The sequence below is a fragment of the Limanda limanda genome, chromosome 9 (assembly GCF_963576545.1).
Source record: "Limanda limanda chromosome 9, fLimLim1.1, whole genome shotgun sequence".
Lineage (NCBI taxonomy): Eukaryota > Metazoa > Chordata > Actinopteri > Pleuronectiformes > Pleuronectidae > Limanda > Limanda limanda.
The window spans coordinates 9,080,373-9,194,577 of NC_083644.1; the positions used below are offsets into that span (position 1 = coordinate 9,080,373).

Below are 114,205 nucleotides of genomic sequence, written 5' to 3' on the forward strand. Positions count from 1 at the left end.
ACTTGTATTTGTATTTGGTATCTTCTTTATTTTATTATTTTTATAATAATTAGGCCCCGAGCACTGATAGGCACTGACAGACAGTGAGGCCCTATTGAATTGTAAGGATTATCATTATTATTTAGGCAAATTAATTGGCTTTTTGAGGGCTTTAACATGCTGAAATTCTTACCAAAATTTGCAGAAAATTTTTACTTTAATTTTACTTACAGTTTGAATTTCATTTAACTACATTTTTTAATTTAATTTAACTACATTTTCTGAATCAATTTAACTCAAATATTTGATTTAATTTAACTCAATTTTCCAATTAATTTCATTATTAATATTCTCCAAAAATATTCCAGTATAAGACATTGAGAATAAAGTAAGTAATACATTTGATTAAATTGCTCAATAAAGTACAACTTCTGACTAATGTCTATATGTTTGTTGATATTACTTTCTGTAGGACAGGTATCAATCTGTTGGTTCCTTAACACAGTAGAAGTAGAAGTGTTCCTGTTATTATCAATCTGTTGTATAAATATATAGTTATGTGGGGAAGTAACAAAGTGTGCTTCTTCAAATATAAAATGTTTTGTCTACATGCAAATCTGTGTAAATATGCTAAGTGATTATTTTAAGTTAGATTTTGTTGTATTTAAACTAAATTTTAAGAATAATTTTTCACGAGGACGTTGTTAGACTACGTTGGTTTTTACAGTGTACATAAACCTGCCACTGAGTGTTCTGTTTGTTTCCATAAATCTATTTTCATTGTTCTGGCAAAACCTTCATTTAAAAAAAGATAAATCACCACCTATTGTTTCGTTGTTCGCTGCTCAGATTGTGTTTTTGTGTCTTGTACAGGGCTATTGCCTGATGTTTTTCATGACCTACACATCATTCAAATCCCAAAATATAAACCATGTGTACTTCACTGCAGCTTCTTTCAACTGTCAGCCCAGAGGCTGGTGAATAAGCACAATTTCTGCTCGCATATGAGGCGTTTCTGAGTCCCTGAGCCAGGGGGGGAGGGCTGCCAGCCTGTCAGTGGGACCGCACAGGGAACCGCAGCATCCAGGAGGGCCAGCAGCCAAGGAGATAGACTGTGTGCACGCTGAGGAGGCATGGCCTGAGGCCCGGGGAGCAATCTTTAACCTGGGATCTCAATAATTTATGGACTGTTCAGTGTGTGTGCACAACGCATGACAGCTGCCACCTCACAGCTGTTGAGCACCATCAATACACAAAGACGGTTAATCAGGCAATTGATCTGAATACAATGACAATTTCTCTTTGTTGGAGCAAATTACCCCCACACGCCTCTCTCTCTCTCTCTCTCACACACACACACACACACACACACACACACACACACACACACACACACACACACACACACACACACACACACACACACACACACACACACACACACACACACACTGTGGTCATTTTTTAATACGTATGCATATATCACCAGTGGAGCATCATCTGGCTTAGTTGTATTTATTTTGAAAAACATATGACAGCTATGATCAGTCATTACAACACAGTTTGACCTTTTAATTACAGGAATTCGCAAGCACAGTCAGTTGATGTAGATAAATGGTAAGTGAAATGTATTCATAAAACACTTTCTGAGTCTTATAAACCACTCAGTGCGCTTTACACTACAAGCCACATTCACCCATTCACACACACATTCATACAGTGCTGCTAAATGCTACACTTTCTCTATCACACACTGTGGGCACAGCCAGGAATTGAACCACCAACCCTCTGGTTTGTGGTGTGTATATAGGTATAGTACATCATAGTACATTATATGATAGTAAAGTATAGTAAAGTATAGCATCTTACAGCATACAGCATAGCATAGCATAGCATAGTGTAGTATAATAGGCCTATAATGATAAAATAATCAACTGAAGTCATATTTTATACAATAAAGATTTGTATTATACAGCTGTAGCTTTCTGAGTGAGCATTGTGTCTGGTGAACTGAGAGAAGACATTTATTGTCCCTGGATCTGTGTCACTGAAGATGTTATCGTCTGAAAATATTGTTTTGCATTAATAAATGAGTCATAGTCTATTTAACCTCTGAGCCCATGCAAGGTATAGTGCAGTCTCACTCACAGAGGAGCAACAGTCTACCTGCTGGACTGATGTGGCCCCTGATGTAGGGATCACTGCTTTTTAAATTACTAGCAAGAGCAAACTGTAAATCTATACAGGCGACATGCTGCTAACACATGGATGGGCATGTTTCCAATGAAGAAGGCTAAAGTTATCAGTGTGTAAGCCTTGTGTTTTACTTCATGCCGCATAGCAGATTCTATTTCTAGCATAATTTTACTGGCACATGTCAGTGCAGGGTGATAGATATGCATTTCTCCTGGAGGACATGCAGGACATGCACAGAAACATTAGGCTGCTTAGCCCGTTTCCTAAAACTCTGTCCGGGTAAAAAATCTTCAAATTAACAGAGCACCACAAACTGTCTGAACTGATTTAACTTTAGTCATATCTTTATATCTAATGTAGATATTCACCCAATAGCTAAACAAGTTTGCTGAGGATGCAATCCTGATCAAATATTAGACAACCATAGAGTGTGTGTACTTGAAAATGTGTTGTAGTTCTATCTGAACATTACAGACTTTAGCAAGCTGCAATAAAACTACAAACAATATCTTGTTTATTTATGTCTGTAGGAACTTGTTTTGTTGATGTGGCTGTTTGAGAGTTGGTTTAGGCTGGTTTTAGGCTCATAGGGTTAGATATTTTAGATTTAGATTCAACTTTATTGTCATTGCACAGTACAAGTACTTATACAACATGCAGTTTAGCATTTAACCAGAAATGCAAAAAAAAGGCAGTAAAAGTGCAGAGTATTGTGCATATTTAAAGTTGAATATGTAAATAAACAAGATATGTGCAGTAAGAAATATATATGGAATATGAACGGTATTAAGAGGTATTGTATGATATAAGAACGATGAATACACTATGAGCAAGATAAATATATTCAATATATATAAATATTAATACACTATAGGTGGTTAAAGGTAAAGTTTATGTTATGGATAGGTTAGGGTTATACTAGGCTTAGTCATGTATTTGGGAAGGTTAGGGTAATGAGAATATATTAAATATATATAAATATGAATACACTATAGGTGGTCATAGGTAAAGTTTATGTTATGGATAGGTTTGGGTTAGGGTTAGGTTTATACTAGGCTTAGTCATGTATTTGTGAAGGTTATGGTAATGAGAATATATTAAATATATATAAATATGAATACACTATAGGTGGTTAAAGGTAAAGTTTATGTTATGGATAGGTTAGGGTTAGGGTTATACTAGGCTTAGTCATGTATTTGTGAAGGTTAGGGTAATGAGAATATATTAAATCTATATAAATATGAATACACTATAGGTGGTTATAGGTAAAGTTGATGTTATGGATAGGTTAGGGTTATACTAGGCTTAGTCATGTATTTGTGAAGGTTAGGGTAATGAGAATATATTTAATATATATAAATATGAATACACTATAGCTGGTCATAGGTAAAGTTTATGTTATGGATAGGTTTGGGTTAGGGTTATACTAGGCTTAGTCATGTATTTGTGAAGGTTAGGGTAATGAGAATATATTAAATATATATAAATATGAATACACTATAGGTGGTCATAGGTAAAGTTTATGTTATGGATAGGTTTGGGTTAGGGTTATACTAGGCTTAGTCATGTATTTGTGAAGGTTAGGGTAATGAGAATATATTAAATATATATAAATATGAATACACTATAGGTGGTCATAGGTAAAGTTTATGTTATGGATAGGTTTGGGTTAGGGTTAGGTTTATACTAGGCTTAGTCATGTATTTGTGAAGGTTAGGGTAATTAGAATATATTTAATATATATAAATATGAATACACTATAGGTGGTCATAGGTAAAGTTTATGTTATGGATAGGTTTGGGTTAGGGTTAGGGTTATACTAGGCTTAGTCATGTATTTGTGAAGGTTAGGGTAATGAGAATATATTAAATATATATAAATATGAATACACTATAGGTGGTTATAGGTAAAGTTGATGTTAAGGATAGGTTAGGGTTATACTAGGCTTAGTCATGTATTTGTGAAGGTTAGGGTAATGAGAATATATTTAATATATATAAATATGAATACACTATAGCTGGTCATAGGTAAAGTTTATGTTATGGATAGGTTTGGGTTAGGGTTATACGAGGCTTAGTCATGTATTTGTGAAGGTTAGGGTAATGAGAATATATTAAATATATATAAATATGAATACACTATAGGTGGTTATAGGTAAAGTTTATGTTATGGATAGGTTTGGGTTAGGGTTAGGTTTATACTAGGCTTAGTCATGTATTTGTGAAGGTTATGGTAATGAGAATATATTAAATATATATAAATATGAATACACTATAGGTGGTTAAAGGTAAAGTTTATGTTATGGATAGGTTAGGGTTAGGGTTATACTAGGCTTAGTCATGTATTTGTGAAGGTTAGGGTAATGAGAATATATTAAATATATATAAATATGAATACACTATAGGTGGTTATAGGTAAAGTTTATGTTATGGATAGGTTAGGGTTAGGGTTATACTAGGCTTAGTCATGTATTTGTGAAGGTTAGGGTAATGAGAATATATTAAATATATATAAATATGAATACACTATAGGTGGTTATAGGTAAAGTTTATGTTATGGATAGGTTAGGGTTAGGGTTATACTAGGCTTAGTCATGTATTTGTGAAGGTTAGGGTAATTAGAATATATTTAATATATATAAATATGAATACACTATAGGTGGTCATAGGTAAAGTTTATGTTATGGATAGGTTTGGGTTAGGGTTAGGGTTATACTAGGCTTAGTCATGTATTTGTGAAGGTTAGGGTAATGAGAATATATTAAATATATATAAATATGAATACACTATAGGTGGTTATAGGTAAAGTTGATGTTATGGATAGGTTAGGGTTATACTAGGCTTAGTCATGTATTTGTGAAGGTTAGGGTAATGAGAATATATTTAATATATATAAATATGAATACACTATAGCTGGTCATAGGTAAAGTTTATGTTATGGATAGGTTTGGGTTAGGGTTATACTAGGCTTAGTCATGTATTTGTGAAGGTTAGGGTAATGAGAATATATTTAATATATATAAATATGAATACACTATAGCTGGTCATAGGTAAAGTTTATGTTATGGATAGGTTTGGGTTAGGGTTATACTAGGCTTAGTCATGTATTTGTGAAGGTTAGGGTATAGTGAGAATATATTATGCAAATCAGTGCCCTCACCAAAGTATTGTTCAAAGAAAAGTGTCTGTGTGTGTGTGTGTGTCTGCCAGCCCCCCCTCCCCCGCCCTTCCTCCCTCCCTCCCTCTCTTTGTCCCTCCTCTCTCTCTCCATCTCTCTCTGACTCCCCCCCCTGCCTCTCTCTCTCCCTCTAGCCGCTCATCCTGCTCCTCAGCCCGGTCAGGATGATGATCCGCCGCTGCACCGTCACCTCCTCCTCCTCCCTCCTCATTTAACCCCTCTCTCTCTCACTCGGAGCTCCGCAGCCGGACCCCCTCCATGCGCTGCTGCCCTCCTCCGGACATGCACGATTGGGACACGATTTCCCGCAGCACATCTCCGTCGTGCGTCGCCCCTGCTCGCTGAGAGAGAGAGAGAGACAGCATGCCCGACACGGGGACCGTCCCCGGCGACGGCCCCGGGAGCAGCCGGCACCGGCACCGAGCCCAGCCGGGGGACGCGGAGAGGCCGGAGCCGGGCGCCGCCGCCGCCGGAGCCGGAGCCGCAGCAGCCTCCTCCTCCGGGGTCCTGGGTGAGTGGGGTCGCCTCCTGTGTGCTGTGGACGATGCGGTGTTTGTGTGGAGGAGGAGGAGACGACAGGTGCACATGTTCTTTTGTCTGCGGCTCAGATCGACACACAGATCAAACCACAGGCCCGTAGATAACCAGTAGGACTTTGTATTGGGAGTTCGTTTTACTGCTCAATCAGGAGAACAGGTGATTTACTGCTCCATCAGGAACACAGGTCCTGGTTTGGGCTCATCGGGTTTGACCTTACTCTCGGTTACCAGCACATCACCCTCTGTCATCCCATTGGCAGTTGTGATCATCGCTGCCATAGTTTCCTACACAGCTTCCTTATACAGGCTGCTGTGATTGGCTGTGAGTTTCTTTTTTATTACCGGGGTCCCTGTGTGAGATCTGCCAGCCTCCCCCCTGGTAACCAGATGTGTAAGAACTTCATGATGTCATCCAGGGGTTTCTAAACTCCTGAGTGACACAGGCTGATGTCTGCTGCCGCCTCCTTGCCTCAACAGCGGTGGTCCTGCTACTGGAGCATGTGTGGTCATTTTTGATGGAGGTCAAAGCATAAAGGCCTCTGTTACCCTCATGGTTAGATCCAGTGTGCATTTGTGGTCACATTTAACTGTAGCGTAACTCAAATGATACCTTTAGTACGCGGAGCAAACATCTCTGTTTACAATCCCTGACACCGATAGTGGATTCAACACCGGCTATATCCTCGTTGGAAGAATTGCGTTAGGCTATTTTGGGAACAGACTACAATATTAGCCCGGGTACAGAGAGCCTCAGCTGCCTGTGGGTTGTTTTCCTGTGTGTGGGGGGGCACGCTGCACAGACGGCCCCTGTGTGCTCCCTGCGTGCTCTGCTGCAGAGTGATGCAGTGGGCTGTCAGCGGCCGAGCGCTCCTGTTCCACACTTGGCCGAGGTAACCTGAGCAGGCTGCTGACGGGGAAGAGCAGCCTGATGTCACCCAGTAGAGAGGGTGGCACCCAGCGCTGAGCAGTGACTGGTTTACAGGGAAGCAAAGGGAAGGTTAGGCCTCCCGGGACAAAGAGAGTGATTGGGAAGGAGACAACAAACATCTATAGCGGTAGCAGACTTAATGTGGGTTATAGTTGTCTAAAACATCAAAACATGTTGTTGACTGAACTGTATCTGTATGATACTACAAAAAACCTGGTCAGGTACATAATCTCGTTTCCTTATTGTTTGACCAGAAAGATCAGATTCATCCCGAGGTCAGAAGTTGAGTCAACGGTCTTGTTGGCCTGCACGTGTTTGAGACATCCTTCATTTGAGAGCTTGGTGTCCTTTGGTTTTTATAGAAATACAGGTCTACATTTCTCTAAGAAGGGATTCAGTATACTACTTCCTGTAATCAGGGCAATTCAGGTATTCTCTGTGGTCATACGTTCTTCTTCTGAGGATTCTGTCCCACATGTAAGAATTTTATAAATATGACCTCCACTGTGTAGGTTCTGTTTTCATTCCTGTCTGTTTGTTTGTTCGTCAGCAGGATGACACCAAAACTACTGAATGTATTTCCATGGACGTTGCTGTAATGATATAGCAGAATCCATTAAATGTTGGTGCAGATCTTCACAAAGAGGTGGAGCCAGGCTTTTTATCACTTCCTTTAACGTTGTGAGAAAAGCCCTTTAAACGTCGTCACCACTTTCCCAGTGAACAAATCATGGACCTTGAGGGAGAAAGAAATCAGACGCGTCAAGGGGACAGATATTTGTGAGTGTGTGTGAAATTTGGTGCAGCTTGATTGAGTTTGAGGTGACTCATGGTGGAGCTACAGACTAAGCACGTCTGTATTGTTTGTTGAAGAATATTGCGTCTGATGGTGACTATGTTTACATGGAAAACAATAATCGGACTGTGGACCTGATTCTGACATTACTCTGATTATGACGTTTACGTGAGTTGCTAATAGAAAATCCCATTCATATTCCTGTCCACATGTCTACGTCCAATGTTTTAAATCCCCAACCTGAAATAGTTAAATGCTTTATTTCAAATTTTCCAAAACCTTCAACTCATAATTTTTCCATCTTGCTTACATTCAAACTCAGGGCATGTGTCGTCACGCAGTTAGTATCCCACACATATCATCAGATGCTATGGGATTAAGAGGTGCCTGTTGTGCTTTCATGAAACTTCTTGCCCCCTCTTGTCTTTATATTTCGTTGCATGAGTTATGAGTGAGGAGATTTGGGATTGGGGCTGTCGGTGGGATTACCATGATATCACATAACCACCCTCACATGTGTCAGTGTCAGTCAGCTGCAGCACAGCAGCAAGTCAGGGTGGGTTTTCCACGGGGCTGAGGTTTTGGTTACAGCCTTTAAGGATTTTCCTCACGAGGGGCTCGGGTGCTCGATTGTCTCCGCGCCTCCACCATATTTTCCTAATCCCTCCACAGTAGACTGGAGTGACTCTGATCCTCTCAGCCTTCTTCCTCCTTCCTAGCTCCAGCTCCTCACAAAGCCGGCGTTTCAGAGATTAATTAAGCGCCCATCATTAGAGGAAGAAATGTAAAACTCTCACCAATTAGTTGGCGTTCCCTCCGAGGGCCAGTGTTGATACAATTCTGTGTTCGGGAAATCAGGTCATGTAATTTGTCTTGGCCCTATCACAGCACAGAGGTTTAGGATTGAGGACATTTGTTCTAGGATGTAAGGCGAGAGTAATTTTGACTTTGAGAAATATGACGATAATATGCTGGGACCCGACATTTTGTGTCTCTGTACATTCCTGTAAATCTAATCTGATTTCAACTTCCCCTGCTCTACTTCCTCATGTATGAGTATTCATCACAACAGCTATAACAACAGGCCTTGATCGGCAATCGCAAAACGTTTCAAGATCAAAATGTACTCAGGCTAATTGTTGGTTTTCCTCTGAGTAGCTGATACAGAATAGATTGCACAGTATCATATGGAACATAACAGTCAGCAGGCTTTGCATTTAAAGTCGGGCTGGTACTGTACCTCTGTCATAACAAAAGTATTGAGTATATAGGCATGTCTTTTAAAAACAGCTAAACCCACTTAAAAATGGTGATTGACTCCTTTCTTATTGCGATCATAAAGTTGTTTTCCCACCTGAGTCATGTTCCTCATCACAAACGTGAGTATTCTCACCTCGCTGTCTTAACAGTTTTGCATCTTGCACGATACAAACAGTTGTAGCACGCTGTTCCCGAGATCCAAAAGGACAACAAGGACGCCAAAGTTCAGCAGTTTGCGCTCCAATGCCCAGATGTTCAATACACGTCATAATGTTGCACTGCAAAAGGTGCAGCATCAGCTTCTGGACCTCCTGAATGAGGAAGAAGAAATTTGGCAGTTCACCTGGGTGCCATGTTTTAATCACTGCTGATCTGAGCCAGAGCCGATTAAAAACTTGTCGACTGCAGAGTCATTTGACCCCAGAGTAAATCGTATCAATTCCCATTGCAGACAAGAGCCAGATGTTAGTGGGTGTCAGTGGGTGTAAGTGGTATTTTTGACTAGGAAAAGGGCTCTTTAGTTTGAAAACCTTTTCTCACCTCTGAAAGTGCAAATCTGATCTGAGACAGAGGTGAGACCTGATGGGGCCGTTTTCTATCGACGTAAACGTATAGCTCCATTCTTGATGCCTGGCATTAATAAAAGCACTTTCCAGTCTGCAAAATATATGAGAAACATATAGTAAGCAGGGATCTGCACTCATCCACAGACTCCAGGCCGGGGCTCTGCTCACTCGCTCTCTCTCTCTCTCTCTCTCTCTCTCTCTCTCTCTCTCTCTCTCTCTCTCTCTCTCTCTCTCTCTCTCTCTCTCTCTCTCTCTCTCTCTCTCTTTCTCTCTGTCTCTGAGGCAAGTTGAATACCTCAGCTTTGCTTCAGAAAGATTTAGTCAGGTTCAGTGTCACACAGGTTGCTTTAAATACAGCAGTGTAAGGCAGGGTGGTGAAGGGGGGGGGGGGGGGGGGTTGGGGGGCAACAACACAATGAATCTCCTTGAAGAAGAGCTGCATGCAGTCTTCCTGAGCCATATGTTTGTGTCTCATACCCCACCGCTCCCTAAATGAAGGAGCTGATGAATACAATGCAGAATGATATGAAGGCAGCAGTGTGTTGTGCCTAATGACTCTCAACTTAATGCATCTCTCTGGATCTCTGCCTGTCTCGCTCTTATTCATTGCACCGACGTATTTCCTGTTCTCCTTCTCTCCTCCTCCTCTAGACTGAGTGCTGAGCTGCACATTAGCTGCATTAGCGATCGAGGAAATTCTCCATGTGGAGGTGACCTTGCTGTTAGTAGCACCGGAGCTTTATTAACCTTACCTGAGCGGTCAAACATTCAAATGGCAGATAATTTCGGTGAGCAGGCTTTTGATGGGGTGGTGACATTTTCATGCTGACGTAAAGCAGGTTATAAAAGGAAAATGACCCGCTCTTTACTGTTACAACACCTCACATTTACAGTGAGCAGCTTGCCTTCAATTTGAGATCATTACAGGGAAGCAGGTGCTGGATAGATGGTGGTAAACAATGCAGTTCGTGCTGCAGTGTTTGTGTGGCCGGTTCTCGTTTCATTTAATTTACTCTTTGACACAAACTGATGTTTTTGCTGCAAGAAACACATCTCTTGTTTCTGCCCGGCTTAAAGATGCGTTGAACCATTATACTGACGTCAGTCTGATCTTATGAAGTGCATCTGAGTATCAGTCATTATATGACAAGTAAAATCAATCTTCTACTTTGTCTCAGTCACGCAGGGCTGTTGACCGCAATCGCTGGTCTTGCTTGATATATTGATATTTGTGCTGCTGTGCTGTGACTCAGTTGATGCACCATGTCATTCACTTATCAGAAGGTCGGTTGTTCGATCCCCGTGGTCCTCCACTCCAGTCCTGTCCTTGGGAAAGAGAACATAATGCACGTAAATATTGGACCACAAGACAGTGGCTGGCTGCAGTATAAGTCATAAATCCAGCCTCCACCATGTTAATGGATGGGACATAGATCAAAATAATAAGGCAAAGTATAAGTCAAATGCAATTTTCTCAAAGAGGGGTTCTGTCATTTTTGGTAGTTACACACTAATGCACCGTGGCTCCTTCCCCAGATCACTACTGCGCAGAATCTGGCTCCAAATGCGCAAGACGGCAGCACTCGTATCCAGGATATTTAATCTTCATTTCTGGATAGTGGAAGCAAGTGGAGACACGTCGTCTATCTTTATATAGGGTCTATGGGTAGGAAACCGGAAATCGCCCCTGACGGCTGAACCTGCAATGTGTGAATGGTGTGTGAAAGCAAAAGTGCCGTCGGAATGGGATGAGACGAGGTCCCAAGTGCGTTGTGAGGTTTGCAGACATTAAATTTGAGAAACAGAAAGTCTAATATTAGTAGTTCTGAAAAACAAAGTATCTAAAAGATTGGATCAGAGATGCCATCATATCTTTAATCAGTAGAGTCAAGGACTTATTTCTTGGATCAAGTTAATCCAAAAACAAACAGAGAGCCGTACACTATGTTTTATTTATATCCGTTTAGTGACGGATGAGTGTGGTTGCTCCCTCTATCCAACAGCTGTGTCTTTTTATTACCTGATTCTTGTTGGCTTAATTTTTTTCCACATGCAGAGATGAACCCATACATGCACCACCTGTGCTATCAGACACCTTCAGGGGATAATACCCCCCCCCCCTCATAATTATGCAGCTTTTTAGATACATATCCACGTATCGTTAGATGTGGGATGTGTTCGGGGGATACGAACATTCCCTAAGTTGTGATAAACCATCTGTTTTCCATGTGGTGATTCACTCGCCCTAGATTCTCAAGTTTTTAAATGGTTTAATCTGATCAACGATAAGGCCTCTTTTGCCTCCAGTCAACCATCTTCTAAATCCCCATTTGTGCCCTCTGGAAGTTTACACGTTCCCATTTATAGCCAGGATGATTATCAAACTGTAAGCAGAAAACGATAATGCCCCCTCTGGAGCTTAATTCATTCCAAGCACAGAGAGCGCTGCTGGTGTTGGCCGTCTCCTGCCTTGTGTGGAAGCAGGCACATGTCACGGAGACCGTATCAATGAGTCTAGGATCCATTCGCTGCAATCGAAGTGGAGTCAATATCCACCCTCGTCCAATGTGGACCTGATATTCCTTTCCGTGAAGGAAAAAGTAGGATTGAAGTGCATTGGGTCACCCTGTCCTTCATGCTCTCCGACTGTACTGACGAGGCCTGGATTCCATTTCTTTGGTTGCTAAGCTAAGCCGGAAGGAATACAATGACCAAGTACGCTGTTTTTAGCCCCAGTCGTAGGGAATTGCTCCACATTAGCCACTGTGCAGCCTCTAGAGAAGGTTTAAGGCCTATGAAAGTGGAGCGTACAAGACATGGGGGGAGAAAAGCTCGTTCCCCTGCAGCTAATATCCAGACGTATTATCCATGTCTGTGTTAGAACGGAGCCAGTCAATGATAAGCAAGGGAGTTTTAAACCACCATCTCAATGATGCTTTCCGAGATGCAGTAAACTCCATACATTTTCCAGAAATTTTCCAGAGGGGCTGTTTGTGAGGATAGAAATGTCCGAGTCAGTAGCTTCGTTTCCTGGAACCTCTCCCTTCAGGCCCCTAATAAAATGTCCCCATTAAAAAAACCCTCAGGGAGCTCAGAGCTTTTTGCGATAAGGGCCAATGCTGGTGTCGATGTGCTGTAGACAATAGTGCAAAAAATGTCCACAGTGGTAATTCATCATGTTCGACCTCCTGCTTGCTCTACCGGGAACCACCCTTCACCTTAATGTTCCTGACAACTTAAGGTTTTGAAGAACTAATTTGACTTGGACAATCTCCTGCTGTGTTCTTAAACACTTTTCTGGACACTTTTGCAGAGTTCATGTCTGAAAAGGCTTCAGACGTGTTCGGCGGGTAGAGTTCAATCAGTCCTCGTCATCTTCACCTCATTACCCTCTGCAGCTGGCTGAAGGTCAAAGTTAAACCTTAGCAGTAAGCAGCCTAAGCGTTTGCTCAAAGTAATGCACATTCAAAAAACGTTGCAGTGAACTCAGCTCTTCTATTGCTTTTCTCTTGTAGTTGATTTCCAGCCTCTTTGTCCTGCTCTGTGTTATTTTGTTTGGTAAAAGCTTCGGTCAGGACCGGAGCATAACGAGGAACAGAATCAGTGTTCGTCAGCCTCTGCTCTGTATCGTTGAAGCGCTGTTTCTCTGGAGAGGAAGTTTGAAGATGTTTCTTCCCTGACATTTAAATTTAGTTCATCTATTGAATAGTATGTTTCCCCTTTTCAAGCCCTTTTTAAATTTGTGTTTATTTAAATAATGGATTTACAAGAATCATACAAAGGGAGTAGAACAATGGCCACAAGCAGCTTCTGTTAAGGCACTGCATCTGTATATGTTCTTAGGGCTTTCTGCAATGTCAGTGCCAATACCCTTCAAATAAATCTATGGTGCCAAGGACCAACCTACCATAGCACTAAAGTAGATAGTTTGGAAGAATCAGTTATGGGTAAACTCTCACTACTGTCGACACTATGTTGTTAATGAACTGTTATACTCATGCAAACCTATATGTGTATTATAACTGTATATACAGATATTGTTATTGAATTTGTTGCTTTTCTGAGAGCAACACCACTACTCACTGCTTTAATTTAGTTCGACATCGCTCCAACTTTTATATTTTAAAGCAAACATACTTTAAGAAATACGAAATGAAGACAAAATGTTCAAACTCAATCTGCCTGTTTTTATGGTTTCAGTGGAAACATTCTCATTTTTGTCAAACATAATTTTATAGACATTTCACCTAAAACCAGCTTGAAAAATGTTAAAAATGTTCACTAGAAATTTAAAAATAATTTCTGTGTTTAAACAAACTTAGCTACACAACATGACTCATCCACTGATGAGGCTGATTACTTTGTTTGTCAGAATTATAAAGTGAAAAATTGCTGAACTGCTTTGCACCAACTTTGCTGAAGGGACGGGGCATAAAAAGAATCATTAAGTTGTTTTATCTCCTCTACTGAGTGTCGTTAGTTTACAAAGATAGTTTACACTCTTTTTCTTTTTTGCACATTTTTGTTCCTTGTCTGAAAAGACTCGTCAGATTCTGGCTCCTGCCTTTAACAGTGATTTGAATGTGCTGAAAGCCTCGCTAGCTGAGGGGGAATATTCTGTTCCAGCTCATATATTTGCTCATCGCCAATGTTGACTGATGAAAACCTACAACCGTACAGCTCAGGCTTTTATTGTGGTGCCCCCTCACTGCCTTTAACCCCCTGCTACTTCTCCCCAGTCCAAACCGTCACATGCAAAACAACATATGCTAATAAATACATTATGTATCATCAGCATCATCATTTGTTTGTTGGTGACACGTCTTGAAATCTTGTCTGGTGTTCTGCAGCTTTTACGTTGAAATGCAGTGAGAGGGTTGGGATGTTTCTGATGATGCCTGATGAAATTGGCTTTGAAGGAAAGTCCACTGCTCCAACACCCATGTTTTCCTTTTGACAGAGAGATGTCACCACCAGTATTTCTCTTTCCTCCTGATCAGTGTTTATTGAAGCAAGAGTCCACAGCCTGCTCTTGTGTGACAGACTTTGAGTGTCTCCAATCAAACAGAGAAGAGTTATTCGTTTGTCTCTTTTTAAACTGACGAGGCTTATAAGTGTAAACACTGTTGCTCCAGTTGGGTTGAATTGGCTCAATTCTGCAACACTTTCAAATTAATCAGTCACTTTATAGTTTCCAATAAATCACAAAATGGTTAATTTACACAGCTCCCACTTCTCATGCGTGAAAATGCATTCGTTCTTGTTTTCGTTCTGTAGCCCTTTTACTGACTGTCCGCACATCCTGCAGAAGAATATCCAGAGCAAAGAAAGTCAGGATGAAATGCTGCGTTTATCGGCTTCTTTTTTGAAAGGCACCAAAAAATCAAAGTCATTAATTTACGTCTTCCTCTGCTCGTCATTGAGCGGGGAAGGAAATGGGAGGAACGGTGTAGTGATGTGGGATAATCACTGGTTCCTCCGAGCATTGATCTGACTCTGAGCCTCCCATCCTTCCTGTGGAGGGGTAGAATATCATTGTGCAGATCATTTAGTCCATAGCTATCAGACTCAATGACTCACTGCTACAGTATCCCTTCTTTAAAACTCTTCTATCATTTCTCTCTCAATGGCTGCTGTACCCAGTTTAATTTCAGATGTGAATAGAAATACCCAGTTGCATGACAGTTATTGGAACGCCCACTAGCATCTGTGAAGCCCACCATAGGAAGTTTTCTCATCTAATCCTTCGTATTTCATCCCTGTCTCTGTGTGTATTTATAAACAAAATAACTCAACAACAACCAAACTTCTAGGGAATATTACATGGGAGGGTTTCTCCAGGTGATTAACTTATGGAGCCGGCCGTTGTTTTATCTGGGAATGACTCACAGTACGTTCTTTTAGATTTCTGCCCATGAGCGGACACAGCAAAAGTGGTATCCACCAAGTTTTCACCAAGATTGCCTGTTAACTGAGGATGGTGAAAACTTAATGGATGTTTTAAGGGGCCGAAGGATTTTTGCCGGTACTGATATGTTGTTGAGTGAGATCAAAAGAGAAAGCGAGAGGTCTTGGAAATTGTGTAAAAAATGTTTGTATCAATATGAAACTGTGGCAGGGGAAATTAAGTATTTAATATATATATATATTTGTAAAGTATAGAAATCATGTGCAGTGGATGTATCGCCCCTCCATGATTTTCATTATCCAAAGTTTTTAGCCAAGTTCTAGCAAAGCTACTGAGCATGTTACCTTTTTAGGAATGGTTTGGCTCTGAAGTGATCTTAAGCATTCTCCATACAACACAGAAATGTGTAATTCATGTCCCATTGTGCTGCATGCTCATCAGAAACCCGTCCTTCCACTTGGGCAGTTGCCGGACACTCAACAAGAAGGTCTGTTTGCTCCACAATGCTGCCATTCACTCCACATCCTCACCAATGGCTTATTCATAATTCGTCAAAAAAGCCAACCCCCCTGCTCTCCCAGTCCCACAGAACAATGCTCAATTCAGCCAGTTGGATAACCAGTCTGTGGTAGCTGTCTGGAGGAGTAGTCTGCATCGACCGAGCTTGAAAGGATTCAACACTGGCTTCTGTTCTTGATTATTACCTGACTGAACAGAGCTCAGCATCACTTTCCTCATTTAACCCCGGCTTCCTAGCAGATATGACGGCTCAATCCCTGCTACTTGGCTTGTGCACTGACGTAGCTCACGCAAATAAACCCGCTTACCAAGAATGTAGCACCCATTACTCGACTTGGCAGAAACACATCTAGAGTGGGAGATGAGAGAGGCAGATTTTGTGAGCTAAGTGGGGAGCGCAGACAATGAGTGATGCAAAGAAGAGAAAGAAGACAGGAAAAGTGATACTTCAACTATTCTGCTGTGAGAGCACTGTGGTGGATTTCTTTCTACATGGTCTTGCCTCGACCTCTTGGCTCTCAGCCATGGGTGGCTCCGGTGTCATATGCAATCTTTGTTATTCTTCAAGCCAAGGACGAGTCCCTGTTATCCTCCCTGTGCCTGTTAATGAGGAAACCAGAGTTCTGACATTCACCAGCATTGACATCTTCATCCCATTTTGTCACAAAGGCAGAACAGGAGCCTCCTATCTCCCTCCTGCGGAAAAAACGTCCTAATCTCACGTGCAGGTTTTCTAATCACGAAGCCGGTGTCTCTGGGGATGTTTAAAGCCGGACTGTGCTACAGAATGGCTGTAGGGTTAGAAATGTCTGTCTGTCCATCACTTTCATCCAGACTCAATTATCTCCTAAACTTCTTAATGGATTTTATTACTGTTGTTTCCCCAGATGATGAAGCCTGCTGAATCAGGGATAGAGTGACTTTTCCTTTTGTCCTTTCTTGCCACCTTGAGTTGCTTTTCGTTTTTTGGTGAACTGTCTCTCAACAACTATTTGTATTGACGCTTGGTGAAGTAATGCATGTTCCCCTATGGAGGAACATAAATAGATTTTGTATTTTTTTTTAATCTTGTGCCAGCATTAGGTCAGATTTTTGGGATGGTAACACTAAAAGATGATGCACATGATTAACATTAACCTCACCGAAGCATTCTTAGTCTTGTTTCTCTTTCATTTACTGTTCTACATGAAAGAAACAGTTTAGTTTTAGTTACTTACTTACAGAAGCTTTCCTGTGTCTTGTTATAATTGAGGCAGATGTCATGCATTTATACATTTTTGTAAAAATAAAGAATTGTAGAAGCAGGACTGATCGCAGGTTGATTGTTATACAACTACAGGGAACTAGCTTTGATGACTTGCTTTTCTAAAGTGTATATCACAGGTAATTTGGGATTTTCTCACACTCATTAACTGACCATTAACCGTCGGAACCAGGAACTCACACATCATCACACACCTGCAGTGCTGCTGTGAACAGAGAAAAACAGAGCAAAAGGTTTACACAAAAACTTTTTGACTTCAGTAAATGTGAAAGTAAGGAAAAAATTGTCACCAGACTTTGGAATGAACAAAACAGATTAATAAAAGTCCTCAGGCTAATGCAATACATAATAACTTGTGTAAATGGATGGCAAATAATAAACAGACGTTCACCGGATATAGCATCTGGTGCGCAGTCTGTTAACTGTGAAATATATATGTGTATGTGTGTATATATGTGTGTATGTACTGTAAGTGTGTGTGTATAAACATTTGACTGATTATTATTCATTATGAAAACACCTACAGCAAATATTGAACCTTGCTGTCTGGAGCTTGTGTATGAAAGGAATTAGTATGATCTTTGTGTATCTTCAGTTCTCTCAGTGGCCGTATTTACAACTGAAGCACCAGCGCCGTGTTGACCTCGGTTTATTTGTATTACTCTTTAGCCCCCCCCCGTCTTCTTTCCCTAGTTTCAAGACGTCGCCTATAGAAGCTGCATGTGCACAAAGATGTCAAATACCTCTTGAGCCTCTTGAGACAGTCTGAGCGAGCGAGAGAGAGAGGAGAGGAGAGCATAAGAGAGAAATTAATAAATATAAAAAAGCAAGGAGAGAAGCAATGACAGAAAAGATTCTGACCGGGGGGGCTGAAAGAGAGGATTTGGGCGAGAGAAGGAGGCAGTAATGTAGTAAAAATATACAAAGAGAGGTGGTGTGGAAGAGAGGAGCAGGTGGAGGTGAAGGAAAAGCAAAGAGAGGCAGGAGCAGTGCTTTGCTGCAGTGGGAAGAGCAGCTTTCCTATCGTCTGCAACACATCTGTGTATGCAGCTGCCAGTGGGAAAGAAAGATGCAATGAGGAATTGGAAGTGTTTGTTGATTTGGAGCCTTGTGTGTACGGCACCTTGCCTCGGGGGGGCGAAGCGAGGTGGACGTTGGGATAAACGTGCAGCCCTAGTTGTGTATGCATCGAATTGTTGCCCATGTGGTTTCTGGTGTGTGTGTGTGTTCCAATGTGAGCCTGTATGTGAATCTCTGCTGTGTGTGTTTGTGAAGAAAGACATGGAGGTGGGAGCAGGTTTGTGTGACTGGGAGAGTGCAGTGATATTTAAAATCGACAATGGATGTAGATTATTCTAATTAAGGAAATATTACTGATGCAATCCTTCTAACAGGGTCAACTTGTTTCGTTCGCACACTCAGTAGACGTGACAATGGAAATCTTTTCTTAGGGTTTGTGATCAAAAACCTTGTCTCTGTTGGATCCGTCTCTCTCTCTTTGTGTTTCAGTAGGGCTGCGTGTTTGTGTCTGTCTACCTCTCTCTGCTCTGCTGGATAAATAAAAGTCAAACTTCAATATGACTCGGGGCTGTGAAGATAATAATCTAGTCTCCAGCCTCCGAGGAAATACATGCTGCTGCCAGGCAAAGGCGTCTTTTTGTAGAGGTGCGTTTTGAAAGTACAAATCCTCAGCTAATCTGCACTGCAGGCCTCACCAAGTCAAAAAGAGAAATATGATGTCCACCCAATCACAGAGCGTTTGTGCTAATTCAGCAAACATGTTATCTCATGATTGAATAATTGGTGAAACAAACGCAGGACCCGCATCAAGCCCAGTTTATATCCAAGGCTTCTCCCATTTGTAATATTTCACAAAGAACTATACACTTCAAATCTGATGTCTTACTGTTATTATGATATTAATGGGCCCTTTTGTAATTATCTAAGTGTATGGTCTAGAACATTGCAAGTGCCTCGAGGGTGTGTGAAATCCACTTTGCTGGTTAAACAGCATTAAAAAGGTTGCTGCATCAGGAGCATGGTCGTACCGAGTCTCTTAATTAATCATGGGTGTGCAATAAACACACATAAACATAAATCAGAATGTCATATCACACTCCCCTTAAAAGCCAAGTGTGCTGGCAGCGTCACTATTCGCTATTAGAGGTTGTTTCTCTGCTGAGGGAACAGATCTGCTCTAGTGTGACCGAGACCATCTGTGTGTGTGTGTGTGTAGGTGCATTGTAGTTATTATCTTGATAATCTTAAAATACCAGAGAAATACTGCACCACCATCTGTACTCCAGGTTGTTATTGGCTGGTAGAGCAATAACTTGCTGCTGCCTCAAGTGAACAAAGGACGACATGTGCCTGACTCCTCATTTTAGGACCATGGGCTCCTGCATAGATACAAGTGTATTTGTTATTTAAAGATATTTATTTGAATTGCATTATATCTGCTTTACCCATGGCTTTGTCAGACTCTAACAACAACAAAGAAAAACACACTTCTTGCCAGTTAGTTGATTATTTTCCTTCCACTGGTTGTATTGGTCACTTGTTATTGTTCAAGATTATCACAGTTTACTTCTCTCCCATAGGTCCGTTGTTATTGTTTGGAGTGACCACTAGTGGCTGAAGTTATATATTGTTGCGTTTAAACGGTGTGTGTGACGAACAGGAAATGAAGACACTTGCCTTAAGCTTGCCGCTGCTTTGCCTGCTGTGTTGTACAAGGTCTTACCTGGAAAATAAATCCCCTATTCTATAGGAAGTGATGAGTTCTATAGCTACTGAAGCAACAGCAGCAGCTTGTTTGGAAATAATCAGATGAAATGTTCAGCCCGAGTCCCTGAGCGGCTCCCGAGCAAAAACCTAAAGCAATTACTCCCCAGCATCAAAATGAATGCCTGGGAAAAAAAAGAATAATTAAATGATCAGTTCAACTGACACATTTTTTTATTCTCTTACACAAAATACTGCAGAGCTCCCTTGTGTTGCTGTGACGATTGTGCAGGAACATTCGGTAGAAAACTTTATACAACTTCTACCTGACTGAGTTAAATCATCAATTGACCCAAAGCGGCTGCAGCCAAGCATAAAGAGCAGCCTGTTATCAAACCCAGTCACACTGCAAGGAGAGGCATCATCGAGTCTGTGACCTTCTTCATTTCCGCATTTGCCTGAGTTTCATAATCACTTGCACCCAATTAATCTCATAGTGGCTATCTCAGGCTCACACTTGTGCTCACAGACAAATACCTGCATGGTAACGCACGGGGTAAATACCCCACAGAAACGCTGAAGAGGGAGCGACTCAGATCAGAGAAAGACGCCCCGATGGTTACGACTGCCTGGCTGCTGTGTGATAAGCTGCAGCCCTCCAACACATCGCTGTGAAGGCCGTGGGTCGTGCAGGCTGTGTCTGTATCACAGCGGCCAACCTCGTCTACATTGACCTGGTTTCTGTTATGCGGCCGAAAGGAGCTTTTCAAACTCGTTTTTTCTCACGTAAACAACATTTGGGATCATGTGTAGAACTTCCTCTGCAAAGTGCCTGATTTGGTGCTCTACAAATAAACTCATACATTATATAAAGAGATTTAATTGTCATTTAAAAGACACAGGCAACATGGAATTTTTTTTTTTTTTTTTTTATATTCTTTATTTTTTTTTGACAGTTGCTAACAAAAACTTACATCAGCCCAAGGGCAATTCTTTCTTCTGCTGTCAACCTTTTTCAAAATTGGGTAACGTTTTACATTTTGGGAGAGGTACAGTGTGTACATGTAGACAATAATCACAGATCAGTAGAGAAAAAAAAAAAATAAATGAATAAAAACAAGCCGAATAAAAACCAACAACATGTTAGAGGGTGTTTTGAGCGAGAATGGGATAGGGGTCGGTGAGGCTCGCTAAATCAAGGCAACATTACAGGGTGGCATCATGGAATTTTAAAACTCTTTATACTGTACATTTGATCTTTTGAAGACAGTAAAAGGAGTTTGCACGGTAAAATCCATCTTAAGCTGTGTGCAAATTTTTTGTGGCGCTCACTCTTTACAGAATGAACACTAATGAGGTGAAATTAGGTGAAAGCCGTCAATACAAATTGATTGCCCTTGCTTAATCAATGGGGGGTGGAAATAATGAGTCAAATGGGTTAAAAAAGGATTTTATGTAATGGACTGGAAATTAACAAGACGTGTTTTCACTGAACTGCACAAAAACCCCTATCGCTTTTTCTATAAAAACAATGGATCACATGACTGCTTGTGTGTGAAAACAGAATTATCCCCTGACAGTTTTACAGCTGAGAGGTGGTTTGTTCGTGGATTGCAAAGAAACACTCTGAAGTTGTTTTCGGACGTGAACTCCAGAGAATTGGGCAGTTTCCAGAGATTGCCTTTAACAAATGAGAAACACAGCAGGAGATTTTCCAGGTCAGACGTGTAAACAACAGGACAATGTCTGGCATCTGCAGATAACTCGCAGGAGGCAGGACGATGAAGTATAAATTCAGCAGTAAAAATCCTGCGTTTGTTTGCAGCACATCAGCAAATCTGCAAAAGGTTGCTGTCTTTCCAAGGTTGACATCTTTGTGGCATCTTCCCACTCTCTCTTTTTCATCCTGACATATTTGTACTATTTGTGTTGTTTTTTTTTCAGTTTTGCGTCCGTTGTGTGTTATAAACATCAACATGCCCGTTCTGCTGTCCTTTCACATGGACCCAACTTTCTGGCATTTTATTAGGGGGGGGGGGCTGGCAGGAAAAGATCCAAAAGAGATCCAGAGCAACTGACTATGATATTTGAGTTCAGTGTGTGTCTGAAAAAAAACTATACACAGTTACACACAGAGTCGCACAAATCTGATAGACAGGCCTGTGTCTGCGCCGTGAAACCTTGAAGGGTGATTCAGGAAATGCTGTTCTTGTTAAACAACAGAACAAAAAGTACAAATGTATTCAAACCATCAGAGTGCGCACTCAGAAATAAGTGTTAGAACCAGTCTGCTAACTGTTCCAGGAGAGAGAGAGAGACAAAGAGAGAGAGAGTGTGTGTGTGTGTGTGTGTGTGTGTCTGTGTGTGTGTGTGTGTGTGTGTGTGTGTGTGTGTGCCCTCAGCAAATAATACAGGACTCATTAGAATTGCTGTCATGTCGCAGCACTGCCTGCAGCATTTCTTTCTGAGCACAGCGAGGCGTTCAGTCTGGTTTCAGGATCCAGAAGAACCGCACGAAGTTAGAAAAAAATACAAAAACTACCGAGGTTGTGTTTCGTGTTGGACCTGCTGCGATGCTTGAAGATGTTCTTCGAAGGGGAAGAGCCGTGTGGAACCAGATAAAGTTGTCACAACCTGTTTGTAAGTACTGAAGAGAAATCCTCTAAATAGTAATGAGACCTCCGAGTCAAGTTCTGTTCGCTCCTCCGACACGTTTTGATCTTTCCTGACAGAAAATATCATCTTCAGGGAAATGAGTTGATGGTTGAATTTTATGAAAAAAGCGACAAGTCGGAGTAGATACAGAATACTGGGTTTTTATTTTATTTTGTTGCCAGATGATTGTACTTTTTACAAAATAGAGCGGAAGGAAATGTGAGGAAATAAATTAGGATGAAGGGGAACCTGCTATTCTCCTATCCAGTGTGAATGATGTGTGATAGAAAACCACAGTATATGTTAACACTATTTTAATGCTACTTTTTATTTGTGTTAAACCATCATTTGTTGGGATCGTGCATGTCCTGCAAACATGGAGTAACAATAACAGCAAACAGAATTGTATCTCTGGCCAGCTGATGGATGAATTCAATATTCTCTCTCCTTGTAGCTGTTTTGGTCTCGATTATCCATCCATTATTTAAACCACTTATCGTTTTAAGCTGACATCAGGCAAGAGGCAGTGTGAACCCTGGTCAGGTCACCAGGATATCACAGGATATGACACACACATTTACACCTACGGCCAATTAAAATCTACAATTAACCACAACCTGCATGTTTTGGGATTGTGGAAGGAAGTTGGAGAACCCAGAGAGAACCCATGCAAACATGGGGAGAAAAGGAAAAACTCCAATAAGACCCCAGGCCAATCTGGGATTTGAACCAAGAAGTCAGGCAACAGAGCTACCCACTACACCACCATGCCGCCCTGGTGTCAACAGCGCCTGAATAAAATATCAGGCTCATGCTTATTCAGCTAAATGCATCACTGGGTTCCGACACTGGCTTTGTCTGCAGGTTGGTCTGCGTCTATCACAACACTTTATCTAAAAAGCAGCTTCCTGCTGTGACTGCAGTGAGCTTAGGGAGCAGAAACCTCCGCATTGATCCTAATAGATAAATCTCTGTTCAGCTGAAGGGTGCCGCAGAGATTTACTGATAATGATCTGTGGGTTCATCACTAATGACCCTCAATTACACTTTGTAGATCTACATTAAGGCAGCTTTGTGTGCTCAAAATTGCAAAAGTGCAAAAAATTGGCTTTCATTTGGCGTCGTGACTTTATTTGTCTATCAGCTTTGTGTTGTGTGTATTTGCATCGTCTTCTGGGAATCTCCCACGTGTTCCTGTTTGCTCCATTACCAGGAAGTGTATGTGTGTGTGGGGGTGGGGGGCGCACACTGAGCTCCAAAATGATGTTTTTATGTGACATATGTTTATTGGTGCCGCAGAACACGCAGAGAAACAGTTTGATTTACGGCATCGACGGCAGTAGTGCAGGTGTCATGGTTAAATTTACTGCCTGCTGTTGCCATGACCTTCATGGGCGCGTGGGTGTGGATTCGCTTCGATACCTAATCAATCACAGTAAAATCCATATCCATCACCATCCTTTTTAAAATTTAGTTTTTGTCTTTCCCATAAACATTAAAATAAACGGTATATTGCGCGATCTCTTCTCCGCTTCCTGTCTCCTCTGACTCCCCACGCCTCGGTGATCACAGGGCTGTTATAGGAGAGGCATTCTCTCCAGGCCGCTGTCATTATGATTCAGGAAAGTAAAAGACGGGAACGGCTTCTACAGACTTTTCTCTGACAGCTAAACGTTGTGGTCACATAATCGCTTTATTCCTGTTTGAACTGTCTGTGTCTGCTGCCTCCCTGAGGTACTCAGTGCCGGGAATCTGAGACTCAAGAGGGTCGGTTGCACATGAATCAGGTGTTAAAAGTTAAGATAAGGTTAATTTGAGCCGGGAGACCAAAGCTCAAATATAACATATCCTTGACGTAACAGGATCCAGCCCAGAGGATATACACAAGGTGCGTTATTTACCTTCAGTCTGCTGCTTTGAGGGTGACTGTGTTATGATGTGAAACTACTGTTTGGCTACAGTGGAGCTCTTTGGGGAGTTTTATTAGTACAGGAATAGAGACATGGAAAGAAGAGTTGAACTGAGGAGTCAGGACCTGGCAGAAGATGAGGGGAAATATCTGCAGTGACGTGATGAGTTGATTGAGCTGTGTGTTTGTGCGTTTGTGTGTGTGTTGGTGTGTGTGTGAGTGTGTGTTACAATACAGAGAGTGTTGGCTTCTGGTGTCGGCAGCAGATTAGTTCTGTTAGTGTCATGTTGTGAGGTGAAGGGGCACGACATTTATATCTGTCCCACCAAGGAGGGCGACTCTGTGTGTGTTTGTGTGTGTTCTTGGGGCAGTGGCTCTAAGATTTGGGGGGTGTTGTTGAAAATGTCAGAAATGTCATCACTCCTCAAGCTGTTTTAAAAGGTGACATTCTCTTCTCTCTCCTCTCTCTCTCTCAGATAAGCTGTTCGGAAAGCGGCTGCTGCAGGCCGGGAGACACATCATGTCTCATAAGTCTTGGATGAAGACGGTGCCCACAGAGAACTGTGACGTCCTCATGACATTTGCAGGTCAAGCACTCCACACACAAACACTCTCGTCTGTATCTCTATTTATTTGAGGACATCCCTGGTCCTTAAGCCCAACCTTTACTTATCATACTTCCTGCCCGGACCATAAACTAAGCCAGGGATTAGAGGAACTTCTTTTTATTCTTCTTCATTTTGTAATGGTTGTTACAAGAATGAATAGTTAGATGATACTGTCGACAGCAAAAAGGATAATTGCAACTTTAATATTGAGGATATTTGATATCCTTGTTACTGTTGACACTGTGCCCACAGCATAAAGAACTCGACCCAGTCAGAAACCAGGGTTACATTATTATCCCTTCAACTCTCTGAGCCAAAGCTTTAACATTAGAGGATCCGGCTTGTGATCAGCTGGAATAAGTGAACCAGCTCAGACGGCAGAGAGGAAAAGTCAATGTCTAGTGTTTGTTAGTACGACACTTCGCCTCCAGCTGCCGCTCAGGAATAAGCAGTGGGAGGATGGAGCAGCTCCTGTGTACGATGATGCGTGGATATGTTTGAAAATGTGTTTCTCTTCTTCGTTTCCTACCACAGACGCCACAGATGACCACACGTTACTATGGCTACTGAACCACATCCGGCTGGGAATCCCAGAGCTCATCATACAGATTCGACATCACAAGCACACACGAGTCTACGCGTTCTTCGTCACCGCCACGTATGAAAAGTAAGAAATCTGCCCAAGACTCCCGTTCATCACAGTTTTCCAGATGTTTTGTGCAAACCCCCGAAATAATCAATTTTCAGTGAAATAAGAGAGAAGCAGTGTATCCTTATGTTAAGGGAGGTGGATAAAGCAAACTGATAAATAGTTTAAACCTAAATCTTATCCCTGCTGCTGTATTTGACCATGAGAAATATAAAGAAAGGAAATCAGTTTTCTCATTTGTGAATTAGTGCATTTCACAATATTTATATGTATTTCTCCACATGGGTAAAGTGGAATGTGACTCAGAGAGCACATACCTCCACCAAGGCCCAACAGTCTCCTGATGAAACCACATTTAAATCCACTAAATCCTGATTTGGATTTGGATCGGCAGTCAGCCCACTAAACATGCCTGATGCTTTTCATCAAGGTCCATGAAGTATTCTCTGAGAAAGCAAAGGAAATGTTGGAGAAGGCTCCTAATGTTAAAGAAAGTTCAAATCTGGATCCGCTCCAAAATGGAATGGGTTCTTACTTGGGTCCCGCCCCGACCCTCCACATAATTCCATGGAAATAAGGTTGAGACGTTTTTCTCCTGTTATCTAACAAATGAACGCAGACAAAAACAAAACTTCCTTTGTGAAGGTAAAAATATTCCCAGCGATATAAAAAGATTTGACGGCTCCGTATTTATATTTAACCCTGCTGAACACACCCATTTCTGCTTCTCTCTCGTGACCTGTTACAGGTAGCTGCTGTTGAGGCCCTATTTACTTTAGCTTTGTGAATTAATCACACTGTCACTCTGGACACGACACAGACCAGAAGTTACAGCTGTAACTTTCCTCCTGAGAGACAGGAAATGAACGCACTGGCTACTGAATAATACAATAGATCACTTCCTCCAGTAGTTTGAGCTACAGTTATTTTTAGATGCTTCTGACGGAGTTGGGATATTGCAGATTAAAAATATCCCTGTTGTTCTGTGCTAGAGTGAAATAGCACAGTCATTTGTCATGGTTTTCATACATATATATAAAAATATATAACTGCAGCTATAATAAGCCGAGCAGTTTAGCTCCTGCACGGTGGATCATTAGTGAAGCTGCAGTGACGACAGGTGTATCGGCTCCACTCCTCTGCTGCTGCATGGGCTGCAGGTTGTTTCCAGTGTTGCAGGAAGCCAGGCGCAGGTTAAACAGTGGTTGATTGTATGCATTGTGATCAAAACACACAGACACAGTGTCTTTCAAAAAGAAGATGCCTGTGGGAATTGTGCACGGGCGCAGGGTCGTTTGCATCTCAGCGTTGACTTTGGTGTATAAATACTGAGAAATCCAATCCAGCAGACGAGAACAGCACTCACTGCTCCCTATTACATTTCAGCACATGACAAATGTTGAGTCCTCTCTGCTGACTGTGCATTTAAAAAAGAGACCAAACCATTCCCTGTGAATGGAGCAGGAGTGGACAGATGGCCAGGAGGAAAAGACAGGAAGAAATAAACAGAACATGAAAGAGAAGGGCAGAAGCAGAGAGAATAAGTGAGAGGATGAGGGCAGAGAGGACAAGGAAGGAGTGAGAAAAGGTAACGTGGTGGGAGGAGAGAGAGAGAGAGAGAGAGAGAGAGAGAGTCGGCTTTCAGAGAAATGCTCAAGGAAAAAGGATTTCAATGTCACTATTTCTCCTTTCTCTCTCACTCTTGCTCTCTCTCTCCTTCTCTCACTCTAGCTATTTCTCCTTTCTCTCTCTCTCTCTCTCTCTCGCACACACAAAAAAACACACACACACCTGCTGTCAGATGAGTTGACCTACATTTCATGTGATAGAAACGTTAACATGAAGTATCTCGCCCTCTCACCTTGGATAACTGTTCCTGAAGCACTGAGACTTTCCCTCCCTCTTTAGTCCAGTTAGCGATGTTCAAAAGTTTAAGGAAAAATATCATTCAAAATCTTGGCAAAGATAATAGTAATGTGATATTTATCGTAATCATAATTTATATCAAACGTTTGAACATTTTTATCTTGAGATCTTACATCTCCACTATCTAAAATCTTTGAAGCAGCCGTGTTAATGTTTGAATAGTGGCCAAATGTAGTCTGGTAGACACTTTTAACTCGTCGACCATCTGTATCTGAGAAGACAAGCTGAGGGCTCCACGCAGGCTTGTGTTTCATTATGATATCATCAGGGTTGTTTTCACACTAAGTGCTTGTTTTGAAGGAGCTCAGTAACTAGTGAAGGAATCCTGCGTTGCTCTCATGCATCATCACAGCGAGAGACCTTTTTCACAATGGCTCTATTTATTAATTAGAAAGCACAGTTGCAATCCATTACTCATTCCTCAGCCATGACTGGGCAGTTTGCAGCCATTCAATTTTGCTGACAGTCTACAACCGGATATACATATATTGAATTGGCATAAACCTTACGTGCAGAACGTCCCCTCAGAATTCTGCTGTCTAAGCTCGGCTTTGTCCACATGCTGTGTTTTAATTGCGTCTCCAAATTAGGACGAGTGTAAAAGGACGATAAAGTTTGTGATCAAATAAGAGAGGGAGGATCTCATTAAGATTCCTGGCAGCAGAAGGAGCCACACACCTCTGAGAGGCCCTGCAGTTATTGGCTTAGATTACTAAACAGTTGGTTTAAACAGAGACAGCCATGTTTTTTTGCCTCCTCAGACAAGGACATTGTCTGTAACAGCTGCGCTCACTAAACACCAGTCAGGGGTGATGCAGAACCGTACACCTCACATTCCTGCTGCAATCCATCCAAGTGCTGAGTGTGTGTCTCTGTCCGGCTCCTCCAAGTGCCTGGAGCTGCATGATGGATGGATGCTACAGGCTAAACTATTCATACATGTACATGTGAGGAAGGGAGGGAGAGAGAGAGAGTGAGAGAGAGAGAGAGAGAGAGAGAGAGGTGAGCTGTCGGCCTGTGGGGAACAGAGGGCGTGGTGCTGCATTATTACAAAGCTGCTGGGAAGGGCATAAGGAGAGGAGAAAGGGATGATGGGATGACGAAGGGGAGGGGGGGGGGTCAATGAGAGAACTCATTGGCATGAAAGGATGGAGAGAGGGGGGGATAAGAGGGATGGAGGAGAGAGGAGACAGAGTGACAGGGAAGGAGGAGAATGAGGAGGAGGGAGGAAGAGAAGGAGACATGGAGGAGGGGTTGTTGGGACATCTATCTATCTATCTATCTATCTGTTTATGTATCTATCGATCTATCTATCTATCTATCTATCTATCTATCTATCTATCTATCTATCTATCTATATCTATCTATCTATCTATCTATCTATCTATCTATCTATCTATCTATCTATCTATCTATCTATCTATCTATCTATCTATCTATCTATCTATCTATCTATCTATCTATCTATCTATCTATCTATCTATCTATCTATCTATCTATCTATCTATCTATCTATCTATCTATCTATCTATCTATCTATCTATCTATCTACCATTGTTTTCTACGCAGATAAAATTAAGTGTGTTTAGAAATGTGTTCAGCTACACACAACATGACTTCAATTAACAAATATAATAATGTTTTCAACAAATTTATCTATAGTTTTTTCTACAAATGTCTGAAAATAGTCAAAGGAAATTATAATTATGTTATGAAACAAAGTATAGAAAAGAAATAGAAATATTTTACACAAAAACAATATTATTCTATATATCAGCAATAAATACCTTAAATCCAGATTTCTATGTACATATACTTTTATTTCAATGGTACGCAACAGATTGTTAACATACATGTGCAATATGTGCATATCAGTCACTCTCTGAAACAAACGTTGTTGTGACAAGTTGAACCGAACGTTTAAGGTTTGTGGTTTTTCTTTGTGCTGCAGTTTGTTGCGAGGTGCTGACGAGATGGGACTGAGGAAAGGAGTGAAGCCCGAGTTCGGAGGAGGAACACGCAGCTTCTCCTGCGAGGAGGACTACATCTACGAGAACATCGAGAGCGAGCTGTGCTTCTTCACGTCACAGGTCAGAGTCGCTAACACACGTATGAACATGTTCTGAAGTTACCATGCGTGTCTCACTCCTCTCGTTCTCTGCAGGAGAGGCAGAGCATCATTAAATACTGGCTGGAAAATCTACGTGCCAAACACGGGGAGGTGCTTCACAATATCAACTTCCTGGAGGGCCAGCCAATCAGTAAGCTGCTTCTATCATCAGTACAATGCTAGGAGAGATTTGGTGATGTTTGTCATTTTTGAGACAGAGGGGTTTTCCCTGCTCGGCTTTGCAGATAATCCCTCAGTTGGTTTGGGTTTGAGGTCATGAGGATCTCACAGTTTACTGCAGTTGATCATTTTATTTTCTACTCCTCTCTGATCTCTTTGCGTTTCTGTCTTCTGTGCAAATCCAATTTATTCTCCTCTTGCTTCGTTATCCTCTGCAGTCCCGGAGCTGAGTGCGCGAGGTGTGATCCAGCAGATGTTTCCTCTCCATGAGCAGAGGATCCTGGGTCAGCTGATGAAGTCCTGGGTCCAGGCTGTTTGTGAGAAACAGCCTTTAGGTCAGAATCACCAAACATGAGCACAGACTGAGACAATCTGAAGCTTATACTAATCAGTTATTCCCACTTGTTTCATATCATATGTGACAAATTACACCATGAAGAAGTTACAAAGAACCCAGAAAATGTTTTGTCTCTGCGTCCTATTGGATTACAAACATGACCTGAAGCTTGTATAGATCAAAAATAACTTATAATCACATGGTAGGAATGATTTCATCGTAACATCTCTACAAAGTCAGATAAGGATGTAAAGTGTAGTTTAATTATGCATGAACTTCTCCAACCAATAGCCATTAAAGACACTATGTACAGTTTATTAGGATTAATCAATAATTTGTCCTCATATGGTAAAAATAACATCCTAATGTCTTGATGATGAAAGAACTTTATTACAAAATAAAATATTTAGCATTGTCTGACTGTGGAATAAGCAGCACACACAGCGTTTTCCTCATTCTTACTTCTGTTCTTCCCTGTGTCTGTGCAGATGATATCTGTGACTATTTCGGGGTGAAGATCGCCATGTATTTTGCCTGGTTGGGTTTCTACACCACATCCATGTTGTATCCTGCTGTGATCGGCTTTGTGCTGTGGATGCTCACCGAGTCAGATCAGGTGAGTGGGAGAATCCTGTCGTGGCCTAAAACATCTCTAATCACCAGCCGAAAAAGTATAGTATAACCTGATCAGAGGTTTAAGCATCTGTTTGTGTTTTTGGCCTTTTAGACGAGCCGTGACATCTGCTGTGTGGTGTTCGCCCTGTTCAACGTGGTGTGGGCCACTCTGTTTCTGGAGCGGTGGAAGAGGCGGGGGGCCGAGCTGGCGTACAAGTGGGGAACTCTGGACACGCCGTCTGAATCCCTAGAGGAACCACGGCCTCAGTTCCGGGTGAGAGAAAGTAAAACCTTCCACCCTCCTTTCCTCCCCTCCTCTATATGAGGTTGTTCACACTCTTTCTCTCTCTCTCTGCCTCTCTCTGTCTGCAGGGAGTCAAGCGCTGTAGTCCCATAACAGGATGTGAGGAGTTCTACTATCCTCCGTGGAGGAGGCGTGTATTCAGGTGGCTGGTCAGCCTGCCCATCTGTATCCTCTGTCTCTGTTTTGTCTTCCTGGTCATGCTCATCTGCTTTGAGCTGCAGGTCAGTCAGCTGTCAGCATCTGTTGCACACGTCTCCTGCTCGTCTGAACGTAGCACTCATACTTAAAACCTTTTGAATTGTGTATTTTTGTGGCGTGGTCCCTGCTATTGAACTTGTCTTTCAAAGAGCTGAGAGCCAACACGTGCTTGATGTTTTTTTCTTGGAGATGATGAACAAAAATCTGTGTCCCTGCAGGAGTTTGTGATGGGGATCAAGGAAATGCCTCGGCTAGCTCGCTTCATCCCCAAAATAATGCTAGCCATCACTGTGACGGCATGTGACGAGGTGTACAGGAAGATCGCCTGCTGGCTCAACGACATGGGTGAGGATTAATAAAGATCTTTATTATTAAAGATAACGATGTTGTCATTTGTGATTCTTGTAAACTCTAATTAACTTTTATTTTGCAGTATATTAAATTGTTTAAGATTCTTCAAGCGGTGCAATAAGAGATTATTCACTGTATATTATGTTTCAACAGAAAACTATAGACTCCAGAGTGCCTATGAGAAAAATCTCATCATCAAAATGGTTCTTGTGAGTGGCTTTTCATTACATAATATCTAAACCATATAATCTGATTATTTCCTTTCAAATATGACACCTGGCCTCTCTTTCTCTTGCAGTTTCAGTTTGTAAATTCTTATCTCAGCCTTTTTTACATTGGATTCTACCTCAAAGACATGGAGCGTCTGAAAGAGGTAAGAAACGTCTCCGTGGGTAAATCTCCAGACTCCCAACTCGTGTTGTAGTAATCTCTCATTCTTAAAATCCTCTGCTCTCTTTGCTTCCATGCATTGATTCCCATAACCATCCATCCACACTTCCATCCATTTGTGTGTCTGTGGAAGATGCTGCTGGTGTTGTCTCTATTGAGGAGTCTGCAGCGGCAGGTCCGGCTTAACCTGCTGCCCTCCCTCCGTTTCAAGATCAAGATGTATATAGTCTCTGTCCCCTGGTTCTCCAGGGCTTTTCTCAGGTCCAAAGTACGAGCCACTGTTCATCCTCAGGGTGGGAGATCAAAGGTCCAATTATGGGGGTCCTTTTGCATGGCACTTTTCAACCATGAGTGTGTTGGATGAACCAGCAGCCCATTGTTTTAATTGTCTCTGTCTGGTGAAGGCTTGCTTTTACAAATTTAATTGTTTTCTATAGGCATTAAAGGATTCATTTTCACGTTTTAAAAACTAAAACCAAATTCAGATTTGACGATATCACCTTCTCAAATATGATATGTGTCATTTTGAAACTTCCCAGACAGCAGTGACATGTGGGCCCGGTTCATGCGTTGATATTCTAATCTCAAAATAACTAAGTGTTAAATGACTGGTGGACGACTGAGAACTCACACCACACCCCCAACCCACCTTCCCTTCATGAGACCACCTCACCTGCATACACGTTTTTCTTTGACATTGGGTAATGTGGAGTCAAAATGGATTTCTTTATTTGTCTTTTCCTCTCATGCAGTCTGAGTAAATCGTTGTTTACAACTCTCACACTTACTCACACTTACATTTCTCACCCAGTCTTGCCAGTTTCTGTTACTCTCTCAGCCGGAGTGACAATTCATTCATAAACTGATAAAATCACCTGACTTCATTGTTTTCCCATGTCGTAGTACCAACTTATATACTGTGCACACTTCATAATATATATTCTGAACACTATATTACCACACAAGAATAAAAATAAGCAGACACGACTTTTCTTGGATTTATCCATTTGCCGCAGTGAAATAAATAGAAGAAAAGTAAAAATAAGCTAGATAGACACGACTTTTCTTGTATTTTTGTAGTTACTCTCGCTGCTGTAGTGAAATAAATAGAAAACAAAAGTAAAAATAACCTGGCTAAAACACTAAAAACACAGAAAACCATCTGCTGTTGTCAGCTTGATTCAAACTCTGACATGGCTGAGCTGACTGTTCCAGTCGGAAGCAGCGGGAACACACGATCTCCTTTTCTCCGTTTTCCGAGGTCTCCCATCATTGACTGAAATAACATTCTGTCCGTGTCCTTGACTGGGATTCAGTGTGGTTTGGTGTTTGCATCTTGTGCATCAGCATTATTTGACTTGGAGACAGGATGAAACAACAGTAAAGCCTTCGTGACGCAGTTAATGACAATGTTCATCCTCTGGGTTTATGTTAAACGGCTGAAGATAAACTCACTGCTTGGTTTTGAGTGTTAAAGGATGATTCTGGTGTATAAGGACATTTTTCTATTTCCATTTCTATTAGCTCAATGTGTTTTATTACTTAACTCGCTGGAGAAATCGCTGAAAAAACACACATCAACATGCTAAAGCTTTATGGGATGTGTTTTATTCGGTGGTGAAAGTGAAAGTCAACCCAAAATAGTTTGAACCATCAGAGAAAGAAGAAAGTACAGTCGAATATATCTTCATATATATTAAGTCTTGTTTTTAAGTAAATTAAGCATGATGGTTCAAATATAGGATTTGCATTTGTTTGGTATGAGAGTTACTGAAAGGCTTCTAATGCTCATGATCATCAGTGAAATATGCTTTCAGAGGTGTTGGAGCATATTCCCACAGTGAATTAGACGCTCTGATGTTGGTTCTTTCAAATATATTACACTTCTGGACACATCCCAAGGAAGTCATGACATTTTTAATGCACTGGGAAGCATTCTGCAGCAGGCCTCTGTCTTACGTGATTTGCTTGTGGATAGAGTCTGCATACATAAGTGTGTTATGATTGATTTGTTGCATTAAGAGTGTGTTTCCCACTGATCCTCTCAGCCTGGGAGTCTATTCTCTCCTCTGTCCAGCCGGCCCTCTTTGTTCCTCTTGCATCCCGAGCAGTTTGCATTTTGTTTTCCAGGGAGGCGTTTCTTTAAAATGTTCTGATGAGTCATGACTGTTCCTCTGCGTCCTTCTCAAGATGCTGGCCACTCTGCTCATCATTCGCCAGTTCCTTCAAAATGTGAAGGAGGTGCTGCAGCCTTATCTGTATGAGCGCCACAAGCTGGGCGAGCTCTCACTGCGAGCCATGTGGGACCTGCTGCTCTCAGTGCTGCTGAAGTATGCCCGGCTGGCCGCTGGGAAAGCCCAGGTCTCTCCCACTGACCATCACATGCCGGGACCTGGACTGAGGGGCACGCGGCCTGGGCTGGGGCAGCCAGAGAGGAGGTCAGACTCATTACTTACATTACGTTTAACATTAAAATGGGTTAATTTTCTGAATTCAACATCTATATAATTAGCTGTATTTGTGTGAAATTATTCCTTTTGAAAAACAACCAATTTCACAGACATATCAACATTTATGTTTTCATTTACACATATACGATAAATAAAAGCTTTTAGTATCCTGCAGAGAAGATGCATTTATGTCTGTTATACTTGCAAATATATATATTTATTTTTTATTTATCAGACATTATATTGTTATTGAAATGTATTACTCCAAAAAATCCATATTGATGGGGCTTCAGATATAAACATCAACACCTAAAGTATAAGTCACTGCAGACAGACCTTGTGTTCAAACAGACAGTTATGATTCAAGTTGGGGTTAGACACTGAGCTGTTGACACAATCGTATTTGTTGTTTTTAACACGTTTTGTCTGACGTCTGTTGGTCTCTTCGACTCCTCTCAGGGAGAAGAAGTGTTTAAACGGGGGGTGCGGGGTGCCCGATGAAGAGGAGGGAGGTGAGCGGGACGAGGCCGACAGTGGGAGGTTCAGCGAAGGAGAGACGGAGGAGGAAAGTCTGATCGACTGCGGTTTGAAGCTGAGGAAGGTCAGCTTCATAGAGAAGGTAAAATACACTGTGGTAACAAAAATGTGACTTGTACTGTTTTTTTAATATATTTAATATAGCCTTTATTATTAATAGATTTTTTTGCTGATCTATGATGATGCTCAGGTGGACAGAAGGCCCGTCTGCACTGGACCCCCCATGGACAACAGTTTCGTGGACGAAGGGAGCCCCACCATGGTGGAAAAGGGAATGGACCCGGCCTCTATGTTTGAAATGTGTGACGACGACGACGATAATGACATCCATGATGTGAAGGAGACCGGTGGGGGAGGGACAGGTGCGGCGGAGGGAGCTAATGCTGCTGCTGCTGCTGCTCCACTTCCCTCCGGCTCTGACAGCAGCATGTCACTGCGAAACAGGAGAAGAGGCGGGAGCACGGAGAGACCCGAGCCTAAAACGAAAAGGGAGTCGTGGATTGACCCCCCCGAAGAGAGGGAGAGCACCACGCTCACTCAGGCTGAGATGGAGAGCTGCATGCAGTCTTATGCTGTAAGGAGGAAACATCTCTTCTGTGAACTGTGGACAGTGTGTCAACAGACAGACGTTGTATCAGTCACCCTGGGTGTTTCCCTCATATCAGGAAGACGAGTTGTAATAACACTTGTAATAGCACAGACCCAGGAAAGACTGATGTTAATTGACAAAGCCGAGCGTCACTTTATATTACGGTGGCTGGGAAAGAAAACTGCACTGTGTATTTTGTCATTTTGTTTTTGCAGTTCAAACAAACTCGTAAATCCGTACTAATCCTCATTGCTGCGACTTCTTTAGCAAACACACAAGGTAAATTGAGTACAAGCCCAAAACCCTGCATCACTATGAACACAGGGGACACACTCGGGATGTAGATCTACTTTTCTGTGACGATCCAGGCAGCAAATTCTGTATTTCATTATGATCAGATTATTTCTGAGATTATTTCTGTTTGAGTAGATTATTTGAAAAGCTGATTGACCCTTGCTTTCTAAATGTCTCATAACAGAAACCCCCAGACGGACAAATTCATCTGAGCGGTTTTCTATGAAAGTTAGATCGCAGAGAGTTTCTCTGTAGATCAGTCTCATTGTGACGCAATAACATGATCAGAACAGATAGAAAACAGCAACTAGATGTTGTCTAATAGTAGAAAACCACCTTCTTCTGCATGTTGTCAGCTGGGGAACTCGCTGTCATTCTCCTCATACTTAGTTCAGCACTGCAACATGAACAGAATCCATCAGCCTTCAGTGACACGACTGCCCAAGAGCCCAGAGTGTGATCTGAATAACAACTATTGTTTCAAAAAATGCTAAGCTATCACCTTTCTTATCTGTTCTTCTGCTCATTGATTTGCTCCAGTCAAACAAATTCTTCTTCTCTATTAGTGCAATGTTGGCATTCGGACCCGAGCTGTGGTGCAATGATCTCTTTTGTCCCTCCCAGGACACCTTCCAGGACTACCAGGAGATGTTTGTCCAGTTCGGATACGTGGTGCTCTTCTCCTCAGCCTTCCCCCTGGCGGCCATGTGCGCGCTCATCAACAATATCATCGAGATCCGCAGCGATGCCTTCAAGCTCTGCACCGGCCTGCAGAGGCCGTTCGGACTCCGGGTGGAGAGCATCGGCCAGTGGCAGGTGAGTGAAGAGTTGACATTAGCTCATGAGCTTTTTCTGCCAAGCCTGAACGTCAGCAGAATTTATTGTCACTCGAGGACAACTCGAAATATTGAACCTTGACTACTGTATGTAGCATTGGCATTGGATTTTATCAAGCACTAACATCGGGCTGAAAACAATCACAACTAGCACTTAACTGAGGGTAATTGGCCACTTTATGACCAAATTGCATATACAGAATATGTATTTAGATCAACATGTATACAGAACATTTTCTGCAAATTGCTCACAGGGAACACAACATATCCATTCTTATATGGTTGAAAGTTGAATATTTGTTACTGTACAGTACTGAATACAGATCACCTCATTTAAAATCCTTATTTTGATTCACAAAATCCACATCATTATCCCAAACTGCACCATATTTCACTTTATTCATAGATATTAACACTCTGCACATTTTCTTTTTATAGAGACCTCTACATTATCTCTTGATTAATTCCCCACAATTTCAAAAACGCCCGATCTCACAATGTTTTCAAATTCATGGATTCGCCACTTAATGGAATACACTCCAAAAATCAATGGCTTCTTGTTTGGCCCGCACTCCACCCTTCCACTGAGTTTCAGGAAAATCTATTCTGTAGTTTCGGCGTAATCCTGCCAACAGTCGGACAAACAGCCACGAACCTGAACATAAATATAAATATAAAAGCTCGCTCTTTTCTCAGCAAAATCACCAAATCGATTTTTTAAGAAACAACAAAGCTGCAACCTGTTCTCTTGTTCACAGACTGCAATGGAAGCCATGGGCCTAATCGCCATCGTCGTGAACTGTTACCTGATTGGTCAGTGTGGTCAGCTGCAGCGTCTGTTCCCGTGGCTCAGCCCGGAGATGGCCATCATCTCCATCGTCATCCTCGAGGTTTGTTCTCGCTCGACACTCAGAAAGACTCCGAACTTTTTCAGACTTTAACTCTGGAACACTTCCAACACCACCCCCCCTTTTCTAATGACCCAGCAAAAGATGTACCCTAATCAGAGTATGTGCCAGATATTCTGGTCGCACATCCATTTACAACTTTAGGTTTTGTTTTCTATCTGTAAAGACTTTGGACGATTCGTTAAATGCTACAGATAGTTTCAAAAGAATGTTAAGAAGAAGATGTGTTGGTTGGTCAAAAATATGCATGCATTATAAACATATATTCTGATCATAGAGTATGTTCACTGATTGTCCATAACTGAGTCTGAAGCTCCCTCCGTGTTTCTCCTGCTTCCTGGAACATGCTCTGGTTCACGTTGGCTCTGTCAGCCGTGCACTCTGTGGCTCTATTTTTGGAAAAGGGTAAACAGCCTGCAGCTCTGTCTTGGCCTGGTAAAGGAGCCGGGCCGATCAGGAGGAGAATCTCACAGCCCAATGTTTGTTGGGTGCTCTGTTTCTGACCCTGGCTGCACTGAATTAATGTCGTGTTTTTAAGTCTCTTCCTGTTTGTCTGCAGCACTTTGCCATTCTCCTGAAGTACATCATCCACATTGCCATACCTGACATTCCCACATGGGTCACAGAGGAGATGGCTAAACTGGATTATCAGCGCAGGGACGCCTTCAAGGTAAATGAGGAGACTTATTTATATTAATTAATCAATTAATTAATTAATTTTAATTAAAATTTCAATTCAAGAGAGATAAAGTTCAAGATCAAGAACTTTTCAGGCAGATTGAACATGGTCTCAAAATATTACCTCGTGATTTTACTTAAATGTAATAAAACTAGAATAACACTCAGTAGAGCAAAAGTCTTGACAGTCCCCTGATGAAACCACATTTAAATGTACTAGATCCAGATTTTTGTTTGCAGCAGATTGTTAACAATCATATATACGTAGCAGATTTTTACTATAAATTGTTCTCTGAGAAATCTACGAAAATGTTAAAACATTTCTGGATCCGCACAAAAATTGTATTGGTTCTTCCTTGGGTCATCCCTCACCCATCCACAAAATGTCATGCAAATCAGTAAATGAGTTTCTCATAATCCTGCTGACAATCAAATAAACTAATAAACAAATGTACAGACTCAAGATTTAGCAAAATCCATACACGGATGAAAACATGCATTAAAAGGAATCGTCCGATTACGGATGTCCTTGCCTCTTTGTCATAAAAGATAGTTTAAGAATGTGAAAAAATTCCCCGATCCTTCCTCCAGGTTCGGTGGAAAATCCGTAAAATATTTTTTGTGTAATCCTCCTGAGAAATAAACCAACAAACTGACGCCCATGAAAACATCAGCTCTTTGGCAGAAGCAGAAAACATTCTGTTCTGCGATGCTGCACTTTTCTTTCTAGAGTTTCATTCTGCTGATACTTTAACAACAACACATTTGAGAAATACAATTTCTACGACATGGCAAAGAGAATAAGGTGTAGCTGTGCCCTGCAGTGCTAATGCAGGCTTATTACTACAGTCAGGTATTTGTTTGATTGTTGGCACTGCAGTATAGAAAAGGTTTGCTGGGTTACTGCTGATTCCGATAAACATATCGTGGCGATGTTTCCCTTCCTCTGCAGAAGCACGAGCGACAGGCGCAGCAGCATTACCAGCAGCTGCAGAGGAGGAAGAGGGAGGAAGAGGAGAGGCAGAGGCAGGCGGAGCACGTGGCCCGGAGAGAGAGGGAGCGGGACGAGAGCAAGGGCGACTCCTCTGGGGATCATCACCATGACAAGAGTCACGGCAGCAAATCGCGGGCCGGGGGTGGAGGAGGGGGAGGAGGCGGGGGGTCCGACAAACCCAAGAGGCCCAGCTCTCTGCTGGCCAACAACAACGTGATGAAGCTGAAGCAGATCATCCCGCTGCAGAGCAAGTTCTCCTCGGCTGGCGCCCGCTCGCCGCAGTCGCCCACCAGCAACGAGCCAAAGCTCCCTGGGTTCCTGAGCTTCAAGTTCCTCAAGTCACCTGAGAACAAGAAGGAAGTCGTGGCGTCTGCCGCCTCAGCAGCCAACGCCACCGCAGCGGCATCGTCATCATCTTCATCATCAGGTAGCAGCTCTCAGGAGCGTTCTCAGTCACCCAGCAAAGCCTTCAACCCTGGGAAACTGTTTAACTTTGGGAAATCCGAGGGCGGGACGTGTGTGAACGGGGCGCCGCTGCCCAGACCCGGGGAGGGCGCTTCAGAAAGACACATTTCCAGGTCTGACTTGAACGGCGTTCCAGACGAGATCCCCTCGCCTGGAGGGGGAGACTCTGAGAACGGACCTTCAACAGTCATGGACGGCTCTAAAGTTTAGTCGCTCCAGAGAGAACGAAACTCGTCTCAGCCGAGGAAGCAACGTGTTAACGGCGAGGAGAAGCCTGACCCACCTGCTGATCGTCCTCGTGGCGTGCAGACGTACCTGAAGCAGGGAGAGGAAACCATGAGATGATGAGAGGTGACTCGTGTGTTGGGATATTTTGCTGAGGGACAGGGAAAAAAACAGGCTTTGTGAGAAAGACGTTGCTACAATGACCTGATAAACACACATTCACATGCATACACACAGACACAAACAATCCTTTACACACACAGACAAACATACAACCCCTTCCTTGTCTGCAATACATAAAGAAATGCATGAGCTGCGTTTCTTATATTTTCAAGCCTTTAAAGCAGAGAGCTGTGTTTCTTGATTTTTTCTTTTTCTAGTCAGAAATTGTAAGCATCTCTGCGGCCTCCCACTCGGACATATCAGCTTGCTGCGGAGGAAATACGATTTAAAAAAAAACTGGTGTGAAAGGATCTACGATTGTACATGCGATTAACTACTGAGAGTGTTCTTTAGCTGTCACAACAGGAATGCTAGGGCCCCTCATGAGTGGGTACAAAAAAGAAGCAATACCAATCAGTGTTTTAATTATTCCTATCAATCATCACCCAAACCCTCCCTTTATGAACATCCCCGATAAATCACCAGCTTTATTTTCAAAGCAGAGGTGATGTCCTCCCACATGTGGTCCCGACCTGTGGCAGAGTCAGATTTGTTCCAAGACAAAGAAGTTGAGCTGTCACATACCAGTGTTTCCCCCAAAAGACGGAGTGAAGGAGAGACCAGAAAAAGCAAATAAATAAATGAATAGAATAGAGCAGACGATGGTGATTTTGCAAAAAACTAAAAAAGGAAACTGGAGGACAGAGGCCTGAGCGCCGTTCTCCATCCAGGCCTGTAGAACATCTAGTAGGCAGACTGAGCTCCATTCCACACACTCCAACCAGACTTGGCAAAACGAGCGAGTTCAAGAAAAAACAACAACATTTGCACTAAACCTCGACGCCCTGCATAGAAGCAAACCTCTCTCCACCAGAGAGAGAGAGAGAGAGAGAGCGCTGACACCAGCTTGCCTCCTGACATTATGCAAAAGCTGGATTGTTTGTTTCCCTCCTCTCACCCGTCCCTGCGCTCAGCTACTATGGAACTTTCCTAAATATTCAGAACAGGCTTTTAGAAAATAACAGAAAACAAAAAAAACAATAGCTGCTCTTTTTTTATGTTGAGCTTTATCTTTTTTATACGCATCCTTTGCTGACGATGTCGATTTTCTTTTCTTTTTTTTTAACCAAAGTGTTTTTTCTTTCGGATTATACTGTTATCCCATCATGTATTTTCTGTATGAATTCTGTTCATCGTGCACTTCGGCACCGTTTGTAAAATAGATGCTCCTCAAAGTACGGAAGCCCATCGTCGTCTACCATTCATTAACCGGTATTTCACTTCTTCAGTCTCCCCAGAAGGGGGCGCCACCGTGACCTGCCTCAACTCAAATGGGGACAAATTGAAATAAGCGGTTAGTCATCAGACTTGTGTGGTTGCAGCAGGACTGAAAGGGAAATGAATCCCGGCGTCTAACACAGCAGCGAAGGTTTCAGTGGCCATCGCCCTCTGGGTTGAGACACAGTAACATTAACTATGCATTTCCACGCCTTCACCTCTGGCAATGATTTTGGCAATAACCGAGTTGTTGAAGACTATTACCCCCCCACCACCACCTGCAGCACCACTTCCTTCTGCATCACCCCGAGCCAGACTCTATGCATCTTTTGTTTTTTTACCGTCCAGTCAGAGCTCATATTTAATGTGCGGAAACAGTTGATCTCATCCGTCCACAGCTTTGTGTTTACAGAACCGACCCGTCCTGGGGGTGCTGACGACACAGAGCTTCAAACTGGTTTTTATGTTCCCTCGCTGCTTTCATAACTTTACAGTAAGCAAAGTCCACCTCTTAGTCATGCGCCTAAATAGAATTCCGAAACGTACTTCCACAGAAAGACAAAAATATCTTGCTGACAATGAATGCAATAAGGAAATAGGACTTCTGTGTGGTCGCAGTGTCGTGTGACAGTAAATCTACAGTATGTTCTTTTTATATCTGGAAGTTATTGTTCTCTGTACGTGTAAAATGAGAAGAGAAAATGCTGAAAGACATTTGATATCCCCGGTGTCTCTTTGTTTTGTTCTCACTGGAGAACAGCAGCTGAGCTTAATTACATCCAAACCTTTATTCTTGCAGCATCAGGGACGAATAACTCCATGATGCAACAGAGTCCATTCATCAGCGTTTGGATGTTTTTGTAGAGAGGACCAGCCGGTGTCCTGGTGGAGGCCACTGGAGTGAGAGGGCAAACATGAGGGCGTTTGCTGACTCCGGCAAATCGCTGGGGAGTTCAGATCAGGCCTGGATTTGTATCTAGTTCCTCCTTAATCAGGGAGAACTGGGCACAATTAACCAATTTTCATCCTTGAGTTCTTGTTAGCAGCAACAAATTTTGCATATTGTTTTAGCGGAGGTCTTTAAATTTGCATGAATTGAAGTAAAGTAACAACATGTTAGTGACTCGGGCCAAGCACAGGCGTCAGCTCAGACTCATCAGTCTTTAATTCACTATCAAAGCAGCAGCTCTTGAAGGAATTTACTGTATCCACACTTAAGTCAAATCAGTGGGAAAGGACGAGTGATTTATTAAATGTTCTGTCTGGACGATGATAAGTGTCTGAACAGGTGAGATTCTCACCACAGCTACATTAAAAAAAAACTGACCCTCAACCTCGAAGTCTAAGACATCTTTGTGGAAGCCTCACTTACTCAACATCACACGCTCTTCCAATGTACCACTGTACAAAACAAACCTTTTAAAGAAAAATACTGGGAAATGGGACTATTTATTTCTTTTAATTTATTTTGTCATATTTTTGTAAGACCTGAAGAATAGTTAATAAAACTATTTCAAATGCATTGTATGTGTTGTGACTCATTTCTTTTTACTCGACATGCAGAAGCAGAAGGATTCTAGAGTTCTGACACATTTTCAAAGTACCACATGACAAAGAGAACCCCAGTTTCAATCCAGTTTTATTTCGGCAAAGCTAAAAAGAGCACACGTCTTATCTAACACACATGAGATAGGGGCAAGGCCTGGGGTGGAGCAGCAGAACAGTCTATCAGAGCAGAAGCACAACACGGTTCTTCGCTTCAATAACAGATGGTGTATTTATACCGCAGGTAGGAAGATGACCGTCCACGCTGTCGACCCACGCTGCAGCATCAACCAATAAAAAGACAGGACGCTTTAATGTGAATCTGATGTGCGGTTGTAAGAAAAACTATTTTTAAAAGAAAAGAAAAAGCTTCATTCAGTCATGTACAGTAAGACTGATGCAAAACTGAATCTCTGGAACAAGGCAGGATGGCGACAGCACTTGGCTGTGCATGCTTATTATTGAGTATTCTATGGCTGAAATTATAACGACACCTTCCACAACAACCAACGCCTCCCCCCCGCGCCTTCACCCTCGTGTTCATCGAAGCCAGCTCTCAGATTCATCCCGTGTGGGGCTGTCACACAGCCGGGGCGAACAGAACAGCCATCCCCAGCAGAGAGAGGCTGAACAGCGCTGACAGGTTGTAAGGCCTCGAGGCAAAAACCTCCCTCAGTCACGTGAGACAACACCGCACCCCCTGCACCCCCCCACTCATTACTGCTCCATGGATATGAAACCCACCCATGACAACATCAACATGCGAGAAGGGGGGGTCACGTCCGCTCGGCTCTCAACACTCCCAAGGGGGATTTTCTATTGTATCCACAGGTGTGTAATATTTTACAAAAAAAATGAAGACACAAAAGATACTCCATATGTTTTTGGTAATTATTTACACACAATGTATTATTTTTCATACATTACTATACATGTTTTTCTTCACTATCTGTGCTGTTGCCGAGTGGTGCAGCTGGAAACCCAACAACACGATAAACACTTTCATTACTGGATGGGACTTTTTCCATCTTTCTCATCTTAAAACTGAAACCCAAGGCCTTTGTTACTCACTACCTTCCACTGGCCAGAAGGTGGTGCTAGATGTAAAAAATATTTCTCAAGAGCCACAAACACAACATTTTTCCTACAGAGCACAAGTCCCAGGATAGAACGACGATATGCATATTCACCATAAACACACATCTAAGGGAAACAGTTGCTTCTACTTTGTGCTGTTCTTCACAGTGCGTTCTTGGTTCTGTTGATTCTGACAGTGTGGAGAAATGTGGCAAAGCCCCCGTGTGGCCGCAGGGTGGGCAGTGAAACCGAGAGGGCGGGCACTGTGGCTGGCAGGAAGCTCATTGCCGTACGTAAAAAATAAAAAGGTATCATAAGAAAATTAAAACAGTAACAAAAAATGTTATCGTTGCACTAATCAGTACAGACTCTCCAGGAGGCCGGAGGCTACACGAGTCATGTATGAGACTGATTCTTGGGGTATAGTTTCATCTGTGAAGTCCATCGCTGATCCTAAATCTACTCCGACACGTTTTCGACTATTGACTCAGCTCTCACCCACACACACACACATAGTACAACGCACAATAAACCCACAATCACAGCTCTGCATGCATACAAGCATATACATTTATACTCACACACACAGGGAATAGCCAACGTTACTTAACACCCGTATAAGGATCCCTCACTGATGGTGGTTCTGTGGATCTCTTCATGCACTCAAACCTTTACACCAGGAAAGGCTGCTTTGTTGGTAGGAATTCCCCCAATTCTTTGTGTGTGATTCTGGCATCCTGCCATAGTATTCGGGTCGGATTATCCTTTGAATTTGTTGGTTTGTATTAGCTATACCCTGTGCACGCAAACACACACACACGTTCATTCACACATATATATATATACACACACACACACAAGCACATTTACGAGTCCTCATTCAGCTCTTGGCTATCTGTCCTGGCGATCTTCCTTGGGGGTGCCGGGCTGTCACCCTCACTTTGTTCCTGTTCCCTTTTCTTTGCTGCATTCTGTGTGACACAGAGAATCGTACAGCAATCGGTAAATTCACACAGTTTGTTTTTGTAATAATAATAAAATTACCAAACACCACAGATTATTCAAAGTTAGTAAAGACCCAATATAAAAAAGACTTAGGTTATAAAGTCTAAACAAGTTCACCAGCTCACCTTTTTGTCCCACTGCTGATGGAGGTAACGCAGGAGGATGTTGGTTTTCTCTGTTACAATAACTGTAGAGGAAACACAGCAAATAAATAATTTTAGTCTCCACATAACCATAGTATAAATATGATAAATGATATGATGACATTTATTAAAAACACAGCAGTGGTTCTAAATTCATTTTGGGATGAATAGAGTATGTATCCATCTCTAACCCACAGTGAAGCTAAAGTATCTTGATCACCACCCCTGGTGGCTGGCTGCATACAAGTAAAAAATCCTGCCTCCTCTATGTTAGTGGACAGGACATTAGCCAAACTAAAAAGTACACGTTAAATACATGTTTTCTCCAAGATGATATCTGTGATTTTCGGTAGCTCTTATCACACTGATGTGTGTTATAATTATATTCAACTAATTATATAAGTATAGACAAATAGAAGGACAGTGACCTTTAAACCCTGCAACAAAGCAGAAGGTGTAAGGTGCAGACTTTAAACTACCTCACAAGATTGGAAGTTTACTTTTTAACAGGCATCAACAGAATCACTTATTCTTCTCCTATTCTATGGAGCCGCCGCTGGTGCAGATATTGGTGGTAGTAGCAAATATTCAAACGAGAACTTTGAAGGCCAAAGTGGAGAAGGGTGCCATGAGAACAGCAGTTGAACTTATATTCAAAATTATATTATATTATATTTAAGTGATCTTTATTTCTGGTAAGTTTAATTCAATTCAACAGGGTGAAAAAAAAAAATCATGATTCTAATGTGGGTTATTTTGGCTTGATTTTCTGGTGGAAGGAGATGGGCACATTTCCTCTATTTTAATATACAGTCTAAGACATATCTGTCCATCTCTCCAGGCTATTTACTGTGAGCTTGGTGCTTACTCTGTTCAGAGGGGTATTCACGTGTTGGCAGGTACACAGAAGGCCTTCGATTCTGTAAAACAGGTCAGTAAGAGGTTACAAAAAGCAACTGTGAATTCTTCTCAAGCAACATTTTGTGTATGAAACTTAAATAACAAAGCCAGCATTGTTTATTTGATGTGTCGGGAAACATTTTTTGAAATATAAAGTTAAACGTATGATCCAAAGCAAATTTTCAGTGGGCTATGTGACAGTCTAGTGAAATACATATCATCAGAGGATACTCACTGATGCTTTACATACAGAGTCTGCGTGAAATCGGCTGAAGTTGCTCTTATTGTAGACAGGAAGTCCCTTCAAGAAATCCGCCTGTGGGGGAAAGAGAGGTTTGATAAGTGTCTTTTTCTTCTATCAGGCAGTTTATGACAATCTCAACAAGGTTGCAAGTCTCAGGCCATGTGTCTTTGTGTGTGTGTGTGTGTGTGCGTGTGCGTGTGCGTGTGCGTGTGTGTGTGTGTGTGTGTGTGTCATTGTGTCTGTCTGTGTGTGTGTGTCTGTGTCTGTCTCTGTGTGTGCACTTTATTTTTAATGCTGATATTTCCTGAAGCGTCCTCAATTGCTTGTATCACCACAACGCATTGTTTGTGAAAATTCAACAAAATATAGTTTTATTATTATTATTATTATTTATCACTATTATAATTTGCCAGAGTTGTCACAATTACACTGGGAACATTATTTACTCCTTCGACTGACACAGCGACAACAAAGCACGCAGCCGTCTGACAGAAGAGAAGAAATACACAATACGTTGTTCGAAAATGAAGACGCTAAGTTCGTTTTCCAGATTTGCCTCGTCACACATGTGTCATGTTGACAACACACTCGACACACTTAAGAATGATCATCTGTTGATTTCAAACAGATAAACAACACTTGCATTACAGAAACTATGAAAAACAAACACACCCGTTCTCTGATGATCGTTTGTGTTGTTGTCATTCTCCGATGAATGAACCTGAACCTGTGTATTCTTCAGAACTCCCTGGGTCTCCTATGAAGAGGAGCATCACTTAGTGAAGCCTGGTATTAAGTATAAATGCGTTTACTCTGTGTTGGGACTATCACCAGATGACATGGGCGTTACCAGCACATCTGGTGGCTCGCTGTTTCGAATCCCGTTCAAGGATGTTGTACTATTTTGTTTTTGTTTTTAACCATTTGATTTATATTGCTGTCTCAACGTGATGCTGACACGGACACATGAACTCAGGATTTTTATTTCAGCGAGACCTTCAGTAGATCACTTCAAACACAGGCGCTTTGTCAAAATGACGAATCTGCGACCGGCCATCAACACCTGGAAAAAGGTAAACATATCGCCAGTTGATAATATGTCCGCCAGTTAAACTGGAACACCGGCTCGGCCTCGGTACATGCATATCACACAGGAGGAGCAGGTGTGGCTAGCAGCTAGCTCGCACTTAGCACGTTCGCTGTTCCTACATGAACCTGGGAGACATGGTGTGTGTTTGTGTGTGTGTTAGTGTGTGTGTGTAATGCAAACCTTCTCCATGATGCCTCCAGGAACGTCGAACCACCGACTTGTGGTGCTGTGTGTGTGTGTTGTCGTGATGGCAGCGGCGGTGTGTTACGGTTAGCCACGCTAGCTTCGCGGCTAGCTCACCAATCACACTGTCCTGCCCGGCTCCTCCTGGCGCACAATGATGACGAGCTTCCGTCACACGTTGTCGATTCCCTCCCGGATCCACGTGTCTGTGAGAATAAGGGATCAGACAACGAGGAAGGTGAGGAAGAGGAGGTCAGCACATGAGTTTTTAGCAGAGCTGCTTCCACAGGACTCCTGCAGCTAGCATGGTGGTTGCTTCCGCAGCACCGCCCCCGAGAGCGCCCATTGGCCGAGACTTGTGTCCACGTGACGGCAGCTCGACCAGACAGCCAATCATCGAAGAGAAAGAACAAGCTAGGTGAATAGCTAGGTGATCTGCTCTGCACATGAGGAGCAGTTAACAAGTGCTCTGTTCTTTTCTGTTTTGATTTATTCTAATCTATTCTATTCTATTCTTTTCTATTCTATTACAATCTATTATATTCTATTTCATTATGTTCTATTCCCTTCTATTAAGATTAAGATAGATACATTTATACATTTATTTGTCCCAAACACATGCACAGACATGCACATGCACACTCATGCAAGGGGAAATTCAACCTCTGCTTTTAACCCATCTGGTGCAGGACACACAGAGCAGTGAGCAGCCATGTACGGCGCCCGGGATATTAGGGGATTAAGGTGCCTTGCTCAGGGGCACTAGACAGGGTAGGGAGAATCCTCTTGGATTTTTGGACAGATCAATCCAGGTTCGTCTTTTTGTTGTTTCTCCGTGGAGTCGAACCAGAGACCTTTTCTGCCCATAGTCCAAGTTTCTGCCACTAGTCCACCGCCTCTCCCCACAAGTCCACCCTTCTCTTCTATTCTAGTGGAGTCTAGTCTCTTCTCTTCTATTCTCTTCTCTTCTAGTCTAGTCTTAAATTTATTCCAACTGTACAAAAGTTAAACCCCAAAATGATTGAGGCCTTGTCTTGTGTTCTATTCTGCCATTTGTATTTGTGTGGTTTCCAGAAGTACACAATGACACATACTGTGATTTAACTTTGCTCGGTGGCCCATCAGGTTTTGTGTGTGAGTGGATAAACCAGGTCATCTTGTGAAAGAGAACAACAGTCCTTGAAATTCCCTGTATGTGAAAAGAATCAAGTTGTTTGCTTTAAACCTGGGAATTCACCAACATTCAAAAAATATATAAATATATAGTATTTTACACTATCGAGACGTCGATCCTTGCCTGCTAATTGCGCATTACGGTCCACGCCATCAAGTTAGACCCAATATTGAACATTCTATCTAGATCGAATTTAGTTTTTAAACGAGGCTTACCTCCTTTTGGCAGTAGGTGGGGCTCTCCCTATCACTGTATACAGACATATAGATCTGTTCAGGTCAAAAACACTCTCTTCAGATCGTATCAACCTTTCACCACTGACACTGTGACATTAAAGCAAACTGACAACAAATAATAATTTGCTTAATGAATCCTTTGAAGTGTCCTATTATATAACACCTTTATATTCAGATCTTAACAGATCTATTAGTCTGTATGTAGTGAGTCACAATCAAGTGTTATTCTTTCAGCTTAACCCTTTGATACACAACATGGGTCAAAAGGGATCATGTGGTGACCATGAATTTCCTGCAAACTTTGGTTCGACTTTGAGTATGACTAGGCCCTGAAAAAGCCCCAAAAGGGAAATAAAAATCCTTCGAAATACAATAGGGCCTCCCACTGTGCTCGGGCCCTAATAATAATTTGTTTTTTCAACAAAAATTTTATTATCCTTTTAAAATGTTTCCCGCACTCAAAAACTCGATCACTCAAAAAACTCTCCAGAATCCATATGAAGTAGCAACTGAACAGCTGAACACAGAGTGGAAGGACCAATACATGAACACATTTTAAATATTGGGTTCATCATCTTATTGGGGCGTGAGAAAGATTTTTTATTTCATGTGTGTGTCCAGAGGTTGTCTCCGTCATGCAGCAGCAGGGGGCAGGTGCAGCTTCACACACACACACACACGCACACGCACACGCACACGCACACGCACACGCACACGCACACGCACACGCACACACACACACACACACACACCGAGACAAGAGGTAATACTGGGACAACAACAGCTGATGGATTTAAAACAGCCTCACATCCTGCAGAGCTCCTTCTTGGAGGTGGAGAGCAGGGACCAGCAGCAGCAGCAGCTCTGTGGATCCACTGACAAACCACAGACACACACAGAGCTGCTGTCAGTGGACTGGCAGTCGCCGCCATGTGGAGGGTACAACAGAATCCAGATAAATTAGATTATTGGATTGGCTGCTGCAGATTATAGCTCTGCTGCTTCCTTGGTGCCTCTGAAGAAATCCACCTATTTTAAACTGAGTTTTCTGGAAAGCAGAGGTAGGTGTATTTCCTTACTTGTATTTTGTCTTGCATTGTGGTTGTTTGGTCAGGAGGGTCTGTTTTTGGAATTATAGGCACATAATGAAGCTGTTTTCCAACCAGAACAACCAGGGTTTGTGTGTCTATACTGTTAAATACTATGCTACATTACATGTCATTTAAAATAACTCTGAAATAAAGGAGAAAACCTTCTGGCACTTGCCTCATTTGCACCATCAGACGACAGTGAGTGGACTATTCAACTCTTTTATTGTCATAGTGAATAGATGGGGCCATGTGCTTTACTCAGTTTACCAGACACGGTTCATCCCACTAAAATCAGCAACAGGCAGGAAGTAGCTGATCATACCCCTTTATTATCCCCATTATATATGAATATGTTTGCTCATATTATTATTCTAAATAGCTTTTACATTTTTCTGAATAAATGTCCATTATGTATAATACATTCAGTTTTGCCCTCTCCATATTTAATCCTCCTCCTACAGGATGCAGCATAAAACTGTGGCTTAATGATTAAATACATGTTGTGTTGTTTTATTAGTTGGGTCCAGATCATTTGTTTTTGTATGTGCAACATTCAGACGTTGGTGATTGACTTAATTTGAGTCATGCAAATAAGTCCAGTTGACTCCCAATAGGATCTAAATGCCTATCAGCAGTGAACTTACAGCTCTGTAGTTGTTTTTTAATCTCCACCGACGTCTCTTCTCTTTTCTTGGCATCAGGCCTCACTGTGATTGTGTCAGACGTGCGTGAATCGTTATATAACAGCCTCCTGCAGCCACTGACAACTGAGGCCACATGTAGATAATGTAACACGAAGCAAACCCACAGATAGGGCTGATAATAATGTATCATGTGTCATGGAGGAGAAAGATACTACCCACACACATAACACATATATAACACATCTCTGGGATAAAATGAAGTCAGGGCTGGTGATCGGTTCGACCCTCAGAGCATCCTGATCAATCTGAGCAGGAGGTGAATGAGAAGCACTTGACTCTCTCTCACCACCTTCCAGTGAGCTGCTCAAAAACAATTCACCACTGCTCCAGTAGGGAAAAATACTGGTTGGGCCTTTAAGTTGTACTTTATAAGGTGTTAATAAAAAGTGGTCCCTGTTTGAGGAGACCCCAGCTTTGTACTGTATGTATTATGGATTTGTGATGGTGGGGTTTCAACCTTTTTACAGATATTTTAAATACTCTTTGACGTTTACCTAAGTAATCTTAGCTCTGTGATTTGCCAGCTTCAGCTTGCAAACATTTCTTGTACCTCAAAACAACTCTCCACACCAGCTCTACCCCTGATTATTAAATAATATATGTGGCCTAGATTTAAAAAAGAGACAGTGTCTAAAATTCACATCAAAACATCCTCATTGATTTTTATCAACCAAAAATAAGATGAGTGGATGAATGGCAGGTTTCAGCTTGTTTATATTGGTGTAGATCACCTTTTAACACACAATACATATTTATTTATGCCAGTGAATACATTTAAATTAATTCTATTAATGACTATATCACTAAAAGGTCAAGGCAGTCTGGTTCTAGAGGTTTCTTCCTGTTGATGAGGAAGTGGTTTTCTCTCCACAGTCTCCAAAGTGCTGCTCATTGTAGGAACCGTTGTGTTTCTCTTTAATCTCGACAATGTAAAGTGCCTGTGAGATAATGTATGCTATGATTTGATTGATTTAAATTAAACAGAACAGAAAAAAACATTACATATGGAACAGGTCACATCTTGTTACTGGATAATGGATGTACTCTGATGTGGGAGCAACATCAGAGGAGAACGTGTCGTCCCCGGTGGAATCAACATGTCCCGCTCTGCCTTCTCCAGTCAGCGCTCATGTACAGCTCTGCACATCACTGCCGTTTCAATGGAGGATGTGCACGTACAAGCACAACGAGAACAGCCAGCAAAGCAGGAATGCTGCAATACATTGTCAATGCCCGTGATCCCCGGATGAAAGCAGGAGCTGATGGGCTGCATGTGCAGAAGAAGATGCAACGGATCAACCTGAGGATAGAAGTGTGTTTTGACCGAGGGGAAGGACAGATTGTGTTGTGTAGACAGGCAGCATAATCCCGTCCAGCCGGGAGGTAGGTTAATGCCACCGGCACAGAGACCTTCAGACCCTGTTTGGCTGCTCTGCTGTTGCCATGGCTGGTAATCAACTGACAACCTGACATGCACTGTGGAGCAAACACACACCTGTTGTGTGTATGAGATGTGCAGTGTATTCACCGTCTCGTCCGTTCTCTGGATATTAACCTCTCCGGCTGTGAAGGTTTGATGCTTTTCTTTGGATTTCATGAAAAAGACTATTAGATAGTTATTAAATCCATATGTATTATTTGTCATTTGTACACATTTGTACACTTGAGCACTTAACACGACTTATACCATGTGAATGAGTGTATAAATGTGTTTTCTATATTAGCTGAACAAGTAACCATCTCTTTTCCAGCATGCCAAAATATTAATCTCCACAAAACGAGCCACTGGTCCTGACAGTATGTCGGTGTGTGAGCGCGGCTGCAGAGTGATCACATGGCGGGCAGCTTTAACTCCCAGAGCTATTACTGGCCCCGTCTATTAATACCCCCAAAGGCCGCACTGACGGTAGATGCTGCTCGCCGGCGTCGGACAGAAAGTCGTGAGGGTTTAAGTTGTAAGTAGACGGCAGATTGTAGAGACGCAAGAACTTGTTTATCTCTTTGACTGGAGCAGGGAAGGTTCTCAGACGCTCATTTGACGTAGAGATTTAACGTTCTGCTCTGTAAGGATAAAAGCAGCTTGATTGAATTGAAGGTGTGAACTCTACTGAGGGACGTTCCAGTCGTTTGCTGCTACTTAGCTTTTCCGTCCTTTCATTAATCTGAACTCTTAAAATTCAGTTAATTTCTTTGAAGAAATACCATTACTGATTATTTTTTGTGTAAAACAAAAAGGAAAATACAGGATTCCATTTGTTTCATTCTGATTCCATGGTGCACTTTAAAACTTGCAAGTATTAAATAAATACATTTTGATATTTTTAACGGATTGAGGGTTGTGGTGGGACTGGAGTAATCCCAGCTGACAGGGGAGGGGGTCAGGTTTCACCCTGGACAGGTCAACAGTCAGCAAACTAATGTCTAGAGTCTCCAACTAAATAACCTGCATGTCTTTGGACTGTGGGAGGAAGATGGAGGAGGAAACCTATACACAGGCTGGAGGAGAACATGTTCCACTCAACATTCGACATGTTTGAACCCAGAAGCTTCTTGCTCATGGAAACAATGCTAACCACTGGCCCATCTTGCCGCCCCAATAATAACATCTATATTAACCTGTTGGTGGGGCTCAAATAGAAAGAAAGCTCTCCATCTTATATGTTGAGGGTTTTTTATGTTTCCAGACTTAATTCAAACTTAATAATAAACAGAAATCAATGTGATTGATGTTGTTTATCTTTAGGCTCCATAGAGATATTTTATCATTGTTATAGTCTGTATAGTTTTACCTTAAAGGAATGTTCCTTTGGATTTCTGTGAACCTTGTTGTAGTCATGTTTGGTCTGGTTCTTCTGTCTTCTCTCCAGACTGGCAGCCATGCTGACCAGCTTTTTGGAAGGTCTCCTCTGCTGCCTGACCTCAAAGTCGGCCAACATCGTGGTTCCAGTAGAAACCTCAGAACCCGCCGATGGCTACGAGTTTGTGGAGGTGAAACCAGGCCGGGTCCTGCGGGTTCGACACATCATCCCTGAGCGGCCGGTGGTGGAGGAACCCACCGGGCAGGGTGGGAGTGTCAGCTGCAAACGAAAGATCACAGTGTATCGCAATGGACAACTTTTCATTGAGAACTTGGGCGACACAGCGAGTGATGAGGTGAAAAACGGCCAGAATGGAAAGACAGAACCTAACAGTCCAGTAGAGGTTGAACATGCTGACTGTGCTATCACCTCACCACCCGTCAGCATCCCTGAGGCCCGGTCAGACGGCATCACAGCTGGAGACAAGGGGGCATCTGAAGCAGGAGTAAGAGACTCGGCACCTGCTGCTGAACAGAACGACCAATTACAGCCAAGGATACGCAAGCGGAAACCCAAACGCACGGTGGTGATCGACTGCGAGAGGAAGATCTCGGCCTGTAAAGGGACACACCAGGACGTGGCCCTGTTCTTCATCCATGGAGTGGGAGGCTCGCTGGACATCTGGGGAAGCCAGCTGGACTTCTTCTCTCGGCTGGGCTACGAGGTCATCGCCCCAGACCTGGCGGGTCACGGAGCCAGCTCGGCCCCGCAGATCGCTGCAGCGTACACGTTCTACGCCCTGGCTGAGGATATGAGACTCATCTTCAAGAGATACGCACGGAAGAGGAACATTCTCATCGGACATTCTTACGGGTAAATTGAAGATCACAGCACTCACATGAAACCCGGTGGAAGTGATGGAGAGCATGTGGAGGGCGTCTGGAGGTGTTCTTAACAAAAGTAGTTGATGTCACTTTGACTTCTGAAAAAGACAAAAATCTCTCTGATAAAAATGAGTTACTACTTCAATTAGTCATGATTTCACATTTCAGTAATTTATCAAAAACTGCCAAGCATTTACTGGTTTGAATGCATCCATTATTTATTTAAAGTTTTATTTACTTGTTAATCCGGTTAATCCTCCTCTTCTTCTCTCCCAGTGTGTCGTTCTGCACGTTCCTGGCTCACGAGTATCCGGAGCAGATCCACAAGATGGTGATGATCAACGGCGGTGGTCCCACGGCTCTGGAGCCCAGCCTCTGCTCCATCTTCAACCTGCCCACCTGCGTGCTTCACTGTCTGTCGCCGCTGTTCGCCTGGAGCTTTCTCAAGTAAGACAGCCTGCAACAGGACGGCTACCAGACACACAAATTGGGAAAGATAAAAAGATGTGAAGACTGCGGGCTCTTTGTGTCATGCATGTTGTCCCTCAGTGTGTTTTATGTCCACCACAGTTTTGATGTTTTCGAGCCCTTTGTGATTGGAGTGAATCTCCTCTGCTCTGTCCGCTGCAGGGCCGGCTTTGCTCAGCAGGGTGCCAAGGAGAAGCAGCTGCTGAAAGAGAACAATGCCTTCAACGTGTCGTCCTTTGTGCTGCGCGCCATGATGAGCGGGCAGTACTGGCCCGAGGGGGACGAGGTCTACCACGCCGAGCTCACCGTGCCCATCCTGCTGGTGCACGGCATGCACGACAAGTTTGTTCCCGTGGAGGAGGATCAGCGCATGGCAGAGGTGAAGAGGTCAAAAATCCACCAAGTTCAGAACCAAACTGGAAAACTGATCCACTAAAACACTTGTCCGCGTTTCAGGAACTCCCTTTACTGTGGCTTTTCAACTTTGCAAAACTTTTTAGTTACATAAAAAACCTATACAACACACATGAGAAAGAGAAACTGTAAAAGCATCAAATGTCTCATTTAATACATAAAAAAAAGCCCTTTGAATTATTTATTTCATAAGAACGTGTATGGAAAATAAAGACTCTGAAAGGCAGGAACTCAATAAAACCAACGCTTTGGCCAACAATCAGTAATAAAGTATAAAAAGTGCCAGTTAATAAAAAGTCAAATGAAAGAATTCCCCTATGTGCTAACACTAAAGTGCAGTGTTGCAGATCTGGGTCCAACCAGGGACTTTAACTACATTTCATTCCTCATCTCAGCTCTCCCTCTGTTCCCTTTCTGTCTCCAGCTGAACACGATCAAAAATAAAAAATGGCCAAAACTGTGGTTAAAAGGATTAAACAGTGCAAAACTACTTGGACTCCAGGGGCTGCTGTGTAGAATCACTTGTTCAGAGACGACAAAAGAACTGAACTCAACAACTTAACACGTCTTGCACTAATATTATCTGTGTTCCACCCAAACTGACTTCACAAGCAGTATCAGTTTAATAGGTGATTTCCTCCAGCTGCATTAGAAACTCAGCAGCTTGGTAATTTAGCAGAAGTGTCTCTTTTCTCTCTTCGTCATGCAGCTTAAGTTCTGAGATGTGAGCAGCGATTCAGAAGTTGTAAGCAGCTTTGACACAAAATACAAAGTGTTAGGTTCTGCTAATGATTCTTAATCCAAACTTGTTTTTTTGTAACATTTTGTCAGATCCTCCTAATGGCCTTCCTGAAGCTGCTGGAGGATGGCAGTCACATGATAATGATGGAGTGTCCCGAGGTCGTCAACACACTCCTGCATGAGTTTTTCCTCTGGGAGCCCGCCACCCCTCCGCCGCCAAAGAAAGAGTCCAAAACACGTCCGGAGACTGCCAAAGCCAACTCTGACAACGCCAAGGCCTCGTCTGAGCCCGCCAAGGTCCGACCTGCGACTGCCAGGCAAACCTCATCAAACTGCGGCCCGGAGGAGAAGCCAGACAGCCGGGCCAAGAAATGACTGAAGACAAAAGCTGACTCAGATTAAAACTGAAACTTCCAGCGGTTGTTTCACTAAATCACGGCTGGCCATGCACTTTGCACGTCCTGGACCACGGAGCTGGCTGGAGCTGTTGAGCCTGATGACGAGCCAAACGAGCCAATTCCTCTGAAGGGCTTCACTTTGGAAACGACAGAGACCTCACATCTGATTCCAGTGTTGTCAGCTGACAAATGGAGGAAAGGGAGCTCCAGTGATGTAACAAGACAAAGACGGACCGTTCTCCCGTCCTCAGCAGGGATGAGATGGTTGTGCCTTGAAGTGATGATGAAGTGGTGATGTGAGAGTGGGTGGAGCAAGAGGCAGAAACATTAGCATGATGGCAAGAATGGAAATGAACAGTTATAAAGCAGCAAATTTGACCTCTGTGGACAAAACGCGTGACCTGCTGCACAGAAAAGTTAGAGAGAGATCCATTCTATCATCTTTACCACTTATCCTCAGAGGGTCACAGGGGGAGCTGGAGCCATTCCAGTCAGGAGTTCACCCTGGACCAGTCACCAACGTACCACAGGGCGGACATAGAGAGACAAACCAACGTTCACACCCAGCACAGGGGATTTAGAGTCTCCGATAACCAAACCAGTCTTTGGACTGTGGAGAAAGCCGGAGGAAACCCACACAGACACAGGGAGAACATGCAAACTCCACACAGGAAGATAACGGCCAAGCTGGGACTCAAACCAACAGCCTGGCTCGTTGATAAGCCTAATGTACTCGTTTCATCAAGTTTTAATATCAAACTGTGACTCACTTAGCCACCTGGGAAGTGATTACATGGATAAATTGGAAACCTCGCTAATTGCAGCGATGATTTAAAAACTAAATGAAAATATTGAGCTCTGCAAAATGCCACTAAAATGCAAAGATATTCAGTGTCTAAAATGCATGTGTCATTTATTTGTATTCTTTGACACAATTTTTGGACTGAGCAATATTGTCTGCACCGTGCATTAGAAGTTTACAAGATCAGGAGTTATAAATAAAGATATAAAGGGATAGTTCCTGAAAAGAGAAATTTCATAATATATTATTTCAGCCAGTCTGTGCTCTGAAATCTGCCCTAGATTTTTTATATTTATTGTGGATATAATGATCGTTCATTTTGCACTGAAACTTGAACTGCAATGGTCTTTTTCTACCTAGAGAAGATAAATAGTTTCTATAGTTAATTATTATAAAGATGTATTTTGACACAGTCAACAGGAAGCTATTGAATCCAAAGCTCCACAATGCAGTAGTGTCTGTCTTTACATTCACTAACGTGTTCTTAGCACTTCAATAATTTAAGTATTTATGACGTAGGTTCAGTGCTTTTTATATATGTTTTATACTTAAAATATACTTTTTATACGTTCTACTTTGATTTGTGATGGATTCTAAGAGATTCACCAGAAGCTGTGTTCAGGGAAGAAGCCGTTCTGATCAGAGAAATGCAGCAGGTGGGTTGTCCTGTTATTTTTTATATCTTGTGTCTTATATTTTACAAAAAACAGTTTGCCTTTTACAACAATGATGTAAATAAACTGCTCATTTGGAGAATTTTGATGAATTAAAATGAACTATTATATTATGTTGGGAATTTTGCTTTTTATTTGAACCTTTTGTGGTTTTCTGAACGTGACTTCAATTGAGAAACAGCTTTCTTCACACAGATTTGGCTGATGATTAAAAATCAATTATCATAATTACGATTATAATTTGTTTATAAATATATCTAGAATATAAATATAATGTAAGATAACATGTGTTAAGTATCGCCACAAAAAACTCGAGCTTTGAATCAGGCCTTCACGATTTCTTAGTCAATAATTAAAGTTGAACAGGTAGTTATTGTAAGTATCTTTTAATCAAATATTACAGTGTTACATTACAAATTTTAAACTTAATTATTTAGATATATCAAATATATATCTGTATAAATGAAGAAAACATAGCATCTGTTTATTTAGCAAGAAAACCAAAACATAAACTAACCCTCTCAGCTGATAATGCATGTTATATCGGGATATAAAACAATGTATTGTATAGTCAAAATTTGTATTCTTGTACCTTTAAATATACAGTAAATCCAAAGTCCGGAGTTTGATGACAGCGTTATTCATAACCTTTGCTCACATTTGCACCCTTACACATTAGCTACTAAAATATTTATAACTTACTCTAACATTATATTTTTCTCTTTGTAAATCAAAAGTAAAACATTTGATCAAATTCTTTAACACGTCAGAACCTGAACCACATTGAGTTTAACAGCTTCTGTACATTCATGGAGAAACTGAAAAGAAAGCATTGAGCTGCAGCACAAATCTCCTCAGGAAAAGGCTCAGCCCCGTGTGTCGCTGCTCCTCACACGTTCAGAGGGACGGTGCTGGTGTCTTCCATCAGCAAGGACTCTTTCCCAGGCTCCTCTTCCTTGTCTTCCTCAGCCACCAGGTGAGTGCTCTCTGCCGCCTCCTGCTGCTGGCTGCTGGCAGCGCTGTCTGGCTGCTCGGCTGCTGCGGTTTCACTGATAATTCTGGACAGGGAAGACCATCTGCACTGTGTCATACAGGACCTGGTACTGCTCCTGAGAGAGACACACAGGAGGAAACATTAACCCATGTCGTTGTATAAAGATTTCTGTGCGGACTTCCCCCCAAATTATCAGAACTAAAGCCGATGAAATGATGAGTGATGTGTCAAGACAGACACACTTATATCTGTGCTGATTCCTCTGCGACGTAATACATTCACGTGGTGTCGTAACATCGGAAAAATAATTTCCCGATAGAGAAAATCCGTGATTACGTCACTGGAAGTCGAACAACAACACGCAAAGCTGCAGAACTTTTAGGGGACAAGACGGTGAATATCTCTTGTACGTCTGAAGGTCTTCTGCACAGTTTAAATAACCAGCTACCAGTGGATGTTAGCAGGTGTTAGTGGCCACCAGCGGATGTGAGGGACATAACTTCAGTTGTGCACCAAACAACTGCCCAAACCAGACTTTTTATCCAATACAGATGTTTTTAAGATTAATTCGCAGACGTTTTAAATTATTTATATGCATGCCACATCTCTTTGGTCTTATGTTTAGTCAAATGCTCTAAACACAAGTTGTTCCCAATAAGGTGAAAATAAAGAAGACGGACGTAGTTTGCTTTGTCTTGCTGCTGTGAATTCAATAAGGGAAAACTATGCTGCTTCAAATAAGAGATTCAATTGTTACACAGAACAGTGCCCAGATGATTTAAAACCTAATTTGCTACATGGTTAGCTGCTTGTAAAATGAAAATAGTGATTCTAAATGACTTGTTTTTGAAGCTTCCATAGTAAATGATGGGCTTGGGTCTTAGAGCCAAAAACTGGGAAGTGAGGTAAAAGTGCTGGGATTTGGTTATTTCATGGGATTTGTTGGCAAATAGCAGAAATATAGACTAAGAGCACCCTTTGTGTTAAACCACAAGTCCTGACAGATCCTGAGTTGTCCTTTTTCTTACCAGGCTGGAGATCATGCTCTGTCTCTCCTTGCGTAAAGTCTTGACCACCTGGAAAACATCCACCACTTTCTCGGTCTTAGCGCAGTCCAGCAGATTCCACAGGGCGCAGAAAACCCCTGAGCGGGACGAGCCGTCACTGAAGAGAGGGAGCACACAGACATTTATTTACTGTTCTCATTTGGTTTTCTTTTCTTTTTATATCATTATCGTCACTATTCAGAAAAAGTGAAACATTAGGATTTTCTAAACTTTTAAACAATGGGATAAACCCGTGTCATTGGTTGTTCCTAAATCATAAGTTAGAACAGTAGAATGATAAATATAATTGTTGCTTATTGGTCACACTCAGCAAATACATTTTCTTTTTTCCTACAATACTTTTTAGAGGATTTTCAAGTATTTTTAGTAAAACTTTTAGAATATGTATCCAAGTAATATACAATTAAAATGCACATATTTGTATATACTTGTTATTTATATACTTTATTTCAATATAACATATTTTAGATCTGTACATATTTGTATTGTTGATCGGAGAAAAAATAACAAAACACAATCTTTCAGATTGTCTTTTTTTCTAGAGACCACGCTAACTAGCCTGACGTTGTCATACTCATTATTCTAGTCAGAATATGAGTCTGATACTGCTCCATTGGGCTGTGATTATGGGGCGTGTTTCAACCAAAACCAGGAAACAAAATGCCTCTTCGCTCAATTGGATAGACCTACAACCAATCAGAGCAACGTAGTATGTGACGTATGTCAAGCGACGCATAGTTGTTGTCAGTTGTCTGTTTTACGAGTTTATTCACTCTCTAAATAAATCAATTGAAATGCTGCAAATGCCGCTCGTATATCCACCGGAGGCAAAGCCCCCAGGAAGCAGCTGGAGACCAGGGCTGCTCGTGAGAGCCCCGGTCCCCGGCAGCGTTAAGAAGCCCGCTACGGATCTCTCTCAGAGCCTCACGACCGGCCCGGGACCGCGACCGGCCCGGTACCGCGACTGGCCCGGTACAGGTCCGGGACCGCGACCAGCCTGGGACCGCGACCGGCCGGTAGGGAGGCTCTGAGAGAGATCCGTCGCTACCAGAAATCTACAGAGCTGCTGATCCGCACGCTGCGCATCCAGAGCTCCGCTGTCATGGCTCTGCAGGAGAACAGCGAGGAGTAAAAACGGCAGCTAATCGTTTTTTTCAAGCATAAACTTCCTTGTTGCTCCAACATTAACTGCAACAGTGTCCCAACATGTGTCTTTTTTGTCTCATATGTGCTGAGGAGCGTAGCGCCCCCCCCCCCACTCTCTTTGTATTTATATGACTGCTTGTGTGCCTGCAGCATCGGGGCCAGCTGATAAATTAAACTTTTTCCGAATCCCGTAGGAGGACGGCAAAAACATCTTTTCGATCTACAAATGCCTTGATCGCGTTCCTCTGTTCCTCTTTCAAAATGAATGCGCTGTCGATGTCTGCTGGAACAGACTCAATGGCAGCATCGTCACATCTCAGCTCTCCAGCGGCAGGGAGCGCTCTTTGGTGACGTGGTTGATAACGTCCCTGTAGATCAGTGATGCCAGGGTTACGGCCCGCGGGCCGGACCCGGCCCGACTGTACATCACATCCGGCCCGAGGGTGATAAGGGGAGAATATAAATTTTAATTTAATTTTGATGGAATTTAAAAAAAAAAAAAAAATTAAAATTTTCGGTGGACTCCGTTAGTCGGTCTGTTGCTGCTGCCCGCCTCAGCAGCGCCGGTAGTGCTGATCGAGATGTTGTCAAAGAAGAGGAAGGTCGACACTGAAGCTCGCATCTTTCAGGATAGATGGAGAGAAAATTATTTCTTTTGGGAAGTAAGAGGCAAACCCGTGTGTCTTATCTGTCGTCAACAAGTGGCTGTACTAAAGGAGTACAACATCAAACGACACTACGAGACCCACGCCGAGAAATACGGCGAGTACACAGGGCAACTCCGGACTCAAAAGCTAAACGAGCTAGCATCATCGCTACAGAAACAGCAAGCCGTATTCTCCAAATGTCGAGATACACACGAAGGTTCGTTTTATTTTAATACATATTGTAACGAACTGATAGTTGAGTTCTGTTCTGTTTGACTGCTTGATATGTGGTTGTTATGAATGTTCCGCTAAGTACACCGTGTTGAATAAGTACTGAGATGTCCTGAGTGTCTGTGAATAGGTCGGGGTCGGACATGTGACAGTTCTTGACCAATGGCTGTGTGGGATGACAGGCTCTCATTGGCTGGTTCGTTGGCGTGTCAGGGGTGAATGAGGAAGTGGAGGGAGAAGACGAGTGTTGATAGATAGATAGATAGATAGATAGATAGATAGATAGATAGATAGATAGATAGATAGATAGATAGATAGATAGATAGATAGATAGATAGATAGATAGATAGATAGATAGATAGATAGATAGATAGATAGATAGATAGATAGATAGATAGATAGATAGATAGATAGATAGATAGATAGATAGATAGATTACTTTCCGAAGGGAAATTAAGTTGTCATAGCAGCCGGTACATTTGAATACAATAAAATACAAAAATACAATACAATAGAATAAAATAAAAAATATTGAGGTAGAAAGAATAAAAAACAGATGGTAATGTTATTGTTAGAGAGTATATAAGAATAGTACAGTATATATAGTATATAATATAACATAATATATATTTATATATGATAGTAATTATACCAATATAAAAGCAGTATATAGTAATAATGGCAGCAACAGTATATATACTAATAATAGTAATATTGATATAATAATAGAAATTATAACATGTACACATGTATAAATATGTGTATATAGACTTATGTATACAAAGAATATACAGAGAGTATGATATATTTTATAATTTCCAGTGTGATATGGGGGGGAGGGAATAAAAGGGGCTGGGGTTGACTGATAGCCAGGCTAGTGCCATAAAGGCACATGGGTGTGTGGAAATATGGGTTGGTGACTGGTGATGACTGGCAAAGTTAATGTGCCTCATCTGTTATTGAGCCAATTTAGTTTTTAGATAGCTCATATTTGCCTATTTTTTCAAGAACCGTTTTGTTTTACTAATTCCTACTGGATATTCAATCACATGGTCTAATGTTGGACTACTTTATTCTGGCGCTTTCTTTCTGTGACTCGTTTAGGCCTACTTGGCCTGGCCTTCTTTTAATTGGCGTTATTTTGCATTGACTTGTTTTCATGTGCAAGCCTTCAATAAATATAATAAAAGTAATTAACAGTTTACACTTGTGTTATTTATAGGAAATGTGTTTTGTTGGCACCTAGTCTATTTTGTTGCATTTCTAATTTATAAATGTAGGCTACTTGCATGGATAGGAAAATGTAACATTTTTAGAGGGTAACTGTCTCCTGCTTTAGGCTATGTAATTTTAGGCCTCATTGTGAGGCTATTTTGGTGCCGATGCAATTTCTTATTGATGTGTAGGCCTTCATGAATAATTTCAAATAACCTACCTATCCATGTGTTGAGTCAGTGTTTGGCCTTTTCAGTCCGAAAGTGTAATCCGGCCCCCTGAGGTCTTGCTTGAAAAAATCTGGCCCCCTGTCCAATTTCACCCTGGCATCCCTGCTGTAGATCATCTGTCCATCATCGTATAAAGCCCGCCCTGACAATTTGATTGGTCCGATCAGCTTCTGATCGGGCATAGTTTCTCCCCAACGGAGCAATGCCAGACCGAACTTCCCGAACTCAAATGTTGTGGGCCGGGCTAAGTTCGTCTGGCACCCAGGCTACACGCTAAATCCTTCCAGACAGGAATCAGATACATATCATCCTATTAATGAGGTGACACTACAATCTACCCTAAACAAATGTTATTAGGATTTTTATCATTAATTCATAATATAAGTAATTGGTGCACAACTGCTCAGCTCTAACAGGTCGCTCAAAAATGACGAATTTGAAGCAGCTAAAATAAAACATCTTTCTTCCAAAAGAGATCGTAGAGGCAAAATGGAGCTTTGAGAATTCCTTCTTTCCAGAAGTCTTGTTTCCAGAGGACATCTCCTGTGTTGTCTTACTTGCAGTGGACCACGGTCGTCTGTGATTTGCTGCCTCCATCGCCCTTCTTGATCTCCTTCATCATGTCTGCGAGGCACTGAGGCGTCTCCGGCAGCTCCCTGTTCACCCACTTCAGGAACTGGAACTGCTTCACCGAGCGACTCTCTGTCTTCTGTTGACAGAAGCAATGACCAATAAACTGACAGCTGTGGAGACAGAGCAGACTCAGTTACAGCTGCAGAGGAACTCTTGTGTTACCTTGACGTGGCGGATCATCAGATTGCGTCTGATGAAGGTCGGCGTGGCGTCTGTGCTCACCACCTCCACCTCCAAGTCCCCAAATGACTTCTTGTCCTTATCCCAGTACACAGCGTCAGACTCCTGTGAACATATATGCAAAGGCACTGTGTGATGTATTTTTTACGTATATGTATGGTTGATGTAGTGACATATGTGCGTGGTACTTTAGGCACCTTATTCTCCTCTGAGAGCATGACAAGAGTGGACACTTTCTTCTGGTAAACCATCAACCAGAAGTCAGCCATGGTGTCCGGCAGTGGAGTCTGAGCTGCGATGAGGGCACGTGGGCCCCAGTATCCCTGTGAGAGCAAGACAAACATCTACTGTCATCTACTGTCGTGCATCAGCCACACAAATAAGATGACCACTATCACCACCACCAAAGACTCGGAAAGGGAAGACTCATTCACGTGATCTGAGTACGTCATTTTCACCTGGTGTCCTGCTCAGTTTGACACAGAAACAGGTTATGAGATAAACAAATAGAAAGTGTCCTTAAAATAATCATACATTTATATGGGAGGCATTGATGTATCTACAGGATTCCTCATCCTCTTCATCTTCAGGGTCACTGACATGACTGCATCCTTCATTGAGATTCAGCAGCACTCGGTTGTAGTCATCTGAGGGTTGATATGTTACCTTAGTTGTTATTCTGTTGCGTAAAAATAATTCATCTCCGTGCTGAGATGATACTCACATGGGATGACAGACGAAGGGCTGTTCTTCCCCCTGTTCTCCTCAGTGATCCCCGTATTGAACGTCCTCCATTTATGAAATGTGGGGACTCTCTGAATTGCAAGAGAATTTTTCAAACTATCATTAACATATTAAGGATTAAAAACATTTAACTTTTGTGTTAATACAAGTTAATCTGTGGTTGTAGGTGCAAATCTCAGTTCAGTTACTATAGAAACCAGTGATTCACTTGTTTACATCAAACAAATTATCTGCTATTATGATCTCATTGTCTTTCTCTGGTTTATAGCTGTTTTATACAAAGTTTATTATTATTATTATTATTATTATTATAAATGTCCTTACAAATAATAAATAAATAAAGTGCCATACGTCAAACTCCTCCTCCATCAGGGTGGGTTCACTTTCAGAAGTTTTCTCTGTGAGTGTGCTCAGTGTGCTGTGGACCTCGGACAGTGGGATCTCAGTCTCTCCAAACTGGTTGTGCTCCACCAGAGCCTGATGAATCAGGATGTACTGGGCCTACGTGAGGACAATTGTACTTCATATACACATAATACACAATTCAAATCATAGTAAATCAAAAACTTGATCAATTAAAAAAGTTCTATATATATATTCATTCATTACATTTACTAAATACTTCTGTAAACTCTGACTTCTTTTGTGTCTGCCTATGATACGTGATTAATTCCTGCCTGTCCATATATACATTTTCACATATAATCTCTGTATATTTATTAGTTTACTGGAATTTCTAACAGCTCTCTGCAGTTTTAATGTATCATCATAAATTTAGTTCTAATCAGACACACATACTTTCACACAGACGTACACACACGGTACAAAATAGGATTTAAACTGTTATTTCACCTCCACTTGAACCATGAGGCATCTCTGTCTGCGGAGTCTGACCATGTTACCGTAGATGTCCACTCTGCCCTCCACCTCCATAGCCTCCATCATGACATCAATGCCGATATAAGTCCCTGTTCTACCCACTCCAGCACTGGGCATGAGAGAACGCCACTGTGTTAATCAATTTCATTAATTCCATTAGTTTTAATAGAGAAATACAGATGAAATGGTCTGATAAATCCTTTTCAGTATAATTCTGGAAGGAGCATGTTCAGAGAGGGAAACAATAAATTAAATAAAAAAATTTAAATTAAAATTACAAACAAAAAAATCTCATAATGTGGATATAAAATGTAACTATTAACTGGGTAAATGTAAGATAGTAAAAAAAGAGGAAGGAGAGTGAAGTAAAATTGAATATGTTTAATGACTTTCTACCACTGAATGTCGCTCATGATGATAATTGTAATTCTAAAAACAGTGAGCGGTAGAGCAGCAGCTGGCCACAGAATGGGAGCCTGCATCACGTACCTGCAGTGGACGATGATCGGGCCGCTGAAGAAGTTCTTGAAAGCGTTGACGCGCCGCCTCAGTTTCAGGAGGAGGTGTGGCTCCGTTGGGACGCCGTGGGCGGGCCAGCTCATGAACTGGATGTGAGTCACCTCCCTGTCTGAGCTCTTCTCCCTCTTCTGCTGACACACACACACACACACACACACACACACACACACACACACACACGCACCAAAGCATGAACACAATTATATTTGTTGCATTAAAGATCACACATATGACGAGAACTAAGAAAAGAGAGCACATTTCTCCAGTATTAGCATCGCTACACTGGCTTCCTGTTAAATCTAGAATAGAATTTAAAATTCTCCTCCTCACCTTCAAGGCCCTTAATGATATGGCACCTCTTTACCTTAAAGAGATGTTAGTTCCATATCAACCTACTAGAGCACTCCGATCCCAGAACTCAGGTTTACTTGTTGTCCCTAAAGTCTCTAAAAGTAGAGTAGGAGCCAGAGCTTTTAGCCATCAAGCCCCACTGCTGTGGAATAATCTCTCACTTTCAGTTAGGGAGGCAGACACGCTCTGTTCGTTTAAAAGTAGACTCAAAACCTTCCTTTTTTATAAAGCTTATAGTTAGAGCTAATTTGTGCGATGTTCCAAATTTGATTAAATGGCAAAAACCCCTGATGATGCTAAGACGCACAGGGAATTTATGACACAAGACACACGGAGCTTCTCTTTCCTGCTTCTCCTTCCTTTTCTCCATATTTATCACATCAAGATAATTCTTATCTGATCAGTACATGTTACTAACTTGACCCCTTTTCCCGGAGTTTCTGTGCCTTAGCGCCCGCGGATGCAGGGCCACAGCTGTGGCCGCACCATGGATTATGATTGTGGATCGCGTGTCGGAGGTCGCAATGGTGGATCCAGTTCGGTGGATTCTGTATCGTGCCAGCTGATCGTCGTTGTAATGGAGGATCCTTTGTCGCGTTGGCATCGGATGATGAGGGACCACGACCGAGGCGGCAGCTGATAATGGATTCTAACTGGCGGCGGTGGACAATGACTGTGGATTATAGTGGATCCCATCCTGATGCTGGATCGTGGTCTTGCTGCTGGCCAGAGACTGTGATTGCAGCGGGACTGCCTGACACATAGTATTGAAAAATGTTTAGCCTAATGGATGCTGCTAAAAATCCTGATGTTTTCTTACACCTGACATCTATTGCACTTCTGTCCGTCCTGAGAGAGGGATCCCTCACATGTGGCTCTCTCTGAGGTTTCTACATATTTTTACCTGTGAAAAGGGTTTTTAGTAGTTTTTCCTTACTCTTGTTGAGGGTTAAGGACAGAGGATGTCACACAATGTTAAAGCCCCATGAGACGAATTGTTATTTGTGAATGTGGGCTATACAAATAAAACTTGATTGATTGATTGATTGACATATCCAGACACTTACAAAACATTAATACAATTTTAAATATTCAATTATTTTAATGGAGACTCACGTTAGTTAGGCTGAGGTGACGGATGGTGTAATCCGGACAGATCTCCTCTGAGTTCAGCTTCACTACAAACTCCTCAAAGATCTCGGCCTCCCGATCTGGAGCCGGCCAGTACTGTGAACACTTAACCTGTGACACGTGACAGGAGAGAGAGCACATTAAATCCTGCTGGTTGAGTATTTTAACCCAAAATTAAAATATGCAGTCAGTCAAAACTGTATATATATATATATATATATATATATATATATATATGTATATATATATATATATATATATATATATATATATATATATATATATATATATATATATATATATATATATATATATGTTAAAGCTGTCGTTCTTACCCGGTTTCCCTCTTCACAGCGGGTTACCATGACGATAATAGATGACTGCTGCTCCCAGACCATCCTCCAGAAGTCCCCCAAAGTCTCATCCTTGGGCCCTAACACACACACGGAATGTAAATGCACACAGGGAGCTATGAGGGGCCGTGAGGGACATTATTCAGAATACCCTCTCACACACACAACTGAAAAGCTCTCACACACACATATGAAATGCTCTCACACACACTACTGAAAAACTATACGCTCACACACACAACTGAAAAGCTCTCACACACACAACTGCAATGCTCTCACAAACACTACTGAAAAACTATACGCTCACTCACACAACTGAAAAGCTCTCACACGCACATATGAAAAGCTCTCATACAAACATATGAAAATTTCAGTTAAAACGGAAGGTGTTTCAGGTGAAACGGAAGGTGTTTCAGTTGAAAAGGAAGGTGTTTCAGTTGAAACGGAAGGTGTTTCAGTTGAAAAGGAAGGTGTTTCAGTTGAAACGGAAGGTGTTTCAGTTGAAACGGAAGGTGTTTCAGTTGAAAAGGAAGGTGATCAAGGATGGAATCTCAACCATGTGCTCAACAGCCCTCAAGCAATTTAGCAGAAGCAACGGCGTTACTAAACAACATATTGGCCTCAGCGGAGACAATCAGAACACTGTCTGAGGCCTCAACTGTTCGGCAGCAGCCGGTCGTTGCAGCAGCTCCAGGTGCGGATACACTGGACAGCCACCTAGCAGCTCTCTTTCCGTCCCGGCAGCGCAGCGGCGTGCCACTGTCTGCTGCAGGTCCAGTCAGGAGAAACTGTGCACCTGCACCCCGCTATCAAGCGCAGCAGCACTTCGGCACATGGACATCAAAAGGCATGAGGAGAAAAAGGTAATTATACGTAGTCGGAGTTTGAAATTATCTTTCATATTACCAGTTCACTAAAGTTGGCAAGATATTCACAGATTCAGACTTCCCGGGTCAATAAGTCATAAGCGAAACGTTGTTAAAGCCAGTGTTGGGAGTAACGCGTTACTGTAATTCCACTACTTTTAGCAGTAACGAGCATGCAACAAACTATTTTTTTATAATCAAGGACGACGGCAGAGTGGTTTTCTCAAACATATTTTTAAGGCCGCCGTCACTTGTGATCTCCAGCAGCTGATCTTCTTCTTAAACAGACATGCTGGATTCACCTGGTTTGTTGACAAATGGGTCCGACAAATAACGTGTTGGTTTGTGTTCAGCGAAAAAGTGACGTGACCGAGACAAGCGTCTTGACATGCATAAAGCATGAGTCATAACGGAGAGGATCCTTAAAGCACAAACGCTGCATAATTCCCACCGTAGTAATGTGGACAACGAGCTACAGGCGAGTTTTCATCAATATGAGTCGTCCTCTGTGATGGACACATAACATTGGTGTCTATGTACAGCTTGCTGAGAAACAAGTGCGCAGGGACCGTCTACAAAGTGCAACACCGAAAAGAGATATTACAAAAATATTCAATAACCTCACCGTAATACTGTATATTCTCACCAAAATCATGTCACAGATCCAGGGAGTCCTGCTGACTATGCTACAGTACAAAGTTTAAAAAAATGTAATTTATCATAATTTTGGGAAATACTTTTTAGGGAAATGATTCAATAATTTCACTGTACTACTGTATATTCTCACCAAAATGCTACAGTACTAAGTTTGGGGAAAAGTGATTTAGCGTAATTTTCGGAAATATTAGATATGAATATTATTCAATAACTTCGGTCTATTACTGTATATTGTCACAAAAATCATGTCACAGATCCAGGGTCTCCTGCTGGCTATGATACAGTACTAAGTTTGGGGAAAAGTGATTTCGCATAATTTTGGGAAATATTTATTATGGAAAATATTCAATAATTTCGGTCTAATACTGTAAATTCTCACCAAAATCATGTCACAGGTCCAGCGAGTCCTGCTGACTATGCAACAGTACAAATTAAAAAAAAAGTCCTGTTTGCTGTGCTACAGTACTACGTTTGGGAAAAAGTGATTTTGTTTAATTTTGGAGAATATTTCTTATGAAAACTTTTCATTAACTTCACTGTAATACTTTACATTTTCCCCAAATCACTTTTCCCCAAACTGTGTACTGTAGCACAGCCAGCAGGACTCGCTGGACCTGTGACATGATTTTGGTGAGAATATACAGTATTAAAATGAGGTTATTGAATATTTTTGTAATATCGCTTTTCGGTGTTGCACTTTGTAGACGGTCCCTGCGCACGTTTCTCAGCAGGCTGTCCATAGACACCAATGTTATGTGTTCATCACGGAGGACGACTCATATTGATGAAAACTCGCCTGTAGCCCGTTGTCCACATTACTACGGTGGGAATTATGCAGCGTTTGTGCTTTAACAACGTTTCGCTTAAGACTTATTGATCCAGGAAGTCCGAATCTGTGAATGTTTTGCCAACTTTACTGAACTCATATTACCATCGTGTGCAGTTTGCTAGCTGGCTAGTTCACCCCTACGACACTAGCCTAGCCTACTGTATGAATAAATGAACAATATTAAACTCGAAGGAGTAAATGTGGGATATCTATTATTTGTACAAGTTTGTATGTTGTTCTACGACTGTGGTCTCTGTATTTTATGTATCTATGGTAGCATGACTTAACGTGTAGTGGCTGTTTTCATGTAGTCTTAAGAGTTACATTCTTTTTTCAGAGCTCGGTCACAGCAGCATGACCATTTCAACAAGGACGTAATATTACTTCCCAATCCATCATGGGGAACAGTGTGCAAACAAGGTCCAAAATTACGGTTACACAAACATGGGCACATCCTCAGTGCCTTTGAATTCCAGAAGGCCTGGGACCACCAGACTGTTATGGAACGCATCAGAGATGGTTTTGTTGAACACATTCCAGAGGATGTCAGGTAAATACTTTTTTTTTTCTTACTTTGTAATTAATATTATAATAATCTTTATCTATAGAACACTTTAAAGAACAAACATAGGTTTACAAAGTGCAATCATGATTATTACAAACATAATACAATAGCATTTGTTATAAAATGTACATGACTCGGTCACATACCTCGTAGGAGCAAGAAACCAAGGAGACAAACACACTCACATACACTAATCCATTGTACAACAAACTACATAGCCTAAAAGCATTTTTTGTTGTTGTAATATCCCCATCTTCTTTGTAGCCTCCAGTTTCTAATGGGTTGTGGCAATAAGCTGGTGTCCCCTAAACTCCAGGAGGGCCAGGAGCTGAATGGAATGCTAATCCATAAGATTTTTAGAACTAAAGGCCTGTATGTGAGACCATCAAGGACCCTTTTAGTAAGTTTGCTTTCTTTCTTTTATTTGTTTTTAATACATTTCACTAAATAGAATTGTATCTTTGGAAAATGAAACGTAAACTGTTTATTACTAGTAGCAGTATACAATATATATTCAATTAACGCAAAGGTTTGAGAGCAATCAAACCAGAGAAAAGCGCAAACAAAGGTTTCTTGTTTGAATTGGTCAAACAATAACTTGTTTCCAATATGGTTATTAAATTTCAAAGTTGTAATTTTTGCTTTTGATATATATTTTTGGTCTTCTTTCTTCTCTTTTTAAGACTGACTCAGATGAAGAAAATGAATGTTCCCACATCACTACCAGATCAACATTAAGCAGTTGTGCAACTGCTAAGGACAAGGATGATGACTGTTTGGAAGTTGATGGTCCACAAATCCACTCTGACAGACCTAGCACCATCAGGGTTGCTACAAGTGTTAGACCAATGAGTAAGGATGACCCCTGTACTAGCAGTCAGGATGGAGAAGACAACCCTGGCACTAGCAGTGGTGATGAACATGGCTATGGCATCATACACGCCACCAGGAGTGTTGAAAGGCGTACAGCAATGCAAGAAAGTGGCACTAGTGGTCACGATGGAGGCTGCCTTGCAAGAAGTGATGGCAACCCTGGCACAAGCGGTCATGATGAAGACTACTCTTCATATTTAACACTTATGGCTGCTCATCCTGATGACTCTTCAGATGATGAGGAATTAAACCAGGCTATAATTGCCAGTATGGATAGTCAAATGTGAGTAGCACAAACACAGAATGTGTCCACTTTTGAGGATGATGTGATCAGGTAGTCGATGTGAACTATTTCATTTTAAGATTATTTTGTCATATCTGATCATTTGTTTTTGATTTTGTCTTTATAGTGTGGAAAAGGTCCCGGTTCAAGAGATACTGCTGGAACTCTCAAGCAAAATTAGCACAAAACAACAGTGCAAATTTAATATAAATCGCTCTGCTGTCTGGGAGGGAGCCGTGCGAGGATTCCAAAGGGTGTCCTATAACCCCAATATGATGATCTGTGTAAAATTCTCAGATGACATGGGGAGAAATGAGGAAGGGGTTGATTTAGGAGGGCCAAGGAGAGAATTCTTGAGGCTGCTGATGGAGACCATGGCAAGGTCACCCATGTTTGAGGGAAAAGAAAACAGCAAGAACTTGGCTCTTAACAGTGCTGGTAATGACCATTTTAAGTTATGGGGATTTTTTTACATACAACTTTTAGCTTTTGAACTGATTTACAATTTATTTAATGGCACAATGAAATCCATTATTTTATGTGGTAGTGGGTCTTTATGTATTTATCAATATTACATTTCCTTTTATCCTGTTGTTTTGAAGCTCTAAGAGAGGACCGGTACTACACAGCTGGCAGAGCCATTGCTGTAAGCTTGGTACATGGCGGTCCGCCTCCAAACTTCCTCTCACCAACAGTATTTTCTCTTCTGGTTGATGGTTCAGCAAAACCAGTGGTAGAAGACATAGCTGACATGGAACTTTTGGAAAAAGTCAAAAAGGTCAGTTGGTAGTGTAAATGTTATCTTGCATTAGAATTAGGTTACATTACAATATTCTCTTGCCGTTTTCCATTTTGAGAGGGAGTACCAATCCAGCCCAGTCTGCTCATTGCTGAATGCTCACTTCCTACAGGTTGTCGGCAAAGCGTTTTTTCCTTATTGTTTATCACATTGTAGCTATGTGGAAGAAAACAAGTTAGGGCACCCTTGGACACCCATGGTAATTATGCAGACATCCAGTGTCTGGGTTCTTACTAATAAGTAGCTTCCATAACAAACCATCCTGATGCTCCTTGTGATGCTAGGTATCTGAAAGTACAACCCTTGAGGACCTTGAGGTGACAAAGGAACCTCTACTTGACTACTTGGCCAATGCAGGATGTCTGAGGCCTATGCGATCTATAGGAGACAGGGATTTGCTGGTACATGACATTGTCATGTTCCAGGTCATCTACAGGGTTCAAGGTCCATTTCAAAGGTATTCAGAGGTGTTGGTTGTTTGTAGTCAGATTAATCAGAATAGCAATCAGAATTTTACCCATAGACCAACAAAATATATTATTTATATATAAAACTAAGTAAATTGACAATGCACAAGTGAATTAGGAACCCTAATTAAATTCTGCAAAATTCCATGTTATTTGTACAGATTCTGTGAAGGACTGAAAACTCTTGGGGTTCTGGAAAAAATCCGAAGGCATCCAGACAGTTTTCGCCCCCTGTTCTGCTATGAGCCAAGCACTCTGACTGCTGACCAGGTGGATGATGTTTTCAGAATTTGGCTGTCTCCAGAAGGGAGCAACAAGAGAGCTGCTGAGGAGATAGTTGTTACCTTCTGGAGAGACTATCTCCAGGATGCAGAGGGTAATTGACAGTTTAGTGTACAAGTAAACCTATGTGTCTATTTACATTTTAGTGTTATTGTTTTTTATTTGTGTGTTTTTTTTTACAAAGCATACTTGTATAACAGAAACATTATAGCTTAAACGTACTTACTTTCTTGGTTGTAATGTCATCAAGAAGCAACTTGAGATTGTTAAAAGATGAAAGGTGTTTTATAAATATATTGCTATAAGAGTTATTCAGTTTTTTCAAGTACAATACTCTTATTTGACAATTTATTTAATATCAACTGATATGAGTTGCTGTTTCATATATACGTTAATTGGACCAACTACCACACTGTTTTTCTGTTTTCATAGAGGAAGAAGGGCCATCCAAACTACAAAAAATATTGTCCTTTGCAACTGGAGCATCTGCGCTACCACCGATTGGCTTTTCTCCAACTCCCTCTGTCCAGTTCATTCAGCAGGAAGATGACGACTTCTCATGTACACCGTTTTCCCTCTGGCCAACACATGTGTCAACTGCATCAAGTTGCCACTACATGTGTCATATCAACAGTTTAAGGAGAAGTTTGACTTCGCATTAGGGAACTCATATGGGTTTGGCAGGGCATAAACGTATGCTCTGTCTATGAAAAAGGAAAAAAAATACAACTGTTCTTCCCCTCACACTGATAGTCATCTCCCCCTCTGTCTCTTATCCGTCCGTCTCTTATGTGTCTGTCTGTTTCTCCCTCTGTCTGTCTCAGTCTCCGCTTGTCTCTCAGTCTGTTTTTTTGGAAAAAATGCGTTGAACAAATGTTTATGTTCATTTGTTTTAATAAAACAATGTTAAAACTTTAACATAACTGTCTTGTAATTCACTGAGAAAACTGCACAAGTGAAGTAAACCAAACAATGTTTTAACAAAACCTTACATAACTCCGATGTTTTTCATAGAAGAAAATGCAGAAGAGAAGAAAACACATCTATTCCATGGTTCCCATCATTTTCAAGTGGATTCACTTGTTGAATACTGTTCATTGTGGTCTCATTAATGTTTACATCAATGTCTGGAATTCTAACATTATTATTGGTTTGAAGTTCAGGTAATGGCCCTTCTTCATCAATGCCATAGTAGTTATCGTCATCAAAAATGTCATTTATAATGGGATGGATTCCTACATTGTTTATGACCCCTGTATTCCACAGCTGAAGAGGAGTCGCCCCCCCTTGTGTGGACAGGCCGTGGTTGTTCCACTGGTTGATAAATTCTGTTACTGCCCTTTCAATTCTTGGTAAATAAACATAATGCAGACAAAATAGATGTAGTTCATTCAATGAATCCAGTATACCCTGTTCCTCCATGAAGTTAAAAATATTAATAAAGTGTCTAGATACAACTCTATTCAATTCTGCCCATAGTCTCTCAATCCTTTGGTTGTGTACCGAAACACCTGTAATAACACTACGACTGTTCAGTCCTCTTCTTTCCAACATAAAATGAGCAACACGTACATTTTCCATACCATGATCACATCTGACCCGTAAGGGCAAACCAAAGTTCTCTACTCCTCCCAAAAATAATGACAAGACACTTAAGGCTCTGTTGTTAGATAAGCACCGTAAGTATATAATGGTCCGACTGAAGCCATCAACACAGCCATGAAAGACCATCCGCCATCTAATCAGCTTGTGGTTGCCGTCAAAATGCCTGTTGGGAGATATAAAGTACATTAAATAAAAAAATATATAGGTAAAGCTTGCAAAGTATATCAAAGTGTTGATTACCTTTATTGATAATACAAAACAGTTACAAGTCAACTTACCATAATTGGTTTGGGGCCTGAACACTATAGATCCTTCGGCGTATGGCATGATGGCGTCTAAATGACCGCCCGATGGGATCCACTTGATCGAGGCTCTGTCTGACCCGCCAACGCTGAACCCTTAAGCCACGTGATCTCAGGCTTCCAAGAACGTATGCTTCACCTGCATTTGGAGTGTTCTGTAGTATATTAATCACAACGCTGTCCAGGTTTTGATTTGACAATATTGCATATCTTAATGGCTCAACTCCCAGAGTTTGTCTGTGTCTGTATAGGGTTCTTCGACTGATTCCAAAGCACGATGCAATTTTCTGCCATGTCATACCAATGGATACACAGTGAGCAATCTGTTCGGCGGCTATGCTGTATCGGGGCCGACCTGGATGGCCAGTCATGATTGTTGGGGGTGTCAAATTGTTGGTCACATCACTGGATCCCTGTCTGGCCTCATGTTCATAAAGCAAGTTGCGAAAGCATCTATACAATGATCCTAGTAGATTACTCACATCACTATCATCATGATTATATCTGGACACAGCAAGAAATGCAGATAGAGTTCGTGTATGATCATCAAGCTCTCTATAAAGCCTCTCCTGACCGAAATTGTTGGACTCCTCCCTTTGCAATGAGTCAATGCATTGCAGAGCACTAGTAAAAAAACTTACAATATCCTCTTCATTGCCTCTCACCTCAAAAAATAAAGTTTGGACGTGAAAAACAAAGAGGATCAGGTGAACATGCATTGTGGTTGAAGTACTACTTCAAATCCAGTAAAAGCACATGCACTTCCTGGTGTGAGCTTCCTGTTTCCTTCAGTTGAAAGAAAGGCCTTCCTTTTTAATTGTAATGCTTGTATTCACCACTGAACCGTTATATTCCACAATACTATGCAAGAGCATTTCAGTTGTGGATATGAGCACATCTCACTAGTATGTGTGAGAGATTTTCAGTAGTGTGTGTGAGAGCGGATAGTTTTTCAGTTGTTTGTGTGAGAGCATTTCAGTAGTGTGTGTGAGAGCGTATAGTTTTTCAGTAGTGTGTGTGAGAGCATTTCAGTAGTGTGTGTGAGAGCGGATAGTTTTTCAGTAGTGTGTGTGAGAGCATTTCAGTTGTGTGTGTGAGCGTATAGTTTTTCAGTAGTGTGTGTGAGAGCATTTCATATGCGTGTGTGAGAGCTTTTCAGTTGTGTGTGTGAGAGGGTATTCTGAATAATGTCCCTCACGGCCCCTCATAGTCCCAGGCCTTCTGGAATTCAAAGGCACTGAGGATGTGCCCATGTTTGTGTAACCGTAATTTTGGACCTTGTTTGCACACTGTTCCCCATGATGGATTGGGAAGTAATATTACGTCCTTGTTGAAATGGTCATGCTGCTGTGACCGAGCTCTGAAAAAAGAATGTAACTCTTAAGACTACATGAAAACAGCCACTACACGTTAAGTCATGCTACCATAGATACATAAAATACAGAGACCACAGTCGTAGAACAACATACAAACTTGTACAAATAATAGATATCCCACATTTACTCCTTCGAGTTTAATATTGTTCATTTATTCATACAGTAGGCTAGGCTAGTGTCGTAGGGGTGAACTAGCCAGCTAGCAAACTGCACACGATGGTAATATGAGTTCAGTAAAGTTGGCAAAACATTCACAGATTCGGACTTCCTGGATCAATAAGTCTTAAGCGAAACGTTGTTAAAGCACAAACGCTGCATAATTCCCACCGTAGTAATGTGGACAACGGGCTACAGGCGAGTTTTCATCAATATGAGTCGTCCTCCGTGATGAACACATAACATTGGTGTCTATGGACAGCCTGCTGAGAAACGTGCGCAGGGACCGTCTACAAAGTGCAACACCGAAAAGCGATATTACAAAAATATTCAATAACCTCATTTTAATACTGTATATTCTCACCAAAATCATGTCACAGGTCCAGCGAGTCCTGCTGGCTGTGCTACAGTACACAGTTTGGGGAAAAGTGATTTGGGGAAAATTTAAAGTATTACAGTGAAGTTAATGAAAAGTTTTCATAAGAAATATTCTCCAAAATTAAACAAAATCACTTTTTCCCAAACGTAGTACTGTAGCACAGCAAACAGGACTTTTTTTTAAATTTGTACTGTTGCATAGTCAGCAGGACTCGCTGGACCTGTGACATGATTTTGGTGAGAATTTACAGTATTAGACCGAAATTATTGAATATTTTCCATAATAAATATTTCCCAAAATTATGCGAAATCACTTTTCCCCAAACTTAGTACTGTATCATAGCCAGCAGGAGACCCTGGATCTGTGACATGATTTTTGTGACAATATACAGTAATAGACCGAAGTTATTGAATAATATTCATATCTAATATTTCCGAAAATTACGCTAAATCACTTTTCCCCAAACTTAGTACTGTAGCATTTTGGTGAGAATATACAGTAGTACAGTGAAATTATTGAATCATTTCCCTAAAAAGTATTTCCCAAAATTATGATAAATTACATTTTTTTAAACTTTGTACTGTAGCATAGTCAGCAGGACTCCCTGGATCTGTGACATGATTTTGGTGAGAATATACAGTATTACGGTGAGGTTATTGAATATTTTTGTAATATCTCTTTTCGGTGTTGCACTTTGTAGACGGTCCCTGCGCACTTGTTTCTCAGCAAGCTGTACATAGACACCAATGTTATGTGTCCATCACAGAGGACGACTCATATTGATGAAAACTCGCCTGTAGCTCGTTGTCCACATTACTACGGTGGGAATTATGCAGCGTTTGTGCTTTAAGGATCCTCTCCGTTATGACTCATGCTTTATGCATGTCAAGACGCTTGTCTCGGTCACGTCACTTTTTCGCTGAACACAAACCAACACGTTATTTGTCGGACCCATTTGTCAACAAACCAGGTGAATCCAGCATGTCTGTTTAAGAAGAAGATCAGCTGCTGGAGATCACAAGTGACGGCGGCCTTAAAAATATGTTTGAGAAAACCACTCTGCCGTCGTCCTTGATTATAAAAAAATAGTTTGTTGCATGCTCGTTACTGCTAAAAGTAGTGGAATTACAGTAACGCGTTACTCCCAACACTGGCTTTAACAACGTTTCGCTTATGACTTATTGACCCGGGAAGTCTGAATCTGTGAATATCTTGCCAACTTTAGTGAACTGGTAATATGAAAGATAATTTCAAACTCCGACTACGTATAATTACCTTTTTCTCCTCATGCCTTTTGATGTCCATGTGCCGAAGTGCTGCTGCGCTTGATAGCGGGGTGCAGGTGCACAGTTTCTCCTGACTGGACCTGCAGCAGACAGTGGCACGCCGCTGCGCTGCCGGGACGGAAAGAGAGCTGCTAGGTGGCTGTCCAGTGTATCCGCACCTGGAGCTGCTGCAACGACCGGCTGCTGCCGAACAGTTGAGGCCTCAGACAGTGTTCTGATTGTCTCCGCTGAGGCCAATATGTTGTTTAGTAACGCCGTTGCTTCTGCTAAATTGCTTGAGGGCTGTTGAGCACATGGTTGAGATTCCATCCTTGATCACCTTCTGTTTCAACTGAAACACCTTCCTTTTCAACTGAAACACCCTCCGTTTCAACTGAAACACCTTCCTTTTCAACTGAAACACCTTCCGTTTCAACTGAAACACCTTCCGTTTTAACTGAAATTTTCATATGTTTGTATGAGAGCTTTTCATATGTGCGTGTGAGAGCTTTTCAGTTGTGTGAGTGAGCGTATAGTTTTTCAGTAGTGTTTGTGAGAGCATTGCAGTTGTGTGTGTGAGAGCTTTTCAGTTGTGTGTGTGAGCGTATAGTTTTTCAGTAGTGTTTGTGAGAGCATTGCAGTTGTGTGTGTGAGAGCTTTTCAGTTGTGTGTGTGAGCGTATAGTTTTTCAGTAGTGTTTGTGAGAGCATTTCATATGTGTGTGTGAGAGCTTTTCAGTTGTGTGTGTGAGAGGGTATTCTGAATAATGTCCCTCACGGCCCCTCATAAAGAGTCTCGTCTCATCAGCCAGTTTCCTCTTGTAGGCTTCCAGCAGCAGCTCTGCTGCAATGGGCTCGACGGGCATCAGGTTCTCCTCATAATCTGCAGCAGAAAATAATAAACACGTTAAACACGCTAAACACAAAATCTGCTGTTACTCTTAAATATTGGGAAATAATTCTATGACGGCAACATTAAAGAATGCAACATGCAAAATAGCGACTATCATGTTAACATGTTTTAAAAACTGCTCAACACTTATTTTTATGATCTTGCTGTTATTAAGATTTATTTTTGCTGTTATTGTTATTATGTAATTGTAAGATTGTGTTACTGTTTTTTAAATATTGTATTATTTTAACATTCATCATCTTAATATGTTCTGTTTTAAGCTTCTGTTGTTTTATTTAATATTGTTAATATTAATAACTTACCTAACAAGGATTTGTGTTCTGATGTGATAGAAATCATGAAGTGAAAACAACAGTAAACTGCTAAAAATCACACAAAACACAAATCAGGAGAGTAAAATGAGAGTTGACTTAAATCGACTCACTTGCTGTTCAAATAAGAATCATGTTCTCACTCAGGTCACTGCAATGAAAAGAGTGAAGGTTGGAAAGATTAGATGATGTGAAATATCTGTAAAATGAGGTTGACAAAGAACAACATAAACATAATGTATAGAATTAGATGTGTAAAAAAAAAAAAAAGAAATTTGTCTGCTTTGACGAAGCAACGTGAGATAAATGGAGGCATTGATTGAAATGGTACATACATTCAGTAGAAATTGGCTTTGTGACGGGGTTGCTCTCATACAGACTGTTGGCAGCAGTCACCTGGAAAAATGGAGAATCTTTCCGTCACATATTGAAGCAAGTGACTGAAATGCATGTGTCATTTATTTGTATTCTTTGACACATCTTTGTACTGAGCAGTATTATCACTTCTGCACCGTGCATTAGTAGTTTACAAGATCAGGAGTTATAAATAAAGATATAAAGGAATAGTTCACTGAAAAATGAAAACTCAGTCATTATCTCCTCTCCACTCTACGGATGGAGGGGTGTGGGGTGTGGGGGGGGGGGTCCCCAAAACACTTATTGAGTTTAAGGGGTAAACTTTGTTGCAGGAGAATCAAAAACACTTAGAGACAATGGCGATTTCCTCTTCAGACGTTGTAAAACAACAGAAAAACCATTACATAGCTTGTTTTAATTGTTTTTATGGTTCACGCAGAGCACATAATGTATGCAGCTTTTAATTCTATATTTATTATTATTCAAAATATAATATTTCAGCCAGTCTGTGCTCTGAAATCGACCCTAGATTTTTAAAATTTATTGTGGAAATAATGATCGTTAATTTTGCATTGAAACTTGAACTGTAATGGTCTTTTTCTACCTAGAGAAGATAAATAGTTACTATAGTAAATTATTATAAAGATGTATTTTGACAGTGAGCAGGAAGCTATTAAATCCAAAGCTCCACAATACCCACAATGCAGTAGTGTTTGTCTTTACATTCACTCACATGTTCTTAGCACTTCAATAATTTAAGTATTAATGACGTAGGTTCATTGCTTTTTATATATGTTTTATACTTAAAATGTACTTTTTATACGTTCTACTTAGATTTGTGGTGGATTCTAAGAGATTCACCAGAAGCTGTGTTCATATATCAGGGAAGAAGCCGTTCTGATCAGAGAAATGCAGCAGGTGGGTTGTCCTGTTATTTTTTATATCTTGTGTCTTATATTTTATAACAGTTCGCCTTTGACAACGATGATGTAAATAAACTGCTCATTTTGAGAATTTGAATGAATTAAAGTTAACTATTATATTATGTTGGGAATTTTGCTATTTTATTTTATTTTAACCTTGTGTGGTTTTCTGAATGTGACTCTTCCAATTGAGAAACAGCTTTCTTCACACAGATTTGGCTGATGATTTAAAATCAATTATCATAATAATGATTATAATTTGTTTATAAATATATAGCTTGAATATAAATATAATGTAAGATAACATGTGGTAAGTATCGCCACAAAAAACTTGAGCTTTGATTCGGGCCTTCACGATTACTAGTCAATAATTAAAGTTGAAAAAAAAACAAGTCGTTATTGTATGTATCTTTTAATCAAATATTACAGTGTTACATTACAAATTTTAAACTTAATTATTTAGATATATCAAATATATATCTGTATAAATGAAGAAAACATAGCATCTGTTTATTTAGCAAGAAAACCAAAACATAAACTAACCCTCTCAGCTGATAATGCATGTTATATTGCGATATAAAACAATGTATTGTATAGTCAAAATTTGTATTCTTGTACCTTTAAATATACAGTAAATCCAAAGTCCGGAGTTTGATGACAGCGTTATTCATAATCTTTGCTCACATTTGCACCCTTACACATTAGCTACTAAAATATTTATAACTTACTCTAACATTATATTTTTCTCTCTTTGTAATTCAAAAGTAAAACATTTGATCAAATTCTTTAACACGTCAGAACCTGAACCACATTGAGTTTAACAGTTTCTGTACATTCATGGAGAAACTGAAAAGAAAGGATTGAGCTGCAGCACAAATCTCCTCAGGAAAAGGCTCAGCCCCGTGTGTCGCTGCTCCTCAGACGTCCAGAGGGACGGTGCTGGTGTCTTCCATCAGCAAGGACTCTTTCCCAGGCTCCTCTTCCTTGTCTTCCTCAGCCACCAGGTGAGTGCTCTCTGCCGCCTCCTGCTGCTGACTGCTGGCAGCGCTGTCTGGCTGCTCGACTGCTGCGGTTTCACTGATAATCTGGATGGAGTCAGCCGCTGAGGCCTGCACCGCTTTCACTTCCCCATTCTGGACAGGGAAGACCATCTGCACTGTGTCATACAGGAACTGGTACTGCTCCTGAGAGAGACACACAGGAGGAAACATTAACCCACGTCGTTGTGTAAAGATTTCTGTGCAGACTTCCCCCCAAATTATCAGAACTAAAGCCGATTGAAATGATGAGTGATGTGTCAAGACACACTTATATCTGTGCTGATTCCTCTGTGACATAATACATTCACAGGGTGTCGTAACATCGGAAAAATAACTTCCCGACAACAACACTCAAAGTTGCAGAACATTTTGGTGTGAGTTTCTGACGTCATCGCTTGTCAATCAATTAACATCATTTTGCAACCAACTCCAAATATGAGCTTTTAATTTGAACAGTTGCATTGAACTTTTTTAGGACAAGATGGTGAATATCTCTTGTACCTCTGAAGGTCTTCTGCAAGTGTTAGTGGCCACCAGCGGATGTTAGGGACATAACTTCAGTCGTGCACCAAACAACTGCCCAAACCAGACTTTTTATCCAATACAGATGTTTTTTAAGATTAACTCGCTAACGTTTTAAAATGTTTGCATGCATGCCACACCTCTTTGGTCTTATGTGCAGTCAAATGCTCTTAACACAAGTTGTTGCCCAATAAGGTGAAAATAAAGAAGACGGACACAGTTTACTTTGAGCGAATCACATTTACAATGTCATGCTGCTGTGAATTCAATAAGGGATACCTATGCTGCTTCAAATAAGAGAAGCAATTGTTAAACAGAACAGTGCCCAGATGATTAAAAACTTGTTTTACTACATGTTTAGCTGCTTTTAAAATTTAATTTTTTTTTTTTTAAATTACTTGTTTTTGAAGGTTTAGATCTTCCATAGTAAATGATGGGCTTGGGTCTTAGAGCCAAAGACTGGGAAGCGAGGTAAGAGTGCTGGGATTTGGGTCTTTCATGGGATTTGTTGGCAAGTAGCAGAAATAAAGAATATCATCACCCTTTGTGTTAAACCATAAGTCCTGACAGATCCTGAGTTTTCCTTTTTCTTACCAGGCTGGAGATCATGCTCTGTCTCTCTTTGCGTAAAGTCTTGACCACCTGGAAAACATCCACCACTTTCTCGGTCTGAGCGCAGTCCAGCAGATTCCACAGGGCGCAGAAAACCCCTGAGCGGGACGAGCCGTCACTGAAGAGAGGGAGCACACAGACACGTTTAATTCCCCTCCTATTCCTCCAGCTGCTCCACATACAGGTCCTCATGGACATTTATTTACTGTTCTCAATTGGTTTTCTCTTATTTTTATATCATTATCGTCACTATTAAGAAAAAGAGAAATATTAGGATTTTCTGAAGTATTTAAATAGATAAACCCATGTCATGGTTCCTGCTGTTATACTTTGGTGTTAATTGTGAGTAAGAACAGTAGAATGATAAATATACTTTTTGCTTATTGGTCACACTCACAAAATACATTTTATTTTTACCCACGAAGACATTTTTAGAAGTATTTTTAGTAAAACTTTGAAAATATGTAATATACAATTAAAATGCACATATTTATATATACTTGTTATTTATATACTTTATTTCAATGTAATATATTTTAGATCTGTATATATATATTCTTGCTCGGAGAAAAAATAACAAAACACAATTTTTCCTTGGGATCCATACATTTCTTCCTATTCTGATACAGATTGTCATTTTTTCTAGAGACCACGCTAACTCCTTCCAGACAGGAATCAGATACAAATCTTCTTTTAATGAGGGGACACTCAAATTTACCCCTAAACTAATTTTATTAGGATATTTATCCTTAGTTCATAATGTAAGTGATTGGTGCATAATTGATGTTTTCCTCAGCTCTAACAGTGTCGCCCCAAAATGAAAAATTTGAAGCAGCTAAAATAATACATCTTTCTTCTAAAGGAGATCATAGAGGTAAAATGGAGCTTTGAGAGTCCTTCTTTCCAGAAGTCTTGTTTCCAGAGGACATCTCCTGTGTTGTCTTACTTGCAGTGGACCACGGTCGTCTGTGATTTGCTGCCTCCATCGCCCTTCTTGATCTCCTTCATCATGTCTGCGAGGCACTGAGGCGTCTCCGGCAGCTCCCTGTTCACCCACTTCAGGAACTGGAACTGCTTCACCGAGCGACTCTCTGTCTTCTGTTGACAGAAGCAATGACCAGTAAACTGACAGCTGTGGAGACAGAGCAGACTCAGTTACAGCTGCAGAGGAACTCTTGTGTTACCTTGACGTGGCGGATCATCAGATTGCGTCTGATGAAGGTCGGCATGGCGTCTGTGCTCACCACCTCCACCTCCAAGTCCCCAAATGACTTCTTGTCCTTATCCCAGTACACAGCGTCAGACTCCTGTGAACATATATGCAAAGGCACTGTGTGATGTATTTTTTACGTATATGTATGGTTGATGTAGTGACATGTGTGCGTGGTACTTTAGGCACCTTATTCTCCTCTGAGAGCATGACAAGAGTGGACACTTTCTTCTGGTAAACCATCAACCAGAAGTCAGCCATGGTGTCCGGCAGTGGAGTCTGAGCTGCGATGAGGGCACGTGGGCCCCAGTATCCCTGTGAGAGCAAGACAAACATCTACTGTCATCTACTGCCGTGCATCAGCCACACAAATAAGATGACCACTATCACCACCACCAAAGACTCGGAAAGGGAAGAACTCATTATTGTTCGTCATTTTCACTTGTTGTCCTGCTCAGTTTGACACAGAAACAGGTTATGAGACAAACAAATAGAAAGTGTCCTTAAAAGAATCATACATTAATATGGGAGGCATTGATGTATCTACAGGATTCCTCATCCTCTTCATCTGATGACTCCTCCTCTTCATCTTCAGGGTCACTGTCATGACTGCGTCCTTCATTGAGCTTCAGCAGCACTCGGTTGTAGTCATCTGAGGGTTGATATGTTACCTTAGTTGTTATTCTGTTGTGTAAAAATAATTAATCTCCGTGGTGAGATGATACTCACATGGGATGACAGACGAAGGGCTGTTCTTCCCCCTGTTCTCCTCAGTGATCCCCGTATTGAACGTCCTCCATTTATGAAATGTGGGGACTCTCTGAATTGCAAGAGAATTTTTCAAATTATCATCAACATATTAAGGATTAAACACATTTAACTTTTGTGTTAATACAAGTTAATATGTGGTTGTAGCTGCAAATCTCAGTTCAGTTACTATAGAAACCAGTGATTCACTTGTTTACATCAAACATATTATCTGCTATTATGATCTCATTGTCTTTCTCTGGTTTATAGCTGTTTTATACAAAGTTTATTATTATTATTATAATTGTAAATGTCCCTACAAATAATAAACAAAGTGCCATACTTCAAACTCTTCCTCCATCAGGGTGGGTTCACTTTCAGAAGTTTTCTCTGTGAGTGTGCTCAGTGTGCTGTGGACCTCGGACAGTGGGATCTCAGTCTCTCCAAACTGGTTGTGCTCCACCAGAGCCTGATGAATCAGGATGTACTGGGCCTACGTGAGGACAAAGGTACTTCATATACACATAATACACAATTCAAATCATAGTAAATCAAAAACTTGATCAATTAAAAAAGTTCTATATATATTCATTCATTACATTTACTAAATACTTCTGTAAACTCTGACTTACTTTTGTGTCTGCCTATGATACGTGATTAATTTGTGCCTGTCCATTTATACATTTTCACATATAATCTCTGTATATTTATTAGTTTACTGGACTTTCTGACAGCTCTCTGCAGTTTTAATGTATCATCATAAATTTAGTTCTAATCAGACACACATACTTTCACACAGAAGTACACACACGGTACAAAATAAGATTTAAACTGTTATTTCACCTCCACTTGAACCATGAGGCATCTCTGTCTGCGGAGTCTGACCATGTAACCGTAGATGTCCACTCTGCCCTCCACCTCCATAGCCTCCATCATGGCATCAATGCCAATATAAGTCCCTGTTCTACCCACTCCAGCACTGGGCAGGAGAGAACGACACTGTGTTAATCAATTTCATTAATTCCATTAGTTATAATAGAGAAATACAGATGAAATGGTCTGATAAATCCTTTTCAGTATAATTCTGGAAGGAGCATGTTCAGAGAGGGAAACAATAAATTAAATAAAAAAATTAAAATTAAAATTAAAATTACAAACAAAAAAATCTCATAATGTGGATATAAAATTTAACTATTAACTGGGTAAATGTAAGATAGTAAAAAAAGAGGAAGGAGAGTGAAGTAAAAATTGTTCTTTGAATATGTTTAATGACTTTCTACCACTGAATGTCGCTCATGATGATAATTGTAATTCTAAAAACAGTGAGCGGTAGAGCAGCAGCTGGCCACAGAATGGGAGCCTGCATCACGTACCTGCAGTGGACGACGATCGGGCCACTGAAGAAGTTCTTGAAAGCGTTGACGCGCCGCCTCAGTTTCAGGAGGAGGTGTGGCTCCGACGGGACGCCGTGGTCGGGCCAGCTCATGAACTGGATGTGAGTCACCTCCCTGTCTGAGCTCTTCTCCCTCTTCTGCTGACACACATACACACACACACACCAAAGCATGCACACAATTATATTTGTTGCTTTAATTATCCAGACACATACAAAACATTAATACAATTTTAAGTATTCAATTATTTTAATGGAGACTCACGTTAGTTAGGCTGAGGTGACGGATGGTGTAATCCGGACAGATCTCCTCTGAGTTCAGCTTCACTACAAACTCCTCAAAGATCTCGGCCTCCCGATCTGGAGCCGGCCAGTACTGTGAACACTTGACCTGTGACACGTGACAGGAGAGAGAGCACATTAAATCCTGCTGGTTGAGTATTTTAACCCAAAATTAAAATATGCAGTCAGTGAAAACTGTATATATATATGTTAAAGCTGTCGTTCATACCCGGTTTCCCTCTTCACAGCGGGTTACCATGACGATAATAGATGACTGCTGCTCCCAGACCATCCTCCAGAAGTCCCCCAAAGTCTCATCCTTGGGCCCTACAACACACACACGGAATGTAAATGCACACAGGGAGCAATGCACTTTGTATCAACCAGAAACATACAGCATCACAAGTGTATTGACTGAGTGAGTGAAAGAACATGAGAACCTGGGTTTACCTTGAGCTGCAATGTACTTTTTGGCTTCCTTGTACCCCTGCAGTCAGAAAGTAAGGAAAATGTTCAGTGACGGAAAGAGAACACAAACTTTGTGTCCACTAAACCCTCAACATCAAAGTTGTAGCTATTATTGTGTTATCTCATATTTCTATCATAGTCTGCAGCTCAATCTTCTCCTCAGTCTTAGTCACAGCAAAAGTGGCATTAACAGAAAAAGCAGTTGTGTTACGATCCGCCTCCGTACATCAATGAAGCTGGCGTTGATGTAGTCACATCCTGCGTCGCCATTTCCTGTGGTCAGCTGGACACGGTTATAATCGTCTGGTTCAAGGGAGAAAAATAATTCACATCACAGGGGAAACTTCTATTATGGTCAAATACGCAATGTGTGTGTTTGTGTGTAAGAAACATATGGAGATGACCCAACACATGTGGGTGATCTGGATAAAAAAAATGCTATATATGTATCATTATATTGTTATATGATAGGATAACATTTATTCAAGACGATGTTCATGGCTCTGATTATAATTAATACCTAAATATCAGGATGTAGCTCTGCACTGATTGATCCTGTGAATCCAATGTTGCCATTAAGCAGGATTTTACCACGTTGGCTCAACATATCCAGAGATATAAAAAAGTATATATATATACCACAATGTAAACTATAGTAAGATTAATCCATGACAGCATATTCACAAGTGTTATTAATCTTTATGGTAAAAACGAGTGGATAAAGTCTCACTCATCTGCTCAGTGTTTTTATCTCTTTTGTTTAAAAAGGCTTCATGTGTTGTTGATCCCGCTCCCACTCACAGGGCAAGATGTCCACGTAGCGGTTCTTGGGGACATTGGAGGACTTTTTGGCCTCTTTCACCGAGTGCCTGGAGAAAATTCTGGGGATGCTCTGTAAGCACAAACAAATGTCATCTAACAGTAAAGGAAAAAAAACAAAACACCTAAACCCACAAGCCAGTCAAAGTACCTGAAACTCAGCCAGGAAGAGTCTCGCCTCATCAGCCAGTTTCCTCTTGTAGGCTTCCAGCAGCAGCTCTGCTGCAATGGGCTCGACGGGCATCAGGTTCTCCTCATCATCTGCAGCAGCAAATATTAAACAAGTTAAAGACACTCAGGAAAATCTGCTGTTACTCTAAATATTTGGAAATAATTGAATGAAGGCAATATTAAAGATTACAACATGCAAAAATAGGGATTATCATGTTGACATGTTTTTAAAAACTGCTCAACACTTATTTTTATGATCTTCCCCTGATGTATGTTATTATTTTAACATACATCATCTTAATATGTTCTGTTTTAAGCTTCTGTTGTTTTGCTTTATGTAAAACATATTGAGCTGCATGTTATGTGATGAAAATTATATAAATAAAGTAAATTAATTAAGTTTTGAAATGATAATAATAATAATATTATATTCATATTAATAACTTACCTAATAAGGATTTGTGTTCTGATTGTGATACAAATCATGAAGTGAAAACAACACTAAACTGCTAAAAGTACACAAAACAAAAATCAGGAGAGTGGAATGAGAGTTGACCTAAATCGACTCACTTGCTGTTGAAATAAGAATCATGTTCTCACTCAGGTCACTGCAATGAAAAGAGTGAAGGTTGGAAAGATCAGATGATGTGAAATACAGAGCAGAGCAACAGTGAGGATGTTCCTGTGTGAAGTGCCATCAATTCAAATGCATTGATTAAACTATTCCTATAACGTAAATTAGAAGATATTTTCTTATCAGTGGAACAAAATCTGCAGGTTTATACATCTTAAGTAAATAAATAAATAAAAACAAAACCCTGAGGCAATCTGACAGAAACACAGATGTTATATTTATGCAGAATCATTCTCACTGGGACTTCCTGCGCCTCATGGCCCAGATCTTGTAGACGACCAGCAGCAGAGCCACAGATGTGAGGATGATGAGGAAGATGAGAAAACCAATGACAGCTTTGTCATTATCTGTAAAATGAGGTTGACGAAGAACAACATAAACACAATGTATAGAATTAGATGTGTAAAAAAATACGAAATCTCTCTGCTTTAACGAAGTAAACGTGAGATAAATGGAGGCATTGATTGAAATGGTACATACATTCAGTATAAATATGGCTTGTGACGGGTTTGCTCTCAAACAGACTGTTGACAGCAATCACCTGGAAAAATGGAGAATAAATCACTCTGTCATTTATTAAGCATTAGAAGAAATATCAGGAATAAAACAGTGACGGTAAAAAGAAGTAGACTCAAACCTTCACTGTGTAGTTCGTAGAGTACTTCAGGTCCTTGAATTCAAATTTACATTTTTCATGTTTTATTTCCACAAAGCTACCACCATAATGAAGTTGTGCTTTGAATTTTCCATAAGGTCCATAGAAGAGTTTTGAATGATGGCATTCCACAGTGATCGTATTATGGTCTTTAACCATCGGTGTCAGGCTTGTTACCGCCACTGGTACTGTAAGAAAGTCAAGAAAAACGGTAACAACACTGTATGCGTCCTCCAAAAAAGTGATATTTCAACACTTCAACAGTATAATGAAGTGAAATAGGGGACTTGTATTTATTTTGGTGCAGATCCAAATAAGAATCCAGATCTAGTGAATTTAAATGTGGTTTCCTAAGAAGTCTGTTGGTCAGGTATTAACTCCACTGAGTGCCGCTTTAGTTGTACTACAAAAAGTATGACTGGTTTCATTCTGTTTGTGACTGACCTCCAATCGTAGTTTTCAGTTGAACAGAAACGGGTTTCCCGACTGGAGCGTAGTAGTAGTAGTAGTAGGGTTGGACCTCGCTGGTCCGACGGGACCTGGCCTCCCTGGGGTGCAAGAGTCGGTCCACCCTGGGGTAGTAGGGTCGGTCCTCCCTGGGGTTGTAGGGTTGGTCCCCCATGGGGTAGTAGGGTTGGACCTCGCAGGTGTAGTCCGTGTATGGCGTCAGATCAGGAATTTTGCAGGTTCCTCCTACAGGCTGATTTAAAACTGTGACAAAGTTTCACAAGCTGTTAGTTTATGTTCTAGATAACAGATACAAAATTATTGCAAAATAAAACAGCACTTTGTTTTCTGCTTTTTGAGGGGGGTCAAGTTTCCAATTAAGTAAGAACCTTTTTCACTAATCATTTCATATCATCTATGCAGCCCTGCAAGACAAAACTATTTCAGTCAGACAACTCACGTTTGAAATGTTTTTCGCAGTGGCAGAATATAGTTTGTGTTTTTGCTTGTGTACATGAAACTGTACATAAAGATGGAAGCCACGACTCCACCTCCACGTGTTGTGCAAAACCAAAGCCAAAATATCTTGTACATGGGGGCTGCCATCTTATGCTTTTGACATTATTTGAGAGTCTGTGCAAGCCATGGTTGCAGCGTGTAGCCAACAACTAAATTAATTTTATATATTAACTTTTTAATTTTCTCACTCACCTTGTACAGTGCCCTTATCATCTGGAATCACAGAAGAGAAAAAGTGTGTCAACTGTTGCGTTGCAGTTCTTTTATTTGTTATAATAGTGTAGCTGAATGTAGTAGAGAATATGTCAGATCAGTTTATTTTTTAAAGAAATCTTCATTTGAACTTTTTATTAAAGCATTTCTTCCCATCGGCCAATAAAACTCTGGTGGGAATGATCAGGCCAAAAGAGCAAAGCCACCATTTTCCCACTAAGTCATCTGTGGGAGCTGTTACGTCGTTCATCTTTCAGTCTATGATGTAAATGCATGAATGTTAGCCTGGAGCAATGATAGAAATGTCCACATTACATTTCTATACTCCAACGAATGAGTGAAACGATCTTCAGAAGAGAAGAAAAGAAACAATGAAAAATAAAAGCATGAGGGAAATAATCTATTTCACTTACTCCATCCAAGATTGCGTGAATGTCCACGATATCCACAGCTACAGCCGTACGCAAGCTTCGGAAGATTCTGCCTCATGTCTTTACATCTGGTACTGGTCGTGGTCCAAGTCAGCTGAGAGGATGTGTTGGTGGTGTTTGTACATGTGAATTCCACTTTGAGATCTGCTGGGACAAGTTAGACATGTGGAACACAGACCTGAGTACTGACATCCCAGTCATTCCCTCCCCCCCAGTGTCTGAGGATAAAAGTTGTCGTCCAGGGAACGTCTACATACCACAGTCGATCCGGACTTTAACTTCAGTTGTGTTGTATACGGTGCCATTTTTGTCCTTGATTTGACCGCTACACCTGTAGTCCGTGAAAGGCTCGAGCTCAGACAGATTCTTAGCCACATTGAATTTGTCAATCCATCTGCGGTGTGTTCCAAGATCAGCCTTATTGAACCTGCCATGCTCTGGGCGATGTTGTTGATGATCATGACCCTCAGGGAATATGTCATCATCAAGGGGGAAGCCTAGGCGATCATAGAACACTTTAAGACACATTGATTATGTTATTAATCTTATTATTATACTATCATATAATAATTATAATGGGATAAATTCCATATTCATTAATGTAAATTCACTAGAAGGAAACCACTGTCTGTTGCATTAAGCAAGGAGTTCAGACGTATACGTTATATTTATTTCCCCACTCATTTTTTAGCATTGATGTTTTCGTGAGTAATTTAAAATCATAGAAAAATGTAGGTCACTTCAGTTTAAAGTGAAACTGGACAGTAGTAAATTCATATCATTATCTCTTTCAATGTAAATCTATTTATAATGTTGCAGACACACAAAGACTTCCCACTTACCACGACAGGTGTAATCAATGGAGAGGTTGCAGTTTGAAGGTAATTTTGTTTCAAATTCAGCAGGAAGTTTTGTTGGAGCAGTTTGGTTTATGCTTTTGACATCAAAAAAATCTGTGGCAAAAGAAGAGCAAACATAAAACATGAGGAGATAAGTTCAAAAGGACATGCATTTCAAAATGACAGTACACACTGTTACGCATACCGCGGGTGATGCTTCTGTTGAACGGAAAGGAAGTGTTGGTGCAGGATGTGAAGGTTAAAGTCATAGTAGAGCAAATGTCATCAGAACCAGGTTTGAAACAGACGGTGTTGTTGCCACATTGCAGATCTGGGATCATATCCGGAGTCGTTTGTAAAGAGCTGATGTCCCATTCAGATTGGTAACACACGGATTTGCTGCTGGTAGAGTTGCAATCTGCATCTTTAATGTCCTCTTCATCTGAAATACACAAGGGATTAACAAATATCTGCTTGCTTTACACACAGTACTATCTTCTAATTTGAAACATTAATTTAACCAACATAAATTCAGTTGACTCACTTATTGGATATGTCATGGAATCATTTGCAGCCATGGGTTGGCAGGGCGTTGGTTGGTCTTTATCGCCAAGTCTCACGTTAAGCTGATATTTAGTGCACGGCTTCAGCTGCTTGATTTCATGGGATGAACTTTGCTTGGAATGAGAAGCTGAGGGTATTGCTTCAGTCTGTGGTTTCCCTTCTTCATTAATCATTATGGAGGTAGGAACAGGGTTAACTGCCGAGCTTGTGATGTTAATTTGGAGGCCAAACTTGATGGGTTTTACTGTGTAATTACCTGCAGACAAAATCAAGAGAATTAAAATAAAACAGGTCCTAGAAAAACACAGACACCTGATAATAACAATATGATTAACTCTGCCAAGGAGGTTACGTTTTATTTTTTATCATTAGTATTTTTGATAAATTATGAATCACTGTTTTCTGGAAATTCACCTCAAAGTGCTTAACATTCAATATTGATAAAAAAAATAATAATCAAACGTAAGTCAAATAAGAAGAGAACAGATTTGATTTAAAATCCAAATCTGGTGAATTTAAATGTGGTTCCATAAGCGGGATGAGGTATGTATTCTGCTCAATGCCATTGTAGCTATAATATAAAATGTTCTGGAGAATATATGATTTTATGAAGTGAAACTCACACGTTAGCTTGGGAGCTGAAGTACTCACTTCAAGGAGAAAAGAGGAAAACAAAAAATCAATACATGATCAAGCAACATCTGTGAAATAATCAGTTGTAACTATGACAAAATATCTTCAATCTCTGAGTCACTTGGAACAGATACTACTCACAGTAACAAGTGCTGCTCTCACTGTCGGCTGTCTGTACTCACATTAATACACAATCTCGTCACACTCTCACATGTTAAAAGAGAAAATTCAAACCTGGGGTGGTGCTGCCCGATGTGGTGTTGTGCTTGGTGACTCGAGATGAGGTCAGGGGTGAAGGGCCTTTCCTGTCGCTAGTTGTATTCGAGGCGGTCGGAGCTTTGGCTGCAGGAAGGAGAGCACGATGGAGGTCACCTTCACTTGACTGCCAACAGTCATACCTGATACGATGCTTAACTACGGTGGCTGAGATGTCTCACACAAGCGTTTGAACGAGTTACACAAACCTGCTGAAAGTGTTGCGGCTTGAATATGAGAGCTTTGTCTATTTGAGGTGTGATGGTACAGGTGTGTTCTTCCTGTTTGGATGCTCCAAGCACCTGATGTCTAACACCTCAAATAGCCAAGAATCTCATTTTTAGCAGAACATTTTTTTTGTCTCTTTTTTTGCTCATTTTACCAACAGGGACTTGACCACTTCCAGTCACTGCTCATTTCATTGTCAACAATTGTTATAGCTTCTACTTTCTTGTTGTGGCTTCCACATCCATGGTATGGCTTCTTTATTTGTGTCGTGGCTTCTAAATCTCTGTTGTGGCTTTTATATTTGTGTAGTGACTTCTACTTACGTGTTGTGGAATCTACATTCCTGTTGTGGCTTTTATATTTGTGTTGTGGCTTCTACATTTGTGTTGTGGCTTCAGCATTTGTGTTGTGGCTTACTTGGTGTTTGCAATTAAATTCTGTTCACAGAAGACATAAATAAAATATTTCTTGATTTCTTGACTAATTACAATAACAACTAAATTTATATTATACATTAACTTGGGTTTTCTCACTCACTTGGTTCACTGGACACTTGACCTGGAATCACAGAAGAGAAAAAAGTGTGTCAACTGTTGCGTTGCAGTTTTTTAATTTGTCATAATAGTGTTGCTGAATGTAGTAGAGAATATGTCAGCGCAGTGTTTTTTGTACTCATTTTTAGCAGCCAATTTTTTTGTCTTTTTTACAAACGACTGCTCCCTTTACCCATACAACAGTTACTTGACCACTTTCAGTCACTGCTCATTTCATTGTCAACAATTGTGTAGTTTCTACATTTGTGTTGTGGCTTCTACATAATTGTTGTGGCTTGTACATTCATGTTGTGGCTTCTATATTCATGTTGTTGCTTCGACATTCGTGTTGTGGCTTCAGCATTTGTGTTGTGGCTTACTTGGTGTTTGCATTTAAATTCTGTTCATAGAATACATAAATAAATAATTTCCTAATTTCTAGACTAATTACATCAACAACTAAATTAATTATATAAATTAACTTGGGTTTTCTCACTCACCTGATACCGGGGGCGTTTGACCTGGAATCACAGATGAGAAAAATTGTGTCAACGTTTGTGTTGCAGTTTTTTTATTTGTCATAATAGTGTAGCTGAATGTAGTAGAGAATTTGTCAGATCAGCTCACTTTACCCATACAACAGTGACTTGACCACTTTCAGTCACTGCTAGCTTAGCTCCTACATTTGTGTTGTGGCTTCTACTTTCTTGTTGTGGCTTCCACATCCATGGTACGGCTTCTTTATTTGTGTTGTGGCTTGTATTTTCGTGATGTGGCTTCTACATAAATGTTGTAGCTGCTATATTTGTGTTGTGGCCGCTATATTTGTTTTGTGGCTTCTACATACGTGTTGTGGCTTCTTCAATTGTGTTCTGGCTTCTATACTCATGTTTTGGCTTCAGCATTTGTGCTGTGACTTACTTGCTGCTTGCAATTAAATTCTGTTCACAGAAGACATAAATAAAATGTTTCTTGATTTCTCGACTCATTACAATAACAACTAAATTAATATTATACATTAACTTGGGTTTTCTCACTCACTTGGTTCATCAGACATTTGACCTGGAATCACAGAAGAGAAAAGTGTGTCAACTGTTGCATTGCAGTTTTTTAATTTGTCATAATAGTGTAGCTGAATGTAGTAGAGAATATGCCAGCTCAGTGTTTTTTGTACTCATTTTTAGCAGCCAATTTTTTTGTCTTTTTTACAAACGACTGCTCCCTTTACCCATACAACAGTGACTTGACCACTTTCAGTCACTGCTCATTTCATTGTCAACAATTGTGTTGCTTCTACATTTGTGTTGTGGCCTCTACATAATTGTTATGGCTTGTACATTCATGTTTTGGCTTCTATATACGTGTTGTTGCTTCGACATTCGTGTTGTGGCTTTAGCATTTGTGCTGGGGCTTACTTGCTGTTTGCAATTAAATTCTGTTCACAGAATACATAAATAAAATGTTTCTTGATATCTAGACTAATTACAGCAATAACTAAATTCATTCTATACATTAACTTGGGTTTTCTCACTCACCTGATACCGAGGGCTTTTGACCTGGAATCACAGATGAGAAAAATTGTTTCAACGTTTGCGTTGCTGTTTTTTTATTTGTCATAATAGTGTAGCTGAATGTAGTAGAGAATATGTCAGATCAGTCGGCTTTACCCATACAACAGCGACTTGACCACTTTCAGTCACTGCTAGCTTAGCTTCTACATTTGTGTTGTGTCTTCTACTTTCTTGTTGTGGCTTCCACATACATGGTATGGCTTCTTTATTTGTGTTGTGGCTTGTATATTCGTGATTTGGCTTCTACATAAATGTTGTGGCTTCTACATTTGTGTTGTGGCTTTCATATTTGTTGTGGCTTCTACATTCATGTTGTGGCTTCTATACTCATGTTTTGGCTTCAGCATTTGTGCTGTGACTTACCTGCCGTTTGCAATTAATTTCTGTTGTGTCTTCAATCCCTGAGTCACTTGGAACAGATACTGCTCACAGTAACAAGTGCTGCTGTCACTGTCGGCTGTCTGTACTCACATTAATACACAATCTCAACACACTCTCACATGTTAAAAGAGAAAATTCCAACCTGGGGGGGTGCTGCCCGATGTGGTGACTTCAGGTGAGATCAGGGGTGAAGCGTCTCTCCTGTCTCTGGTTGAAGGTGAGGCGGTGGTAGCTTTGGCTGCAGGAAGGAGAGCACGATGGAGGTCACCTTCACTTGACAGCCAACAGTCATACCTGATACGATGCTTAACTACGGTGGCTGAGATGTCTCACACAAGCGTTTGAACGAATAATAAAAACCTGCTGAAAGTGTTGCTGCTTGAATATTAGAGTCTTGTCTATTTGAGGTGTGATGGTACAGGTGTGTTCTTCCTGTTTGGATGCTCCAAGCACCTGATGTCTAACACCTCAAATAGCCAAGAATCTCATTTTTAGCAGAACATTTTTTTGTCTCTTTTTTTGCTCATTTTACCAACAGGGACTTGACCACTTCCAGTCACTGCTCATTTCATTGTCAACAATTGTTGTAGCTTCAACATTCTTGTTGTGGCTTCCACATCCATGGTATGGCTTCTTTATTTGTGTTGTGGCTTCTACATCTCTGTTGTGGCTTTTATATTTGTGTAGTGGCTTCTACATTTGTATTCTAACTTCTACCTACGTGTTGTGGCTTCTAAATTAATGTTGTGGCTTCTATATTCATGTTGTGGCTTATTTATTTGTGTTGTGGCTTCTACATACGTGTTGTGGCTTCTACATCAATGCTGTGGCTTCTACATTTGTATTGTGGCTTTAATGTTTGTGTTGCCGCTTTTATATTTGTGTTGTGGATTTAGCATTTGTGTTGTGGCTTTGCAATTAAATGCTATTCGCAGAATACATAAAGTCACTGTTCTTGATATCTAGACTAATTAAACCAACAACTAAATTAATATTATACATTAACTTGAGTTTTCTCACTCACCTGGTACAGGGGGTTCTTGATCTGGAATCACAGAAGAGAAAAAGTGTGTCAACGGTTGCGTTGCAGTTTTTTTATTTTTCATAATAGTGAAGCTGAATATAGTAGAGAATATGTCACTTCAGTGTTTTTTTCAACTATCTTTTAGCAGCCAATTTTTTTTGTCTTTTTTTTTACAAACGACTACTCGCTTTACCCATACAACAGTGACTTGACCACTTTCAGTCACTGCTAGCTTAGCTTCTACATTTGTGTTGTGGCTTCTACTTTCTTGTTGTGGCTTCCACATCCATGGTATGGCTTCTTTATTTGTGTTGTGGCTTGTACATTCGTGTTGTGGCTTCTACATAAATGTTGTGGCTTCTATATTTGTGTTGTGGCTTCTGCATTCATGTTGTGGCCTCTATATTTGTGTTGTGGCTTCTACATACGTGTTGTGGCTTCTACATCCATTCTGTGGCTTCTACATTTGTGTTGTGGCTTCTACATTTGTGTTGTGGCTTTTATATTTGTGTTGTGGCTTCTACATTTGTGTTGTGGCTTCTTCATATTTGTTGTGGCTTCTATACTCATGTTGTGGCTTCAGCATTTGTGCTGTGACTTACTTGCTGTTTGCAATTAAATTCTGTTGTGTCTTCAATCTTTGAGTCACTTGGATCAGATACTGCTCACAGTAACAAGTGCTGCTGTCACTGTCGGCTGTCTGTACTCACATTAATACACAATCTCATCACACTCTCACATGTTAAAAGAGAAAATTCCAACCTGGGGGGGTGCTGCCCGATGTGGTGACTTCAGGTGAGGTCAGCGGCGAAGCCTCTCTCTTGTCTCTGGTTTTAGGAGAGGCGGTGGTAGCTTTGGCTGCAGGAAGGAGAGCACGATGGAGGTCACCTTCACTTGACTGCCAACAGTCTTACCTGATACGATGCTTAACTACGGTAGCTTAGATGTCTCACACAAGCGTTTGAACGAATAACACGAACCTGATGAAAGTGTTGCGGCTTGAATATGAGAGCTTTGTCTATTTGAGGTGTGATGGTACAGGTGTGTTCTTCCTGTTTGGATGCTCCAAGCACCTGATGTCTAACACCTCAAATAGCCAAGCATCTCATTTTTAGCAAAACATTTTTTTTTTCTTTTTTTTTTTTTACAAACGACTACTCACTTTACCCATACAACAGTGACTTGACCACTTTCAGTCACTGCTAACTTAGCTTCTTCATTTGTGTTGTGGCTTCTACTTTCTTGTTTTGGCTTCCACATCCATGGTATGGCTTCTTTATTTGTGTTGTGGCTTGTACATTCGTGATGTGGCTTCTACATAAATGTTGTGGCTTCTATATTTGTGTTGTGGCTTCTGCATTCATGTTGTGGCCTCTATATTTGTGTTGTGGATTCTACATACGTGTTGTGGCTTCTTCATTTGTGTTTTGGCTTCTAAATACGTGTTGTGGCTTCTACATCCATGCTGTGGCTTCTACATTTGTGTTGTGGCTTCTACATTTGTGTTGTGGCTTCTACATTTGTGTTGTGGCTTCTACATTTGTGTTGTGGCTTTCATATTTGTTGTGGCTTCTACTTTCTTGTTGTGGCTTCCACATCCATGGTATGGCTTCTTTATTTGTGTTGTGGCTTGTATATTCGTGATGTGGCTTCTACATAAATGTTGTGGCTTCTATATTTGTGTTGTGGCTTCTAAATACGTGTTGTGGCTTTTATATTTGTGTTGTGGCTTCTACATTTGTGTTGTGGCTTCTTCATATTTGTTTTGGCTTCTACATTCATGTTGTGGCTTCTATACTCATGTTTTGGCTTCAGCATTTGTGCTGTGACTTACTTGCTGTTTGCAATTAAATTCTGTTGTGTCTTCAATCTTTGAGTCACTTGGAACAGATACTGCTCACAGTAACAAGTGCTGCTCTCACTGTCGGCTGTCTGTACTCACATTAATACACAATCTCATCACACTCTCACATGTTAAAAGAGAAAGTTCCAACCTGGGGGGGTGCTGCCCGATGTGGGGTCTTCAGGTGAGGTCAGGGGTGAAGCGTCTTTCCCGTCGCTGGTTGAAGGTGAGGCGATAGTAGCTTTGGCTGCAGGAAGGAGAGCACGATGGAGGTCACCTTCACTTGACTGCCAACAGTCTTACCTGATACGATGCTTAACTACGGTGGCTGAGATGTCTCACACAAGCGTTTGAACGAATAACACAAACCTGCTGAAAATGTTGCGACTTGAATATGAGAGCTTTGTCTATTTGAGGTGTGATGGTACAGGTGTGTTCTTCCTGTTTGGATGCTCCAAGCACCTGATGTCTAACACCTCAAATAGCCAAGCATCTCATTTTTAGCAGAACATTTTTTTTGTCTTTTTTTTTTTACAAACGACTACTCGCTTTACCCATACAACAGTGACTTGACCACTTTCAGTCACTGCTAGCTTAGCTTCTTCATTTGTGTTGTGGCTTCTACTTTCTTGTTGTGGCTTCCACATCCATGGTATGGCTTCTTTATTTGTGTTGTGGCTTGTATATTCGTGATGTGGCTTCTACATAAATGTTGTGGCTTCTATATTTGTGTTGTGGCTTCTGCATTCATGTTGTGGCCTCTATATTTGTGTTGTGGCTTCTACATACGTGTTGTGGCTTCTTCATTTGTGTTCTGGCTTCTAAATACGTGTTGTGGCTTCTACATCCATTCTGAGGCTTCTACATTTGTGTTGTGGCTTCTTTATTTGTGTTGTGGCTTGCATATTCGTGATGTGGCTTCTACATAAATGTTGTGGCTTCTATATTTGTGCTGTGGCTTCTGCATTCATGTTGTGGCCTCTATATTTGTGTTGTGGCTTCTACATATGTGTTGTGGCTTCTACATTTGTGTTGTGGCTTCTTCATATTTGTAGTGGCTTCTACATTCATGTTGTGGCTTCTATACTCATGTTTTGGCTTCAGCATTTGTGCTGTGACTTACTTGCTTTTTGCAATTAAATTCTGTTGTGTCTTCAATCTTTGAGTCACTTGGAACAGATACTGCTCACAGTAACAAGTGCTGCTGTCACTGTCGGCTGTCTGTACTCACATTAATACACAATCTCATCACACTCTCACATGTTAAAAGAGAACATTCCTACCTGGGGGGGTGCTGCCCGATGTGGTGACTTCAGGTGAGGTCAGGGGTGAAGCGTCTCTCCCGTCGCTGGTTGTAGGTGAGGCGATGGTAGCTTTGGCTGCAGGAAGGAGAGCACGATGGAGGTCACCTTCACTTGACTGCCAACAGTCATACCTGATACAATCCTTAACTACGGTGGCTGAGATGTCTCACACAAGCGTTTGAACGAATAACACAAACCTGCTGAAAGTGTTGCGGCTTGAATATGAGAGCTTTGTCTATTTGAGGTGTGATGGTACAGGTGTGTTCTTCCTGTTTGGATGCTCCAAGCACCTGATGTCTAACACCTCAAATAGCCAAGCATCTCATTTTTAGCAGCCAATTTTTTTTGTCTTTTTTTTACAAATGACTGCTCACTTTACCAACACAACAGTGACTTGACCACTTTCAGTCACTGCTCATTTCATTGTCAACAATTGTTGTAGCTTCTACATTCTTGTTGTGGCTTCCACATCCATGGTATGGCTTCTTTATTTGTGTTGTGGCTTGTACATTCGTGTTGTGGCTTCTACATCTCTGTTGTGGCTTTTATATTTGTGTAGTGGCTTCTACATTTGTATTCTAACTTCTACATACGTGTTGTGGCCTCTAAATTAATGTTGTGGCTTATTTATTTGTGTTGTGGCTTCTACATCCATGCTGTGGCTTCTACATTTGTGTTGTGGCTTTTATGTTTGTGTTGCCGCTTTTATATTTGTGTTGTGGCTTTAGCATTTGTGTTGTGGCTTACTTGCTGTTTGCAATTAAATGCTGTTCTCACTCACCTGGTACAGGGGATTCTTGACCTGGAATCACAGAAGAGAAAAAGTGTGTCAACTGTTGCGTTGCAGTTTTTTTATTTTTCATAATAGTGAAGCTGAATATAGTACAGAATATGTCACTTCAGTGTTTTTTTCAACTATCTTTTAGCAGCCAATTATTTTGTCTTTTTTTACAAACAACTGCTCCCTTTACCAACACAACAGTGACTTGACCACTTTCAGTCACTGCTCATTTCATTGTCAACAATTATCGTAGCTTCTACATTCGTGATGTGGCTTCTACATAAATGTTGTGGCTTTTATATTTGTGTTGTGGCTTTCATATTTGTGTCGTGGCTTCTATATTCATGTTGTCGCTTCTACATTTGTGTTGTGGCTTCTACATACGTGTTGTGGCTTCTACATACGTGTTGTGGCTTCTACATACGTGTTGTGGCTTTTATATCTGTGTTGTGGCTTCTACATACTTGTCGTGGCTATTACATTCATGTTGTGGCTTACTTGGTGTTTGTAATTAAATTCTGCTCACAGAATACATAAATAAAACGTTTCTTGATTTCTGAGTTTTTCTCACTCACCTGGTCCATTGGCTTCTTGACCTGGAATCACAGAAGAGAAAAATTGTGTCAATGTTTATGTTGCAGATTTTTTTATTTGTCATAATAGTGTAGCTGAATGTAGTATAGAAATATGTCAGATTAGTGTTTTTTGAAGAAATCTTAATTTGAACTTTTTATTAAAGCATTTTCTTCCAATCGGTCAATAAAACTGTGGTGGGAATGTTAAGGCCAAAAGAGCAAAGCCACCATTTTCTTACTAAGACGTCAGTGGAAGGGGCTGTGCAACCTGGTTGCCATGACGATGTGGCAAATAGCCTCACTTGCTATTTCAGAAGACAAACCACTTCCTGCCTGACACTAAAACTTAGAGTCCCCCCACACTTAAACCGTTTGGACACATCACTTGCTTTTATAGAATAACAAATTGACCTTTTCTGTTACATCCTCGTTTTTAACGAATGAAAAACCAGGCATCACAAAGTCTTGTTTAAAATAATATTTGTGCTCTATGGATTGAATGTAAAATGAAAGAAATGAAAAAGCCTTTACAGCGGACTATTTTTCACACATGTATATATTTAAAATCTGTAAATCTTTTCTTTTCAATGTTAGGTACAAGATTTAACTTTTTGTTTTAGATAAGATTTTGGCAACAATTCACAATTCCTGAATTATCAACCTAGACAGGCTCAGCATCTTCGTCTAACTTCATATAAGTTAAATGTGGTTAAGTGATCAAGCTTTGGATTCATGTCATTGTCCTGGTATGAAAAGAAATGCTCTGCTGTTTAAACATTTGATTTGTTACAAAACTTAGCTTTTAGTTTTACTAAAAGTTTAGTTTCGGTTTTTCAAGCTGTGTTTGTAGAAAATATTCTTCCCTATTTCTTCTGTTAAACTAATATATGTTAAGTTATCTGTATTGATACGTTTGTTCATGCATTTTTTAGGTTTATTTGGATTATGGTTTTCATATAAGCCATGACTAGTTTCTACCACGCCACACATGTATTTTTACATTTAATTTATTTATTTAGCATTTATGTTATATGTATGTATTTTCCCTGTGTGAAATAAACTGAAACAAGAATGTGTAGTTTTTTGGTTCTCTAAGTCGGGAGCAGTGAGTGAGCAGGGCACGGTCGAACAATGAGTGTCAGGATGTGGTTTGGCTCGTTCTTGTTTTACTGCAGCGTTGCGTGCTCTCTCTCTCTCTCTCTCTGTGCAGGGACATCTCACCGCCCTGTGCAGCCTCTTCATGCCTCGTGGTGGCAAAAACGACACCGGAAACAGTTCAATGCTCAGAGAAGCTGTCTCACCACTGATGATGAGCAGCCGACTTCAGTAACGTCCCAAAGCGTTGACCTACAGACGGGTTCATCACTTTTTCCCGGTGTCATTTTGTCCCTACTTGCAGCGCGTTTCTGTATTAGCTTGTGTTGTGTCCTTCAAATTGATGAAGTTGTGTTTTTTAATTTGAAGTGCGTTGGGCTCTCTGGGCTTCCGTAGACATGGATAGGAAAGAAAGGCCACTGTAACTTCCTCTTTATGAGGTTTTTTACATTTCATTTTCAACGTCTTAACCAAAAGTGAAGCCTTCTCTGTCTTTTGGGTTCTTTCTTTCACCGGGTCTTCAGGCCAGAGTGTGAAACTTGTAAGTTGAAAGTTGTGACATTCACACTGTTTAATCAGAGCTCAAACGCCCCATGATCCCTGTCCCTGAATCCATCTACATGTCTGAGGTCCCTCGTGCTTTCTTCGTCAGGGATTTTTCTGTATTTGACGTGTTTTGCATACTTCACAGATCACAGACCCCCCCCCCCCCCCCTCTGTGATAAACTCTCCCTCCTCCAACAATCTGCTTTAATCGTGCAGCGCGTTTAACATCTCTGACCTCACTTCTTCATTTTGAACGCCGCACTTCCCCTTTTTATATATTTTTTTTCCTCTCCAAGCATTCTGAAGTCATTTACTTCGTCTCAGTCTGTTTGGCCCGCGCCGTTCTGCTCTGCTCTGCCAGGAAGTGAAGGCAAGTCAGAGTGGAACACGGAAGTGGTCAAATGTTTGATCACACAACTCCGTCCTGCTTCATCTAAAATAGACTGGGGGAGAGTTTAGGCAAATGCAACTGGTGCTCGCACGCGTTTTGGCTTTTTGGCGCTGATCTGACGAGTATAAGACTTGATACTGACAAATAAGTGTAATGGTCTAATAATTGTTGGGGTCTGCTATATAATTATATGGTAAAATCCTATCATATGTACTTATTTTCTCTCTTGATAAAGCAACTTTTTATCTTAGACTTTTATCTGGTTAAGTGATTACAACAATTCAATTATGGAAAATATCAATTTTAAAGGCTGCGTTCATAATTATATGACTTCTGTTCTGTTCTTAATAAAATAACTATATAAATTAAAGCTGTAATATTTTCTTTATTTCAGAAAACAGCCACAAAACCACTCTGTGAAAAGCAAAAGTGAAAAACTGTACTTAGGTAAAAGTATCAGCAGGAACATTTCCCCTAAAATGTTTTTCTATACTGTCATACACAACACCACTGTAAAATATTTACAGGTACATGAAATGTTAGCAAAACTGATATCAAGATAAATAGAATTGTGTGTATACACTGCATCACATTTGGAATGCTGATTGTACATTTTTTTATTTTATTTTTATTATATTATTTAATTATATTATAATTAAGTAAAGGAAATGTAAAATATTTTGCTCCGAAATGTTGTCGGAGGAGAATCATTATGCTGGACATAACTAAAATACTAAAGTACATTAAAATAGTATGTACCTACAGAGCTGGAGTAAATGTACCACCACATGCTATTAAAGTTATATGCTTCAGTTCGGTGCGAGTTTGATTTATGAAAAATAATAGTTCATTAATGAAAATGTTAAGATGCTTAAATCACACTTGGCCAATGAAGCTGATTGTAATTCTGCTCCTGATTCAGATTCAGATTCATCGCCTGTGAAATGCAAATGTTGGATTGTGTTGTCTTAAACTAAACTCATTAACACTTAAGGATTACTCCACGCTAAAATATGAAACCTTCCTTCCTCTCTGTGGACCACGAGACCACCACCCCCATCTCGGTCCAAAATGCCTGCAACCGATGATGCGTCTGGACATTTCCACCAACTGGTCCCTGCCTAAGAAAGTCTACATCCACAACAATACTCATCCTGCTTTAATGACTAGGTCAATGTCATTACTAGAGCTCTAATCCTTGAGTCATAGAAACTATTACCCATTAGCAGTATCATCATACAACCCTGACGTATCATATCATCTAACATTAAAACCCAAATGACTACATTTCCTATCGGATCACCATTCAGTCCCTGCGAGGACAAGCTAATACAGTTTCTTTTATCTTTACCTGGATGTTGATTGTGTGTTATTCTTAAATAGAGAGTGGAGATTGAATGGGAATTCACGGCCTTCTTCCGTAACATTGATCAATTTAATTACAACGTCTACGTTTGCTTCGACGGGAGCCGGGGCCCTTTTCTTTAATGACCTGTCATGAAGCCACGAACAACACAGGGAAGAGTTTATTTCAGCTCATGTGAACAGTGCTCAAGCTGAAAATAGCAGAACATGCTCCAACAGCAGCAGAACTCCGAGTGAGGCTGGAGGCTGTGAGCTGGGTCACACACAACCACACACATGCACACGCACACACAGACACACGCACACACACACACACACACACACACACACAGACATGCACACACACAGCCACTGGGGTTGAAGTGAAGAGCTTGCAGAGGCACCCCCCAAAAAAACTCATGTCATATCTGTCACACAACCCCCCCAACCAAACATACATACAAACCACCACACACACACACACACACACACACACACACACACACACACACACACACACACACACACACACACACACACACAGTCGAAGCAGAACAGAAACACGACTGCAAAAGATTCCCACAGCTCTTAACCAAATGAAAGTGTTGTTTTAAGGAGACTTGTCTTATTAACATCAGTCTTTGATTGAAGCACAGCTGCTGCTTCTCTTCGCCAGAGGGGCTCAGGAACCTGTCACTTTCCGGCGCCTCACATCACAAACACACGCACTTGTTCTGTTTCGTGTTCTTAGGTTTGGAAAGTTTAAGAAACGTGAAGTTGCACAAACTCAAAAGACGTGAGGTACAGTATGTCTGTCATGCCTGCCCTCAGTTGTCTTACAGTGAGAGTGCTGACGTTTGAAAGAGAGAAGAAGCCGCTCGACTGACAGGTTCATGTCTGCAGCTCAGGCACGGAGGGTTTTTCAACATTTCTCCTGAAGACGAGCACACTCTCAACAACCGAACTTCAAAAACAGTCCATTTAGGAGTTTAAGACACAAGACCTCATCGTGTTCAGTTCATTAACTTGTTCTACGTCATTTACAGACTTTTTCCCCCTTGATTTTAATACTTTTATGACACGTGCAAGGACTCAACGTTACTGTTACATTACAGACGATTACTTACATTTGGCCAAACCAATGATTCCAGCCCAGAGCAGCAGGATCTTGACGCCGCGGAGACCTGCCATATCCAGGAGTTAGGGCGTGTTCCTGCCACGACCACACAGCACAGTCCTAGAGGGGACCGACCGGCAGATCTCAAGACGCCCGATCGAAGCTTAATTCCAATTCTCGACACAACTCTAAGAGAGAAGTAAGTTCTCAACGTTGTCTTGTTTTAAGCTTCATATGTTTTCTGTCTTATCAGTTGCCGCAGCTTCCTGGACTTGTTCCCCAAACCCTGAACCTCGCTTCTGGTTTCAAGTCTTGCGAGTGCGAGTGATGTCACAGTGAAAAGAGGCTGCCTTCACCTTCACGCTCAGCGACAGGAAGCTTCATTTTAGGCTACGCCACCAAGAACAGGAAGTCTCACGTCGGATCTTCACTTGCTTTTGCTCAAGTGTGAAACTCTTCAGAAAAATACGAAGAAAAGAGAGAAGTTTAGCTTGAATTCAAGGGTTATTTCAGCTGTATTACACTTTAGGGAACATGTTTAATAGCCTGCATAACCTTTTTTTTTTTTTACTTTTTTTAATTCACAGACACAAATAATAGAAACAATTTGTGATTTTTTCACAGGGTAATGTTTTCTGTCCGATTAATCTCTGTTCATTTACAAAACTAGGCTCTTAAAACAAGAAATGTGACATTTGAGAAAGGACACGTTCATCGGGGGGGAACTTTTTCTAACCCACAGTCGCCCGAACACGTAGTCAAAGCTCGCGAGTAGCCGGCCCTGCAGCGTGCAAGGAAAGAGATGCTGCCTTTTCCTTTTCTTGTGGCCATTTCTTCACTTCTGCCGTTCACTCAGTGAGAAACACATTCATAAAGGATGTTAGATCTCTTCAAAGTCATTGATCGTGTGCGTGGTTGTTTGATCATTGTGCTCTGCCTCGGAGCCCAAAACTGCTTCACTCCTGTTTACTTACACAAGAAAATAGGGGGATAAAAGAGGAAGGAGAGGAGCAGAGAAATTCTCCGGGGAGTGAGCCTCTCACACTGGGTGGTGAGCTGATGTGAATCTGGATGAAACACACGCTCAGCTATTTAACACAGTGATGGCAAAATAATACATGCAACTAAAGGAGAGTTTTTTGTTTGGTGCCAAGTGAAGTTTAACCGCAGAGTCGACCGTCGAGTCTACGAAACAAAGAAGAGAACCCAGAGATCAACTCACATCAAATATTTTCTGTGGAAATAAGTTTGAACCCATTATAGGAACAGACAATGTTTCCAACAATGACCTCACATTTTTAGGACAATGATCTAAATACGGATTTCCTCCTAAGACACTGAAACATATGGTATTTGGTTATTTCCACTTCTGAGAGTTTACTGTAGATTCTTGTAATCAGGAAGTGGCTCTTAGGCAAGCAGCTTCATGTTCATGCAATTCACACAAGGCTCTTATTACTCTTTCACCTCCATGTTGCTTAATGCGTGTGTCCAGGTCAAACAACCCTGTACAGTTATGATTTTTAAAGCTGTCAGGCTCCCAAATCTGACCTTAGTGTAAATACTGGTAAAGTATAAAGTATTTAGAGATCAGACAACTTCATGGTTTTGTTCACAGGTGTCCTGTTTCCAAAGAGTTCATCCTAAACCATCTTTAATGTGATTTAAAACGTCAAATTTCAGTTATTTTCCACAGGTCCATGTGTCGACAAAATCAAAAATATAATCATCTGCCACAACGGTGGAAACTGTGACGCTGTAGTGTTAGTATCATGGTCTGTAATCAGTTGAATTTCCACGTATCTAGTGTTAACAGATTGTTAAACTCATACCGCATCCCTCCCTTAAGTTTAGTGATTATCTGCCCCGTAGTTTTTGTGTAATTTTTTAAACAAACCAACACACAAATGGACAGGGGCATAGCTTCCTCAGTGGAGGTAAAAAGCAAAGTATATGTAAACTTCAGTGTCCACGGAAAATGAATGTTGATTGTTCTGGGTTCAGTCTGAGCAGGAAAGTGACGTGAACAAAAATGTGTCACTAGCAAACAGAGAAGTCTGTTATCCTCCTGGACGTGTGGACTGCAGGAGGGAAGATCATGTGTTGCTCTGGATCACTGGCCCTTTTTTTTAAAGTGTCTCAGTACTATCATCGGTATTATTTATGCATTTTTTACCAATGGAGAATTGGGGTCATATGAAGAAAAACAAAACACTCTGGTCTTAATCACATTCTGACATGACAGTGCTGCAAAGTGTCTCAATGTCCATGTGTGTTTCTCGCTGCTGTGTGACAAACTAACCACAAACAGAAAAAGAGAGCACACTGACACGTGGCCGGACCGATGACGCCGCCGCTGGCAACTATAACCACGATATCCCCCTGCAACACTGGTTCCTTTTTTTACTACAGAAGAAAAAAGGTGAATATAGATATTAACTGGAACTGCAGCTCTGTCGTTTAGCAATGTTACAAAAGAAACACAATAAGCATCTTTACTTCGTGACCCTCCTGTGAACAAACGCCTCTACTTTCTTACACCTTTTTATTCTATAAAAAACAGCGACTGGTCAGCTGAGCTCAACGTGACGCTGGTATCTACATGACCAGGAACCTTTTGGTCTCTTTGCATCATTTGAACTTTTTTATTAGCACGTTTAAAGACATTCTTCAGGTATTTCTGACATGTTTCCCACTTCTCACTTGACTAAGCTGTACTTATCCGTCGACAGCCTTCTCCAGGTGATGAGCAGTGTGTTTTAGTTCTGTGCGAGGGCGCGATCACACATACACGACTGTGGCAGTGGCCGACCTTTGCTTCCTGTTCAACGGGGAAGCAAGTCAAACTTTTATCTCGTGAGGAACTCAACTCTGATGAACTTTGACATTCGCCTGCATTCGAGTCATTTGGTGAAATTTACGCCGCTTCCTCCTGGAGGTGTGAAGGATGGACTGTTGCTGAGATGATGTCGAACTGGACAGTCAGCTCCAGGAAAAGTCTTTGTATTTCCAATCTTCTTCCATTCCACAATAATTTCGGTCTCTGTGCTGCTGGCAAAGACTCACAGCTCTAGAAATGGTTTTATTACCTCTAGTCTCACTGCATGAAAAGAAGCGTTTGTGTCAATCTGTGTCGCAGAGAAGTGTTGGCACATCCTTCGGTTAACGACTTTCACACGTATCTGCAGGCAGCAAAGGAAACGCTCAGGGTTCCTGCAGTTGTCAAGCCTGTGAGCTGTTGAGATTTGACCCCCCCTGCTCCAACTCCTAGAGGACGCTTTCACATGCAAATGACAATGCTCTGAGCTTCACAAATGCAAATCAGTTTCCCTGAGAGCAGATAACACCAATGTGTAAGAGGCACCAACAAACTATCTGGCTGAGTAAACCAGGCTTAAAATAAATATTAAACCTGAAATTTTAAATTGTTCTTAAGTAAGTAAGTGTGCTATAATGAATTATATTGTATACCAGGAACAAAGGTCAATGCAGTCAAAAGAAATGAAACAATGCACTTTATTTCAAATTTTTATTGTCATCCAAAACAATCCTAAATCTCAACAACTGTATAGAGTGGCATGATTACAGTCACTTTTTCAATTGTGCTGGTTAAATGCACAGAGGAAGTGTAAACCACACCTCTACCAGCAAATAAATGATGCTGGGTATGATCATCTGTGTCCTGTAAGCTCCAAACTTCTACTGGCTTTCCATAAAAATATCTGTCCTCCCAAAATACTGGCATCAAATTCACATGTCAATGGCAAACTAAGCTGTTCCATGAATTATAAATGGTACCTTTTCACCACTACTTTCAAAATTGCTATGAAACATTCATTGATTTAATGATTTATTTTTTCAGTGTAATATTTAATCCCCCATGGACTGCACAGTGACAAAACACAGCAGCCGGCTGTTTGGATACAACATACATCTCCACTCAGTTTGATTATTATTTTAAATATAAAGGAGACACAATATAGAGCTTAAATTCCTTCATAATTTGAACTTCAATTGTCTAATTGTTGTTATTAAACTTTCTCAGTATTCCATTAAAACAGTCAACACTTTTATCCAAAGCGACTTACAATAAGTGCATTCAACTATAAGGTTACGAACACAGAACAGCATGAGTGAATCATGTGTGTAAATTTACTTAACACCACAAAAAATAAACCTGGCCTCAGTCAAATACTTATCCCATGAAGTAACCGCTGCTCACGTCACCCGCTCGCGTCATCAGCTGATGGACTCGTCCAATCAGAGCCTCGTAAACGCCGTGCAGCAGCGTCGAGTGTCCCGCAGACAGGAAGCGGGTCGTGTTTAGCTTGTCCCGTACGAGTGACTCTGTTCTCGGGGTAAATAACTTGCTGAAGTCGACACGACGCTGTTCCCTGGAGGAGAAGATGAGTGCGTGGGAAGCAGAGCCGCGGGCCCGGTGTGGACGAGTCGAGGCGGAGAAGACGGATGCACAGTCCCTGAGTTACGGTGAGCTAGAGACGCCATGCTAACCACTAAGCTAACTGGTACATCTGAAAGCATGTCCGCCACTCTTTGGGATAGCGAGAAAGTTGCTAAAATACGAATACAGCATCGAGTGCTGGAGCAGATCTAGTGCATGTGTAAATATGTATGAATTACTTAGATGTAACAGTTTGTTCTCGTTAAGTTTTTTCATCAACGTGACTTTTTTCTGTATGTTTTCACAGCCTCAGCCCCCCCCCCCCACACACACACAAACAAAGAGGCGTTAGGCTGAGACGCTGAAAGTCCGGATTTAAAGTGCAGAAAATTAAGCCATTGAATGTAAGTAACTGTTTATGAATTGTTTTGGTGTTTTTTTGCTGTGGATCTTCCAACGGTGATGCAGCGCGGCTATTTCCGTTTATTAATAATAAAGTCATGTTACATGTGGTGTTTTCCAGCTGCCTGTCCATGACGTACAAAGACACACTATGAGCCAGTATGATCCGACCAGACCTTACATCAGCATTGAGGAGTTGTCGGAGAAGAAAGAGGGTAAGGTTATATTCATTAAATAATTTTCCAGTTACATGTAAAGGTGTATGTTGTCATTGAACTGTGCTAATTTTACTGAATGTGTTTACAGCTGATTGAAGCGGGACAGATGACATGGATCCATCCTTCCACAGCCAGGAGCACACCGACCTGTGTCCCACACTTCATATAAGACTGGAAGCTACACTGGATCTCACAGCTACACACCACAGACGTCTACACACTGGAGAAGATTCAGACAGAGTCCCACAAAGAAGTCATGACCCAGAGGCTGCAGAGAAACATTTCAAGCCTCACCTGAGATTTTGTACAATATTTTTGCTGTATGTAAATAAAGCTTTCACTCCACATATACCTTGTTCACATTTGTTCCCTGTACAATATGTTCACCTATAGCATCAAGCATCACATGAATGTTTAGTTTTAATTAACTGCAGTGCTTTTGGTAAAGGCTTACTTATAAATAATAATAAATATTAATATATACATTTTTATTATAAATATTGTGTGGGAGGGGCTTACCCCACGTGCGGAATGCTGTGACCCCACGTGTGCACTGCAATGACCCATAAGGTGACCAATAGCAACACTTCTACCAGCCAATCACGAGTGACATTAGTTTCAAGGGTCTGTGGTTTCCTCCAATGGTGAGTAGAGAGAGGTTCTAGCCAGCGGCTGGACTCCGATTCATATGCTAATTAGATCACACGTCGCGATCGGTCCGCGCGGCGGCGCGAGCCCCCCCGCGGCTCTCTCCTTTGTTCTCCAAATCCCCCTTAAGGTCCGCAAACGCCGATAGACCCACCTTGTCTTCACTGGCGAACGCCGAGGTAACATCATGGAAACAGTTGGTTACAGCAGGGGATTAGGCCTGTCCGTAGAGGTTCACTGTGACAATAATACTGCTTTTCGTCTAGTGTCTGTGCTTCACCACAGTTGGGGTCTGGAGCACGGACCGAATCTAAAGATGGACGACTTGACAGCTCCTTGAGGGTGATGCCAAACTCTCTAGATCGCCACCTAGTGCCTGGTGGCGGTTCAGGTCTCAAATGCTGCCTCCTCCATGTTATTTGATGGGAAATTGAACGCAACTTTTTTCACTTTATAACAAGATTTTATCTTTTTTTCTGTTTGTTTTTTCACATTTTCAGAGATTTTTCAGGGAATAATCAGTGGCTATAGATGAGAAAAATAAAGCATATTTAGGGCACCGATATCTATGAGCGAGTGCAATTCGGTGCAATAGGGCGTTAAACCTGGAGGAAGCTCAGGGACTGTTGGGCCTTGACAGAGGTTGGATTTCTACTGAGCACTGTTCTACTTTAACAGTGATGAATTCACATCCACCTCAGAGAAACCTTGTTAAGATGACGGCTTATTTCAGAGGAAGTTTCTCCTCCCACATTACAGATCTTCCTTTATTTAGTAAGGTTTCAGGGGGAATTACGGGCCTTCAGGATATTCCCCATGTTACCACAAGTGATGTGAGAGAGACGACATAAAGGCAGCTGAGGACGGGCAGTTTTAGCTGATTTCCAACCGTGAGAATGAATAAACTGTTATAATCTGTGTGAAAACTTAAAGTATATCTGGCCTTTATTTTAAGCTCTGGAGGTTTATGTAGGCGTTGAGGCATGAGGTGTGGTTTGGATGAGAAGCTGTGTCATAGCTTCCCTTTTTCTGAAATCTTGGGTAGTGGCTTTAAAAGTTTCTTCCTCCTCTCCTCTCCTCTCCTCTCCTCTCCTCTCCTCTCCTCTCCTCTCCTCTCCTCTCCTCTCCTCTCCTCTCCTCTCCTCTCCTCTCCTCTCCTCTCCTCTCCTCTTCTCTCCTCTCTGCAGTGGCAGCTGCGACCACGTGGGGGTTGAGTTAAAAGCAGATCCCCGGTGAGGCATGTTTTTTTGCACTGCACCATGTTGCATGCAATCCTTGCTCTGCTCTTTGCACCGTGCACCTATGTGGGTTACGAGTTTCATAAAGCGTCATTCAACAGTTCAACATCTGCCTATTGTGTAAACACCTCCACTACTTTGGAGATGCTATTATAGATTTTTACGCTTGTGTATCCATCGGCTTTAAACCACAAATTGTATACAGAGGTTTCTCAGAAGAAATTAAGTTTTGGCTAAACTTGAAAAGAGAATTTCAATCGTTATCAACAGTTTCTGTGGCCGATTCAGACATAAAAGACTGAGTACCTTTTCTTTTCTTTTGACCTCTGACATAACTGAATAACTATTATTCTGTTTGAAAGTGTTTGTGTGAAATAAAGTTACTGACGGGAAAGTATACGATATAAAAGCTGGGTTTGATATGATGAAAATTACAAGCTTAGGAGAGAAATCGACAGTTTTAAGGTGCGGTGTGGCTTTTGCACATTTAGGCACAGCTCTGGGTTGC

The 114,205-nt window shown here is 41.2% G+C and overlaps 5 protein-coding genes, 1 long non-coding RNA gene and 1 pseudogene across 8 annotated transcripts; 4 read left to right on the forward strand and 3 right to left on the reverse strand.

Moving 5' to 3' along the window:
* Positions 1 to 22,429: 22,429 nt before the first annotated feature.
* ano8b (anoctamin 8b) lies at positions 22,430 to 40,049 on the forward strand. Its single transcript, XM_061078588.1, has 20 exons — positions 22,430 to 22,496; positions 24,897 to 25,007; positions 25,563 to 25,695; positions 29,555 to 29,693; positions 29,768 to 29,864; positions 30,112 to 30,228; positions 30,719 to 30,846; positions 30,958 to 31,119; positions 31,218 to 31,370; positions 31,566 to 31,692; positions 31,852 to 31,907; positions 31,997 to 32,071; positions 32,222 to 32,356; positions 34,279 to 34,526; positions 34,998 to 35,157; positions 35,266 to 35,649; positions 36,583 to 36,774; positions 37,553 to 37,684; positions 38,262 to 38,372; positions 39,333 to 40,049. Exons 1-20 carry the CDS (start codon positions 22,430 to 22,432, stop codon positions 40,047 to 40,049), a joined length of 3,444 nt encoding a protein of 1,147 aa, XP_060934571.1.
* A 3,076-nt stretch (positions 40,050 to 43,125) lies between these two features.
* Positions 43,126 to 47,996, reverse strand: dda1 (DET1 and DDB1 associated 1). Of its 2 annotated transcripts, none has more exons than XM_061077832.1 (5): positions 47,689 to 47,996; positions 46,425 to 46,490; positions 46,143 to 46,194; positions 45,257 to 45,318; positions 43,126 to 45,097 (listed from the first exon to the last, which is right to left on the reverse strand). In XM_061077832.1, exons 1-5 carry the CDS (start codon positions 47,695 to 47,697, stop codon positions 44,993 to 44,995), a joined length of 294 nt encoding a protein of 97 aa, XP_060933815.1. In that variant the 5' UTR covers positions 47,698 to 47,996; the 3' UTR covers positions 43,126 to 44,992. The 2 variants fall into 2 exon arrangements, with proteins under 2 accessions (XP_060933815.1, XP_060933814.1); XM_061077831.1 differs by having other exon boundaries at positions 46,410 to 46,490.
* A 5,777-nt stretch (positions 47,997 to 53,773) lies between these two features.
* abhd8b (abhydrolase domain containing 8b) lies at positions 53,774 to 56,576 on the forward strand. The gene is made up of 4 exons (XM_061078197.1): positions 53,774 to 54,567; positions 54,855 to 55,025; positions 55,209 to 55,425; positions 56,292 to 56,576. Exons 1-4 carry the CDS (start codon positions 53,774 to 53,776, stop codon positions 56,574 to 56,576), a joined length of 1,467 nt encoding a protein of 488 aa, XP_060934180.1.
* Positions 56,577 to 58,903: 2,327 nt separating this feature from the next.
* Positions 58,904 to 68,733, reverse strand: LOC133010604 (receptor-type tyrosine-protein phosphatase C-like). Its single transcript, XM_061078198.1, is given in 14 exon segments — positions 58,904 to 59,130; positions 59,132 to 59,184; positions 60,098 to 60,233; positions 64,163 to 64,314; positions 64,401 to 64,523; positions 64,607 to 64,741; positions 64,953 to 65,065; positions 65,143 to 65,233; positions 65,514 to 65,663; positions 66,015 to 66,150; positions 66,531 to 66,688; positions 68,028 to 68,153; positions 68,378 to 68,475; positions 68,730 to 68,733. Coding segments are annotated over 14 exon segments (1,641 nt in total). The 3' UTR covers positions 58,904 to 58,964.
* Positions 68,734 to 68,938: 205 nt separating this feature from the next.
* On the forward strand, positions 68,939 to 74,707 carry LOC133010605 (uncharacterized; annotated as a pseudogene).
* Positions 74,708 to 82,034: 7,327 nt separating this feature from the next.
* Positions 82,035 to 107,108, reverse strand: LOC133010391 (receptor-type tyrosine-protein phosphatase C-like). Of its 2 annotated transcripts, none has more exons than XM_061077955.1 (41): positions 106,800 to 107,108; positions 102,297 to 102,317; positions 101,722 to 101,742; positions 100,920 to 101,015; positions 99,788 to 99,883; positions 98,556 to 98,651; positions 97,794 to 97,814; positions 96,912 to 97,007; positions 96,353 to 96,373; positions 95,859 to 95,879; positions 95,318 to 95,338; positions 94,822 to 94,842; positions 94,036 to 94,143; positions 93,792 to 93,818; positions 93,149 to 93,424; positions 92,810 to 93,046; positions 92,608 to 92,718; positions 92,023 to 92,262; positions 91,748 to 91,909; positions 91,314 to 91,334; positions 90,600 to 90,866; positions 90,138 to 90,343; positions 89,981 to 90,041; positions 89,739 to 89,847; positions 89,437 to 89,474; positions 88,847 to 88,956; positions 88,678 to 88,768; positions 88,103 to 88,179; positions 87,859 to 87,895; positions 87,638 to 87,735; positions 87,392 to 87,517; positions 87,107 to 87,264; positions 86,577 to 86,712; positions 86,077 to 86,226; positions 85,716 to 85,806; positions 85,505 to 85,638; positions 85,176 to 85,301; positions 84,961 to 85,083; positions 84,723 to 84,874; positions 83,759 to 83,894; positions 82,035 to 82,786 (listed from the first exon to the last, which is right to left on the reverse strand). In XM_061077955.1, exons 1-41 carry the CDS (start codon positions 106,861 to 106,863, stop codon positions 82,520 to 82,522), a joined length of 4,470 nt encoding a protein of 1,489 aa, XP_060933938.1. In that variant the 5' UTR covers positions 106,864 to 107,108; the 3' UTR covers positions 82,035 to 82,519. The 2 variants fall into 2 exon arrangements, with proteins under 2 accessions (XP_060933938.1, XP_060933937.1); XM_061077954.1 differs by having other exon boundaries at positions 92,023 to 92,280.
* A 3,564-nt stretch (positions 107,109 to 110,672) lies between these two features.
* LOC133010601 (uncharacterized) lies at positions 110,673 to 112,160 on the forward strand. The gene is made up of 3 exons (XR_009680686.1): positions 110,673 to 111,595; positions 111,715 to 111,808; positions 111,900 to 112,160. It is a non-coding gene; the product is annotated as an uncharacterized LOC133010601 (long non-coding RNA).
* The last annotated feature ends 2,045 nt before the right edge of the window (positions 112,161 to 114,205 follow it).

Coding starts and splice junctions, on each gene's coding strand:
- LOC133010391 (XM_061077954.1), bottom strand. CDS start 106,863: ATGGCAGGTCTCCGCGGCGTCAAGATCCTGCTGCTCTGGGCTGGAATC. Junction 92,281..92,607: donor CATTGATTACACCTGTCGTG/GTAAGTGGGAAG, acceptor TGTGTCTTAAAG/TGTTCTATGATCGCCTAGGC. Junction 88,957..89,436: donor GATTCTTATTTCAACAGCAA/GTGAGTCGATTT, acceptor TTGCTGCTGCAG/ATGATGAGGAGAACCTGATG.
- abhd8b (XM_061078197.1), top strand. CDS start 53,774: ATGCTGACCAGCTTTTTGGAAGGTCTCCTCTGCTGCCTGACCTCAAAG. Junction 54,568..54,854: donor CTCATCGGACATTCTTACGG/GTAAATTGAAGA, acceptor CTTCTCTCCCAG/TGTGTCGTTCTGCACGTTCC. Junction 55,426..56,291: donor AGGATCAGCGCATGGCAGAG/GTGAAGAGGTCA, acceptor ACATTTTGTCAG/ATCCTCCTAATGGCCTTCCT.
- ano8b (XM_061078588.1), top strand. CDS start 22,430: ATGCTTGAAGATGTTCTTCGAAGGGGAAGAGCCGTGTGGAACCAGATA. Junction 30,229..30,718: donor TTGTGAGAAACAGCCTTTAG/GTCAGAATCACC, acceptor GTGTCTGTGCAG/ATGATATCTGTGACTATTTC. Junction 31,371..31,565: donor TCATCTGCTTTGAGCTGCAG/GTCAGTCAGCTG, acceptor GTGTCCCTGCAG/GAGTTTGTGATGGGGATCAA.
- dda1 (XM_061077831.1), bottom strand. Junction 46,195..46,409: donor ACTCTGTATGTAAAGCATCA/GTGAGTATCCTC, acceptor CCTGTTTTACAG/AATCGAAGGCCTTCTGTGTA. Junction 45,098..45,256: donor ATCAGCAGTGGGACAAAAAG/GTGAGCTGGTGA, acceptor TGTGTCACACAG/AATGCAGCAAAGAAAAGGGA.